This window comes from Phyllobates terribilis, unplaced genomic scaffold (genome assembly GCF_046119375.1).
Source record: "Phyllobates terribilis strain yellow unplaced genomic scaffold, ASM4611937v1 Scaffold_4__5_contigs__length_816908805, whole genome shotgun sequence".
In the NCBI taxonomy this organism is placed as follows: Eukaryota; Metazoa; Chordata; class Amphibia; order Anura; family Dendrobatidae; genus Phyllobates; species Phyllobates terribilis.
In genome coordinates this window covers 210,483,698-210,627,876 of record NW_027362764.1, presented here as the reverse complement: position 1 = coordinate 210,627,876, position 144,179 = coordinate 210,483,698, and the positions used below count along the sequence as shown (strand labels likewise).

At 43.5% G+C, this 144,179-nt stretch overlaps 1 pseudogene; it reads right to left on the bottom strand.

Annotated features, from left to right (window-relative positions):
• Positions 1 to 62,484: 62,484 nt before the first annotated feature.
• On the bottom strand, positions 62,485 to 112,150 carry LOC141264636 (uncharacterized; annotated as a pseudogene).
• Between the last annotated feature and the right edge of the window lie 32,029 nt (positions 112,151 to 144,179).

Genomic DNA, 144,179 nt, shown 5'->3' with positions numbered 1-144,179 from the left:
CAGTCCAGGAATAGAAAGAAGCAGATGTCTCCAATAAGATATATTACAAAGTTGCTTATTTATATGTGCACTATTGAATTTTGAAATAAGAATTAAAACGACGGTTACTCTATAAGTTCAGCATGTCACATGCTATAATAGAAGACAGATAACCATAGTGTGTATTCCCATTTTATAATGTCACCCTACTCTGAACTGAGGTTGTTTTCATGCCATAGGAAAAGTAATTATCTTTATTGATGATTTATATCCCACTGCTTACTGTCCATTTGTCCTTTTCTCGCACCGATAACTTTAATTGTTGTAATTTGACCTATATTACTCTCTGACCTAAAACTGTCTTCAGAAAAGTCTTTACACTCCATAATCCAATTCCCATGTTCTGAGGTAACAAATTAAGATATTGTACAGCACATCAAAGTATGAGCATCTTGGTGAAGGGATTATGCAATAATAAAAGTGCCATTGTTATGTGATGACATTCTAACATTGTCACTTCATAAATACACACATACATATTAATATATACAGTTGTTCTCAAAAGTTTTCATACCCCAACAGAATTTTTCCTTTCTTGGCCTTGTTTCAGAGAATATGAATGCTAACATCCCAGAAACTCACTCAACTTTTATGCACACACACTGAATACAAGCAAACAGGTCACAGGTGAGGATGTTACCTTTAGTAGCCATTCAAACCCATTTGTGTCAAATACTGTGCATATTATCAGGCCAAAATCACTAGGGTATGTGAACTTTTGATCAGGGTCATTTGGATGTTTTTGGTTGTCATTAAGATTTAAAAAGAGAAAACACAGTAGTTTGACAATAAATGGCTTCACCCAACCAATGACCATGAGTGGAGAAAATGTTTTTTTGTTATCATTCATATTCTCTGAAACAAGGTTAAGAAAGGAAAAATTCTGCCGGGGTATGTAAACTTTTGAGCACAACTGTAATATATGTGAATATGTGAGCGGAGCCAGTGAAATTCTGAATTATAGGCTTCAACGCCAAACTTTCCAGTGCTGCATTATATTTTGGACCAAAATGATCTTGGGAACTATTCTTCCTCCATACAGAACATGTGCGCATTGACTTTTAGTGTATCACAAACTTTGATGTTGCCATTATACACAAGGCATATCATCAATAAGATCAAATATGTTATACCATGAATACTATGATAGGCAAGTCAAGCAGACTAAGAGTTTTGATGCTCATACACATTAGATTAATGACAATCTAATGTGCATGAGGGCCTCCCAAATGCCTCCTGATGGCAGAAGTCAGGGGAAATGAGAATTTCAACATGCCCAATCCCTTTTCTCTGCCAAGATCTAAAATGCTGCCAGTAGTGTCTGGCATCGATCATCTCCCTCTCCCAATTATATGGCCAGATTTTAGGCACAAGTAAAGAAATCTGCTTTTAAATAATACTTTATAATATTATACAGCTACAATGTACTTGAAGGAGTAGTCAGAAACTAACATTGATTTAATCCTAAATATCTGTCTATTTAATGTAATACAGTATAATCTAATAAACTTTTATAATATACTTTAATTGAAAATTGCCTACTGTTTCCTCTCTATTCTCTCTGATTTTTTTCTTTTTTTTTTACCAATTTCCTGTTTGATGGCAAATTGTTTGAGAATCCCAGTGCACACTGGGATACTCAAACGAGACGTCATCAGGGGGCAAAGGCTGCAGCCACTACCACGGCCTGTCCCCACCCTTAAATGAAGTGTCATCCGTGACATCCATTTCATGGGTTGGGCTAGTCCCTGCTCAACTGAGCATGTGCCGGTTGTCAATTCTGAAGTATGTTCACTTGGATCTTGGCACTGTGAATATTCTTTTTAATGCTACCTCACCGGTTCTTATTAAAAGTTATGAGCACACTGTCAGTCACCACCCCCAATATTAACTTTTCTTTCGTTGGCGGGGTTGGTCTCTGCTTTTTCTGCTGCCGGGTTATCTCCTTACAATGCTCACTAACAGTGTGCTCTCTTGCCGGCTTGTGACTTCTCATCAGACTCTATAGGTCAGGAAGCAAATAAAGTCCCTGCAGCTCTGCATTAAGTAGCTACACAGGACTCCATATACTGTCAGACAGTCTCCTGCATATTGTTATTTTTTTTGCATAATGCTTAAAGCAGATTTATCAGAAGATTTTACAATACAAACTGTATATCCTTTTAAAAAAAGATATCTTAGACGTGATGAGGCAGGTAGACTTACTTTGAAAATCCATGCCACAATGGCTGTATAATCTTTTTATTAACATGAGTATTTTATGAGTCCTGCTATCAAATGAAAAGAGCTCATGAGTCAATTTATTTAATCTCCACTCACTCTGACAGCGGCAGCTTGTAATGAGCAGTGTGAGATCCAGCGGTAGGTGAGAGGTACACTTAGGAGCTGCCAGGCTCAGTGAACAGAGAATGAGTAAACTTTTTAAAGTATTGTATAGCAGTTTAGCAGATTTTTAAAGTCATGCAAATGAAAAATATTTTTGAAACAAAAATAAATAAATTCACTAAAGTCATTAGAAAGATATAAAAGAGGTTTCTGAATTAAGAAAAATAAGTGTCTGTTTTATTTTTCACTATTAGAGCTTGGCAATTTCACAGCTTGTTTAAAACTAATGATATTGAGAAGTACATAGATACCGATACATCTACCAGCAAGGACATGAATACATCACTACTAGTGTTGAGCGAGCACTAAAATGCTTGGGTGCTCGAAGCTCGCCGTGATACTCGGGTGCTCGACCTGAGCAACGAGCCCAATGTTAGGGTGAAATATGTGAAGGAATTTCTTTTCCAGGATAAAGACTTGTGTATAAGGTAAAATAAATAACCCAAAAACAAAAATACTCCTCCACACCTTGGGCTATGTTCACAAGTAGCATTTTTTATGCGTTTCTGCACTTTTGTATTGCTTTCAACTGTGACAAATGCATTCACCAGGAAATGTCATTTTAACATTTTACAATCCTTATCTGGCCATGTGCTGTGTGACACATGCATACAGTGCTGAAAAGACATGGGGACAGCATGGGGAAGACCCCTGGAAGCATCTCTGACTCCCAGGTCACTGCCTAAAAGTGTGCCCATCAGAAGTGATCCTTGCCGCATCAGAAGATGCAGACTTGCAACTATCCCCGTGCATGTCCTTGTCCCAGGGCAGTGTTCAATTGTACCTCCCCCATTCCTTGCAATGCAAGCGCAAATATGCAGCCAACCACACACCCACCCCCAGGCTGCAATACCATACTGCTAGGTTGCACTTGAAATGGGGCCTTGTAGTTTTGAGGAGGCCGAAGCTGGCCACTACCTCATGGCTGCTTCGGCAGCGAGGTATCCATACTCAGTCCCCAGCCGCCCGGCGGCCGGGTGTCCACGCTCGGTCCCCAGCTGCCAAGGGGCGGCCGGGTGTCCATAAACGGTCCCCAGCCACCCCGATTTCTCCGCGGAACACACTTTTCTTAGACTGGCCTGCTTTAGGGCAGCATTGGACGAGCCCACCAGAGAACCCGACTCCTCCGGTGGGCCCTGGCTTCTCCATCAGGGGAGTTGTTTGTGCCAAGGTGAGGAGCATTGTTACGGGTCCGGGTGGTGGAAACTATGTGCTGAGGTGCAAGGAGGGACCCAGAGGGGTGTGACTAAGTATCCACCCGAACCGACCCTGGTCGTACGGCAGCTAACGACACCGTGACCAGGGAGGATCCGGGCTGAGGGACCAGGTGCTACTTTGGGGATGACCTTGTAAGAGAGCAGGTGGCTCCCACGGGTCAGATGGCTGGGACTGACCGGTATGGTGGATGGACACGGCAAGCAGGCGGAAGTCTCTGGTAGCTGACAGGTGGTCACAGTTCGAAAAAGCAGGGCAAGTAGCAGTCTTTAGGTTTACCAGGAAGGTGGTCACAGCAAGTGACGGCAGGGTCTCCAGGCAGGCTGGCAGGAAACAGGCAGGTGCTCCCAGGTGAGCGGGCAGACAGACGAGGCGGGTAACTGACAGGTATCTGGTGGGCGCTCCCAGGAGAGCGGGCTGACGGACACAGCAGGTAACAGGCAGGTAACTGGTGGACGCTCCCAGGTGAGCAGGCAGACAGACGGGACAGGTAACAGGCAGGTAACTGGTGGACGCTCCCAGGTGAGCGGTCTGACAGACGAGGCAGGTAACAGGCAGGTAACTGGTGGACGCTCCCAGGTGAGCGGTCTGACAGACAGGGCAGGCAGATGTTCCCAGGTGAGCGGACAGATAGCCAAGGCAGGTAACAGTCAGGTAACAGGTGAGCGCTCCAGGTGAGCAGGCTGGCAGGCTCGGCAGGTAACGGACAGATAACAGGCTGGCAGGCAGGACGAGAAGTCAGGCTAGCAGCGGGACCTGAGGGCTGAAGCACAGATCAGACACAGTGCAAACAACTTTGCTGGGGCCCTCCATTTTGGAGGAGGTGCCTTATATATGGGAGGTCCTCCGGCAATTGGCCGGGGACTCCTTAGGATGGCACGCGCGGTCCCTTTAAGAGAGGGGGAGCGCGCGCGCCCTAAGCACACAGCCGGGGAAGGAGCACGTGCCGGAAGCAGTGGGGAGAGAAGCGCTGGAGGACGCCGCGCCAGGAGTGAGGAGGTGAGAGGGACGGCGTCTCTGCCTAGCAAGGGGCAGAGACGCCGATGCTACAGTACCCCCCCCCCTTTAGGCCCCCTCTTTTTTAGGCCAGAAAGAAATTTCTCAAGGAGAAGCGGGGCGTTGATGTTCTCCCTGGGTTCCCAAGTTCTCTCCTCAGGACCAAACCCCTTCCAATCTACCAGAAAAAAGGTCTTTGCTCTTACCCTCTTGGTGGCCAGAATACTCTCTACCTCAAAGACGTCTTCAGTGGAAACCGGAGCAGGGGGAGTACCTGGATTGTTGGAAAAAGAGTTAAAGACAACGGGTTTGAGGAGAGATACGTGGAAGGAGTTGGGAATCCGTAAGGTGGCCGGGAGTTTTAATTTGTAGGCCACTGGATTAATTTGCCTGAGGATTTCGAAAGGGCCGATGAAGCGAGGACCTAACTTGTAGGAGGGTATCTTGAGCCGAACATGTTTGGAGGAGAGCCAAACCTTGTCTCCCGGACGGAATTGAGGCGGATCCAGACGTCTCTTATCAGCAAATCTCTTCATCCGCTCGGAGGACTGAAGAAGTGCGGACCTAGTACTCTCCCAAATGGTAGAAAACTCGCTGACAAGAGACTGCGCGGCAGGGTTGTCCACTGAGGCGGAGACGGGAAACGGAATCCGGGGGTGCTGGCCATAGACAATAAAGAACGGGGACTTGGAAGAGGATTCGCTCTCGTGGTTATTATAAGAGAATTCGGCCCAAGGAAGGAGGTCCACCCAATCAGAATGGTGGGCATTAACAAAGTGCCGGAGATAGCTGGTAAGGATCTGATTGATCCACTCCACTTGACCATTGGACTGAGGGTGGTAAGCGGAGGAGAAATCCAGGGTGACGTCCAGCAGTTTTCATGTGGCTCTCCAGAAGCGTGAGGTGAACTGAACCCCTCGATCCGACACGATGTGGAGGGGTAGGCCATGGAGACGGAAGATATGGCGGATAAAGTCCTTAGCCAGCTCGGGTGCAGACGGGAGACCAGGCAGGGGAATGAAGTGGGCCATTTTAGAAAAGCGGTCTGCGACCACCCAAATGACAGTACAACAGGGAGATCGGTAATGAAGTCCATAGCGATGTGTTGCCACGGGGCAACAGGTATGGGAAGCGGCAGGAGATGACCAGCTGGTAAGTGTCTGGGAACTTTGCTGCGGCCACAAGATGAACAGGCAGAGACGAAGTCTACCACATCCTTACGCAGGGTAGACCACCAGTAATCCCGGGAAATGAGTAGGAAGGTCTTCTTTTGGCCGGCATGGCCAGCTAGTTTAGAAGAATGACCCCAGCGAAGAACCTTCTCACGGTCAGGAGCCGCCACGAACGTATTGCCGGGTGGAAGACGAGTCAAATCCAAGGGGGCCGCATTCATCACCTTGGAGGGGTCAATAATGTGCATAGGCTCCTCCTCTTGGTCGGAGGACAGGAAGGATTGGGACAAGGCATCAGCTTTGACATTCTTGTCCGTCGGGCGGAAATGAAGGATGAAATTGAAGCGGGCAAAAAACAAAGACCACCGGGCCTGACGCGGATTAAGTCTCTGGGCATTTTGGAGATATGCCAGGTTTTTGTGATCCGTGTAGATGATCACCGGGTATAGAGCCCCTTCAAGCAGATAGCGCCACTCCTCCAGCGCCAATTTGACGGCCAGCAGTTCTCGGTCTCCTATGGAGTAATTGTGCTCAGAGGAGGAGAAGATTTTGGAGAAAAAGCCGCAGGTTACCATTCTCCCGGATGAAGACTTTTGGGTGAGCACCGCTCCGGCTCCAGAGGAGGAAGCATCAACCTCCAGGTAGAACTGTTTGTTGCAGTCCGGACAGTGCAGCACAGGGGCAGAGGAGAAGGCTTGCTTCAGTGAAAGGAAGGCCTCCTCAGCTTCGGGTGGCCATACCTTGGGATTTGCTCCCTTACGGGTGAGCGCAGATATGGGAGCAGTCCGAGACGAGAAGTGAGGAATGAAGAGACGATAGTAATTAGCAAAGCCCAGGAATCACTGTATCGCCTTCAAGCCCTCCGGACGGGGCCACTTTAGGACAGCAGAGAGCTTCTCGGGATCCATTCGCAAGCCTGTCTGGGAGATAACATAGCCCAGGAATGGAAGAGAGGTCTGCTCAAAAAGGCACTTCTCGTATTTAGCAAAGAGGTGGTTCTGCCTGAGCCTAAGCAGGACCTGACGAACATCCCTCCGGTGTGTGGGAAGATCCAGAGAGAAGACCAAGATGTCGTCCAGGTATACCACCACGCAGGAGTAAAGAAGGTCACGGAAGATGTCGTTGACCAGTTCTTGGAAGACGGCGGGAGCATTGCAGAGGCCGAAGGGCATCACACGGTACTCATAGTGTCCGTCCCGGGTATTAAATGCCGTTTTCCACTCGTCTCCTTGATGGATACGGACCAGGTTATACGCTCCACGTAGATCCAGCTTGGAAAAGATCCTGGCGCCTTTAAGGCGATCAAGTAACTCAGAGATGAGAGGAAGGGGGTATTTATCTTTAACCGTGATCTGATTGAGTCCTCTATAGTCAATACAGGGGCGTAGCGAGCTATCCTTTTTTTTGACAAAGAAGAATCCAGCTCCAGCCGGGGAAGTAGACTTCCAGATGAATCCCCTGGCCAGATTCTCCTCTATGTACTCAGACATGGACCGGGTTTCAGCCGTAGACAACGGATAAATACGCCCACGGGGTGGAGTGGAGGCAGGTACCAGGTCGATCGGGCAATCATATGGCCTATGAGGTGGCAATGTCTCTGCTTCCTTTTTACCGAAGATGTCAGCATAGGGCCAGTAAGGAGCCAGAAGACCGGGTAAATTAGCTGGGGTAGGTGGAGGACGAACCGGACGAACCGGAACCAGGCAGGTCTTATGGCAGACCGGCCCGTACCGGAGTACTTCACCGGAATGCCAAATCAACACGGGTTCACGTGTCTGGAGCCAAGGAAGACCTAGCAATAGGGAGTGGGAGAGTCCGGGCAACACATGGAAGGAGATTACCTCAGAGTGCAGCATTCCCACCTGCAGGGTTATGGGTTCCGTGACGAGCAGGATGGTCACCGGAACGAGTCTTCCATCCACGGAGGCGACTGACAAAGGTTCAGCCAAAGACTTGGTGGGAATACGGTATTTCTCAACCAGGGACTGGGAGATGAGGTTTCCAGCGGATCCAGAATCCAGGTGGGCGAGTTCAAAGTGACGGTTCTCTCCCCAGGAGATAGATACAGACAAAGTCAGGGTTGGAGAGGACTTACTTTTGTCTAGGGCGACCTCTCCGAGCGGTCCTAGACACTGGAGTTTCCTGGCCTCTCCAGGCAGGAACGGATCAGGTGCTCCTTACTGCCACGATAGAAACAGCTCCCCTCGGCTCGGCGTGACTCTTGGCGAAATTTGACCATCTTGGTCTGGTCGATTTGCATGGGCTCGGGTGAGTGCGCCCGGGGAGTGACAGAAGAGGAGACAGGTCTCTGGAAAGTAGGAGCTAGGCGTGGAAACCTTCTCTCACGGGTGGTCTCTTTGGTGCGTTCTTGAAACCGGATGTCAATCCGGGTAGCCAGCGACACCAGGTCATCCAGGGTGGTAGGAATGTCCCGACCGGTGAGCTCGTCTTTAATCCGACCGGAAAGACCCTCCCAGAAGACGGACACCAGGGCCTCGTTATCCCAGGCAAGCTCAGAAGCGAGGGTGCGGAACCGTATGGCATATTGGCCCACGGTGAGACTCCCTTGGCGGAGACGTAGCAGAGAGGAGGCAGATGAGGTCTTTCGTCCCGGTTCATCGAAGACTCTCCGGAAAGCAGTGAGGAAAGATGACAGATCGGACACCAGGGGGTCCCCTCTCTCCCACAGGGGGTTAAGCCATGCCAGTCCCTCCCCAGTGAGATGGGACATGATGAATGCCACTTTGGCCCGGTCGGAGATAAACTGGTGAGCCAAAAGTTCAAAGTGCAGGGTGCACTGGTTTATGAAGCCCCGAGCTTGAGCGGGGTCGCCTCCGAAACGAGGAGGTGCAGAAAGCTGGGGTCCGGGGCAGGATGCCATGGTATTGGTGGGCAGCGGCGCTGCCGGGATGCGAGTCATGCGACTAGCGGTGGTTGCTGGTGGAGCAGTCAGTGTGTCCAGGCGGGAGTTGACATTCCGCAGGTGGTTCAGGATGGAGTCCTGCTGGGATCTCTGACGGGAGACTTCATGGTATAGGTCAGAGAGCGAGGGAGCTTGGGTGCCACCGGGTTCCATGGCCCGAGCAAACTGTTATGTGTCCGGGTGGTTGAACCTCTGTGCTGAGGTGCAAGGAGGGACCCAGAGGGGCGTGACTAAGTATCCACCCGAACCGACCCTGGTCGTACGGCAGCTAACGACACCGTGACCAGGGAGGATCCGGGCTGAGGGACCAGGTGCTACTCTGGGGACGACCTTGTAAGAGAGCAGGTGGCTCCCATGGGTCAGATGGCTGGGACTGACCGGTATGGTGGATGGACACGGCAAGCAGGCGGAAGTCTCTGGTAGCTGACAGGTGGTCACAGTTCGAGAAAGCAGGGCAAGTAGCAGTCTTTAGGTTTACCAGGAAGGTGGTCACAGCAAGTGACGGCAGGGTCTCCAGGCAGGCTGGCAGGAAACAGGCAGGTGCTCCCAGGTGAGCGGGCAGACAGACGAGGCGGGTAACTGACAGGTAACTGGTGGGCGCTCCCAGGAGAGCGGGCTGACGGACACAGCAGGTAACAGGCAGGTAACTGGTGGACGCTCCCAGGTGAGCAGGCAGACAGACGGGACAGGTAACAGGCAGGTAACTGGTGGACGCTCCCAGGTGAGCGGTCTGACAGACAGGGCAGGCGGATGCTCCCAGGTGAGCGGACAGATAGCCAAGGCAGGTAACAGGCAGGTAACAGGTGAGCGCTCCAGGTGAACAGGCTGGCAGGCTCGGCAGGTAACGGACAGATAACAGGCTGGCAGGCAGGACGAGAAGTCGGGCTAGCAGTGGGACCTGAGGGCTGAAGCACAGATCAGACACAGTGCAAACAACTTTGCTCGGGCATCTCCATTTTGGAGGAGGTGCCTTATATATGGGAGGTCCTCCGGCAATTGGCCGGGGACTGCTTAGGACGGAGCGCGTGGTCCCTTTAAGAGAGGGGGAGCGCGCGCGTGCGCGCCCTAAGCACACAGCCGGTGAAGGAGCGCATGCAGGAAGCAGCGGGGAGAGAAGCGCTGGAGGACGCCGTGCCAGGAGCGGGGAGGTGAGAGGGACGACGTCTCTGCCTAGCAAGGGACAGAGACGCCGATGATACAAGCATGATGATGATAGAAGTTAGCATCTGCTTTGTTTTCTTGGAATGCAAGCATAAGTGTGCAACCTGCCACCCACCCACCCCCAGGCTGCAATACCATACTGCTAGCTTGCTTGCACTTCAAATTGGGCCTTTTAGGCTTGTGGAGGCAGACGCCGGCCACCATGTCATGGCTGCGTCGGCGGCCCTTTTATCCATACTCAGTCCCCAGCCGCCCGGCGGCCGGGTGTCCACGCTCGATCCCCTGCCGCCAGGGGGTGGCCGGGTGTCCACACTCGGTCTCCAGCCGCCCCGCGGCCGGGTGTCCACACTCGGTCCCCAGCCGCCTGGGGGCAGCCGGGTGTCCATAAACGGTCCCCAGCCGCCCCGATTTCTCCGCGGAACATCCCCACACACTTTTCTTAGACTGGCCTGCTTTAGGGCAGCATTGGACGAGCCCACCAGAGAACCTGACTCCTCTGGTGGGCCCTGGCTTCTCCATCAGGGGAGTTGAGAGTGCCAAGGTGAGGAGCATGATGAGGATGATAGAAGTTAGCATCTGCTTTGTTTTCAAGGAATGCAAGCGCATGTATGTAGTAGCGGCTAGGCCTGAGGTGGTCAGCGTTTTGGCGCATATCCTACCTCCTCCGAGGATTGCTGGATGTTTTCCTGCTACTATCCAAGTTCTAACAAAGCTTCAGGTGATAAATGATGGATGAGGTAGTGGCAAAGGAGAAAGAGCAGGAGGAACAGGGACCATTCACATCAATATCAGACCAGTCAACCACATATGTCTTGTAGGATATGTTTCTGTAACAAAAGGAGCGGTTTGGCTACACAGTTATAGGGCATACAGTGAGTGCAATGCCTACCAAAAATTTTGAGGCACTCCAATGCCCCTTGGAAATGACATGGAGGTCAGAGGGCCTTAACTAAACCTTTTTTTCCATTTATAGCAACTGGGTCTCCTGTGCACTGTTGGCCTAAGCAGAGAATGGAAGGCTTTCCAAAAATTATGAGGAACTGCAATGCCCCTTGAAACAGACGTGGATTACAGCGTACTAAAAACCTTCTACCCATTATTGGGGAGTGTGTCTCCCTTAGTTTTTACCTTTGCATTGAAAAGCAAAAGCTGACTAAAATTAGGAGGAAATGCAATGCCCGTTGGAAGAGTCGTGTAGATTAGAGGTAAGGTAATTAAAAACAACATTTCAATGCCCCTTGGAAATGCTGTGGAGTTCAGAGTGGCTTAAGAAGACGCTTTTAATGCCCCTTTGAAGAGACGTGGGGGTCACAGTAGCTTAACAAGACAGATTTAATGCCCATTACAAGAGCCATACAGTATAGCATCTTAAAAACATTATTCCCATTATTGGGGAGTGGGTCTCACATAGTATTTGCTTATGTCTTCCAAGCAAAAGCTTCCAAAAATTAGGACAGAATAACTTGCAATGCCTCTTACAAGAGCCATGCAGTACAGCATATTACAAATAGTGTTGAGCCACCCCCGTAGTGTTCGAGTTCGGTTCGGTTCGTCGAACACCCGTGTGTTCGCCGAACTGTTCGTCGAACTGTTCGTCGAACACCTTCGAACACCGTTAAAACCAATGGCAGGCAAACAAAAACACATAGAAACACATAGAAAACACCTTCAAAGGTGTCCAAAAGCTGACAAACTGCTCAGAAGACATAACTAACACATGGAAAAGTGACAAGTACATATAGTCATGCGAAAATAAAAGAGGTGGAGGAGTAAAAGGAGGGGGAGACACAGATATAGGCATGTCATGCCCTTCTAAAATCCAAAAAGTGAGAAGCCGACACGGCCAGTCCGCTCCTGCCCGTGCCACCTCCGTGTCGCCGGGTTTGTGCCAGAGCCGCGGTGAACCCTGACGGCCAGCCCCCCTCTCCCAATACTGGTGCCTGTCTGCTGGTGGGTCGAGCGAGCCCCCCTGTGGTGGAGGCAGCTCTAAGCTTTTTAATTTAAATTGTCTCTCTAATTTGAATGAATACACTTTAAATCCATTTACAAGGATCTATTGGAGGGCAAGTCTCATGCCAGCAGCCGCGGTAATTCCAGCTCCAGTAGCGTCCACTAAAGCTGCTGCAGTTAAAAAGCTTTTATAAGGATCGAGCTCGGCTGTCCACCGCAAGGCATCCTACTGCCAGTCCCAGCCTCTATGCCTTGGGGTGCCTCCTGATGCTCTTCACTAAGTATCCCATGGTCCCGAAGCATTTCCTTTGAAAAAATTAAGTGTCTAAACTACAGGTGGTGTAGCTTGCTTAACAGCCGGGATAATCCGCTGACTAGCAGACACTGCTACTAGGCACAAAGTATTTCCTGGGCTAGATGCAGTTAAAAATTTGTAATTAGATACTCTCGTTGGATGCTGAGAAAGCATTCCATAGAGTCTCCTGGCACGCCATATATGATTCTCTTAAAGAGCTTGGGGTAGGGGTCTAGGGGACCCTTTTATAGCCAAAATCACGGCCCTGTATCGCAATACGTCACCTAGGCTGAAGATAAATGGAACTGTAGCACCCTGAGGGCTCGGTTGCTACAGACGTATTGCACCTCACCCAGAGGTGTGATATCTCACTCTCAGGTAAGGATGGAGTGTGGATCAGGACCCGACACCTGCATGCATTACACCACATTGCCGTGGGGCAGGGCGACCAATATGCCCCTGAGATGGGCACGACAGTCCCTGTCCCTGGCTGGAGTGGGGGGAGGGAACACTGAGGAAGGGGAACCCTGTAGTGCAGGAGCAGGGAGGAAGCAGTTCCTGGGTGCATTGAGAAGGGAGTATAAAAGGTGGGCACCATCTTAGTTCAGTGCAGAGAAGTCTGAGCAGAAGTGGCAGGGAGCAGGGGCTCTGCATGAGCTCTGCTCCGGAGGCGGGCCTAGTAACAGAGGCCCAGGCCTGCAAGAGGGAGAAGGAAGGAAGAGGAGCGGAGAAGGCTCCAGGAACGAGGAATGAAGGGATCCCAGGGGTGCGGACGGGCGAGTCGCCACCGCACGCCCGAATCCACCTGCGTGGAGGGGTCAGGCCAAAGGGGGAGACCGGTCCCCGAACTAGTGGAGGCAGGAAACGACCCTCAGCTAGAAACCGGAGGCTCTGACATTTTATGTGGCGCAGCCCCTTGCTCCACCCGCTAGGAAGGCACCACATAGGGTCAGGGAAACTGGCGCCAAGTTTACCAAGAGGAGGCCCGAGGCAGCCGGACAGAAGTGTTGGTAAGAAAGGCCAGACAAAGGACACACAAAGGGGGTCCTGTGAAGCGCTCCAAAGTTATCTGGGAGTTGTCTGAGCCCCTCACCTGGTGAGCACAGTACGACGTGGGCAGCCGTTACCTGCAGACGTGGTCTGGATAATAAGAACTGTGAGTAAAGGCCCTGAACTGCATCACTGACTCCGTGTCGTTACTGCTGCTGCCCTGCACCATCACCCCCATCCTCCGCATACACTGCCCTGAGGCTATACTCCTCCCGTGGGGAGTTATGCTACGCTCTGCTGCACCCACAACACCAGCCTTAGCGGTCTGCCCTGTAGCGGCGGTTCACTCTGACCGCAATCCACGGGTGGCGTAGTCGGACATTTAAACATCAAAACCACATAAATAGTTCCGCCACTGGTTTGACCGCCCTGAGCCACGGAACCGGATCGCCGCCACGGAGACTACAACCACCAGCATCCACCAAAAAGGGTCCGGCTCCGGGTGTCCCAAGGCCCAGGGGGTGCGTCAGAACATTTTCATCACCTTTCACAATCACCAATGGGACAAGGCAGGGATGTCCTCTGTCCCCTCTCTTATACATCCTAGTGACGGAGCACCTGCTCTCATCAATTCGCCATAACCCCAATATTAGGTGGATTGAGGTGGGAGGCACCGAGTACAAGTGCTCTCTATTTGCTGATGATGTCCTAGTATATATCACTCAATCACATATATCCATCCCTGCTGTTATGGCTGAAATAGATCACTTTGTTACATGGTAAAATTTTAAAATCAATGCAGCGAAGTCTGAGGCCCTCGATGTCTCCCTCCCTAAATCCATATAGGATTCCATCCAGTCCAACTTTCCCTTTGCCTGGCCCTCACAGGGTATCAAATACTTAGGAATTCCTATTCATAGAGACCTCTCCCATCTATGTTATCTTAATTTTGGGCCCTTTATTGAACAATTCCATACAGACCACGGTTGGCAAGTTAGAACTGTAAGATTCACTACGTGAACCACTGGTGTTTTGTGGAAAAGCACATGTACACCGCGTTCCAAATTATTATGCAAAAAGTGTTTAGGAGTGATAAGGGAAGAATTTGTTTGTTTGTCAGTTAAACTCATTGATGGTGATGTGTGTCAGGGCTCTTTATATCACTGTAAGCAATTGCAGACACCTGTGCTAATTAGTTTGGCAGGTGTGTCCAATGAAAGGCAAGACTACTTAAGAAGGCTCTCTCACATTATTAAGCAGCCTACATTTTCTGCCAAAATGGGAAAGAAAAAGGATGTGTCGGCTGCTGAGAAGCAACAAATTGTGGAGTGTTTAGGTCAAGGCATGACTACAATCAACATTGTGCGATGAAGTGTCTTGGCAATCAAGAAGTATGTAGCTGATTCACAGTACACACGTGTGCGTGCTGATAAGGGCAAATTGAGGACTCTTTCCTACAGGCAATTACGTCAGGTTGAAAGAGCAGCGGCAAAAAAGCCTTGTCATAGCAGCAGACAAGTTTTTGAAGCTGCTTGTGCCTCCAACGTCCCCCGAACAACAAGATGCAGGGTCCTTCAGAGGTTTGCAGCTGTGCATACGCCATCCTGTCGACCTCCTCTATCCACTTCACACAAGCAGAAACGGCTCCAGTGGGCCAAACATTGCATGAAGACTGATTTCAAAACTGTTTTGTTCACGGATGAGTGCCGTGCAGCGCTCGATGGTCCAGATGAATGGAGTGGAGGATGGCTGGTTGATGGACACCCCACGCAAACACGGCTACAGCGCCAACAAGGAGGAGGTGGAGTAATGTTTTGGGCTGGAATCATGGGGAGAGAGATTGTCGGCCCCTTTAGGATCCCTGAAGGCGCTAAAGATGAACTCCATAATGTATGTGGATTTTCTCAAACAGCACTTCCTGCCATGGTTCAAGAAGAAGAACCGTGTATTTCACAGCAAGATCATTTTTCTGCATGATAATGCACCATCTCATGCTGCACATAAAACATCTGCATCTCTGGCTGATATGGGCATAAAAGGGCACAAACTTATGGTGTGACCCCCATGCTCCCCTGACCTCTACCCCATTCAGAACCTTTGGAGCATCATTAAAAGGAGTGTCTATGATGGCGGGAGGCAGTTCACATCTAAGCAACAGCTCTGGGAGGGTATTCTGTCCTCATGCAAAACAATTGAAGCAGAAACCATCCAAAACCTGACAAATTCAATGGACGAGAGAGTTCAGAAGCTCCTTTCGAACAAGGGGTCCTATGTGAAAATGTAACATCACCTAGAATAAAGTTTTGAGTTGAAAACTGTTTGATTTCAGTTTCTAACAACCTGCTAATGCTTATAATTTCAAAAATGACCATTTTTTTGGTCTTTATTAAAATGAAAAGGTTGATCGAAAAGTTTGGGGGATCTAAGAGTGTGGCAACCCAGTAGTCATGATTACTTCGAATTCTGACAATATGAGGGTCATGCTGCAGGTAGTGCAGCAAGAAGGCACTTATGTGTCTTGCGCATCTCGGAGCCCCAAAATTATTTTCCGGGCTAGATGCAGCTAAAAATTATTTTTAATTTTAAATCTGGTGAAGCTTATTATAGATGGCCTAATAGGATCAGTGCTGCACACTGCTACAAAGCCCAAATTATTTTCCAGTCAAGATACAGATAAACATGATTAGTAATTTGAAAGCTTAAAACGGTTGGTAGGGTGATTTTAACCAATCATCAAGCTTTTACTCTCCCCAGGATGACACAGGGGTAGAAAAGTCGTTTCGGATCCATGATTTGTTCATCTTTATGAACGTGAGTCTGTCTACATTATCAGTGGAGAGCCGCGTGCGCTTATCTGTCAGCACACCACCAGCAGCGCTGAACACACGTTCAGACAGAACGCTGGCTGCGGGGCATGACAAGACGTAAGTGGCTAGCTCCGGCCATTTATCCAGATTGGAAGCCCAAAAATAGCAAGGGTCCAGTGACACAGTCGTGGCTTCAATGTTTACTTGGAGATACTCCTGTACCATCGTCTCTAGGCGTTGACTATGTGTCAGACTTCTTGTCTCCTGTGGCCTTGCAAAGGATGGGCTAAAAAAGTGGTGAAATGATGCCGCAAAATTGATGTTACCAGCAGATACTGTGGTTCTGTTACGGTTTGAGTGCTGAACACTTGACGGTCCCACGGTTGGCAAGTTGGAACTGTGAGATTCACTACGTGCACCACTGGTATTTTGTGGAAAAGCACATGTAAGATTCTGCAACAGTCTCTGCTGATACTCCTGCATGCGTGCATCCCTTTCTATGGCAGGAATAATTTCTGCAAATTTACTTTTGTACCGGGGATCTAACAGTGTGGCAACCCAGTAGTCAGGATTATTTCTAATTCTCACAATTCGAGGATCATGTTGCAGGTAGTGCAGCAAGAAGGCACTCATGTGTGTTGCGCATCCAGGAGCACCAAGTCCCTGTTGTGTTGGTGGCGAGGTAACAATCATGCTTCCTTCCTCTGTCCTCTCCCCCCAACCTCGCACAACAGAAATGTGATCAAGGTCTCCCTCATCTGATGAGTCTTCCATCAGTTCGTCCTCCACTTCTTCCTGGGCTCCTGCACCTTCCTCACTAGTTTGGCTGCTACCATGCGCCCTGGTAAAATCATCTCCCCCACCCTCACATGCCTGCCGCCTTGGTGCTGCCGACCGTCTGGACCTTGCAGATGTTAGCCCTTCCGCATACAACTCCTCCTCCTCTACTTCCTCCACCTCCTCTTGTGCCACCACCTGACTCCGAATTCTGTTTAACATGTGCACCAGCATGTAAATCACCGGAATAGTCATGCTGATAATGGCATCGTCAGCACTAAACATCTTCGTCGCCATTTCAAAACTGTGCAGAAGGGTGCATAGGTCCCTGATCTGAGACCACTCCTCCAGCGTGATTTGCCCCACCTCTGAATCTCGTTGGCCCAGGCTATACGTCAGAACGTATTTCACCAGGGCTTGTCGGTGCTGCCACAGTCGCTGCAACATGTGCAGAGTTGAATTCCACCGGGTAGGCACATCGCATTTTAGCCGGTGAAGTGGCAGGCCCAACGACTTCTGTAGAGATGTAAGTCGCTGAGCTGCGGGATGCGAACGGCGGAAGTGAGCACACAGCGACCGTGCCCTCTGCAGAAGGCCATCTAGTCTGGGATAGTGGGCTAAAAATTGCTGGACAACCAGGTTCAACACGTGAGCCATACAAGGCACGTGTGTGACATTGCCCCGGCGAAGGGCCGCACCCAGGTTTGCAGCATTGTCGCACACGGCCTTCCCTGGTTTCAGGTCCAGTGGAGACAACCATTCATGAAATTGGTTCTCCAGAGCTGACCACAACTCCTCAGCTGTGTGACTCACATTTCCCAGACATTTCAATGTAAAAACCGCCTGATGACGTTGAGCCCTACTGCCAGCATAGTAAGGAGGTGTGCAGGATCCCTTCTGCGCAGTTAGAAAGCTTGTGGCATGACCAGACAGGCTTTCGGTGCAGGTGGAAGACCGAGAGGAGGTTGAGGAGGCAGAAGCAGTGGAGGAACTTTGACATAAAGAGGATTGACGCACAACTCGTGGGGACGGCAAGACTTGGACAGCAGCCCCTTGTCCTGCTGTCACCATAGTTACCCAGTGCCCAGTCAGCGACATGTAACGCCCCTGTCCATGCCTACTCGTCCAAGTGTCTGTGGTGAAATGCACCCTGTCACACACAGAGTTTCTCAAAGAAGCGGTGATGTTGTGTGCGACATGCTGGTGGAGCGCAGGCACACCTTTCTTTGAGAAGTAGTGCCGACTGGGCATCTGGTACTGGGGCACTGCGACGGACATAAGGTCTCGAAAATCCTCTGTGTCCACCAGGCGGAAAGGCAGCATTTCTGTAGCCAAGAGCTTGCAGATGGTGAAATTCAACCTCTTAGCTTTCTCATGGCTAGGAGGAAATGGTCTTTTACTTGTCCACATCTGAGGGACCGAGGGCTGGCTATTGTGCTTAGACGGGGTTGATAAGGGTGTCCCCGGCAAACTGCCGGTCTGTGAGGAAGATGCAGGCGGACATGTTAGGTTGCCTTGATCCAAAGGTGGTGCTATCGATGTCGGACAGCGCTCAAGACCAGCTGGTGTTACCACCTCCAAAGAAAATGATGACCTGCCAATCACGCTGGCTGTTGCGGGTAAAGAGGTGGCAGGTCTGCGCCCCAAAACAGGTGTGACTGCTGTCCCCCCAGTCACAGAGGATGAAGAGGCCGCGGATGCACAAGATATGGCAGACGGTGGTTGGCCCGGCCGGCTAGGCCGCATTGTAGCACACTGAGCTTCCCACTGCAACTTATGCTTCATGTCCATGTGCCGGTTCATGCATGAAGTACTCAAACTATGTATTTTTTGGCCTCTACTTAGCTTTTGCTGACAAATGTTACAGATAACACGAGTTGGGTCATCTTTATCGATCTGAAAAAATGCCCAGGCTATGCAAGGCTTAGCACCCATGCGACCTGAAGAGCCACCACGACTTGTGGTGAGAGGCAGAGTTGTGTTTGAGGATGCAGTTGTTGACGTGCTTCCAGTACTACGTCTCTGTCCAGGAAGGCGCAACCTGACCTCGTCGTCACTAGCATCTTCCTCCACCTCCTCTGCTGACCTCATCTCTTGGCTGACTGTGGGTTGACAGTAAGTGGGATCTCCGACCTCATCATCATCACCCTGTGCGTTATCACACCCGTCGTCCTCAGAGCCAACCTGTTCCTGCCCTGACAAAAAACTAAAGTTGTCGCTCCAATCAGGTATTTGAGTCTTATCATCGTCTTCCTCATTGTCTCCACCAACAGGAGTTACAGTTTGGGAATGAGGGTCTACATTATGGTCAGAACCTTCTGCGTCTGGTCCTGGATCCGACTCATAAAGATTCTGGGCATCAGTGCAGATCATTTCCTCGTCTGGATTCACAGAAGCGCTGGAGTCGACCTCTGATTCCCAGGCTATAGTATGAGCTCTGCAGACTCAACCATCTGTTCTACCTCATACTCAGACAGGTAGCTGGAGATTTGGGAGCTGTGAGGAAGCAAGTGCGATTTGGGTGACACCTTTGAGGACTGGAGTATTTGTGATGTTGAAGTTGATGTGGAGGAGAGCCCACTTAAAGGAGCACTTGATATCCGTTGAAGCACCTGCTGTTTTTGTGCCTCATCTGGAATTTGTAGCGATTGGCGTGGCCGTAAGAAAGGGATCTTATCACATTGTCCGCTAAAAGAAGTAGACATTTTAGTTTGGCTGGAAGATGGTCTTTCTTCTGCACCTACCCCACGGACACAACCCTTTTTCCCCTTCCCAACACGCCTATTCCCCTTTCCACCAGCAGCAGGCCTTTTTCCACTCATTTTGGTGGTTAACTAATTCACAACTCTGGAGTTGTTTGCACAAAAAAACAATGGATGGTAACCGAGCAGAGCTGAGTGGCCAAACTGTGGTATTAGGCCAAAACTATTGGTTGGGTTAGATGCAGAAAAAAATTATTTTTAATTTGCAACCTGATGGAGGTCAGTATAGATGGACTAATAGACCAAGTCCCACACACTGCTAGAAGCCCAAATATTTTTTCAGAGCTAGATGCAGAAAAAAATTATTTTTAATTTGCAACCTGATGGAGGTCAGTATAGATGGACTAATAGACCAAGTCCCACACACCGCTAGAAGCCCAAATATTTTTTCAGAGCTAGATGCAGAAAAAAATTATTTTTAATTTGCAACCTGATGGAGGTCAGTATAGATGGACTAATAGACCAAGTCCCACACACTGCTAGAAGCCCAAATATTTTTTCAGAGCTAGATGCAGAAAAAAATTATTTTTAATTTGCAACCTGATGGAGGTCAGTATAGATGGACTAATAGACCAAGTCCCACACACCGCTAGAAGCCCAAATATTTTTTCAGAGCTAGATGCAGAAAAAAATTATATTCAATTTGCAACCTGCTGGAGGTCAGTATAGAAGGACTAATAGAACAAGTCCCACACACTGCTAGAAGCCCAAATATTTTTTCAGAGCTAAATGAAGAAAAAAATTATTTTTAATTTGCAACCTGATGGAGGTCAGTATAGATGGACTAATAGACCAAGTCCCACACACTGCTAGAAGCCCAAATATTTTTTCAGAGCTAGATGCAGAAAAAAATTATATTCAGTTTGCAACCTGATGGAGGTCAGTATAGATGGACTAATAGAATGATGCTATGCCCAAAAGATTTTACTTCACTAGGTGCAGTAAAAAAATTGGTATTCTATACACAGGTGGTATATCTTGCAACACAGATAGGCTACTCCACTGACTAACACACTCTGCAATAGGCCAAAAAGGATTAGCTTTGCTAGATTCAGCCAAATGCTGTGAAAAAAACTTGCACAGCACTGGCACAGACCTGCCTGGCAAAAACTGATAGGAACTGATGTAACCTAGTCCTGAAAAGGACTCCAATTACAATTAGTCTTTACTCCCACAATCTATCTATTTAAGAGCACAGACCTGCTTGATAAAAGTCGTAGGAAATGCTGTAACCTAGTCCTTAAAAGGACTGCAATTACAACTATTCCCTACTCCCAAGCTATCTGTATATTTGTGCGAAAATTGGCTTGAAATTAACAAGGTATAGCGCACACAGCAACAGCGGTGCCGTCTAACACGCAGCTGCAGCAGTGAGAAAATGGTGGCGACGGGGAAAATGGCTTGGTCTTATAGGGCAAGGACATGTGACATACACTGCCAATCACACATGCCCTTGCTTGTGTGAAAAAAAGCACTTCGCTCCGTGTGTGCGCTGCTGATAGGCTGACAGATTGCACCTCCCCACTGCAAATGCGGGAAAGAGAAAAAAAAATGGAGATCTTCATTGTTCCTGCAGAGATCCATCCCCTGCCCCTCCCCCCGCCCCGCTGTACACTCAAACTGCGTATTAACATTAATTTTCATCATTACTGAGAAAAAATCCAGTTATGATTTTGGTGCACGAACAGTTATCGAACATAACCTCGAACAGCCGAATTTTTCTCAAATTGTTCGTGTTCGCCGACCGGCTCGAACACCGCACAAAACAGCTCGAATTTGAGATTGGCGAACAGTTCGAGTAGAACAACGCTCATCTCTAATTACAAACAGAAGTCCCATTATTGGGGAGTGGGTCTCCCATAGTATTTGCTTATGCCTTCCAAGCAAAAGCTTCCAAAAATTAGGACGGAGTAACTTGCAATGCCTCTTACAAGAGCCATGCAGTACAGCATATTACAAACATAAGTCCCATTATTGGGGAGTGGGTCTCCCATAGTATTTCCTTATGCCTTCCAAGCAAAAGCTTCCAAAAACTATTAGGAAATGCAATGCCCGTTCGAAGAGTCGTGGAGGTCCCAGTAGCTTAACAAGACGCTTTTAATGGCCCTCAGAAGAGACGTGGAGGTCAGAGTGGTATAACAAGACGCTTTTAATGCCCCTCAGAAGAGACGTGGAGGTCAGAGTGGTATAACAAGATGCTTTTAATGGCCCTTAGAAGAGACGTGGAGGTCGGAGTGGTATAACAAGACGCTTTTAATGCCACTCAGAAGAGACGTGGAGGTCAGAGTGGTATAACAAGACGCTTTTAATGCCCCTCAGAAGAGACGTGGAGGTCAGAGTGGTATAACAAGACGCTTTTAATGCCCCTCAGAAGAGACGTGGAGGTCAGAGTAGTATAACAAGATGCTTTTAATGCCCCTTGAAAGAATGATGGAGGTCCCAGTAGCTTAACAAGACGCTTTTAATGCCCCTCGGAAAAGTGGTGGAGGTCCCAGTAGCTTAACAAGACGCTTTTAATGCCCCTCAGAAGAGACGTGGAGGTCAGAGTGGTATAACAAGACGCTTTTAATGGCCCTCAGAAGAGACGTGGAGGTCAGAGTGGTATAACAAGACGGTTTTAATGCCCCTCAGATGAGACGTGGAGGTCAGAGTGGTTTAACAAGATGCTTTTAATGCCCCTCAGAAGAGATGTGGAGGTCAGAGTGGTATAATAAGATGGTTTTAATGCCCTTCAGAAGAGACGTGGAGGTCAGAGTGGTATAACAAGACGGTTTTAATGCCCCTCAGAAGAGACGTGGAGGTCAGAGTGGTATAACAAGAATCTTTTAATGTCCCTCAGAAGAGACGTGGAGGTCAGAGTGGTATAACAAGACGCTTTTAATGCCCTTGAAAGAATGATGGAGGTCCCAATAGCTTAACAAGACGCTTTTAATGCTCCTCGGAAAAGTGGTGGACGTCCCAGTAGCTTAACAAGATGCTTTTAATGCCCCTCAGAAGAGACATGGAGGTCACAGTAGCTTAACAAGACGATTTTAATGCCCCTCAGAAGAGACGTGGAGGTCAGAGTGGTATAACAAGATGCTTTTAATGCCCCTTGAAAGAATGATGGAGGTCCCAGTAGCTTAACAAGACGCTTTTAATGCCCCTCGGAAAAGCAGTGGAGGTCCCAGTAGCTTAACAAGTTGCTTTTAATGCCCCTCAGAAGAGACGTGGAGGTCAGAGTGGTATAACAAGATGCTTTTAATGCCCCTCAGAAGAGACGTGGAGGTCAGAGTGGTATAACAAGACAGTTTTAATGCCACTCAGAAGAGACGTGGAGGTCAGAAGGGTATAACAAGACGCTTTTAATGCCCCTCAGAAGAGACGTGGAGGTCAGAGTGGAATAACAAGACGCTTTTAATGCCCCTCAGAAGAGACGTGGAGATCAGAGTGGTATAACAAGACACTTTTAATGCCCCTCAGAAGAGACGTGGAGGTCAGAGTGGTATAACAAGACGCTTTTAATTCCCCTTGGAAGAGCCATACAGTACAGCATCTTAAAAATATTATTCCCATTATTGGGGAGTGGGTCTCCCACAGTCTTTGCTTATGCCTTCCAAGCAAAAGCTGACAAAAAACAGGATGGAGGAACTTTCAATAATGGCAACACGGACCACGGTCACCCTGGTGGTATAGTGGTGGTGGAGGCTGAGGATAAGGAAAAGAGCATAAAACAGCCGAAATGAGAAAGCATATACCCATGTGTGGGTGTGAAGCGGTGCATGTGAATACACCTCCCGAAATAACACAGTGGATTTGACTTTATGTTACTCTGCTGTCATTTGGTTCTGATGAGAAGTCTGGCCCATTCCAGCCCTTGTTCATTTTGATAAGGGTCAGCTTGTCAGCATTGTCAGTTGACAGGCGAATGCGCTTATCAGTTATAATTCCCCCAGCGGCACTAAAAACACGATCCGATAACACGCTAGCGGCAGGGCAGGCCAGGACCTCCAAGGCGTACAGAGCGAGTTCATTCCAAGTGTCCAGCTTGGATATCCAATAATTAAAAGGCACAGAGGAATCACAGAGGACCCTGGTACGGTCGGCAAGGTACTCCCTCACCATCTTTTGAAACTTTCCACTCCTTGTGAGAGCACCCCGCGCCTCAGGGTCTGTCCAAACGGATGGTCTGAGAAAACTGTCCCAGAAAGTTGACAGTGTTCCCCTGCATTTGCTGGATTGGAGTTGCATCTCTCTCGCATGTACGCCTTGGTTGGGCAACAACGAACTGTGACCTCTGCTGCTAGCGTGTTCAGATGGGAATTTTTTTAACAGTTCTGCAGCAAGGGCCTTCTGGTACTGCCCCATTTTTGTAGACCTCTCCACCTCAGGAATAAGACAGTGAAAGTTCTCCTTGTAGCGGGGGTCTACAAGTGTCACCAACCAGTAATGACTGTCACCCAACATTTTGACAACGCGAGGGTCACGGTTAAGGCAGCGTAACATAAAGTCAGCCATGCGTGCCAGACTGGTAACGGTAAATACAAGCAGGTGTAGTGCTATAGAAACTTAAAACTTAACGTTTATTACCATTAAAGAAAATATGTGCAAAATGCAAGGACCTAAAAACACACAGTTTGACTGTCTGTGATATAGAATAGCCAAAAGAACTTCCATATATTGTTGCTTCCAGAGATATAAATATATGTCATATAAGCATATTGTATCTCTAACACAAACCACGGAAAAAATGGCAAATAAGAAATAGTGGAGCCCGCGGTACACTATATCAACTTATTGTACCCCAAAAAAAGAGAACATGAAAACACTCGCCCTGAAATATGGGAACATGAAAACACTCGCCCCACCAGTGGTGACCATTTAACTTTGTTATGTATAGAAATGGAACATCCTCACCAATTTTGATATCTGTTCCTGCTCTCAGACTTCAGAGGGGGCTCCATGTGATGGAGGTGAACCGAAACTCATGAGGTCACCAACCAAATACCGCTCCCCAGATGCCGCTTCCGACGCGTTTCTTAGCCTTAGCTATTCATCAGGGGAAAAAGGAAGAGGACATGCGGTATGCACGCTGCCCAAAATCGCGCAGCTCATTCACCAGACAGCGCTACTTAACGTTCTAATAGATCCTGTTTTAAATCCTAGTCGCGCTCTGTTCATAATTGTGTCACTTCCGGTTCCGGTCACCTGACATCCGGTATGTGGAACGCAGATGCCGGCCGTGACACGCAAGCGTCACTTCCGGTGTGCGCGTCATAGACATGATGAAATCGCACACAACGGAGCGACGGCCAGGGGGCACGCAGGATCGCCAATTGACATCCTACATTGGATGGCACCATAGAAAACTCCCATCCATGAATACCCCAGACCGGGGCAAGTGTCCAGAGCATATAGTAGCCGACACTCATCCAGGCACATACCATATGTACCGCGGTATATATAACCGCGTCCATTCTGCCCCAGTGGTAAAAAGGCTGAAAATACTTCATAGGTCCAGAACCGCACAGTGAAGCTATGGCCCGGCCCCTAGAGCGCACTTGAGACCCAAATAAAAAATATATATGATGAAAAAAATGTAAAGATAAAAATGAAAATATGGATATGTGACAAAAACAAAAATATGAAAGGAAGGGGGGGTATGAAGAGATGCGAGGGAGCATGAAGGGTAAATGGGGAGGGACCGCGCCTCACAAAAATGAAGAGCTAGAGAGATTCATGTGGGGGGCAAAGGGACCTACGAAAGCCCTATTAAGCAGCTAGAGTAATATCCCTACCTAACAGTGGAGGTTGGCACCCTATAAACCTGCGCAAATGGCGCCCCCACTCCTCGACGGCTGTCCCTACACTCCTCTCCCTAATTCACCCTACATTATAGGAATGGCCTGTATAACAGCTGCTCATTAAGGCCATAGGGAGCCACTGTCCGCAGTCTAAAGATCCACTTCGTCTCTCTTTGCAGGATCAGTTTGTCCCAGTCGCCCCCTCTTGGTGGGGCCGTAACTTTGTCAATTCCCATGAAACGTATTATATCCCTACTGTTCGGGTGTATGTTGTTCACATGTTTCGCCAGGGGGGTATCTCTTTTCAGGACAATATCCCTTTGGTGCTCCCCTACTCTTCTTCTCAATTCCCTCTTTGTTTTCCCCACATATTCCATTCCGCAGACACATTTAGCCATATAGATAATTCCTTTGGATCTACAATTAATGAAATGTTTGACAACAAATGTTTTTCCAGTGACATTACTTATGAAGTCTTTCCCTTGCGTGATAACTTTACATGATACGCATCCACTGCATCTAAAACAGCCGATTATGGGACTTTTCAACCTTTTGTTCCCCATATGGCCCATATAGTGACTGTGGACCAATCTGTCCCTAAGGGATCTACCCTTTTTATAGGTAATCATAGGTCTTGAATCAACCACGTCACCAATATCCTCGTCCATTAGTAAAATCGGCCAATGTTTTTGTAGTATCCTACGGACTGTATATGACTGATTGGTGAAAGTAGTGATGAGTCTGCAGAAAGTGTTGTCCTTATCCACATTTGGGGATGGGTGTAACAAGGAGGAGCGGTCCCTAACCAGAGTTCCCCCATAGGCCTCAGCTATCACCTTCTTTGGATAACCCCTCTCATAGAATCTTTGACAAAGATCAGTGGCCTGGGCTCTAAAACTGGCATCGTCCGAGCAGTTCCTCCGGACCCTCATGAATTGCCCCTTCGGTATGCCCCTCTTAAGCAGGACTGGATGGTTGCTTTCCCACCTGAGGAGAGAGTTCGAGGCGGTTGTTTTCCTATATGTACTGGTCTCTATCTCTCCATCCTTCCCTATCCGTATCAAAATGTCCAGGAAGGGCAGCTCGTGGGGGTCAAACTCAAAAGTGAAATGCAGGTTAAGGTCATTATGATTAAGCCTTTCCACGAGGTTTCCAAAAGATGTTTTATCCCCTTTCCACAGAACTAGGACGTCGTCGATATATCGAACCCATAACAAAATATTTTCACCACCTACAATGGGGATGTCTCCAAACACCACGGTTTCCTCCCACCAACCCAGGTACAAATTGGCATACGATGGGGCAACAGGGCTCCCCATCGCAGTACCCCTGAGTTGGTGGAAGTACTTCCCACCGAAGAGGAACACATTTTTTGTCAAGCAAAACTGAAGGGCCTTCATCACAAAGTGATTGTGTCGCTCAAATTGTTTGCCTCTCCCCATAAGGAAAAAGCGTATCGCCTCCAAACCCCTATCATGGGGTATTGAGGAGTATAGTGACTCAACATCGATGCTAGCTAGAGTCACGTCTTTATCAACTGTCATACCTTCTAGTTTGCGAAGCAGGTCATTGGTGTCACCGATAAATGAGTTCAAGCTTAAGACAAAGGGTTTAAGTACCTTATCCAAATATATTCCCAGATTTTGGGTTAGATTGTTTATTCCCGATATTATGGGTCGTCCCTTCAGTGGGTTCAGGCCCTTATGTACCTTTGGAAGACTATAGAAGGTGGACATAACTGGATGGGTTGGACAGATAAAATCTCTCTCCTGTTTATTTAAAGTCCCATCCCTCATAGCCTCATTTGCCAATTCCTCCAATTCTTGAGAGAATCTCCTCGTGGGGTCCGCCTTTAATGTGCTATAACACTCCTTAACATTTAGTATTACACTGCACATCAAATAGTACTTGCTGGTATCCATGATCACCACGTTACCCCCTTTATCTGAAGGTTTTATGGTGATCTGTTCATCATTTTCTAGTGACCTCAATGCCTGCATCTCACAACGAGTGAAATTGTGTCTAAAACGTCTGGAATCATTTTCAAGGTCCCTCAAGTCTTTAGTCACCATGTTCAAGAATACATCAATGGGACTCAAATCACTCTGTGGAGGTGGCATTTTGGTACTCTTCAGTTTCAGATTGGTGAATGGACCATTACCCTCAAGGTTTGGATCAACATCACCGAGGTGAAAAAGGGTTCTAATGTCAGGTAGGAGTTCTTCACGAACCCCCAATTCCGCGCATGCCTGTTTATCAATCTTAATGTAGTGCTTGCGCCACTTCAACTTGCGCACAAACAAATTTACGTCCTTTATAACCTCAAAGGAATTATAATCTGTTGTCGGTACAAAAGTCAGACCCCTATTCAAGACCTCCAGTTCTACAGAAGTGAGGCTCCTCGAAGATAGGTTTATAATTTGGGGATTCATAATATTGGTGTGGGGTTGCTCAGATTGAGGCGATTGCGTAATGGATAGCCCTCCTCTAAAAAATGAGTCCCAGAGGGGGATCTCCTATTACTAATGTTTCTGCCACGACCTCAGGGTCTGTCCAAAGGGATGGTCTGAGAAAACTGTCCCAGAACGTTGACAGTGTTCCCCTGCATTTGCTGGATTGGAGTTGCATCTCTCTCGCATGTACGCCTTGGTTGGGCAACAACGAACTGTGACCTCTGCCGCTAGCGTGTTCAGATGGGAATTTTTTTAACAGTTCTGCAGCAAGGGCCTTCTGGTACTGCCCCATTTTTGTAGACCTCTCCACCTCAGGAATAAGACAGTGAAAGTTCTCCTTGTAGCGGGGGTCTACAAGTGTCACCAACCAGTAATGACTGTCACCCAACATTTTGACAACGCGAGGGTCACGGTTAAGGCAGCGTAACATAAAGTCAGCCATGCGTGCCAGACTGGTAACGGGCAAGATTTCCGTGTCCTCACCAAGATGATGACTGACCATGCTCTCCTCCTCCTCCTCCTCCCCCCCTGTCCTCAGGCCACCCACGCTGAACCAACGGTATGACAGTTGTAGAGGTACTACCATTTACAGCGCATGATACCAGCTCCTGTTCTTCCTCCTCCTCCTCCTCCTCTCCCTCATTGTCCCCCAATGCATGTTGGGATGAGATGAGGCTGGGCTGTGTGTAATCGCCCGCTACGGCTTCTTGATCCATCTCATCATACTCTGGCTGCAATGCCTCTTCTTTAATTCTGTGCAGAGAGAGTTGCAAAAGACAGACAAGTGGGATGCTGACGCTAATGATGGCGTCATCGCCACTCACCATCTTGGTGGCCTCCTCAAAGTTTGTCAGGATGGTACATATGTCAGACATCCAGGTCCACTCCTGAGGTCTTATGTGTGGAGTCTAACCTGAATATCGACGGCCTTGTTGCAGCTGGTACTCCACAACTGCTCTCTTCTGCTCACAAATCCTTAGCAACATGTGGAGGGTAGAGTTCCAACGTGTGGGGACATCACACACCAGTCGGTGTGACGGAGGCCACAAACGCTGCTGCAACACAGCAAGGGCGGCGGAAGCTGTAGCCGACTTGCAAAAATGAGCTGACAGGCAGCGTACTTTCACGAGCAGATCTGGGAACTCGGGGTACGATTTAAGAAACCGCTGAACCATGAGGTTAAGCACATGAGCCAGGCATGGTACGTGTGTGATCTCGCCTCGCCTCAGAGCCGCCACCAGGGTACGGCCATTTTCACACACGACCATGCCTGGATGTAGGTTCAGCGGTCTCAGCCACACATCTGCCTGCTCTTTCACAGCTGTCCACAACTCACAAGCAGTGTGAGGTTTCTCACCTAAGCTTATGAGTTTTAGCACAGCCTGTTGCCGCTTGGCGGAGGCAGTACTGCAGTGCTTCCAGCTTGTAACTGATGTGGTGATATCTGAGATGGAGGCTGAACATGAGGTGTAGAAGGAGGATGATGCGCAGGAGCTGTACACTGTGGGGGCAACTCTGACTGACATAGGGCCCGCAATCCTCGGTGTGGGGAGGATGTGTTCCGTCCCAAGGTCCGACTGGGTCCCGGCTTCCACTATGTTTACCCAGTGTGCCGTCAGGGAGATGTACCATCCCTGGCCACAAGCACTTGTCCACGTGTCTGTTGTCAGGTGGACTCTCCCAGTAACTGCGTTGTTGAGGGCACGGCAGATGTTTTGGGACACGTGCTTGTGTAGTGCGGGGATGGCACACCGGGCAAAATAGTGTTGGCTGGGGACCGAGCACCGAGGGACGGCCACCGCCATAAGGTTGCGGAAGGATTCCATCTCCACCAGCCTAAAAGGCAGCATTTCCAAAGCAAGCAGTCGTGAAATGTGCGAATTTAGGCCTGTGGCCTGTGGGGCGTTAGCTGCGAATTTAAGCTTTCATTCAAAGGTCTGGGATATGGACAATTGAACGCTGCGGTGGGACGTGGACGTGGACATTGATGCTGTTTCTTGAGAAACTGCCATAACAAGTGAAGACTGAGAGGAGGGGGCATCTTTACATGCTGTATGGACAGGGCATTGCCTTGCACACACAACAGGGGGTTCTATTGCACGCACAACAGCAGAAGAAGCAGTGGTGACACCCGTGGACACTGGCCGTGGACCCTGGGGTTCACCCCACAAAGTCGGGTGATTTGCTGCCATGTGCCTGATCATGCTGGTGGTGGTCAGGCTGGTAGTTTTGTCACCCCTGCTGATGCTAGCATGGTAGGTGGTACAAATGGCCTTTTTGGGGTTATCAGCAGTCTTTAAAAAAATTCCATACTCTGGAAGACCTACCGCTTGTACTGGCAACGTCCCTCGTGTTGGTGTTACGGGGAACGGTTGCCCGCCTTCTGTCTGCGGCCACCACACTGCTTCTTCCTGCCTGTTGGGGTACTCTGCCTCCCTCCCCCTGTGTGCTGCTGGCCTCACTCTGCATGTCTTCCTGCCATGTTGGGTCAGCTACTAGATCATCCACCACCTCCTCCTCTTCCACTTGCGCACCACGATCCTCCTCCTCACTTCCTGGCTTTTGTGTCTCGTCATCGTCCACCTCTTGTGACAAATTGCCAGCGTCGACTTCCTGTGGCCGTGGCTGTTCAAATATTTGGGAATCACTACATGGGATCTCCTCTTCCACCACTTCAAGCGGAGCAGGCGAGGGGCACAAATATGGAAATGGACCAGTGAACAGCTCTTCAGAGTGTCCAAGTGTGGGATCAGTTGCTGTCTGACGACATTCGGCATGGTGGGAGGAAGGAGCATCAGGGTGAGGAGGAGTATGCGGTAGAGACACATGGCTGCAAAGAGTAGACCGTGTGGAAGACAGACCGGAGGTGGTGGTGCTCAGGTAAGTGGAAGTATTATCAGCTAACTAATTAATAACCTGTTCACACTGATCAGTTCGCAATACTGGTGTTGTTCTGTGATTCCCTAGTAATTCGGTCAAGAAGTGGGAGCGAGAAGATGTGGCCCCGTCCTCTGCACGCACCATCACCAGAACGTCCACTTCCACGTCCCTTGCCACGCGCCTTGCCCATTGTAAAGGAAGTAAAATAGCTTACAGTCGCACTATCAATGGAAAAATGGTAATAAAATGTAGATTACAACCGTGGAAGAGGAAAGCCACAGTTCTATTTCTCTGGCCTACACCCGACTCTTTTAAACAATCAGAACAATCAGGGAGAAACTATGACTGCTTTTCTTTACGGAAAAAATACCAAAACCTGAATAATAGAGACTTTTTACTGTGGAATGGCAAAACCACAGTTATTGTTTACTGGGGTATACCATAAAATTTTAAATATATATATTTGCGGCTGAACAGTGAGCGACACACTCAAACTGTTTTTTTATAGATACAAAAGGCCCAAAAATGGATACTACAGCGATTTGACCCGTGGAACTGCAAAACCACACTGGGATTTGTCGGACCTACAACAGACTATTTTCAACAGATATATTTTTGTGTCAGAACAGTCAGGAGACACTACTGGTTTTTTTAAAGCCAAAAAATGCGAAAAACAGGATAATAGAGATTTTTTACCATGGAACAGCAAAACCACAGTTATAATTTACTGGTGTATACCAGACTTTTTGAAATATATATATTTACGGCTGAACAGTGAGTGACACACACAAACTGGTTTTTTTACATACAAAAGGCCCAAAACTGGATACTACAGAGATTTGACCCGTGGAAATGCAAAACCACACTTGGATTTGTCGGGCCTACAACAGACTATTTTCAACAGATATATTTGTGTCTGAAAAATCAGGGAGACACTATTATTTTATTTTCTTTACGGCAAAAAATGCCAAAAGCAGGATAATAGAGATTTTTTACCGTGGAACAGCAAAACCACAGTTATAATTTACTGGTGTATACCAGACTTTTCTAAATATATATATTTGCGGCTCAACAATGAGCGACACACTCAAACTGTTTTTTTTTAGATACAAAAGGCCCAAAACTGGATACTACAGCGATTTGACCCGTGGAACTGCAAAACCACACTGGGATTTGTCGGGCCTACATAGTTAGTAAGCCGAATAAAGACTTGCGTCCATCAAGTTCGACCTGTTAGTTCTGTAATTGCTAAAGTTGATCCAGAGGAGGGCAAAAACCCAAATGATTTAGCCAATCTTCACCTGAGGAAAAATTCCCTCCCGACTCTGAAACCAGCAGTCAGAATAAATCCCTGTATCAACCTACTATTTTATTCTATTTTTAAGTATATGCAGAAATCTGCCTGGTATCTAGAAATGCATCCAGTCCCCGCTTGAACTGGTTTAGTGAATCCGACATTACCCTCTCCTCACTCAGTGAATTCCATATTCTCACTGCTCTTACCGTAAAGAACCCCTTCCTATGCTGGTGCTGAAACCTTTTCTCTTCCAGTCTTAGTGAGTGCCCTCTTGTTACCGTAATATCCCTCCTTTTGAACAAATCCCGGGCAAGGTCTCTATACTGTCCCCTAACATATTTGTACACATTTATTATGTCCCCCCTCAACCTTCTCTTTTCCAGGCTGAATAGTCCTAGTTTTGCCAACCTCTCTGGGTATTGCAGTCCCTCCATTCCCCTTATTAATTTTGTTGCCCTCCTTTGTACCTTTTCAAGCTCATTTATATCCTTTCTATATATTGGGGCCCATAACTGAGCACAGTATTCCAAGTGTGGTCTGACCAGTGCTTTGTACAGTGGAAGAACAATGTTCTCATCCTTTGCAGCTATACCTCTTCTGATACATCCCATTACCCTGTTTGCCCTTACAGCAGCGGCCTGACTTTGGGCACTCCAATTTAGTTTGCTATCAATCAAGATGCCCAAGTCCTTCTCCATCTCTGAATTCCCCAATGGTTTCCCATTCAGTGAGTACTGGTGACTTCCATTTTTCCTTCCCATATGTATGACCTTACATTTCTCCTCGTTAAACCTCATTTGCCATTTAATGCTCCACCTACCCAGCTTATCCAAATCCCTCTGTAGGTCTTCACTATCCTCTTTTGTATTAATTGTTTTACATAACTTTGTGTCATCTGCAAATATTGATATTTTACTATTTATCCCGTTGACTATGTCGTTAATAAAGATATTAAATAACATTGGGCCTAGTACAGACCCCTGTGGTACCCCACTAGTGACGCTTACCCAATCTGAGTATATTCCATTTATAACCACCCTCTGCCTTCTATCCTTTAGCCAGTTAGCTACCCACTTGCAGACATTTTCCCCCAGCCCCATCATTCTCATTTTGTATACCAACCTATTATGTGGCACGCTATCGAACGCTTTTGAGAAGTCGAGATACACGACATCCACTGGTTCCCCCTGATCTACTCGAGAGCTAACCTCCTCGTAGAAGTCAATCAGGTTTGTTTGGCAGGAGCGATTCCTCATGAATCCATGTTGGTTCGGGGTTAATAGATTATTAGCATCAAGATGCTCCATGATTGCCTCATTAATAAAGCCTTCAAAAATTTTGCCCACAACGGACGTCAGACTCACCGGCCGATAGTTTCCGGTGTTACTTTTTGCTCCCTTTTTGAATATTGGCACTACATTCGCCTGTCGCCAATCAAGTGGTACAGACCCAGTCTCAACAGAGTCCTTAAATATAAGATATAATGGTCTGTCTATCACATTACTTAGTTCCCTTAGTACCCGTGGGTGTATGCCATCAGGTCCTGGTGATTTGTTTATTTTAATGTTACTGAGGCGTTTCTGTACCCCAGCTTGGGTTAGATTTGTCATACTTAGTGGAGGATTAAGTTTGTCACTTCTCATTTCGCCTGTTAGTTCTTTTTTCTTTGTGAAAGTTGACGAAAAAAATTTATTTAATAGATTAGCTTTATCCTCATCTTTCTCTATGATTTTGCCTTCATCACTTTTTATCGGTCCAATATTATTCGATTTAATCCTTTTACTATTTATATACGTAAAGAACAGTTTGGGATTTGATCTACTTTCCCTAGCAATACGTCTCTCTGTTTCCTCCTTTGCTATTTTTATTTGTTTTTTGCAGGTTCTCGTTTTTTCCTTGTAACACATTAGTGCCTCCTTGCTGTTTTCCTGTTTTAATCTCTTGAATGCCTCTTTTTTGCTATTTAATGCCCCTTTTACGTTCTTATTCAACCATATTGGTTTCCTCTTATTTCGGGCCCTTTTATTCCCATAAGGTATATACCTCTCGCACTGAGTATTCAGAATTCTTCTGAAGGTTTCCCATTTACTATTCGTATTTCCTTGATTAAGAACTTTGTCCCAGTCTATAAGTTGAAGGTTTTCTTTCAGCTGATCAAACTTCGCCCTCCTAAAGTTTAATGTTTTAGTTGTTCCCTTATTGATAACCCTACTGAAGGGCATTTTGAAATTGATAATATTATGATCGCTATTACCTAGGTGCCCCCCTATCTGTACCTCAGTTATTCTATCAGGCCTATTAGTCAATATTAAGTCCAACACTGCCTTCCCTCTCGTTGGTTCCTGCACTAGTTGGGAGAGATAATTATCCTTGATATTTGTCAAGAACCTTTTTCCTTTCTGCGATCTACAGGTTTCTGTTTCCCAGTCAATATCCGGGTAGTTGAAGTCCCCCATTACAATCACCTCATTATGTTTTGCTACTTTGTCTATTTGTCCTAATAGCAGTTTCTCATTCTCCTCTGTTATATTAGGTGGCTTATAGCAGACCCCCAGTAATATTTTATTATTATTTTTTGCCCCCTCTATCTCTACCCACATGGACTTGACCCCCTCTTCTCCCTCTCCTATATCTTCCCTTAGTCTGGGCTTTAGACGTGACCTTACATATAAGCAGACTCCTCCGCCCTTCCCCTGTTTCCGGTCCCTTCTAAATAAACTATAATCTGTTAAATTTACCGCCCAGTCGTAGCTATCGTCTAGCCAAGTCTCTGTTATACCTACGATGTCATACCTCTCCTCCGATATAAGCGCCCGCAGCTCATCCGCCTTATTGGTCAGGCTTCTTGCGTTGGTCAGCATGCAAGATAAAACTTTTGGGTTATTTAGCATCCTATTCTTCTCTAACGATCTAACTGTACTATCCCCACCCCCCTCTCCACCCTCATTATATTCACTTCTCCCCTTCCCCCTTGCTTGCCTCACATCCCACCTATTTCCTTGGTTTCCCCCCCCCCGTCGCTAGTTTAAAAACTCCTCCAACCTATTAGCCATCTTCTTCCCCAGCACCGCTGCACCCTCCCCATTGAGGTGCAGCCCGTCCCTACGGTAGAGCCTGTAGCCGACAGCGAAGTCGGCCCAACAGACTATTTTCAACAGATATATTTTTGTGTCAGAACAGTCAGGAGACACTACTGGTTTTTTTAAAGCCAAAAAATGCGAAAAACAGGATAATAGAGATTTTTACCGTGGAACAGCAAAACCACAGTTATAATTTACTGGTGTATACCAGACTTTTTGAAATATATATATTTGCGGCTGAACAGAGTGACACACTCAAACTGTTTTTTTTTACATACAAAGGGCCCAAAACTGGATACTACAGAGATTTGACCCGTGGAAATGCTAAACCACACTTGGATTTGTCGGGCCTACAACAGACTATTTTCAACAGATATATTTGTGTCTGAAAAATCAGGGAGACACTATTATTATTTTTTTTTACGGCAAAAAATGCCAAAAGCAGGATAATAGAGATTTTTTACCGTAGAACAGCAAAATCACAGTTATAATTTACTGGGGTATACCAGACTTTTTAAAATATATATATTTGTGGCAGAACAGTGAGCGACACACTCAAACTGTTTTTTTTATATACAAATGGCCCAAAAGTGGATAATACAGAGGTTTTCACCATGGAAATGCAAAACCACATTTCTGTTTCTCTGGCCTACACCAGACTATTTTCAACAGATATATTTGTGTCTGAAAAATCAGAGACACACTGGTTTTTTTTTTTTTGGGGGGGGGGGGGGGGGACACCAAAAGGTTAATAAGACGGGTATTTGTACAGTGTGAAGGAGGAAAAAAAAAGGATTTAGATGAAAAAAAAGGATTTTTCCTGGCCCCCCGAGACCTGGAGCTAAGTCCAGAAATTTCAGCAACAGGAGCAGCACACAGGACTGTAATGCAGCGTTTGCTGGTATAACCACTGCATCTCATATACAGCCTGCCTGCCTGCCTGACATCTGGGATAGATATTAGTCCTGAGAAGGACTGTTTGTTTGATCTTGCAGCCTTTAGAAACCCTACACTAACTATTTTGCAGTATAAATCTCTCACTAGATGGGTGTCCAAGATGGCGGCACCCGGTTTTAAATACTCGAGGTGACGCTGTGCGGCCAGCCAATCAATGTAATGCCCACAACCAACATGGCTGCGGCATTACAGTGACTGGCTGGCAATCCCTGCATGTTCATTGGCTCTGTAAAGAGCGCCAAACATGCAGGGCGGAGACCCGAGCTCCCGCCCGAGTAACCCGGAAATGCTCGGTGCTCGCCGAACATTCCGAGTAACATGATGCTCGGGCGAGTACCGAGCAGTGTCCAGCATGCTCGCTCAACACTAATCACTACCCCACTTTCAGATTATAAAGAAGTATAATCATCCAGTTTCTCTCATATTAAAGTTGTGCTTTATAGTCCTCATATTTATTTTGGTAAACATCTTTTAGAGGGATTGTCCAGTTTCTTAAATAAAAAATGAGGCCATCCTGCTTTCAGTTACTTGTCAAAATTGTACATCCATAATTAAGTGTGATATAATACAGTATCCTACTAGAGTTACATCAGTAGGAATAAGAGGATTTTTTAAATGTAATTGCTCTAATACTGTTTTCTTCCTAAAGCGTCCTTCTGGAAAGGCATATGTGGGTCAGACCACATGAAAACTTAGGGTAGGGATAAATGAGCACAGATCTACTATACAATCATTTGAGCAAGAAAGAAAGATGAAGCCAGGTCTAAAAAAATCCTGAAAAATTTGAAGAAACCACTGTTGCTAGACAGTTCTTTGAAGCTGGTCATATGTTTTATGATCCAAAATGGTTGGTCTCCAAAGATATAACTGGCCTTAATGAACATAAAATCAGGTTAAAGGCTCATTCAAACATCCGTGCAAATCTGTCTGTTTTTATTTGTCTGATAGAGCCAATCGTCCACAAAGGTTTCCATCAGGAAAAATATAGGATGAACACCTCAGTGAGTGATTATGTTATGTTCAATACTTGATATATTCTATTGACATTGCCTGTGATCTAATATAAGCATGTGTTAGGAGGGCGGTTGCAGACAACTTTATTATAATGGAACGCAACCGAACCCAGGGTCCGCGATGCAGCCTGGTGGACTGCTGCCGAACACTTTCCGGGTGGAAAGGAAAGCAACCAACTTAAATGATAAACCCTTCCGTGTTACTGCACACTGGAACGGGTATAGCAATACGCACTATCTCCATTAGCAGCACGAGAGATAGGCAGAGAAGAACTATCTGTAGTCCTGTTACAGCACAGGGACTACAATGGCGGCGCTAGGATGCGTGTGTGACTACGCCGACGGGTACACATGCCTCCAGCCGGCGTGCTACCGGATTGCAGGGTATTACTCCACGTAGCTGACAGGCGATAGCCGTGGACAGGGCGTCTGCAGGCTGCTCGGGGTGTTAGGTGACCCCTATGGCAGAGCCAGACTGCAAGACGGAGCTACCTGCCTATTTCCACTACAGCTGCCTATGGAAGCTACGTGGAACACAGTCATCCACACATCAGCATCACTGCTCAATGATCAGAGCGCGCCGCCATGTTTGTGGGCGGGCCTTTTAAAGACTAAGCCCTTCCCACCGAACCGCCATTGGTGACACCACCCGTGGACCAATCAGGCGGTTCCAGGTCACCGGGTCAGGTGGGTGCCAAACCACCAATCACGATCAGCTAGGTCATGGGCATGCTCAGTGAGGCGAATCCTGGACTTAGACTCCAAAAGCCCTGTCTCCCTCCGCAACCTATGCTTAACATTGCTAGGCACAAATGCCCAGGAGACAATCTGTACATCTTGTGGACCAGCTAGGTGTTGGGACTGATGATGATGCTGAGCAGCATCAGCCCCAGCTGGACCAAAATGGGAGACCAAAGAAGGCTCTGGACCCATTTCAAATCCAGCAACAGACTGATGCCTAACAGCATGTTTAGGGGGAAAAAAAAGTGTGCTGAGATTTCCTTGCATTTTCTCTAAGATATGCTAATGTTGATGTGAGAGGATCTCTGGGCAAAGGTTATTCATAACAGCATCCCAATGTGGTGTGTGATTGCCACTTAGGTGAATATTATGGTATCCCCAGGCAGATCTGGCAAGCTCTGAGGTGCACACTGATGGACCCTTCACTCCAGCACCAAGTCCTCGATGAACTCCCAACATAATGAAAAGGGGGGAAACGCATTGGACAGTCTCTGGAGTTACTCCTAAGATAAGTATATGGGCAGTTTCTGGAGTTACTCCTAAGATTAGTACATGCCCTCTATAGTAGGGTTTCTGTTGCCTGAGATAGTCTGTGCATGTTTGTACAATTAATTTGCATGTACAGTACATGCATTGGAATTCTGTTTCATATATACTGCAATGATCTTTAATTATTTATTGTGGACCTAGTAATATTTTGATATTCCCTAATACCCTCTATCTCTTTATTTATCATAAATAAAAGTTTTTTTTCCACATCCCACATTTAATATGGGAGTGGAGCTGTGGTGTCATAGAAAGGCAGGGTAGGATATTTTATCTGCCTTTTTCTGTCCTCCCCTGATTGCCATCTCTCCCAAGCACTGCAGGGCCAGGGTAGGGATTTTTAGGGTGAGTGAACGTTGAGCGGGAGTGCCAATTTACAGTAGGGCTTTGCATCCGTGGTCAGGCAGGGACAGTGTTAAGGCAGAGATTAGGCCCGGACACCCATACTAAATCTGTCTCGACATGTTCATCCCCTTTGTCTGTCCTTTATAGTAAGTGCTCCATTAGTGGTTGACACCACAACTATATCGTTGTTTGATTAAGAGTCATAAAGGGGGAAATAGGGACCAATAGGGTCAGTCATCGCAGAGCGGGGGCACCTCTCTCGATTATCATTAGGGTGTCCACCCCCGCAGCCAGGGAGGAGTAGCTATAGGATCCAAACAGGGACCTAATAGCTTACTTCTTTCCCCTCTTTTGGAATTATATACAATTTATATCTAACTCGTGCATGTCTATATATGTGTTTGTCTATTTTAAAAATATTTTCGATAAAGAGTATTTTTAGGGGTTTTTCACAATTGGTTTAAAATATAGGACCATTGAGCCCAGTAATTACTTGCAGTGGCCATTACTGTAAGCTTCATGTCACCACTGCTGCCTTGCAAACATCAGGAAGCAGCAGAAACCAAGCTGGGGTGGCAAGGGCAGCAGTAGGTAAGTAATGCTTGGTTTGCCAGTTTATGTCTGTAAAGCTCTATAAGATGAAGGGCATTTATAGGCTGCCTGTCCATTTTTTACAAACAGGTAAATTTTGCTTCAGTATAGAAATGTGCAGTATATTATGAAGCAATCAAGCAGCTGAGTGGTCAAATACACAACTATACTCCCATTGTGACCAAACTATAAATATATGATAGTAGGTTGTATGTACCCCAACTCATCCCAAAAAAAACCCAAGCAATAAAAAAACTTACATTAGTTAAAAAATTATAATCCTATGGCTTTTAGAATCCAGCTACACAAAAACATGTGCTTTTTAAAAACTGGAGTTTTCTTGCACAAGTTTTAGTAGCATAGTCAAACATTGAAAAAAATATGGAAAGTAAATATGTAATTTATACCACATAGTGGTATGCTGTAAAAACAATAGGGTAATTACTGGGTTTTTTTCCACCACCTCCAGAAAAATTATACAATATATTTTATTTACCGCAAAATGGTGGCATAAAAAATACATCTGTTATTGCAAAACAAATAGTTTACAACATTGAGAATTAGGTCATATAAGCAAATAACTGAATGTATGCAGCACGGGAATTAATAACATGTATACAGCAGGACTGATATAGATAGCAAGACTAAAATAGACAGCAGGCTCAATATACAGCACATACAGTGCGGGCCAAAAGTATTGGCACCCCTGCAATTCTGTCAGATAATACTCAGTTTCTTACTGAAAATGATTGCAATCACAAATTCTTTGGTATTATTATCTTCATTTAATTTGCTTGCAAGGAAAAAACACAAAAGAGAATGAAGCAAAAATCAAATCATTGATCATTTCACACAAAACTCCAAAAAAGGGCCGGACAAAAGTATTGGCACCCTCAGCCTAATACTTGGTTGCACAACGTTTAGCCAAAATAACTGCGAACAACCGCTTCCGGTAACCATCAATGAGTTTCTTACAATGCTCTGCTGGAATTGTAGACCATTCTTCTTTGGCAAACTGCTCCAGGTCCCTGATATTTGAAGGGTGCCTTCTCCAAACTGCCATTTTGAGATCTCTCCACAGGTGTTCTATAGGATTCAGGTCTGGACTCATTGCTGGCCACCTTAGAAGTCTCCAGTGCTTTCTCTCAAACCATTTTATAGTGCTTTTGGAAGTGTGTTTTGGGTCATTGTCCTGCTGGAAGACCCATGACCTCTGAGGGAGACCCAGCTTTCTCACACTGGGCCCTACATTATGCTGCAAAATTTTTTGGCAGTCTTCAGACTTCATAATGCCATGCACACGGTCAAGCAGTCCAGTGCCAGAGGCAGCAAAGCAACCTCAAAACATCAGGGAACCTCCGCCATGTTTGACTGTAGGGACCGTGTTCTTTTCTTTGAATGCCTCTTTTTTTTCCTGTACACTCTATGTTGATGCTTTTTCCCAAAAAGCTCTACTTTTGTCTCATCTGACCAGAGAACATTCTTCCAAAACGTTTTAGGCTTTCTCAGGTAAGTTTTGGCAAACTCCAGCCTGGCATTTTTATGTCTCGGGGTAAGAAGTGGGGTCTTCCTGGGTATCCTACCATACAGTCCCTTTTCATTCAGATGCCGACAGATAGTACGAGTTGACACTGTTGTACCCTCGGACTGCAGGGCAGCTTGAACTTGTTTGGATGTTAGTCGAGGTTCTTTATCCACCATCCGCACAATCTAGCGTTGAAATCTCTCGTCAATTTTTCTTTTCCGTCCACATCTAGGGAGGTTAGCCACAATGCCATGGGCTTTAAACTTCTTGATGACACTGCGCACGGAAGACACAGGAACATTCAGGTCTTTGGAGATGGACTTGTAGCCTTGAGATTGCTCATGCTTCCTCACAATTTGGTTTCTCAAGTCCTCAGACAGTTCTTTGGTCTTCTTTCTTTTCTCCATGCTCAATGTGGTACACACAAGGACACAGGACAGAGGTTGAGTCAACTTTAATCCATGTTAACTGGCTGCAAGTGTGATTTAGTTATTGCCAACACCTGTTAGGTGCCACAGGTAAGTTACAGGTGCTGTTAATTACACGAATTGGAGAAGCATCACATGATTTTTCAAAGGGTGCCAATACTTTTGTCCACCCCCTTTTTTAGGTTTGGTGTGGAATTATATCCAATTTGGCTTTAGGACAATTCTTTTTGTGTTTTTTTCATTGAAGACAAATTAAATGAAGAGAATAATACCAAAGAATTTGTGATTGCAATCATTTTCAGGATGAAACTGAGTATTATCTGACAGAATTGCAGGGATACCAATACTTTTGGCCACCACTGTACATACAGGCCATATACAGATCACTAGATTCAGTGTATAGTGTGGAGGAACTAATAACATGGGACTAATATAGACAGCAGGACCAATATAGACATCAGGACCAATATATAAAGCAAGACTGATATTGACAGCAGAACCGAAATAGACAGCAAGCTCAATATATATCACTGACATCTGTTCACAGATCTCTAGACTCCGTACACAGTGAGGAGGAACTAACAACTTGCACTTTTGTGGGATTATGAGTTTTTTGCAACCTCCTGAAGGAATTATCATCATAATAAAATGTGGGATATTCTCCTGGCTCCTAGCCAAAGTTCCTCCTGTTTCTAGTCTCATTGTTGAGTCCTCCGAAATAGTAATAGGGAACATGTGTACAAGCAGCGGCCATAAGGGCCTAGGGTACTCGGTAGCTGGGCCAGCAGTCTTCCAGGGAGGTCACGGTGGCAGTGGCCCAGCTCCATGGCCCTGGCCAAGCAGATGAAGGGAGTATTTACAGGGGATTAGTAGTCTTTATGTGACGCCACCTGTGGTGCCTGGTCAGGGATGACCAGTGCTGCTGTGTGGACCCTGGGGGATAGATGGTATAGTAGCTGGGATGAAACACTTCCCACGGTTGAAGCAGGCCCCCAGGGATTGAGAAAGCTTATATGAAGGATGGTGGGGGGGGAAGCAGGGTGCAGAGAGCAGGGCGGCAGCAGTGATGATAGTCGCGGTGGTAGCACAGCTGCTGGGAGGCGCAGAAGAAGAAGACAGACATGAGGAATGCAGTCCGGTTACCTTTACTGCAGAGAAAGCTGTGGAGTCCGGGGCACTGGTCACTAGGTCCAGGAGGGTCCGGTCAGCCTGGAAGCAATCAGAGTCCACCCCGTCAGGTGGGTTTGAAGGCCTGCCTGCTGCGCTTCTCCGTTGCGGGCCCCACTGCCTGTGAGCTATCATGAAGTCCCTTTTCTTCACTCCTGCCCTAAGCTCCGTACTAGCAGGTGGTGCAAACCTATAACGGGTACTGTCGTCTTGGGTGCAGCTCTGGGCTCTAGTTATACCGCTGTGCTGCCGGGCCTCTGCTTGTGGTCAGGAAACTTGCAGTCTCCTGTCCCCCAGATTCGGTTACCGGGAAGTGCAATGCCCGTACAACCCAGGACTCTGGCGTCCTCTGCTCTGCTGCCTGGGGTGAGCTCTTCACTTGCTCTGCTCCCCAGAACTTTCTCCTTTTCCCTGTGCTGCTTTCTCCCCCTCTCCCTTCCCTCTCACACTCACTGACTAACTCCTCCCCCCAGCCGGGAAAAGCAGCTCCCCAAAATAGGGTGTAGAGCTCCCCCTTCAGGTCAGGGATCAGAACTTGTGTGGGCATGTGGGGTTTACCTGACGTGAGGAGCTCCTACTGCTTCCAAGCGTAATATCACCTCCGGTGAAGGAGGCAACACTACTATGGCAACCGGCCCATGGGGTGCCACATTCCCCCCTAGTGAAGACATAAGGGTGCAAGTTAACACTGAACAATTTCTTCCCTTTTGGGAAGTCGCATTTCTTAAATATACATTATTATTAGGGTTGAGCGAGTATGTTCTGTCCGAGTATGCTCGGGCCGAGCTCCGAGTATTTACAGCTGCTCGGTGATAAGGTTAAATCGCTCCCGTGTGCATGATTTGCAACTGTTTGACAGCTTTATTACATGTGAGGAATGTGTAAGAAATAGACATTCCTCACATGTAATAAAGCTGTCAAACAGTCGCAAATCATGCACACGGGAGCGATTTAACCTTATCACCGAGCAGCTGTAAATACTCGGAGCTCGGCCCGAGCATATTCGACGAAAGGGTTAATAGAACATACTCGCTCAACACTAATTATTATCAAAAATGCAAAAAGTACAAAAAAATCTGAAAAATGCAAATTATAAACAATTCAACAAGGTGCCCGTGATAACGCCTATCCGGGGCGTCACCTCACAAGTTTGTAGTGCAGCTCGGTGGAAACCGTCCCAAACCACCTCAAACTTTGTCCCTGGGCGTGGCTGCAGGGCACAAAGACCATGATTTAACCTGGTACTTCGGCCACGCCGACGTTTCTTTTGAGGTCAGGGTTGGATGCGAACCCCCCCCTTTTTTTTTTATTGTCCTGGCCACACCTAATCCTATGGCCCAATTGTCCATTAACAGGTTAGTATGTACACTTATTCAATTTAGCTTAGAAGTTTATACAGTAGTCTCTGTAGGTAGTTTACGCGTATGGATTACTGGGTCTCTCATTACTTAGTCCGGGTGGGCACAAGCTTTTTCAACATTTTAACCTGGTCAAATGTACACTGTGTTCCAAATTATTATGCAAATAATATTTTCTCAGATTTTCCCAAATTACCTATATGAATTGCAGTCATTGTAATTTTCCAGTCAAATAACTATTAGAGTCCAAGTGAAAGGTTTTTGTACAAACTGCCTATGATAACAGTATATTTTTAAAAAAATGAAAAACTCAAACTGCACTCAAAATGCATGTTCCAAATTATTATGCACAGCAGAGTTTTCAACCTTTTCATTTTAATAAAGAACAAAAAAATGGTCATTTTTGAAATTATAAGCATTAGCAGGTTATTACAAACTGAAATCAAACAGTTTTCAACTCAAAACTTTATCCTAGGTGATGATACATTTGCACATAGGACCCCTTGTTCGAAAGGAGCTTCTGAACTCTCTCGTCCATTGAATTTGTCAGGTTTTGGATGGTTTCTGCTTTAATTGTTTTGCATGAGGACAGAATACCCTCCCAGAGCTGTTGCTTAGATGTGAACTGCCTCCCGCCATCATAGGCACTCCTTTTGATGATGCTTCAGAGGTTCTCAATGGGGTTGAGGTCAGGGGAGCATGGGTGCCACACCATAAGTTTGTCCCCTTTTATGCCCATAGCAGCCAGAGATGCAGATGTGTTATGTGCAGCATGAGACGGGGCATTATCATGCATGAAATGATATCGATGTTCCAGATGGATGGAGTGGAGGATGGCTGGTTGATGGACACCCCATGCAAACACGGCTACGGCGCTAACAAGGAGGAGGTGGAGTAATGTTTTGGGCTGGAATCATGGGGAGAGAGATTGTCAGCCCTTTTAGGATCCCTGAAGGGGTAAAGATGAACTCCATAATGTATGTTGAGTTTCTCAAACAGCACTTCCTTCCATGGTTCAAGAAGAAGAACCGTGCATTTCGCAGCAAGATCATTTTCATGCATGATAATGCCCCGTCTCATGCTGCACATAACACATCTGCATCTCTGGCTGCTATGGGCATAAAAGGGGACAAACTTATGGTGTGGCACCCATGCTCCCCTGACCTCAACCCCATTGAGAACCTCTGGAGCATCATCAAAAGGAGTGTCTATGATGGCGGGAGGCAGTTCACATCTAAGCAACAGCTCTGGGAGGGTATTCTGTCCTCATGCAAAACAATTGAAGCAGAAACCATCCAAAACCTGACAAATTCAATGGACGAGAGAGTTCAGAAGCTCCTTTCGAACAAGCGGTCCTATGTGCAAATGTATCATCACCTAGAATAAAGTTTTGAGTTGAAAACTGATTTCAGTTTGTAATAACCTGCTAATGCTTAAAATTTCAAAAATGACCATTTTTTTGTTCTTTATTAAAATGAAAAGGTTGAAAACGCTGCTGTGCATAATAATTTGGAACATGCATTTTGAGTGCAGTTTGAGTTTTTTATTTTTTTAAAAATATACTGTTATCATAGGCAGTTTGTACAAAAACCTTTCAATTGAACTCTAATAGTTATTTGACTGGAAAATTACAATGACTGCAATTCATATAGGTAATTTGGGAAAATCTGAGAAAATATTATTTGCATAATAATTTGGGACACAGTGTACATTAGCTAACTCTTATAATACTCTATAAACCATGCTTGTACCGAACTGGGGTCTGACCTTGTGTACTACGCTGCGATCTACGTGAACTGGTGGTTCTGTTGACCTGTCTTGATCTCAGGTGTCTACTGCAGGAGTGGTAGGTTCACTGTGGACTACACTGCAGTTAGTCTGATGTAGCACAAGTAGGCTTGGTAGTCTTCTATGACCTCTTTGACCTCACCATGGGCACGACAGATTCACCGTTAGCAGGGGGTAGATTCTCCTGATCCGCTGCTGAAAAGGCATTTGTTTCTGGGGCCGACTGGTCTTCACGAGGACCCAAGGTCTCTGTTGTTTCTCGTATAGTCATCGGTGGAAATGTCAAGACTGGTACCACCACTGCCTGGTTTACCTGAGTCCAAGACTGAGGAAATTCTCCTAATATGGTGCGGACCTTCCCTTCAACCTCTTCTATCTGTTGAGGAGAGTCTTGACCTTTTCTTTTTTTTTTTTATTTATATAGCGCCAACAGATTCCACAGCACTTTACAATTCAGACAATTTACAGACATTATCGGCACTGTCCCCATTGGGGCTCACAGTCTACATTCCCTATCAGTATGTCTTTGGAGTGTGGGAGGAAACCGGAGAACCCGGAGGAAACCCACACAAACACAGGGAGAACATACAAACTCCTTGCAGATGTTGTCCTTGGTGGGTTTGAACCCAGGACCCCAGCGCTGCAAAGCTGCAGTGCTAACCACTGAGCCACCGTGCTGACCTCTACCTCTTTCACGCAGTTGATCTGGGCACACCTTCAGGTGGTCTCTAGATACAATCGCAGAAGTTCTCCCTCCATCTTTAGTAATTAGGCAAAATTACTATTGTCAAAGTGAGAGGGCAAGATGGTATACGGCTGAGCCTCCCACTGGTCATCCAGCTTATGAATTCTCCGCTTCCTTTTCAGCACCTGCTCTCCTGGTGACAAGGGAGCGGCAGGGGCTTGCTGATTGTAATCTTTCTCTGGTTTCTGTCTGGCTCGCAATAGACTCTCTTCCACACACTGTTGGACTTTACGGTACTGTAGCTGTCTTTCAGTGTCCCAGTCTATGTCTGTCTGTACTGCTGCTGGTGTTAGGACACCCATGTCCAGGTCGATGGGAAGTTTACCCGGTCTTGCCCACATCAGGTAGGCTGGGGTACAGTTGGTCGAATTCACCGGAATGTGATTGCACAGGTCCACCAAGTCTGGTAACTTCTCGGGCCACCGGTTGCGCTCTTCCAGAGGTACGGTTTTCAACAAGTCAATCACCACCTGGTTCATCTTTTCGCACAGAGCGTTGGTTTGCGGGTGATAAGGTGTTGTCCGAATTTTCTTACAGCCGTATAGGTTGCAGAATTCTTGAAATATCTCCGCTTCAAAAGCTGGGCCTTGGTCTGTTAGGACTTGCTCAGGATTGCCATGAGGTCGACAGAAGTGCTCTTGAAAGGCTTTAGCACCTGTCCTCGCCGTCTGGTCCTTGACTGGTACAACCACTAGGAAACGGGAGTAGTGGTCCACAATCGTTAAGGCGTAGGTGTATCCCGACCAACTCGGAGACAGCTTCACATGGTCCAGGGCCACGATTTCAAGCGGTTGTCTTGATGATGTGTTGTAAGGGGGCTCTCTGGCTACCACGATCTCTTTGTCTTAGATTGCATGGGCCACACTCTCGACACCACCTCTCGATGGACCTTCTCATGCCCATACAGAAGAAACACTCACGGATCAGGACCTCCAACTTCTTCCACCCAAAGTGTCCTGCCTCGCCGTGTGTCACGGGTGTGTTGCCACGAAGATCGTCACGAGTACACAGCCTGACTTCTCGCAGCTGACTTGTTGGTGCTTTGTGTTTCTCGGCAGTGAGGGAGTTAATTCTCTCTCTCTCTCTCTGGGCTAGATGAGGTCCAGCCTCGCCCAGCTGCAATCAATACTTCTGTAGTGAGACTCCTTCTTATACCTGCTGGTCTGTCTGGGAGGTGTCGGTGAAAGCATTTCATTCAGACTGACAGAGCGGATCGTGGTGTTTGGAGTTGCTGAGATAAGTGTACTTGGAAGTGTTTTTTCCCTTTCCTCGCTTTATCATTTATCTCCTTTCCCTTTGGTTTTCCCTCTGTTGTAGTTGAGAAGTTGTTTGTATGCAAGGTGGTTTTGGTTTTTCCCTTGTACTGTCTCGTTCGTCTAAATACTGTGTTTGGGCATATTATTTCTTGTTCCCTTTGGTTGTGATCGGGGTCCTTCTCAGGACTAGATTACTGAGGTGCAGGGATCTTCAGGAGGTAGGGGTTACGCTGGCGGCCTGGACCTCTGTACCTTTAACAGTACCTCCAGGTTGAGGGATTAGTCAGGGCCCCAGCTTAGGGTCAGCTTAGGCCCCCTACCTCCAGTATACAGAGACAGCGTGACATTTTCACCGACCCACTTAGTTTTTCTCCAGCTACTATGGATCCAGTAGCCGGTCTAGCTCGGCAATTGCAGAGTTTGTCCATGGAGCTGGCGGACGTTAGGTCCAAGGTTTGGCATCCTCAGGAGCAAGCCGGACCAGAACCTAAAGTAGCTCTCCCTGATAGGTTCACTGGGGGGCGGGACAAGCTTTTTGTTTTCCGGGAGGCATGTAAATTGTACTTTCGGCTGCGGCCTCGGTCATCGGGGAGTGAAGAACAAAGGGTGGGAATTGTCATCTCGCTCCTACAAGGGGACCCACAATCTTGGGCGTTCTCTCTTCCCCCGGGTTCCCCGGCTCTCCAGACAGTGGATAGGTTTTTCGCTGCCCTGGGACTCGTATATGATGACCCAGATCGGATCTCCCTTGCTGAGTCTAAGTTACGTAGGATCCAGCAGGGAGATCGTCCGGCGGAGGAATTCTGTTCGGAGTTCCGTAGGTGGGCCACGGACACCCAGTGGAATGACCCGGCTCTTAGGAGCCAGTTTTGTCATGGTTTATCCGACAAATTACAGGATGTGTTGGCACAGTATGACTCTCCCGTGTCTCTGGAAGCCGCTATGGCCCTCGCTATTCGCGTGGACAGACGGCTTCGGGAGAGGTGCGGGATAACTCTACCCCCTGTGATGACTCCACCTCCTACAAGGTCCCCTCATATGGTGGTTCCCCTGGTCAGTCCAGAGGAGCCTATGCAATTAGGAGGGACATCATTTCGGGGGAGGGGACCGGTGGTGCGCCATAAGGCAGGAAGGTGTTTCTTCTGCGGGAGAAAGGGACATTTTATTGGGGGGTGTCCATCCCGTCCCTTGCAGAGTGAAGAGTCGTCGGAAAACTGTTGATCCCAGGTTGTGTGGTGGACGGCAATCTGGGAGTAGGTATTTCGTCCCTAGGTTCGTCTCAGTTTCTCGTACCGGCGGAGGTGGTGGTGGGTACGAGAACTGAGAGGATATCTGTTCTTCTGGATAGTGGGGCCGGGGCTAATCTGGTTGATGCTCGGTTTGCCCGGGTTCAAGGTATGCGGTTGAGTGAGTTGGCTAAACCCATCCCCATATTCTCGATCGATGCCAGGCCTCTCGGGCAGGGAAGTTTTTTGCAAGTTGTGCATGACGTAAAACTTCAAGTGGGGGCAATACATAAAGAACTGTTGTCTTGCTACGTGTTGGAGGGTCTTCCCACTCCTATTGTGTTGGGCCTTCCTTGGTTAGCTAAGCATAACCCGGTTATTAATTGGCAAACCAGGGAGATAAGCCAATGGAGTAAATTCTGTAATACAAACTGCATGAACACGGTCATTGGTGCGGTTACTCCTTGGGTCTTACCTCCATTTCTGGCGGACTTTGAGGATGTATTCTCGGAGAAAGGGTGTCAGGAACTACCTCCTCATCGCGTGTATGACTGTTCTGTAAAACTGCTCCCAGAGGCCAAGTTACCTAAAGCTAGGTTGTATAACCTTTCTGGTCCTGAGAGGCAGGCCATGAAGGATTATATCTCAGAAAGTCTGGCTAAGGGGCATATTAGACCTTCATCTTCACCGGTGGCTGCGGGGTTATTCTTTGTTAAGAAGAAAGATGGAGGCCTACGCCCTTGCCTGGATTTCCGTGAACTTAATCGGATTACGGTCCGACATCCGTATCCGCTCCCACTTATTCCCGATCTCTTTAATCAGATCGTGGGCGCCAAATGGTTTTCTAAGTTGGATCTAAGGGGGGCGTACAATCTGATTAGGATGAAGGAGGGGGATGAGTGGAAGACGGCGTTTAACACTCCGGAGGGGCATTATGAGAACCTTGTCATGCCATTCGGTCTGACTAATGCCCCGGCGGTGTTCCAACACTTTGTTAATGACATTTTTCGCCGCTTGGTGGGACAGTTTGTTGTCATATATCTGGATGATATCCTAATTTACTCGCCGGATCTGGTGTCTCATCAGGAGCACGTTAGGCAGGTGTTACAGATCTTGCGGGATAATAAACTGTATGCCAAGTGGGAAAAGTGTGTGTTCGCCGTACAGGAACTCCAGTTTTTAGGCTTCCTGGTTTCAGCGTCCGGTTTTCGTATGGACCCTGGGAAAGTGCGGGCAGTTCTTGAGTGGGATCGGCCAGAGAATCTTAAGGCACTACAACGTTTCCTGGGGTTTGCTAATTATTACCGAAAGTTCATTCGTAATTTCTCGTCCATGGTTAAGCCTCTCACTGACATGACTAAAAAGGGGACGGATTTTTCTAGGTGGTCTGACAAGGCTTGTCAAGCATTCTCCTCTTTGAAAAAATGCTTTGCCTCGGCGCCCATACTCATTCAACCTGATGCGTCTCAGCCATTCATTGTAGAGGTAGACGCTTCCGAGGTAGGGGTGGGAGCAGTATTGTCACAAGGTTCGTCCCCTGGTAAGTGGCATCCGTGCGCCTTTTTCTCTAAAAAATTGTCGTCCGCTGAGAGGAATTACGATGTCGGCAATAGGGAACTCTTGGCCATTAAGTTAGCTTTTGAGGAGTGGCGCCATTTTCTGGAGGGGGCAGTTCATCCGGTCACCGTCATCACCGATCACAAGAACCTGCTATATCTGGAGTCCGCGAAACGTCTGAATCCCAGACAAGCTAGGTGGTCATTGTTTTTTACCAGGTTTAATTTTGTCGTTACATATCGTCCTGGGTCAAAAAATGTAAAGGCGGATGCCTTATCTCGTAGTTTCCCGGGGGCCGGGAATACGGACGACCCGATTCCTATCCTTCAGGAGGGGGTGGTGGTTTCGGCAGTATGCTCTGAGCTGGAGGAGGAGGTATTGGAGGCTCAGGGGGACGCCCCTGTTGGACCTCCAGGGAGATTGTTTGTTCCAGATCAGTTGCGACAAAAGGTGATCGAGGCACACCATAACTCAGTTTTTGCAGGACACCCGGGGAGTAAAGCAACTGTGGATCTCCTCTCGCGTCGGTTTTGGTGGCCTAACTTACATAAGGAGGTGGTAACTTTTGTCGCGTCCTGTGGGGTTTGTGCGCGCTCTAAGACCTCACATACCCGTCCGTCTGGGGCCCTCTTACCTTTGAAGATCCCGGAGCGTCCTTGGACTCATCTGTCTATGGACTTTATTACGGACCTCCCTCCGTCTTCGGGTAAAACGGTCATACTCGTTGTAGTGGACAGGTTCAGCAAGATGGCACATTTTATCGCTCTTCCGGCTCTCCCTAATGCTAAAACTCTTGCGCAGGTGTTCATTGGGGAGATTGTGAGGCTTCACGGGGTACCCTCCGAGGTGGTGTCTGATCGGGGGTCTCAGTTTGTGTCTAAGTTCTGGAAGGCGTTTTGTGCACGGCGGGGGATGCAGTTGTCATTCTCATCGGCTTTTCATCCTCAGACCAATGGTCAGACGGAACGTATGAACCAGAGCTTGGAGACATATCTCCGGTGTTTTGTGTCAGAGAACCAGGAGGACTGGGCTTCTTTCTTACCTCTGGCAGAGTTTGCTCTTAATAATAGGCGGAGCGAGTCCACTGGTAAGTCCCCGTTTTTTGGGGCATATGGTTTTCACCCCCAGTTTTGTACTTTCAGTGGGGGGGGCTCTTCGGGGGTTCCTGAGGAGGAACGATTTTCCTCATCACTCGCTTCAGTATGGAGAGGGGTGCTGAAGAATCTGAATACTATGGGGAACCGATACAAACGTATGGCTGATAGGAGGAGAGTGTCTGGTCCGGACTTAAGTGTGAACGATCGGGTATGGTTGTCTACCAGGAATATAAAACTTAAAGTTCCCTCCTGGAAACTGGGTCCCAGGTTCATCGGGCCATACAGAATCAGTTCTATAATTAATCCGGTGGCATTCCGTCTTGACCTCCCCCCTACGTTTAAAATTCACAACGTGTTTCACAGATCATTGCTTAAGAGGTATGTGGCGCCGGTGGTACCGTCACTTTTACCTCCCCCTCCAGTGGTTGTCAATGGTAACTTGGAGTTCCAGGTATCGAGGGTCATTGATTCACGCTTTAATCGCCGGTCCCTTCAGTACTTGGTTCATTGGAAGGGGTATGGTCCTGAGGAGAGGATGTGGGTTCCTGCGTCGGATATTAACGCAGACCGATTAGTTCGGGCCTTCCACACGACTCACCCGGATAAACCTGGCCCTGAGGGTCCGGAGGCCCCTCGTAGAAGGGGGGGTACTGTCACGGGTGTGTTGCCACGAAGATCGTCACGAGTACACAGCCTGACTTCTCGCAGCTGACTTGTTGGTGCTTTGTGTTTCTCGGCAGTGAGGGAGTTAATTCTCTCTCTCTCTCTGGGCTAGATGAGGTCCAGCCTCGCCCAGCTGCAATCAATACTTCTGTAGTGAGACTCCTTCTTATACCTGCTGGTCTGTCTGGGAGGTGTCGGTGAAAGCATTTCATTCAGACTGACAGAGCGGATCGTGGTGTTTGGAGTTGCTGAGATAAGTGTACTTGGAAGTGTTTTTTCCCTTTCCTCGCTTTATCATTTATCTCCTTTCCCTTTGGTTTTCCCTCTGTTGTAGTTGAGAAGTTGTTTGTATGCAAGGTGGTTTTGGTTTTTCCCTTGTACTGTCTCGTTCGTCTAAATACTGTGTTTGGGCATATTATTTCTTGTTCCCTTTGGTTGTGATCGGGGTCCTTCTCAGGACTAGATTACTGAGGTGCAGGGATCTTCAGGAGGTAGGGGTTACGCTGGCGGCCTGGACCTCTGTACCTTTAACAGTACCTCCAGGTTGAGGGATTAGTCAGGGCCCCAGCTTAGGGTCAGCTTAGGCCCCCTACCTCCAGTATACAGAGACAGCGTGACACCGTGGTAAGCTTCCAGGACCATTGACGCATCCTTCTTTGGAACCATTATCTGCCATACCAGCTTGAGCGTGCGGGAGTTGATGGTTCTTCTGCACAATTTACCTTCATAAAAGAACAACTTGGCTCTCTCCTTCCACAGCTGCAAGGCTTCTGGTGGCGCATCTGGGCCTGGGGACGAATTGGCTTGGCTCAGCAGTTCTTTCACCATGCGGACGGCCGGGTCACTGTCCTGCGCTTCTGCCCATCCATGGTGGGACAATGGGTTGAAAGAGACTTCTTGAACGGCCAACTGCTTGTTTTTCACACAATGGGAGCATTGGGAAGCACCCTGGCGGTGGAAGGCCAGCATCTCAATTTCTTCGAGGTCTTCCAAATCTTCTCCCGAGTATGGTAAGTTTGGCATGCGGGACAAAGCATCAGCATTGGCGTACATGTTTCCCGTCCGATATTTGATCACAAACTCGTAGTTAGAAAGCTGAGCCATCCATCATTGTTCTAGGTCACCAAGCTTCGTAGTCTCCAGGTGCATCAGCAGGTTGTTATCCATGAAGACTGTAAATCTGGAGGAGGCGAGGTAGTGTTTGAACCTCTCAGTCACTGCCCAGACTATGGTCAGGAACTCCAGCTTGAAGGAACTGTAGTTGATGGGGTTCCTTTCGGTAGGGCGAAGCTTTCTACTGGCAAAGGCGATGACCCTCTCTTTGCCTTTCTGCATTTGAGACAACATGGCTCCCAACCCAACGTTGCTGGCATCTGTGTACAGGATAAACGGCTGACCATAGTCGGGGTAAGCCAGGATTTTGTCTCCCGTGAGAGCTAGCTTCAAGCGGTTGAAGGATTCTTCCACCCTGTCGTCCCACTCAATCGGAGGGCTCTTGGTCTTCGTCTTTTTGGAGTGGCCCACCAAGAGGTCCTTAAGGGGAGCAGCAATCTTGGTAAAGCACTTGATGAATCATCTGTAATAGCCAACCAACCCTAGAAATTGTCGTACCTCTCGAATGGTAGTTGGCTTCTGCCAGTCCTTGATGAAGATGACCTTATCCGGGTCTGGTGCCACGCCTTCTGCGCTCACAACATGGCCTAGGTATTGTACCTTGGGTTTCAGGAGATGACATTTGGATAGCTTCACCTTGAGACCAAAGTTGGATAGGGCTTTGAATACCTCGGCCAGGTGTTTAAAATGGTCTTCATAGGTTCTGGAATAGACAATGACATCGTCCAGATATAACAGTACCATTTCGAAGTTCTTATGCCCAAGCCAACACTCCATTAACCTCTGGAACGTTCCAGGGGCTTTGCACAGCCCGAATGGCATACAGTTGAACTCGCATAAGCCCATTGGTGTAGTGAATGCGGTCTTCTCCTTGTCAGCCTCTGCAACGGGAACCTGCCAGTACCCACTGGTGAGATCTAGGGTCAAGAAGCATTTAGCTGATTTCAGGGCAGCTAGCGACTCCTCGATACGCGGCAAGGGATAGGCGTCTTTATGGGTGATGCGATTGATCTGCCTAGAGTCGACGCACATACGCATGGTACCATCCTTCTTTTTGACTAGTACCAAGGGGGTTGCCCAGGGGCTACAACTATCCCTTATTACTCCTGCTGCTTTCATTTCTCACAACATGCTCTTGGCACATTGGTAGTGAGCAGGAGGGACAGAACGGTATCTCTCTTTAATAGGGGGGTGGTCTTCCATAGGGATATGGTGTTGGATACCTTTTACTTGCCCAAAATCCAGGGGGTTCTTACTGAATACCCTTTCGTATTCCTGGACTACCCGGTAGACCCCATCTTTCTGATGTGAAGGGGTGGAATCAGTACCAATGTGCAGTTTCTGACACCAGTCCTCCAACCATCCCGAGGAGCCGTTGTCCTCCGTCGCTTCAGACGGGTCCAAGGGTTCTACTGCCTGGATTGCGTTATTACTAATAGTAAAGAGCTTGGCTACTGTAGCATACTTGGGTAAGTTGGCCTCTTTTTCCCCACAATTTAATACTCATATGGGTACCCTCCCCTTTCTGACATCCACTACCTCTCGGGCTGTCAGGATAGTGGGTCTGCTGTAAGAGTAAATGGGCTCTACCAAGGCCTGGTAGTCTTGGCCTCAGATGCCCATGGCTGCCCTACACCATATCATCATGTCACTCTTCAGGGGTAGCACAATGGGGTACGGGTCACTCACCCTTACCCTGCCAATCTCTCCACCGGACAACTCTACCTGTTGTCTTTTCATGAGAGCTCTAATCTCTTTGTGCAGGACTCGTTGTTGTCCGGAGTTGGCGGTTTCAGTTACCTGCTGTAACAACACAATTATCTCACCAAGACAGTTTTCAATAATGTTTGTACCTAGGGTGATCATGGGATGGCATTCACGTTTATCAATATCCACAATTATCAAACCCTGCGATTCAAGTTCCACTCTCCCCACCTTAAGGGTCACCTCTTTATACCTCACCTGAGGCAAAGGCTGACCGTTACTTGCTACTATAGTCAAGTCATCATCAGGGCGATGGGTAAGGTCAGTGTCAGCCCAATAGCATTTGTTAAGGATATGAGGCATCGTGGTCACTTGGGAACCAGTGTCCAAGAAAGCATTCAATGGAATGCCATCAATCACGACGGGCAGGATCAGCCGTCCCCCTACGTACTTATCCCTCCAGCTGTGTGGACCAGGTTGCTTTACTCCTGGGGGTTGGTCCTCTGCCACCAGGGGTCGTTAGTTTAATGGACACCACCTTGCGATGTGACCCACCATGTTGCAGCGTCGGCAGATGGGCCGCCCGGTCGGGTCGTAGAAGTTGGTGCCTCTTCCTTTGGTGCGGGTGGATGGGATCCTCTTCTGTCGTCGTCACGGCAGGTCATCTGGACTCGAGGCCAGCTGGATCTTCTCTGTAGGGGAAGACACTTGCAGAGACTGCACTGTTTTTGCCAATGCAGCCACACTTCTGGTTAGTTCTTGTACCTGTAGGCGTAAGTCTGCAGAGGGTTCATTACTCAGTGTTAGGGAATCAGCCTCAACAGATTCCTGGGGCAATGACACTGCCTCCTGGTGGTAGAGTATTGCTGGGCATTTAGTGGGCGCGGTATCGCTAGCGGTCATCTCTCGTAGCATACAGAGTGCCCTGTCCTTAAATTGAGCAAATTTCATGTCAGGGTTTTGTAAGGACATTATACGCAATTGGGTCTTATGCATGGTAGACAGCAGTCCTTCTATAAATTGCTCTGTTAATAGCCAGTCCTCCTCCTGAATGCTGTCAGGATTAATCTGCTTAATGGCTCGCAGCGCCTCCTGGAAGTTGAGGGCATAGTCTCTCACACTGTACTGCATCCTTTGTTTGCAGCCAAAGAACCGCATTTTTATTTCTGGCGCGGTATCAAAAGTGTCTTGCAGTTTTGCTAAGATGTGCTTGACTGTCCGTTTATCAGTGTCCGGCCAGGACTTGACTTACCTCTGCACGGCACCAGTTAGCTGACCGATTAGAATGCTGACCTTCAGCCCTTTGGCCAAGGGGTAAACGTCAAACAGGCTACGCAGGCTCTCTTTGAAATTGCTAAGGGTATGCGACTCCCCTGAGTATTGTGGTAACCAGGCCACTTCTGGGATGTATGGCATAGACAGCGGCACAATGGGGGCTGTGGCAGCACCCGCTCTGGGAGCTTCGCCTAAGTTGGGCATCTTTCTCCCCCACTAGTTCACCCTTGCCGGCATAGGACTCACCGCTCCGGATGCTTATGTCGTCGCTCAGCCGGTCACCGAGACTGCTCTGCTGGTCACTGTACAGTCTCACTCTAGCTGCACAGCTTCTCACACTGGTGTTGTATTCACAGGGCTGAAGCAGCTGGGATCGTCGGATGGGTGGATGGATCACAGCACAGGGCTGCAGCAGCTGGATGGATGGGATCACACAGCACAGGGCTGCAATAGCTGGATGGATGGATGGGATCACACAGCACAGGGCTGCAGCAGCTGGATGGATGGGTTCACACAGCACAGGGCTGCAGCAGCTGGATGGATGGGATTGTGTCACTCCAGGCCTGGATGCCACAAATATTAAAGGCTGTGTCTGAGAGCAGGAGGGAGGTTCCCTGGTCAGGGACCATTAGCATGCAGCACCTCCTGTCCCAGGCCAGTAGGGGGAGCAGGCTGCCCCTATAAAAGCTGGAACTGGGGCAGGGTTAGGGAGACCAAAACCCACTTCTGAAGTGTCCAGAAGGGTTCTCAGAGACGAGGGACAGGTCAGCAGCAGCTGAGGAGTCCGTGAGGCAGGGGAGAAGCTGCGAGCCAGGGACAGAGGCGACGAGAGCCGGTCCTGGCTGAGAGAACTACACTACCGGACATTGGGGTCCGAGGCTGTCAGGGTTGCAAGCCCAGCAGCAGAGAACCAACCCGCGAGGGATTTCAGGTCCCTTGGCCTAAGAAGCCTGGAGGCTCCGCCACACAGAGGGACCAGTACAGCAGGAGGAAGCAAAAGGTACCTAAGGCCCGAGTCGCAAGCCATACAGGCGAAGTACACGGCCAGCTCAGGGACGTGGGCTATCACACCACGAAAAGGGGGATAATCAGCAAGGGCAGAGAGAGAACGGTAGGCCTTCACACTTACCCTGACCAGTGGGGCTCGCCCGAGTGCTCTCAGACACCCAGGCCCATTCCTACCCGGTACTCCTGTTGGGTCAGTAGTAATACCTACAATAAAGACCCTGGACTGTTTGAAGCGGATTCTGAACTCTTATTACTGAGGCCTGCACTATCACCCCCAGCATTCACATACGCTGCCCTGAGGCTACACTCTGGGGAGTTATCCTATCCCTGTGCTGCACACCGACATCAGCCTCAGCGGTCTGCCTTGCAGCGGCGGTCATCCCTGACCGCAATCCACGGGTGGCGTAGTCGGACATTCATAACTCTACAAATAGACCGCCACAGCATTTGGTCTGACCACGGCCCATGGGGCGAGTCATGATCACACAGCCCTCTGCAGGGGGAGGCGACAATCTCCCCCCTCAGTCTGATGCAAAGGGGAAGGCTGGCACCTTTCAGCCTGAGTGACAGACAACTCTGGTACAATCTATGCAGGGAGGTGCCTATTTTGGCGCCGTTTCCGAGGCTCCGTCCACGATGGGACACCCCACATATCATTAACTCCGTATGTGCTACAGTAATGGCTGCGGTTTATACAGTTATACACAGTCTTTGTGGCACACAGGACCCGGTTAATGGGGTCCGTAAATCCTGTTTGTTACGCCAGTTGCAGCGGCCGTAAGGGCCTAGGGTACTCGGTAGCCGGGCTGGCAGTCTTCCAGGGAGGTCACGGTGGCAGTGGCCCAGCTCCGTGGCCCTGGCCGAGCAGATGAAGGGAGTATTTACAGGGGATTAGTAGTCTTTATGTGACGCCACCTGTGGTGCCTGGTCAGGGATGACCAGCGCTGCTGTGTGGACCCTGGAGGATAGATGGTATAGTAGCTGGGATGAAACACTTCCCATGGGTGAAGCGAGCCCCCAGGGATTGAGAAAGCTTATATGAAGGATGGCGGCGGGGGAAACAGGGTGCAGAGAGCAGGGTGGCAGCAGTGATGATAGTCGCGGTGGTAGCACAGCTGCTGGGAGGCGCAGAAGAAGAAGACAGACACGAGGAATGCAGTCCGGTTACCTTTACTGCAGAGAAAGCTGTGCAGTCCGGGGCACTGGTCACTAGGTCCAGGAGGGTCCAGTCAGCCTGGAAGCAATTGGAGTCCACCCCGTCAGGTGGGTTTGGAGGCCGGCCTGCTGCGCCTCTCCATTGCGGGCCCCACTGCCTGTGAGCTATCATGCGGTCTCTTTTCTTCACTACTGCCCTAAGCTCCATACTAGCAGGCGGTGCGAACCTATAACGGGTACTGCGTCTTGGGTGCAGCTCCGGTGTGTGGTTTACCTGACGTGGGGAGCTCCTCCTGCTTCCAAGCGTAATATCACCTCCGGTGAAGGAGGCAACACTACTGTGGCAACCGGCCCATGGGGCGCCACATGCACACAGCCAATGTAGCACACTACACAGTCACCATTACAACAGGACTCATGAAGAAGCAGTAGATAACACGTCTAGAGACATGTTAAATCACCTTGTTTTACACTGACGAGCAAAAGGGTAATAAACAATGTTTTAAACGTTTGTCTTTCAGGCTCCATATCTCACCATCCTGAATACATGTTTAAAGATCATTTTTAGTGCTTGTACCTATTAAGGAAAATCTATATATAAGAGGGCTTTGGTTTGATATAGGGTTATTGTATTGATCCCTGACTTTCTTCTTTGTCTCTGTTATAGAATCTATCTAAAAAAATTTGATCTCCATACTGCAGGGTTGTTTCAAATTTTTAAATGTATTCACATAGGGACTGTCTCTTTACTATGTTTCTGGCAATTATCAATCTGGTTTAGAGACTTGACTCTTTTTATGAGTGGCATATTTTTCTTAGTATAATAACATTAAAAGTTATGTTTTAAGATTTTCACATCCCCTGCTGTCTATTTTGCTGCTGAACCTCACAGCGGAGGTCATTCACCTCCAGAGACAGACTGCACAGCCGCTCTGCGAGCTCTGCAACTGAACCCATACGAAGGAGAAAGGAAAAAAAAACACGCCCAAAAAACACACACACAAAAAAGAAACCAAAGTGTCAGTTTTGGGTTTATTTCCCTTTCAAAATGTGCTCGGCCGGCGATAATGTCACGTAAGGTGTGGGAAAGACTTAGTGCAACACAAAGGGAAGAGGGAAAGGGAGCCCAGACTCTAGGGAAAGGGGGGAGTGGAGACCTCCTAGGCTGATCTAATATCACCCTGTCTCCATTAACGTCCCTGTATTGGCTCTTCACCAATCGCCGCACGCGAACCTCGCCCTGTCTTTCCCTGGCGTTGGGCCCTGGCTAGGGAAGGGAGGGGGATGAGCGCTAGTCGATCCCCACTGACCACTAAAGACAACAAGGGGGAATAAACAAGGGAAAATAGCTTAGCTTTTAGTCGACTTCAGAGAGATGAACACCCGTCATCATAGCTCCAGAGAGGATGAAGTAATGCACTTGCTCCGAGCCTTCACAAATGGTAATGTGAGTATCGCCTGCAACTCCCCCCAGCAGACAACAGTTATTTATACACCCAGGCCAGGGTGTTAATTAGCCAGAGGAAGGTAGCTCCTGGGTCCTACAGAGGCAGCCTCTAATAAGGTGTCTGCAATGCCAAACGTAGAGATCTCCTGCAACCAACTGCAGGGCGACTGTCACTTCTGACACACCCGTAACAGCTCGTCTGCATTGTTGGGTCTGGTGTCTCCCATCTTCCTCTTGACAAAACTCCATAGATTTTCTATGGGGTTAAGGTCAGGCGAGTTTGCTGGCCAATCAAGCACAGTGATACTGTTGTTTTTAAACCAGGTATTGGTACTTTTGGCAGTGTGGACAGGTGCCAAGTCCTGCTGGAGAATGAAATTTCCATCTCCAAAAAGCTTGTCGGCAGAGGGAAGCATGAAGTGCTCTAAAATTTCCTGGCAGACGGCTGCTCTGACTTTGGTCTTGATGAAACACAGTGGACCTATACCAGCAGATGACATGGCTCCCCAAACCATCACTGATTGTGGAAACTTCACTCTAGACCTCAAGCAGCTTGGATTGTGTGCCTCTCCACTCTTCCTCCAGACTCTGGGATCTTGATTTCCAAATGAAATGCAAAATTTACTTTCATCTGAAAACAACACCTTGGACCACTGAGCAAAAGTCCAGGTCTTTTTCTCCTTGGGCCAAGTAAGACACTTCTGGTGTTGTCTATTGGTCATGAGTGGCTTTACACAAGGAATGCGACAGTTGTAGCCCAAGTCCTGGATAACGTCTGTGTGTGGTGGCTCTTGAAGCAATGACTCCAGCAGCGGTCCACTCCCTGTGAATCTCCCCCAAATTTTTGAATGGTCTTTTCTTAACAATCCTTTCAAGGCTGCGGTTAACCCAGTTGCTTGTGCACCTTTTCCTACCATACTTTTTACTTACACTCAACTTACCATTAATATGCTTGGATACAGCACTCTGTGAACAGCCAGCTTCTTTAGTAATGACCTTTTGTGGCTTACCCTCCTTGTGGAGTATGTCAATGACTGCCTTCTGGACATCTGTCAAGTCAGCAGTCTTCTCCATGATTGTGGAGCCCACTGAAACAGACTAAGGGACCTTTTTAAACGTATCGCAAGCCTTTGCAGGTGTTTTTTGTTAATTATTCTAATTTACTGAGATAATGACTTTTGTGTTTTCATTGAGTATAAGCCATAATCATCAACATTAACAGAAATAAACACTTGAAATAGATGACTATGTTTGTAATGACTCTATATAATCTATGAGTTTCACTTTTTGAATTGAAGAACTGAAATAAATTAACTTTTTGATGATCTAATTTAGTGCAATTCTTCAATATTGCAATATATAGTGAATTTACTATAAAGACAAGCTACTGGATGGCTTCATAGAACCACAAAGATGGTAGGAACCTTCAGAAGGTTCCTAGCTGCCACGGCAACCACTCTGTATCTTGGGGGAGCAAAGGGTACCCGAATCAGGTGCTAGGGGGATTACGAAGCTTTTATGCCATTGCCAGTGGTTGACAGTAACAATTAAGCAGAAATCAGAGCTAATACAGTGTCTGATGTTACCTACTAAGCATGTACATCAGATACCGGGAAGGGATGAAACCTTGGTGGGGATGCTATATTACTGAGGAGGCTTACCAGCCTTAAGATGTTGATGACCTATCCTTAGGATTAGTTATCAGATTAGCAGGTAGCAGTCATCAGATAAGCAGGTAGCCCAAAAGATCTATTCCTTTGTGTAGTGGTTGTTCTGCAGCTCACCTCCTATTGAAGTGAATGGGACCTGAGCTGAAACACCTGAGAACGGTCACTACTCAGTGTACAAAGTTGTGCTCATGACCTAACATATTTTTACAGTTTTTTAATATTACATTTTATTTTTTAAATCCCATAGAAATGTTTCATTTTGATTTTTTTTGCCTACAATGTCCTGGCATACATCTATATGTACAAACACTAGTCCATATATTAATATGATATCAGAGGAAAATGTGAGGTCAATTGTTAGGTTGGTCCTAACATTTAGAGACATGGTCAGACATCCCTGGAGTCCTTCAAAGGGCCCTGGGATGTCTCTCCATACTAGTTATGGGCCTCAATCAATGAGGCAAGTCTCTTTCAGGTCTTTCTGTAAATTAGTATTGATTCTGGCATTCAAAGGGTTAAACAACTTAGATCAGAGGTAATTCTTTTCTTAAGCGGTAGAGCAGGACTGTGGCTCTGTATTAGAGCCACTCCCTACCTCCTGATTGCATACTTGCAGTGTCCTCGCAATCAACATGAGTATGCTTTTCATGATCCTGCAACTGCCCACCATTGATAATGAGCATATTTGTCATGCACTCAGGAGAGCAAAAAACAGACCCACCCCTGCTTATATCTATACATACAAAGCAACAAGAGACTCTTTAACACTAATGGGCCATCCAAGCCTTAAACATATTATCACTTCGCCATTTATAAAGGCTAAGTAGTAGATTGGTGGAGGTCTGAAAGATAGCCTGTCTAAACAGGGGACCCCCTGTGAATGAGGCTAGGTGCTGTCTGAATGAAGCAGAGGTCGAGACTGCACTCAGCCTCTATTTTAAGTCTCTGGCAGAATGTGCACAGAGGTGGTTTGTGGTTTCACAGTAAGTATGTTGCCATGAGCACATTAGACAAATTATACTAATGGTTCTAGCCAGGTGCATAGTATGAGGGGTGCGGAAAGGGGCCGTTCCCTCAGGTTCTATAGGGCCGCAAAAAAATTGACTCTGCTCTCCTAATGCCATAATGTTCAAAGGACCAGCCCTTAGCCGTAGGCAATCTTCACTGAGCTTCCGGCAAGAGCCACTTCTTCTACCACTGCATAGCTGAAGTGATTTCCCAACTCCCAGTGAGCACGAGAAGCAGAGTAAGGCAGCCCTCTTGCTTCCGGCAGTTCCTAATAAGGGCACAGCACCTCAGTAGTCAAGATGACTTTGTCATAATACTAGGCTCTGCTTCAGCAGCTTTGTCAGCTCCGTCACTGACTATGCATAGTGCAACAGCCAGCTACAAACTCATCTCAGCACTGTGCATAGGCAGTGATTGAGACGACAAAGACTTCACAATTTTTTCCCACAGCTCCTCACCTTTCCTCTTACTAGTAAATTTGTGAGTGGCGAGATAGATAACTGTTAGGAGAGCTGCAGGCTGGGTGACAAAGCCGGAAACGCTGCAGGCCATGGTAGCATGTTTATGCCATGTAGGCTGCTCACAGGAGCATGAACAACATGCAGTCTGTAGTTGTCATGTTCAAAAACAGCTTAGAAGATATTTTGGAGAAATGACTACACCACTGGTTCTACGACCAAATCAATGCAACATCAAACTGTTAGTGAACCTGGAATGAAGACTAGAGTGGTTCAGCCACCGTACATTATGCCAACCACCTACATATTCCCAGGAGTAGGACCAATGTGACATTACCTTATGAAGGCCTCTTCATGCCATTGCCTATTTGCATATTATTAACATGCTAATTGATCCTGTGATTTCCATAATTTCAAGACTTTTCTTTCTTGCTATTGTGATTTTAATGTTGAGAAGTGTATATACATACAGTGTTGCCTGAAAGTTTGTGAATCCTTCAGAATTATCCACATTTTTGCAAAATGTATATACAAATATATACTATATACACACACACTTTCTGTTTATCAAACCTCCGATAAAGTATGTTATTTGGGGGAAACTAAGTTATAGGTTGGTGGCTTCTAAGACCCTGTCATGCCGTCACATTGACAGGCCATGCCAGTAACAGTTGAATTATGGAGTTGATTTTAATACAGCGTGCCTGCCATAAATGTTAGATTCTTCTGAAAAGCAATTTCCTGAATTAAGATAGTGTACAAATCTATGCAGATACTACATGCATATAATGACTTTTTTGCTGACAAGGATGATTATTCAGACTCATTTATATCTTTTCAGGATCGAAACAGGATTTTGTGAAATGGGAAAATTAAAAATCCCATAAATGTTAATTCATTTTCCTGATCTCTGATGAGAATGATATTATCAGAACATTTCTTCCAGGAATATTTCGGGCTGAGCCCAATGAAAATCAGTCACAGATATAAAGCACAGAATTGTCATTGTCTACTTGTCTCACTGCAGAATGTGTGACCAGCCTGAACTATAAAACTATAATTTCCGGATTATTTTTAATATTATTATTAATCATATGTATTTATATAGCACCATCATAATCCACAGCTACATCTAGAGGATAGCTTTATGGACAAAATGATTATATTTATTTTACATCACCGTTATTCCAGGATGCTATGGTTAATAAGGGTCTAAGTACATAACAAAAGACAAAGAACAACAATATCCTGAACCTAATGAATGATAGACTGGTACAGAAGAATAGAGGACCCTGCTCGTCAGAGCTTCCAATGTTCCTTATGTCTCCTTATGTTACTAGTACGGTATGAGAAGGCAGCTAGATGTGTAAAGATAAAGAGCTGAAGTCAATGAAATGAGGGAAAAGCTTCCATTTCCTTGTGTGAATGAGGGGATTCTCCTCAGAGTAGTTCTAAAGTGCATCTATGGTCACAGCCATTCCCCAGGCAGCATCTTCTGACGCCACGCCTTAAGAATCCCATCCCTGGAATGCTCAGCACCACTCCGGGGTTCCAATCACCGTCCGCACAGGGTTCTGGAATAAACCACCATGCACATCATCAACGTAGGAAGAGGCGCCTCTCATGGGATGGATGCACATACCAGAGCATCTTTGGTTCCTCCCATCCAGCCCCCCTGCGATTCTTATAAGATGGCAGCGTCCTCTGTCTTACAAATTCCCCCTCCCACGTGCTGCTGGTGCTCTGTGTGCCTGGGTGTAGCAAGTGCATGGGCAGTAGCATCCTGCCTTGTCCTGACTGATGCTGCATCTTCTGCACAGCTTCTGCCTGAAGATCATGCCAAGCTCTTCTCTGCAGTCACAAGGTGAGCCCACAGCTGGATGCCCGACCTTTTCTCCTCTGCGATGCATCCCCCCTTATTGTTACTTTCTTTGCAGCTGTGAGATGGCAATTATCTCTAGATTAACCTCTGTCATCCAGCAATGCACTTTTCACGTTGCAAAGCAATTCTTTGTTATGTCACATTCTGTTGTTCCCACCCAAATGGATATTTTTAGCCTGGATCTGGATCCCACCTCTAGCTTATTAATTGGCTGCATAATCTTATGCTTCCCGAAAACAAAAGACTTGGGAGGGGGTTTAATGATCAAAGGAAATGTAATGTAGTGACACAGATTTCCATTTTGTCAGATTTGTTTTATTAGCGTCAAACTAAATGAAGATTATTGTTGAAATATTAAACTTCTTCAACTTAATTAGTAAAAATATTGATGTTAATTGAGATTTGGATATTAATCTGTTTTGGCATTGGTTGTATACTGTATGTGAATTTAAAGGGAAGCTTAGTGTATGTTGGTGTGTGTAAGTGTATTTAAAGAGAATTGTGAGATCTTGCCCTGCAGGCGAGGGTCTGGTGAAGGCAGATGAAGTGGCTTGTGCTGGAGCTGTCACGCTCACAGACCATGTTCTTCCTAATGCAGACTAGAGAGATTCTGAAGTGAGTAGTAGATGATCTGGGCGTGCCATAGAAGACATCGAAGAAGACCTACCCGTGTGGTGGCGGCAGCAGCACTGTCTGGACTAAACGTCTGCTGACTGTAAAATGAAGTTAGGTGTAGGCAGGGAGGGTGACTTTCACCTAGCAGTGCTCCGCCACTTAAACCTACATGAGATACATGCTGCCCACATGTCACATTGTATACGGGCCATACAATGCTGGAAGAAGTGCACATAGACCATGGTGACAGTATATATTTATACTGATGCTGTATATGTGCATTCTAGGAACAAATCAGTGGTTTTTAGATATTAACAAATTTTAGCAGAAAAAAAATTGAATCATTAAAAATCACTAAGATAAACTCATTTATCAAGAACATGATGAATCTTCATATAACCGAGGCATAGAAATGTCCATGCTTCATACTGATTATTTAAAACATATGCAAATGTAGCCTTTTACTGTTTGCATATATGTAGACAATTTCTTCATCTAATTTTCTACTAACCTAGTTGGAAAAAATGGATTTAGGGCCCAATTATCACAAGCTAATTTGTGGTTTCAACATGGAACGTAAGAAGATCTAGAACATCAGAAAGATTATTTTATATAGGTTCCTATCATGGATGAAGGAGGAGCAGAAGTAATGATACTGTATAGCGATAAAGCTTATTTAGTGCTGTCATGGTGCTGACGGTTACTTGGTGCAGGTTTATGATAGTGACGGTGGTGTACAGTATAATTGTCAGGAGAATTTTCCAGAGTGACACCCCCTCGTGTCCATAGCAATGACTATGTGCAGGGTGTCATACAGAACATTCCAGAATATACACATGAATATACAGGGTAAACAGTCGACGTGTCATATATACTAGTGTGGAAAGATAACATGAGAAATTGGATTGACTTATTTAGGTTTCTCGCCAGTTTATAGCAGGAAGCTAAAGGTTTGTCTGTTGCATAAAATGCCCCTAGATTTTCATGATGGAGATAATAAACCTAGATTTTCGTGATGGAGATTTAACAAATGTTGTTACATTTCAGTAAAAATCCTACGTGACCTTCAAAGTGATTGGAAAGTCTAAGAGCATGAAAAAGGCGTAGACACTTAGCTCTTGAGAGTCCAATATGGCTGCCATAGTGGTGTATAGATATGGTGGTCTAAGATGGCTGCATGACTTTGCAACTTGGATAACTTGGATAACAGGGAAACCGAATATCATTTCCAACATAAAAATGAATTATTTATCGAATTATGTTTGATTCACAGTTTGTAAATGTTGAGAATTACTTCTATCCAGTTTATCATTGTATCTAATTTCTACATAGGGTATACTGAGCCACTCCCTAGTGCTACATGCTTCAAGAAATCAAACCGCCTGCCTTTGGATATAGTGAATTTTATTTGATCTCAGAACAAGAAATAAGATGTTTATATTCTTTTTCTTTCTTCTCCTTTATGACGTTTCAGTTTAACCCAGCAGCACTTTCGATACCTAATGATTATCTGTTATAAAAAAGGCTGCCACTTACAGACTTACATGTAGAAGACTCAAAAATAGATAGATTTTAGGGCTCTTTATTCTTTTGTAATCTTTCTTCATGTTTTTATTTGCTTACAAATTTGATATTAATGTAGAGATTGAGGTAGATATGTCGTTTGCGTCATTTGACAGAACCGCCTGTGCACACAACTCCATGAATGTGTTCGTATTGATCCTGCAGCAACTGAAGATATGTGACCGAGGATTTAACTATGGCCACTTCAGTCTTTGCTCATTTTGTTCTTCTTGTTTGCAGTGCTAACCATGCACTGTATTCTGGGCGTGAACCATCGCAAGGCACAAATAAGAGCATTACGCTTAAAAATGTCTATTCCAGCCTTGCAAGATCATCTGGAAAAAAGGATGGGCAAACACTTGTATATAACTATAACTATATATACAGTAACTATATCTAACTATATATATATACAAATATATATATATATATGTATACACACACTATATATATATATATACTATATTTGTATATATAATATACACACGCATATATATATACATATATATGTATGCATGCTTACGCCCCCTCCCAAAAAAACTTACAATTAGTAACAGCTAAGATACATCTATCTAATCTATCTCGTATCTATCTTATAGCTATTTATTTTATCGCTATCTATCTTATAGCTATCTATCTATTATATATCTTTCTATCTATCTGTCTGTCTGTCTTCCTATCCATTCAGCGTAGAGCATCATACACCTCTGTGTCCTCCTGTCATAAAGGAGGTGCAAGTCCAGGAGCCATTGAATTCTATAATAGCTGTGGATTTATGATCTCGCATTGCAGTTATGAGTAGTTTGACATATATACGTGATTATATACTGTGTTTTTATTGAAGTGGATACAGTATTTCCACCAGGCAGATTTGTAATTCAGAGATCTACTTTTCAATGTTACTAATTCTCAGATGTATTTTGTATTCTGATATTTATTATTATTTAGATTGATGGTTTTAGTGGTGATACGGAATAAACGTACATTCTTCCATTTGACGTTAGTATTGAGCCTCACCTGTCTGTGTGGCAGACACGTAATGAGCAATGCAGTGCAGGGCTGGAAAATAAATGCAAGATGTTACAAACGACAGGTATCTCTATTTGACCATGAGAAACGGAGTTATAGAAACGGTCCATAACCCACGAACCTTGTGATTAATCTCAAGATATTTGGCTACAGTATTATTACTATATACAGTGTGTTGCTTTGCTAGATTTTCATTTTAAGCCTTTCTTAGGAAGTAAAAATAGATGTTTCAAGATTTCTCGAAGGAATTTAGTGAATCCCAGTTAATGGTCAATCAGTTTTGTATTAGGTGATTTTAATGATCTGAAGATAATAATGGAAAAAAAAGTAAAAAAAAAAAAGTAATATCCTTGAAGGCTTGGGCCTTATTAGATCTAAGGGTTTCGAGCTTCAAGGAAGCTTAATGCAACAGGTCAAGCTGTAATCCGAAGAGTCAGGATAGTGGCACCTTCATACAAAATATGATTGAAAAGCTCATACTTGGCATGTGTAAGTACAGAATTTGTATCATATTTTGAACATAGAAAAATATCTATTCATTGCTTTAGTAAGTATGAGGGCCAAAGCAAAATTCCACCCTATCCATTACTGTATACGAAATGTGGCTTGAATAGTTAAATCAATGATAGACATATAGCAAGGAGAAATGCCTGAGATCTATAAGGACCAAGGACTTTCTTGATCTCGTTTAGTGTGAAAAATTGATTTGTACGGTGTTTGTTTAAGTCTTAAGATCATATTTCTAGTAGTTAAATAGTGTTCTCCTTGGTGGTGCATGTGTTATTTTATGTATTCGCTTTTTCTTTAAATTTCATTCATGTTTTTTCTCCAAAGAAAAAAAAAAGAAGTTATTAATTAAAAAATGTTACGATCTATTATAATTGTCTAATTCTCACAAAATAAAACTTATATGTATGTAGACTTTTCAGTTCGGGCTACAAGAAATCTGAATTTGGCTTTCAGCAGTGAAATGCAGAGGTAGTTGCAGAAATATTGATGTATTTGAAGGTGATAAATTGACCTAGTAATGATCTTTTTATGTAAAACAATTTATACAAGTTCAGCTTCCAACAGGTACCTCTTCCTCAATATATGATACAAAAAATATACATCTAAATGTAATTATTGGGCTGTTAACGGATGATTCTTGCCGGATAAGGAGTTTTCCTCCTTTTTCCTTTAGCACAGTGAAAATACATGCAGCATCTAGGGTGGGGCTCATTGCAGTATTCAACTGTGTGTTGTGCTGGCAGAAAATAGTGAAACGGAGTAAATCTGTATAACTATTGCCATCTAATCTTTATAGGCTCATCCTGTAACAATTCCTATTACATAATGTTAATCTTAAAAAATAAATATACAATATATTATCTTAAGTCCTCTTGTTTCTAGAAAGTGAAACAACAAGTGGCTGTCACAATATTTGATACTGACTGCATTAGAAAAGATAAATCTGGGTTTAATATAACAAATGGGGACATTTTAGGTACGAATTCTTGACAGCAATTTTACGATATGCGTTTCCATATTTTTTTAAGGTGTATATAAACCCACAGATATCAGGTTGCTTAGTTACTTATTACACCAGAATAATACTGCTGTTCTTTTACAAGATAACATTTTCAAGAGCATAATTGTTAAAATAAGATATGTCTCTTTTTGCTTCTTTTATTAATTATCGGATTATCGGATCTTTTTAGCAGTTTTGTCTCAGAATTGTCGTACGAGTTTGTTAATGTTTTTTGAAATCTTATTTGAATTTTTTCAGTGTTCCTTTAGAACAATATTTCTTAGTATTTGTTTTCTTTTTTATTCTTACTACAAATGTAGAATAATTTTGAAAAGCATTAAAACATTATTCTCTTTTAAATGAACCTTTTTTTTTATTCTGAGAAGTTTTAAATGTCTAGTTAACTAAAATGTAAAAAATAAGTGTCGTTTTAACACATGAAATCTAGTTTATTTTTTACAAAGGTTTCCAAAAAAACACTTGAATTTACACTGTTAAATTATCTTTAAGACATAAAAATATGTTTAAATATTACAAATACATCACAGCCCATCAGGCAAATGAAAAATCAGTTGTAGGAGTTGATGTAGTTATAGACATACAATATCTATGCAAACAATATCAATTTGAAGTAATATGTGAATAAAAAGATAATATAAACGTTTCTGCTAACTGCTCAAAATTTGCAAACATCACATTTAGAGATCCACATAATGGTCAAATATTAAATACTTAGTAAATCCCCCGTATGTTTGTGAGATCGTTTTTGGTTCATAGTTAGAAAAAGTTGTAAAATTCCAAAATCTTGGACCATTTTTTTAAACTTTTAAAAGTGGTATAAAAATGTCGCTATTTATTACTCCGTTTAGAATTCTTGTTAGTCGTAAAAACTGTTAAATGACAAAAATAAAAAACTTTCAATACCAGTAAATATTTGGTTATATAATATGTAACTTTATTCCCTAGAGTCTCATAGTGTTTCATTCATTCCAGTTGTAAAAAAATGAAAAAAAAACAGACATGAATTACTAATAAAGGGCATTAGATCTAAAAAAAAAAAAGAACAGGGGAAAAAAAATGTTAACAGATTTAAAAAAAAATTACATTTAAAATAGTAATGGCAGTGATCATTTCTTATTAGTTTTTATTTTTCTCATCCGTTAAAAAAATAGTTAAAAATTCAGCATCATATTCCCTGCAATTACTGATGCGTAGCATATATTAATGTAAAATTTCAGTGATGTCAAAATGCTTGATAGGGTGTGGCCTGCCGAACAGAAACTAGGAATGGGAGAAAAGCAGGTCTTTGTTCACGCTCTATAATACAGGTAAATCTAGAGATATTTATATTATTTGCTCTTACAGTTTATGTCTTTCACTTTTATAAGCACTTTTATGATATATATATATACATATATATATTAACCATTGCTGGTTATTGCCTTTACATAACCAGTCATAGCTCATTTTTTTGGCTGACACATGTTCTGCAGAATTTAACATTAAAATAGATGATATATTCTTTATTTCTTCATGTTATTAGGGCTAAGATTTCTATTTAGTATCATATATGTCATGATAATATATTCATATAGTTCCAGAAATATTTCTGAAAATCCGCAGATGCTTATAAAAGGCAAATCAGTGATATTAAAATAGCTCAGGCTTTCATACCAATATTACAGGAAGAGTGGATACTGAAATATACCATAGTGGACAGTGATGTATCGTGCTGTATGACATTTGCGTACCTAGTTGTCATTGTGACATACAGGATCATTACATTGCAGTCCTAGTATACAGTTGGTGATCCTCTCCTATAGAGCGTTGCCTGTGCTGGCAGACACTGTGCTTGCTCCTGCAGACAGTAAGCCAGGCAGATGCATATGCTTTCAATTGCTCCCCTGCTATGCAGGTTCCCTTATAATATCAGAGCGAAGCCTGAAACTAGTACCAGATCAGGCATCTCTAGTGCCCGTGTCACGAGGCTTAGCAGAAGGGTCTGTACACCTTACAAGAATGACAGCCAGGCACACACACACTGCAAGTTATTCTTGCTAGTCTTTCTTTCTCCATGACAAAAAAAACCCCTTTCAGCTCTGTTACCTCCTGGAGAGAACTAATTTTCCAGTAGTCAAGCTCAATCTGGATAAATAATTAGACAGAAAGAGGGACAAAGATGGTTATGTCAGCTATGCTTCTAATTTATTATCATCAAAGCTTTCTACTCGGGAGGATAGAACGGCATAGATGGTCGTACAGCGAGCAGTGCTGTGTGTATGCAGTCCTGCAGAAGAGGCCTACTTGCATGCATCGCAGTGACGTACAAAGAAGACCCATTCATCCCCAGGGTGCTTTAGGCTGAAAGGGTTAATTCTACAAGATCTTTAGACAAAAAAAAAAGAAAAATGGAAGCATTCATTATTAAACAGAAGTGCTGGTTGTTAATGGGATATGTGCCTACTGTTCACATTCTCATGATACTGTATATAACAAAAAAATTAATATTTTCCAAACGGAATAGTAATAATGAAAATAGTCATATTAACTGTGCAACACTATACAATAAAAAAGGCAAATAAGACCAAATCATTGAGCAATGACATTATTACTAAATATGCTTTATTAATAATAATAATGCGTAGATATAAGCAGAATATCGAAGTCCGCACATTCCTATATATAATGCATTTATACATGAAAGTGTTTCACCTAAATTTAAAGGCAATGTAAAGGTTAACATTGCTTTCAGACAGCATGCTTGGCAATCTGTGACAGTCTAATAATGCATTCGTCCCCAGAGACTCTCCCTGGTGTCTCTCGTGAGAATGTATGGTCATCATACACCTTACAGAATATGCAAACGCTTACAACCCCTACACAGTGACACATGACAGCAGACATCGCCTTGTAATTAGTAATCATACATGTGGAATAATGAGCCCATTTGCAGCACAAGGCATGCCTACTATACATGGTGGAGACAAGGGCCAGGCTGCTGGTGCATACATTAGTCTTTGTGCATGTGTAATGGCAGGCGAACAAACATATGAAAGAAAACAAAGCAATGGGGGGAAAAAAAAATTACCACACAATGGCTGATGCCTGAAATCCCTAATCAAGCCTAGCTCGGTGTTGTTCCAGTAGGCAGTCATGCAAGAGTTAATGCAAAGATGCAGTTCATCTCCTTCCCAGCAGTACCTGCACAACACCCACATAGGGATCAGATAAAAATAGGTCAGCATCTCAAATGGTGGGTCTTCAAACACATGGTGCTCAACTGCTCTATACCTACCAAGTCTGAACACCCCCCCTTGGGAATTCCTGAATTTAACCAAAATGAAATAAAAAAGGGTGGGTGGGAAGGACAGAAAGCATCCTTAGGAAACCTCAGCGACATTCTTTATTTCCAGTCTTCCTCCTCGAGGTGAACTGCAGTCAGTATCTCAGCAGATGGGGAATCAGCCGTGTGCGCGAGTCAGAACAAATTGCTGCACAGATTCTCCATTCTAGCAGTCTATCTCGCCTTTTTCCTTGATTTCCCAGACGGAGAATCAGCGTTTTAACTTCTTATCAGCCTCTTGCATGCTGCTATGTGTATCACACCATCCTCGCATTGCTGCATCTTTAAATAAAGAGTCTGCTTCCTCCACCCCACCCTTATAGGATCTTGCCTTGTACAATATCCTATATGTGCTGTGGCAGCTATAACAACACGGAGTCTTTGTCTGCCTTGCTGCTTTAATGCAGATGTTTACTGCCTTGCATTGATTTCTTATTGGCTGGCAAATCTATACAGCAAAGGGGAAGCAGTGTCTTATTGCAGATCACAAGACATCCAAATATAAATATATTTTTATCTTGCTCCATATTCAATAAAGGAGAGGAGGAAAAAGGGTCAATTTTGATGTAATGGAGCCATTAACATGTATTAATAATGCAGACAGGGTAAGTAGCTGGTACCAGTTCTTCTCCCACAGGGAAAAGAGGGAGGAGGTTTGAACGCAAAACAGATGTGCACTAAATCATGCTTGAACCGATGGATGACACTGGCCATGGGAGGTGTCCCAGTGACTCTTCAGTTTATTTTATGCAGCAAACTGGTATTGGTACTGTAAGATACCCAGTATGGCGGTAGCCAGCCATAATGCAGAGGAGAAGGCAGCAGTGATGAGGCCTGCCATAACTGAACTGAACTAGTCAATCTAGTGAAGTAGATTCCTCAGGACTGAAAAGGTTAAGAATTATCTCGCCTGCTTTCCATCGGTGAGCTATAGGAAGGCGGTGATGCTTTCACAGTTAGTTACCAAGTGCTCTGCATAGGGTGGATACGTCGTTGATGCATTTGCTTATTTTAGCGTTTATCTCAGGAAAGGTAAGGATTTGTGTTCCATTTCTAATATCGATCAATGGGATCTTGAACGTTTCATGCTTTTTCTCACCGTGTTACATTTAGAATAGTTTTACGCATTTATACTTATTTTGGTATATTTTCCAAGCATGATGTGTGAACCGATGAGCTTACAATCACACATTTATAGTGGTTTCCCTAGATTAGATTGAAAATATTTTAACAAATAGGAAATACTATTGTCTATTATTTTACATTTATTGCCCTGCTTCATAACCTTTTCCATTCGTGGTAGAACTTGATGAACGTATCTTTTTTTTTTTAACCATACGAATTATATAACTATGTATAGCACTTCATGTATTATGTTCGTCAAAAGTGCGGATTCTTCATAAAAGTAGGAATTTCATTTTTTATTCTGATTCTTACTGTAAGATTTGAAATATTATACTCATCTGGGTGTTTTTCGTGCCATATTATTAAATACAGCTAGAAATAGATGGAAACCTCTTTGATGCTGAACAGTTTTGGAAACCAGAGCAAGCGACTTAGTGCCACTGTATTATAAAGGTTAGCTTCGGGAATACAAATATTACTTGAGTGACCTGTAAAATTGAAAGGAATTAACCATGTGATCAGCATGCACATCAGCCATCCGTTAACACACTGGACTGTTGAAGCTTACTTTTATTGACTGTAATTTTCTCCACTGCTTCAATTTCATACACTCGACAGGTTGAGAATTGCTGGACAAATGTGTGAATTTCCATCTAGGACAAGTTAAGTTTAAGATTTCTGAGCTCTACATAGTCCAAAAAGATATGGCTCATCCTTTTGTGTTTGTCATCTAATGAAACTATTGATTTATTTATCCATGTTTGCAATTTCCTTTTCACGTTTCGGTGTTGTATTAGATTGAGAAATAACATCTTACAGGCATGTAGGAGTCTAGAATATAGTCTGAAAAAAATGGTAGCTTGTATCAATCTACCATCATAGGACTTTCTAAACGCAACATATAGACAATAAGACTACAATAAAATGAGCCTAAGGCTTCACACCATACTTATGTGTAAGATTGGCAAATTCTGATTGCTGAGTATGTGGTAAAGCAAACCAATATAAATTTACAGCATTGATGAAAAAGATGTTATCGAGGTGTTGATTCAACATGCCTGCAAAAATCATATAAAAAGAGGAGTTTACCAATGAAAAACATTTATCATGTTTGAAGGATAGGTAATAAATGTATGAGTGCCTGATGACCCCACAGCTGGAGTCCCACCTATCACGAGAATGGGCATGCCAAATCTGAAGGTGCATGAATACAGCGTGCATGGTCATGCAGGTACACTAGCACTCTATTCAACTGTATGGGAATGACGGTGTCTCAGTGCCCTTTAACAATTGATCAATAAAGTCTCCAATACTTATGCATTTTAACCTATCCTATGGTAGCCTTAAAGGGGTTAATCGCCCTTCTTTTTATTTTAAAAAGGGCCCACATACTGAATTACCAAAATAGCCACATACTTTCTTACCAAAACCCAACCACTTTTTCATGCCACTTCTAGGTTACCCTGCCGGTCTCTTCTCTTCCTTTAAGGAGGGAATCTGCATGTGACCTCTTCAGTGAATGAGTGACCAAAGTCCCATGACTGTGGTTACTGATTGGCTGCAGCAGTCAAATGCCGACTCAACTCTGCTGGAAGATAAAAAGAAGAGAGTGGCAGTAATACCAAACGTTCGTTGGGGGACTGGTAGTTGAGTATATGGTTATTCTTATTTTTAGAGCACATTTTAAAATAAAAAAGGAGGGACAATTCCTTTAGTAATACTGTAGGATATTTAGGACAATTGTCAATAAAAATAAGGAGGTAAGAAGATCCAGATCCAGCTGGGACCGCCTGTCACCTCGATCTTCTTACCTCAACCATGCTCTGTTGGAGCTCTCCATGGAGGATTATCCCACAGCAACCAGGTTGGGTGCACCCACTTGTTTTTCGTACAAGGCGTACATGGAGTTGTGCCCTACCTGAACAACCTCAGCAAGGGAGCGGCTTTTTCTTTAATTATCATAGTAATACTTATTTAGTATGGTCAGAAAAGGGCTACTCTCTCTATTTTCCTAAAGGGAAAATTCATGTAGTATACTAAAAATAAGGAATTAGTTCAGACTCATCGAAAAACATTACAATTATTTTGACTTACGGTGCATTTTCTTGACCATTATAAAGTTCTGAATACTTACAGTATACAGTATGTGATGGCGCCACTACACTTATTACCATAGTTGGCAGGAAAGTACAGCTAGTCAACGAAGCAGTTTTTGAAACTACAGCAAAATATATTTCACATTCCCCTATTTGGTTAAAGAACTCATTTTAAGGCTTGGCATTGGACTTTTGATGAAAGAAGTGTGGAGAGGGGAGGAATAGTAAATCAAACATTTATCACATGTCTACAAGTGAATTCCATATAATAGATTGATGACACCCAATCTCCTGGGCCATGTGGTCTCTTGAATGGGGAATCCCTATCCCGTCCCCTCTGTTTTAGTCAGCATTATACATTTCTAATGTGCATGGTATTGCCAAAAGATTGTACTGAATTGTAGTACTGTTCACACTGGTATGATCAGATGAAGGGACTAGCCAAGTCCGGAAAGATGTAAATTATTAGAAGAATTATAGTTTTTACTTAAAGATGTTTTCCACTTTTAGAAAAGTGGACCCCAAAAGATTCCTATATTGTAAAATACCAATGCCAGATAGTACACTGCCACTGCCTCCTTCCATATGTTTTGTCTGCAGCAGTGACATCACATCAACAGTTCATATCACCAATCCAATCACTGAGCGCAGTGGCTTTTGCCATCTACATCAGCAGTACCACTGAGTTCAGTGATTGGCTGCAGTGGTGATGTGAGCTGTTGACATGACAGCACAGCTGCAGCCAAAATATACAGACTGAAACAGTGGTAGTGTATACTTTTGCTTTGTTATTTTACATTACAGGAATCATCGAGGGTCCAGTTTGCTAAAATTGGAAAACCCATAAGTAGTTGTCTTTCTTCAGTAAACTCTACTTACACATGATCAAGTTAACTGTAAGAAGACACATGGTTATTATCATTATATATTTTGTTACCAAGTAAAAGTTGTAATATTTCTAGGTTCAATAATATGTAAAGTAATCTTAACGATGTAGGAAAAAACCTGTCTGACTATTATCCTTTCATCTCAGTATAACATCTGGTGACCGTCCATACACTTAATTGTGTATTCTCATGTTATTAAATTGCTTAAGTTAGTCAATATGAAAATAAGCAAGCTTGCAATTGACTTGCTTTCTCTAACTGCTGTCATTCTTCTGCTGTAAAGAAAATTGTAGTCCGGGCAGATCACAATATGCTAATCTTGACCTAAATAGAGGCGCTGGAAACATGTTGTGGAATATACAAATCTTTCTTTCACCAATATTGCATTGTACAAAGAGATGATGAAAAAAAGTATGCTTTACTACAAGCAATTACACTGAGTAGCGCTTTTCAACCTTGGCACGGGGTATTTGTCAGGCTAAAAAGAGAAAATCTCCAAACAATACATGCTACAATCCTCTTTCCTTAAAATTTGATGGGGTAAAAGGAACAACATAAAAATAATAAACTAAATCATTTAGCTTTAAAAATATAAATAGATAGACAAAGCACATGTTTGTACCTAGATGCCAAGCTGACCCATGCTATGAATACCTTCCAGCTGCTCAATTGTAATAGGCGGGAGATGGTCTAGTAATAGTCATGTGTAAAACATCAGTATCGACTACTATGGACAGACACTCGTATCACAACTTCTCCTAGGTACTAATGCCGCCAGACGTCGAACATCGATAACTTGATAACACGGGTGCCCTATGGTGAGAACACATGTCATGTGCATTGCTTAAAAGAATAATACAATTTTATATAATAATAATAATAATAATAATAAAATCCGGTCCTTCGGATTGGTTACTCTATTATTTACATTTATTATAGCAATAATATAACAGTTCTATCAGTGAAAAGGCTCTCTATATAAAAATACAGAAGGATTCCAGTCTATTGAGTAACTTGTATCTATTCACAGCATTACAAATAATGCCCTCCAATGTAGTTAGAGTTCAAAGTGAGCATCACTATGTGCCTTAAGTCAATTGTTTTCGAATTAGTACATGAAGCGCTGCCCCTTTTTTGCTTTGTTTTTTAGCAAATTCTCCTGTTGTGAGAGTTTTTATCTCACATAGTATTCAGCTTGTTTCCAAGGAGATTGATGACCAGAGCCTTGCAGAATATGCGCAGTAGTTACATTCCAGGCTGAGGAATTAACTCCTGACATTCCATTTAGTTCTCTCCAGTCCAATTATTTATATATAGCAATTAGCTGCTCACCTTCCTGCCACTTGCTCTCAGATCATGACCAAGCTGCTCTTATCAGTCTTGCATAATCACAATCCCCAGGCCTCCACCTATTCCAGATCAGTTCTCCTAACTACTGCTCTCACTTTCCTGAGCCCTGTGCTTGTTCAAAGGCCCTGTTATCTCTATATGTAAATATAGTGTACACTTCAGAACAGACAGACTGTTAATGTTTCACAACAGCAGGAGAAACAACTGACCAGAATTGTCAATCAAGGAAGAAAGCCCGCCCCTTCCGCAACCATAACGTGAGGAAACTGCACAGCTGTGCTGCTCAAAATACAATTTAAGAATAACCCTTAAGATTCCATTCTGTAAAATATTAGTTTAGCCACAGCTAAAGAAGATTTATTTCAAGGGTTATATATCTATGTGTATGTGAATTAAAAAAAATTTTTTTTTAACTATTCTTCAATACTAATCATTTTTAGTCTTCAGAACCAATTTTATTGTAGTGGTCTGTTTTTATAAAAATCATTTGGTATTATACTAATATATTTTTGGGTTCCTTAGAAAAAAAAAAGAGTATGACATCATTCTATGGAGGCAGTACCAAGCAATATAACACTATGGTATTCACTCTGTCACTGCATAATTATTGTCAGTGTAGGAATTCTTTTACTGAGCAGCTACTAACTGAAAAGAAGAAAAGATATATATTTCATCTGCAGTTGTTCTATTTTCACACTGCTTTTCCCCATACATTTGCCATTTGTACTGGGAAAGATCCAGGCATATAGTCGAAAATACCTACAGGCTACTATCATACTGACGAATGATAAAAGAGTGTTCTTTTGGCCTTTGATGAACAGTTTATGTAATGGATAAGTGCAGCATACTCTACTACTATATTCAAAGTCATGCAATAAAACTATTTATTCTGCGACACATACTCCAGTGTAAAAATGTATTGTGAAAAAAACTTAATACAAAGTTAAAAGTTGCAAATGAAAAAAAAAATTCAACGCACATAGAAACATTTTGTATCACTAAGAGTTTTAAATATATACTGTAGACTCTTGCTTACAGTCTAATAAATACTTACAGAAGTAAATTAATACTTGTAATAATTTGGTAAAATTAAGTTAGTAAATCCTTTTCACATATCAAGTGACTAATAACTGACATATTCCTGAAAAATAAATTTAAAAAAATATAAAATAGGTAAAACAGTAGTGCTCTGACTTCTTTCAAATCTTGTCTCATACTTTCCTTTCAGTATCTGCTAGATATGTAAAAAAAATAGGGCAGATGGAATAGAAGGATATTAATTATGCATAAATTCAGATGAGGTCACCGTTCCATTATTAAATTTGCAGACCATATACAGTACATGTTTATAAAGCCATACAATTGTCAATTAAAAAGATTATCTGATGCAGCATGCCATTGTCAGAAATATTTATTCTGCTGCAGTAACGTTGATTTCTTATTGCCATACAATGATAATTCTATGCTTTCTAGAAAAAGCAAGTTTTATGCAAAATAGAATGAGATTTCTGGTCTATTGTAACGTATAATGAACTTGTATGTGAGCCTTGTGACTATCACCATGTTAAGGTGATGTGTTTAGAAAAAGATTGAAGGTAAAATTCTGGTTAAAAAATGAATAGTGAATGGGTATTACCATGGACATTAAGGTAATCTGCCCTTTTTTAGTAGTTGGCATAACAATATGGTTGTTTCTGAAAATCTGAAAATTACCATAGGTTTTTAGTCCTTACTGCCTTTGTCGAACAATTTTGACTGGTAATTTTCAATATGAATCAGTATGACAGAATAGAATTGATTATTCTTTATGATTGGAAGCATCTTATATAGTTTTTTATTTAATGGTATAAAAATATTTTTAGAGTTTTGGTTTTATTGCATGATTGCTCAGATATTGTATATCTACAAGATTTAATGATGGTAAGATAAAGTAATGTAGTGTGGCTGTATCTCTCATGGAAAAACATGAAATCATTCCCACCAAACACCAACTAATCCTATATTTTGACTGAGTTTTCCTATGTTCTCCCTTTCACTTAGACCTTAGAAGAATAAGGATGTACTTACTCTAGCCGATTATCAAGAATGAGTGTTGCTAGGAGCCCTCATCATTTCCCGATAATTGTCCAGTGTAAACAGGCTGACAATCATCATACAAACGAGAAAAACACTCATTTATTGGGGTGGACTGATTTCTAAGCTTGCTTAAAAATGATTTTTTTTTTTCGGCTGCACTTCATGCTACGTAAAAATGTGACGTCAAGAACAATGATGGTCCATGCACACAGAATGATCTATTACCAATAGTTCTGTGCACATTTTAAGTGTGGTCAGCCTGGCTAATCAGGGTAGTAAAAAGCCTGCTTGTCGATCGATCATTGTTAAAATGTCGCCATTGTCTAGTGTAAACCTACACTAATTAATTTTCTGGCTCTTAAAGTGAAATCACTTCCCACAGGTATAAGTCTGACTAACAACTTGACCGCTGATGCTTGGATTATTCAGTACATAGGAAAGTGTGGCTTGATTATATCTAACAGATTATATATATTATGATGATTCTAAGGCATTGATAATGGTGGGTTCAGCCAACATTCCAACATATATGGGGCTTCCCGACTTTTCCCAGGAAAGATGATGTCATGTCCATTTGTTGTCAGCGAGATAAGCCACTGTCAAAAATGTCTGGCTGTGATTCTTTCATTGAGAACACAGGAAAACTCGGCAGTGTGAGTGCTCCTGTGTATGGGAGAGTCGGGGTAGATAGCTACTGGCCAAACAATCTGCCAAACCACCATTCAGCCAACAGCCATCTAGAGAGTATGGGAGGCTTTAATTGTGAGCAGGATGGTGGAGAGCCACAGATGCAACACTAAGGACAGGGAATAGCACAGGCGAGGTGGCAGCCTAGGTCTCACTCTATGCAACAGCAGCACGCATGTCAGAAGCAGTGTGCAAACTCCAACCTATTGTACGAGAAGGGGCAGAGCTTATTGTTTTGGAACAAGCTAACACACTTTAATATCTATAAAACCTGTGTATAAAAAATCTATGCGTAGAGCTTTGAAATTGAAATACTCTTCAATTATACCCTTCAAGACTTTTCTGATTGACTAGTTGGTCTGGTAACATTCACGTCAATCGCATTGCCTTCAAGAAGTATTGCTGCATGCAGCTAGCTTCTCCTCCACAGCATGACTTGTTTCTTTGCCTGACTTTTAATATGGCCAATTATTCAAGACACACATAAACTGATCTGTGACATAACTGTTAAAGATAAGGGAGAGGAACATCTTATCGTTCTTACCTGATAGTGGAAAGTAGTGGAAAGTATGAGCATGTGATTACAATTTTATAAAAATGTTTGTTTTAATATTATAGTATAAGATTTCAGATTAGTTTTTAGATCTAGTGAATAAAGCACTGATATGATTCTTATGTGTCTCGTTAATCTTTATGGTTACAGAACAAGTTTGACTTGAATGATACTGTATATTTCATTGATACAAGATAATTATCAATTTTACTTACATTTAATATTAGGAAGTGATAGTGAGTAATACAATAATTTAAAAATGTTAATTCCTTTTATTTTCAAACTATTTTATAATTAAATATTTTACAACATGCTACAGTTTGTTTCCCATGCTAATGGCTGCAAAACATGAAAATAAAAAGGTATACGTCCAATAAATGCCTTGACTGATGCAGTAATTCATCCATCAATCATAGGGTTTCATGGTAAAAAAAAAGTGTAAATATTCTTTTTTATATACAGTATTTTTTAACTAAAGGGCAGTGATATATGCCATCTGCCCACCATAGGCTTCCAGGTTAAAAAAAATTATATGTTTAGGGTATATTGTTTACTGGATGGTGCAAAATTGTATTGAATTGGTATCATGACAAAATGGAGAACTTAAGTCCATTGAAGAACAGATAAAGTTGGACACATTAGCATAATGACGAGCACATTTTCTATATACTAGACCAACATCCATGGTCATTGGTAGCGACTATGGGTAGTGCATGCAAGATATCATAATTCAGATATAAAACAGCAAAAAAGCGCCATCTAAAGAGAGGACAGGTCCTGAAGAAAAGGAGAACAAATGCAACAAAACCTTAATGTCTAACTAGTTATAATTAAACACAATTTGCAACTATAGAAATCTAAGACAAGAAATGTAGAATTTTAGAGCTATGGATGAATTGTTTAACACTTTTTTTAGATGGGTCAAATGAAATGTTATCCTGAGGTCAGAAAAGATTGGGTACCAGAAAGCCCAGTAATAGAAGAAATTTAATATGTGTTATTTGTAATGATCATGCTTTATGAACAAATATTTTAAATTTGAATTCTAATTATTCTCCCATTCTCAATTCAAACCTAATATTGTTCAACACCACTGTGAAGAATATTGGAGATATAATTCCATGTCAATCATTGTATCCTATTTTACAGAGGATTGTAAAGCCTCTTCAGTGTGAAGTTGTAACATGACCCTGAGCAGCTGCAGGAGGGGGGGGTCAAGAGACTGTTAGTGACAAATATCACACCCCGAGCCAGCACAACACAGAATAAAGGACCTATTGCCATATGGTTTTCCTTTAGTTAGAAATATAGGAATTCCATATCATATCAAGTTATGGAAATACTATACGTCCTAGACATATCTCGAATAGATTTGTGAAATTCCAAGAACATGGGGAATGTCCACCTGGGTCTCGACCAAGTCTAGCACATAGAGATAGGGAGATACATGGCATAGCCATTCAGAAACCCCCAGGGCCACTGTGTTTAGTCTTCACGCATAGCAGGGGTCCGGCTGGATCCAATGACACCAGAACCGGCTCCCTAGGACAGTCCATTCAGGAGTTATGACCTATCTTAGTTTCTGGAGTTTCTAGCTGCTAGAAGCTGGGGGTGGAGATTTGGGTCCAGCCCAAGGGGCAGAATGGGGTGACTCAAAGGGTTAAAAAGCTCCTGCAGCTCTTGGCCTATTGCTTTTTCTCTGGGAAGTCGCGACGACACATCGTGTGCGAGAAGTCACCTAACAGAGGGAACCACAAGCCTCCATGTGGCAGCCCTCCTATGCAAACCAGGCCTTTCATCTGACTAGTAACTGACTCTTAATATCTGCATACTTTTGTACCACTACTATTATGTTTGCATATCTGGCCATTATGTATGTATAACCCTTATGTATATAGTGTATTTTCTAGTATGCGCTTAAGGCGATTAAACATAGAAATTAACCTTGGGCTGCTCTTTTATCTCAATCCACGAATCCACACATCCTTTGTTTGTTTCAACTCATATGCTACCGGGGTTGGTTTCTGACCTGATATAATACCCGTTACGGACCGGGGCATATGTCTTTCTTCTTGTCACTCTTCCATAAAGACCAGATTTGTGGAGTATGCAACTACTGGTTGTCCTGTGGACAGATTCTTCCACCTGAGCTGTGGATCTCTGCGGCTCCTACAGAGTGACCATGAGCCTCTTGGCTGATTTTCTATTTAGTGCTCTCCTTGCTTGGTATTTCAGTTTAGGTGGACGGCCATGTCTTGGTAGATTTGGAGTAGTACTATACTGCTTACTTTTTTGGATGAGTGATTGAGCAGTGCTGCTTAAGCTGTTCAGAGCTTTGGTTTTTTTTAACCTAACCCTGATTTACTCTTCTTCACAACTTTATCTCTGGCCTATCTGGTGTTTTCCATGGTTTTCATTGTGGTTTTTAATCCCGAATGTTCTCAGAGAAGCCTCTGAGGCCTTCACAGAACAGCTGTAGTTATACTGAGAATAAATGACACATAGGTGGACTCAATTTACTAAGTATGTGACTTCTGGAGGTAATAGGTCGTGCAGAATGTTATTTAAGGTATCAGACTATGGGGGACTGAATACAAATGCATGTTACAGTTTTCAGGTTTATATATATATATATATATATATATTTTTTTTTTTATTTTTTTTTTAAATAATTAGAAAACCATGTATCATTTCATTTTCATGTCACAAATACTTGCGACTTTGTGTTGTTATACATAAAATCCAAATAAAATACATTTAATTTTGTGGGTGTAACATGAAAAAATGTGGAAAAGTTCATGGGATATGAATACTTTTTCAAGGCACTATATGTTCAGATAAATATTTTTGGGCATTGAAAAAAAGCTAAACCACAAGTTAACGACTACCAACATGAAAGAGCTTAGAGCTTACATCATAAAAATGATAGTGAGTAGAGACATACCTAAACTATGAATACCGCCAAGAGAACAAAATGGTTGCATATGATCTCTTAAAGAGAATATCCTGGACTTGAAAAAAAAAGGCATGTAGTTGCTAACAGAGGCAACTACCTGTTTGTTGTATACGGCGGGGTTATTCACCGCTCCCACCAGAGATTGAACTACTCCCTGTCAACAGAGTGGCAGTTTCTCTTCCTGTTGACAGGGCAGCACTACTGGTGTCATGCTGATTGACAGCCTACATACCCCTAAGCTTTTATCACCATCTTCAGCTTTTATCAGCGCCGCTCCGGTGGTCTTCTGCAGGTTGTGACCAGCCAGATTGCTCCAGTGTTTGCTGGAGTGATCCAAAAGTCATAACTTAATGTAGTTCTATGATAGACAGAACAAGGTTCTCAAAAACTTACATTGAGAGCTTGTGAGCATTACCTCTACCTTCCAGACAGTCAGGAGTTGCGGTCACAAGATGTCGGCACCGGACCAGAGCAGCGTGGGCAAGATCTGAAGAATGGATGAAAAATTACTTATCTTCTCATTCAATTTCTGAAACAAAAAGGCCCCATCCTCTATATGCTCTACAATTTATTACAGGGGCAATAACATGCAAACATATTTATGTCATCCATCCTCCTGGCTTATGTACAACCATACAGGGATGAGGAGCATCACCGATCCTCCTCCTCTTTCTGCCAGAATGTCCCGCATTGGCACACTTTTGCTCTCTATATGAAAGCAAATGTGCAGCTCTCACTGCAGTTTACTGTAGCTTGGACTAATATACTTGCATGTAAGAGCATAGACATTTGGATTATCAAGTTTCTTTTTCTTTACATGTATGTTCTTGTTTAATTAGTAACTACACTTTAAATAATGAGCTGTTGCATGTGTACATGAGCAATAAGACTTTCTTTGGTATATGACTACATGTTCACAAGATTTCCCTTCTAAAGGCTCTGTCTCTAAATTTGCAATTGACACTGAGCTGGTGGAAGGAGACTAGCTACTATAATTTCTCCCATATACAATATAGTAGAAATGGATAGATCCCTGCTCTTCATTCTTTTGTTAGTACACAGACAGAGGCATAACAACATGGAGGAAATTATACAGGAGGTCTGAGAAGTGTAAGTGTGAACCCAGCTAAGGAGATAAGGTGAAAGACTTGTTAGAAAGATCAGCATAACCTGTCACTGTTTGTTTTATCACTCTGCTCTTCACTACTTTTCACCCATCCCTTCTCCATAGAGTGTAATACCTGAAAAATTACTGTGCTGGCAGTCCTTCTTGACTTGAGCAACACAAAGTTGAGTTTTTTTTTTTTTTTTTTTTTTACAGATGGCATGTTGAGTTCAGGAGGTGGGGGAGAAATTGATCATTAGGGGAGAAAGAAGATGTATGGAACAAACTATATTACAAAATGTGTTATATTTGGTTGTGCTGTTAATTTATGTAAAGTTTGATATAAGTACCATTCCCATTTAACCACATAATGGAAGAAACCCGTCTATACAATTATGTTCCTTTTGGTAAAGTGGAAGGCCTTAAAGATGCTAAGGATCTAAGGATGTTAGAAGGCTTTGTTTTATACTAGCAGAATCTTGGTGAAGCAGTGTGATGTTACATTTTAGGCATAGGGCATAGATTATATCTATTTCGAGTGCAATCTCATAATTTTCTACCTGTAAATCATCAATTTGCAGTGTAATACAGTAGCATTGTTTACCTGCTCTTTTAGTAAAATAACAATTCATACAGTGTTTTTTCCTTTGGATATATGCATTGTAACTAATTTCAAGTTATTTAAGCGGAACCTAATAGCTGATTCATGCTGCCAGAACCATGGTCAGCATCAATCAGGGACCACCTTCGTTTTTCAGTCATGTACAGTACAGACCAAAGTTTGGACACACCTTCTCATTTAAAGATTTTTCTGTATTTTCATGACTATGAAAATTGTACATTCACACTAAAGGCATCAAAACTATGAATTAACACATGTCGAATTATATACTTAACAAAAAAGTGTGAAACAATTGAAAATATGTCTTATATTCTAGGTTCTTCAAAGTAGCCACCTTTTGCTTTGATGACTGCTTTGCACACTCTTGGCATTCTCTTGATGAGCTTCAAGAGGTAGTCATCGGAAATGGTCTTCCAACAATCTTGAAGGAGTTCCTAGAGATGCTTAGCACTTGTTGACCCTTTTGCCTTCACTCTGCGGTCCAGCTCACCCCAAACCATCTCGATTGGGTTCAGGTCTGGTGACTGTGGAGGCCAGGTCATCTGGCGTAGCACCCCATCACTCTCCTTCTTGGTCAAATAGTCCTTACACAGCCTGGAGGTGTGTTTGGGGTCATTGTCCTGTTGAAAAATAAATGATGGTCCAACTAAACGCAAACCGGATGGAATAGCATGCCGCTGCAAGATGCTGTGGTAGCTATGCTGGTTCAGTATGCCTTCAGTTTTGAATAAATCCCCAGCAGTGTCACCAGCAAAGCTCCCCCACACCATCACATCTCCTCCTCCATGCTTCATAGTGGGAACCAGGCATGTAGAGTCCATCCGTTCACCTTTTCTGCATTGCACAAACACATGGTGGTTGGAACCAAAGATCTCAAATTTGGAGTCATCAGACCAAAGCACAGATTTCCACTGGTCTAATGTCCATTCCTTGTGTTCTTTAGCCCAAACAAGTCTCTCCTGCTTGTTGCCTGTCCTTAGCAGTGGTTTCCTAGCAGCTATTTTACCATGAAGGCCTGCTGCACAAAGTCTCCTCTTAACAGTTGTTGAAGAGATGTGTCTGCTGATAGAACTCTGTGTGGCATTGACCTGGTCTCTAATCTGAGCTGCTGTTAACCTGCGATTTCTGAGGCTGGTGACTCGGATAAACTTATCCTCAGAAGCAGAGGTGACTCTTGGTCTTCCTTTCTTGGAGCGGTTCTCATGTGAGCCAGTTTCTTTGTAGCGCTTGATGGTTTTTGCAACGGCACTTGGGGACACTTTCAAAGTTTGCCCAATTTTTCGGACTGACTGACCTTCATTTCTTAAAGTAATGATGGCCACTCATTTTTCTTTACTTAGCTGCTTTTTTCTTGCCATACTACAAATTCTAACAGTCTATTCAGTAGGACTATCAGCTGTGTATCCACCTGAATTCTGCACAACACAACTGATGGTCCCAACCCCATTTATAAGGCAAGAAATCCCACTTATTAAACCTGACAGGGCACACCTGAGAAGTGAAAACCATTTCCGGTGACTACCTCTTGAAGCTCATCAAGAGAATGCCAAGAGTGTGCAAAGCAGTCATCAAAGCAAAAGGTGGCTACTTTGAAGAACCTAGAATATACGACATATTTTCAGTTGTTTCACACTTTTTTGTTAAGTATATAATTCCACATGTGTTAATTCATAGTTTTGATGCCTTCAGTGTGAATGTACAATTTTCATAGTCATGAAAATACGGAAAAATCTTTAAATGAGAAGGTGTGTCCAAACTTTTGGTCTGTACTGTACGTATATATATATATATACCGCATATTCCGGCGTATAAGACGACTTTTGAAGACTGAAAAATCTTCTGTCTAGACTGGGGTCGTCTTATACGCCGGTAATGCTTTTGAACTTTCAGAAATTGACATGCGGGGATACTCTGGGGGTGTTAATAAGCTGCCGTGGCCGTATCCCTGCCATGTCGGAGTTAATATAAGGTGGAGGGAGTTAAAATACAGCGGCGGTAGGTCCAGACAGTCAGCGCTTCTGTGCTGAAACTGACACATCGCTGCGTATTCCCAGCTCCGGACACAGCGCAGGGCTTCTGTGCCGACAGCTTTCACTTGTCACAGAAGCGCTGCGCTGTGTCCGGAGCAGGGAAGTTCGCATCGCTTCTGTGACAATATATGAAAAGCCGGCAATTCAGCAGCGGCATAAGCCGGCACCCGACAATTTAGAATAGAAAGAATAGAGCATCACACATAGATTAGATAGATAGAAACATGTCAGTCCCATATATATGAAGTACAGTGACAGTATTGCTTACTGTACTTGTCATTTAGTGTAAAGGATTTATTAAAACAAATAATAGTGTTTTCATGCACCGTCTCTTTAAAAAAGCCGTCCGGCATTTCAGCATCTGTACCCGACAATTTATAACAGACAGAATAGAGCTTCACACATAGATTAGATAGATAGAAACATGTCAGTCACATATATATGAAGTACAGTGACAGTGCTGGTTACTGTACTTGTCATCTAGTGTTATTTAAAAAAAAATTGGCGTGGGGTTCCCCTTAATTTTAGTCTCTAGCGGAGGTTAAGCAGACAGCTGGGGCAGATGTTTGAAGCCTGGGAAGGGGGTAATACCCACGGAGCTTCCCAGGCTACTAATATCAGCCCCCAGCTGAATACATAGCCTTTACTAGCTATTAAAATGGGGGACCCCCCAAAAAAAATGACGTGGGGTCCCCCCTAATTTAATAGCTAGCAAAGGCTAGGCAGACAGCTGGGGGCTGATATTAATAGCCCAGGAAGGGAGCCATGAATATTGGCCCCCTCCCAGGCTAGAAACACCAGCCGTCAGCCGCCCCAGAAATGGCGCATCCATAGGATGCGCCAATTCTGGCACTTAGCCTCGCTCTTCCACGCTGCCCTGGTGCGGTGGCAGGGGGTAATAGGGTTGGGGTTGATGTCAGCTTATAATGCCAGCTGACATCAAGCCCAGGTTAGTAATGGAGAGGCGTCTATAAGACACCCCCATTACTAACCCCATAGTCAAAGTTACAAAAAAACACAAACACCCAGAATAAAGTCCTTTAATTGAAATAAACACACAATTCTTTATTGTTCTAAATTAAACCATACTTATCATCACGCCCATTCCAGCTGAAGCCAACGATCTCCTGCAATAAAAGTAAAATAATAAAGCAACCTCATCCTTACCTTTCCATGGTTCCCAGGACAGCTTCAGCTCTGCTACATCGAGATGACAGGCTGGACCGCAGCAGAACGCTGCCATCCAGCCTGTCATCCCGCAGACACTGAGAAGCGCAGGCATGCTTGCGCTCCTCAGTGTCTCGCTGTGACGGCATCCAGATGAGCCGACAATGAACTCAGCTCACCTCCTGGACGTCCGTCACTGACAGCGTGGGAAACTTCTACTGCGCATGCGGGGAGCAGGAGAATTTTCCCACGCTGTCAGTGACGTGCATGAGGTGAGCCGAGTTCATTGGACATGATCTCGGCTCATCTGGATGCCGTCACAGTCAGACACTGAGGAGCACAAGCATGCCTGCGCTTCTCAGTGTCTGCCGCATGGCAAGCTGAACTGCAGCGTTCTGCTGCGGTGCAGCCTGTCATGTGAATGTAGCAGAGCTGGACCGGTCCTGGGAACCATGGAGAGGTAAGGATGAGGTTGCTTTATTATTTTACTTTTATTGCAGGAGATCGTTGGCTTCAGCTGGAATGGGCGTGATGGTAAGTATGGTTTAATTTAGAACAATAAAGGATTGTGTCTTTATTTCAATTAAAGGACTTTATTCTGGGTGTTTGTGTTTTTTTTAATTACTTTACTAGAAATTCATGGCGGTCATGTCTAATATTGGTGTGACCCCATGAATTTCGGGCTTAGGGCCAGCTGATAATGCCAAGCTGGCCTTAACCCCTTTATTACCCAGTGAGCCACCGCACCAGGGCCCTGGATGAGTTGGGTACAGCGCCAGAAGATGGTGCTTCTATGAACGCGCCATTTTCCGGGGTGGCTGCGGACTGCAATTTGCAGCGGGGGGGGGCCCAGAAAGCTTGGGCCTCCCTGCGCTGCAGATTCCAGCCCCCAGCTGCCTAGTTGTACCTGGCTGGACACAAAAATAGGGCGAAGCCCCACGTCTTTTTTTTTTTAATTATTTCATGAAATAATTTTTAAAAAAAGGGCTTCCCTATATTGTTGTGTCCGGCCAGGTACAAATAGGCAGCTGGTGGTTGGGGGCAGCCCGTTCCTGCCTGCTGTACCTGGCTGGACACAAAAATATGGCGAAGCCCACGTCAACATTTTTGGGAAAAATTAATTACAAAATTAATAATAATTTAGGGACTGCATCTTTATTAACCCCTCAATTGTCATTTAGTGTTAAAATAAAGGATTTTTTAAAAAGAAAATTGGCGTGGGATCCACCATCATTATAGTCTCTAGCGGAGGTTAAGCAGACGGCTGGGGCAGATGTTTGAAGCCTGGGAAGGGGGTAATACCCACGGAGCTTCCCAGGCTACTAATATCAGCCCCCAGCTGAACACCTAGCCTTTACTAGCTATTAGAATGGGGGACCCCCCCAAAAAATGACGTGGGGTCCCCCCTATTTTAATATGTTTATGAGTGACAGTTTTCCTGCTATATACCTGCATGTCATAAGAATTTAAATTAAAAAAGGACCATGTTAAATTCAAATCTGTTTTTTTTTATTTTTACCGGTGTTTGGTATGCGTTGGAAAAGGGGTAGTCTTATACGGTGAATATATCCTAAACTCTATATTTTAACAGGAAAGTAGGGGGGTCGTCTTATACACCAGGTCGTCTTATACGCCGGAATATACGGTATATATATATATATATATATATATATATATATAATACAGTTGTGAATAATATGCAGTGATGGAGGGCACCTGATTATAATTTAGATCGGTTACAACAAAGGGGCTATTTTTCATGATCTCAGTCCAATCATCTCTTATAGTCTGATCTGTATTTGTATTATTACCTTTACGGTAACTTTAGTTTTAACCCTTTACTGAGACTTTACATGTTTCACTTATCTTGATGCAAATATGCTTTACATGACAATATATACAGATTTGCTTTGGCATTTTTTCTTTACTTGTGTATCTTATTAGCAAGTCCTTCACAGAGCTTTGAGTGTCAAGGTATTTTTGACACCCTTCTTTTTTGTTTTCAGATTTCCATATCAAAGGTGATGAAGGTCCTAATAGAGCCAATAAGCAAATCCACCATAATTGCTTTGATTTGGGTATTAGCTCACAGCAGCACTTCAGCAGCATTGATTGTGACAGCAGACGTGACATTTCTGAATACAGATTACCTCTATTTTTAGACAGCATGCTGATATTTGCTTATTCTGTGTACCCGGGGAGGCAGCACTGGAAGATTGGCATGGGCCTGACAGATTAAAGCTTCAATATATTTTATTGCAGTAAAAACATTTGTACTCCTTTGTTTTACAATGTAGGAATACAAAAAAATAACTTTTTATGTTGCATACATTATTATAAGTGTCTGTCTACTGCTTGATAAATAAATAAATTAATAAATTAATTCAGTTTACTGAACATTAAACTGCCCATATAAATGTAAGACAGGTAACTAGATGGATAGCACGATGGTTCAGTGGTTAGCACTGTTACTTTGCAGCTCTGGGGTCCTGGGTTCAAATCCCACCAAAGACAACATCTGCAAGGAGTTTGTATCTTTTTATGGGTTTCCTCCGTGTACTCCAAAGACATACTGATAGGGAATTTAGATTGTGAGCCCCAATGGGGACAATGATGATTAGGTCTGTAAAGCGCCGTGGACTATGATGCCACTATATAAGTATGTCAAATAAATAAATGGATACAAAAACAGTTACATTGATACCCAACCCAATAAATAAAGGCCATAGGAGGTGAACCCATAAAATGCATGTCAGAAGTGGCAACCATGAAAATTTTCCTAGCACATGCTTCAAAAACTTGGGGAAAAAAATGATGGTGAAGTTGTGTTAGAAATGTTATCAGTGGTTTGCAGCAACTTACCCCAATTTACTGCTGACATGTAGCCCCACCATTATTGCTATTTTTCAATCAAGATAATTTCCCTAAATTCCTAATTTGGCCAGATTCTGAAGAAAATGTTTGCCACACCATCCATAGAGTAGACTCCTACTCCAAATCTCACCTACAAAACACTTATCTTGGCCAAGAGTTCTTAATTGTCTTGACTACTCATGTACCAGGCTGTTTGAGCAAGATGAAATAATTTTTCATTCTCACTGTAAAAATGACAGTACAAGCTACTGGAAACCTCTTACTAGGCTCTATATAACCCAAGTGTTGCAGGAAGCCATGGCTTAGAAACAATGTGATAGCATCAAAACAGCCATAAGCGAAGTAAAAACTACTCTTAAAGAGGAGCAGTCACCAGGTCAAAAGTGGCCAGTTTTTGCTCTTGTTCTATTCCTACTGCTCCCTTGAGTATGCTTTTTTAAATCTGCCCCAAAGTTTCGGGATTTTTTGTGATCTTTACTAAGGGGGCGTGGCTCACAGAGAAATTCTGCAGCATAGTCTAAAGATACGCCCCCAGGGAATCCTATAAGCCACCCCCCTTAAAGACCATAATAATAAGCACTGGATATAAAGGCCCATATCTATGGAAGCATATAAACAGCATAACCAGAGGAGGAGCAGAAATAAATGAAGATAAAAAAACTGGCCACTTTTGACCTGGAGATAGGTCCTCTCTAATCATGATTTTTAGCCAAAATAAAAAAAATGATCACTATAGAATTGTCTTCTGACCAAGTGATCTTTTTGTCAATATGATTAATCAATAATGATGTAATAGTTTGTCATTTATTTCTGAGAATATAATGAAATGGTGATAACCAATATGACTGCATTTCCTGTTATATTTTTTTCAAAAATGTTCACTGCAAAAAAACCTAAAAAAATTAAATTTCTATAAAAAGAATCAAACTTTAGCAACTAATCTTAAATTATTACCTGTTAGTAGCATTCACTTGTCATTGGAAACTTAAAGGGAACCTGTCATCACGTTTTTACATATGTGCCGGTCTTGAGAAATCTAGAATAGAAACGATAAACAAATTAGGCTGTAAATACACTGGGGGCTAATCAATGCGTTTTTACTACTTCTTTCTAGAGGATACACCCTAGTGCACTTCTGGTCTAATTTGCATATTACTTTTTTTTCTAGACTTCTCACAAATTGCACATTGGATTTCTGAAAAAAAAAATACTTATACAGTTATACCACTGACTCCATATGTAAAACCATGCTGACAAGTTCCCCTTTAATGCACCAATATGTTCTCCAGCCTTTGCTATTCCTGAGGTGTAACTCCTGGACAGTAGAGGCTGTGGATACCTTTAGATGCAATACAGTTGTTGATTTCAGTGATTGTTCCTGTCCTGTGCCAAAGACATGGAGTACACTAGGTTCACTGAAAAGCATCACAGCCCTTGGTATCAGTTTAAAAACCATATCAGTAGTACTTGTCATAGAGAATTAGACATTGAGGCAGCACATGATTATTGTCACTTTATATTATCTTCAGGAATGAATAACTGGTACAGAATTAGTAGCAATGTTTAGCATAATAATTCACAACGCATCAATAGTACATTGCAATATTGCGAGCGTCAATCACAAACTCATGTATCAGGGTTTTCTCTAATATCAAGGTTGTTCAACGCTACCCATGTCGCTTGTCTCAAAGTACCTTCTTCTAGAATCTTACCTGTCACGTATGAATTACATAAACTTCAAAGACCTCTGACGATCCTTCCTCTTCCATTGGCTTATGTTGCATTTTTTCGGGCCGTATTCTTTTTTAGCATCTGAAATTCTATAGTAGATCCACGTTACCAAGGTCAGCTTGGCTGTTCGCCTACACAAATGTGAATATACACAGTTCTGTCACCAAACAAAGCACATAAATCAGTGTCAAAAGTAATTAAGCTTGGATGAAATTGGTCAATTGCACCATTAGTGGTTCATAAATGAATCAATTATATAGTAAATGTTTGGCACTGTGCATTAGAAGCTCAGTGTATGCATATTAAATGATAATGATGACTTCATTAAATGAATCATTGCTTGAATTTTGTTGCCATTCATTTTTGGGATATTTTATGATCGGTTTTTAAGAAGTACATTATGGCAAGTATATAAAATTCGCTCATTTGTTTGTCAAGGGAACCAACTTTCTGATGTGATACCGGATTTTAGCATTTTGGAATATAACATTTTGGTCTGGTTGAACTGAAATGTCGCATTAATTATGTAAGTCGTAAAGGTGCTTGGGAGCTCCTGTCTCGACTTTGTGAATATTGTACATGTGAAGTTGGATGTGCAGTTTCCATTTACAGTCCCATGTACACAGATAAACACACACAAACCAAACTCCCTCCCAATGTAATTTGTCCGCAAGTCAGAGATCTGAGGACAGCGAGAAGAATCTTGTCTTTTGCCGGCTGTTCCGCCTACTTGTTCAAATTTGAATATAAGATTGTGCACTGAATTGAATGTAATGTATTGGATGTTTGACTATTTATTTTATAAGCAATTATTTGCAAAAAAAAGAAACATTATTTAATGAATATTTTTTTCTTTAACAGTTATAACTTTGACAATCCATGAAAACAGAACATCTCTGAAATTTATGGAACCTTAAAAGGTATGTACACTTATGATAAAGTTTCTTATGTCAACTTTATGGAGCGCCTGCTTCATCCACAAAGTATACATTATTTGATATAAATAAAAAGTTAGAAGAAGCACTTAAAGTTCATAAAATTGTTCACACTTTATATTTATATATCTTTAATACATTCTTTGTTTAATCTTTTTTTTAGCATACTAAAAAAAATACTGTACTAAAAATTTCTAATATGCTTAAAGGGGTTGTCCAGTCTTAAACTATAAGTCTGCAGTCACTATGTGGCTGCAGACATGTGAATCCTCACATCGTGTGCACTGAGTGCTGTGAGGATTCTCCGGTGTCAGCGCCGAGAACGGTGGGCATGTGACCACAAGTATGTGATATGTATACTCCCGGCCACATGCCGACTAGACTGTTTCTCGCATCGCTCAATACAATTGCATTGAGTGAGGCCACACCCACCTAGTCGGACTGTGGCTGGGAGTATATATCGTATACTTGTGGTCATATGAGCACCGTTCCTGGCACCAGCACCAGAGGATTCACAAGTCTGCAGTCACATAGAGTGACTGAAGACTTATAGTTTAAAAACAGACAACCCTTTAATATCACAGAGCTCCTTCTAGAAAAAAAAAATCACATGATACATATAAAAACATGTTGCAGTAGAACAGGGAAACATGAAATTATTCTAGATCATTAAAATAAGTATGAAAAGAATAATAATTTCTAATCATTTTGTTTAATTTGTAAATAAATATCAGTTTCTGTAGAGTTATACTGTGCAGACATTGGGCAGACATAATAAAATATTTTCAACAGAGTCTGAAAATGTCATAATTTCATATGAATCTCATGCAGTAAAACCATCTAAGGAAGAAGTATAACTATGGTCCATAACAACTTGATTGATCTCAAGAGATATGAATAAGGATCAATAAATCAAAACCCAGTATTTGGTAGAACAAAGGTATCTGGGTACTATCAAGCACTATGCCCCCTCAACGTTTACCATATATATTTTGATTAAGAGTTTAAAAAGTAGCCATAAAGTCTACCTCCACCACTATCACCTTCAGGAGCAAATATGCCCTCAACATCAAGTATGCCATCTCCTTTTCCTACTCTCTTAGGCCACGTGCACACTTTGAGAATTTGGTGAGTTTTTCATCATCATATTTTTAAGCCAAAACCAGGAGTGGGTGATAAATACAGAAGTGGTGATGTGTTTCTATTATACTTTTCCTCTGACTGTTCCACTCTTGATTTCGACTTACAAATATTGAGGTAAAAATAATAATTGCAGATGGGCTTCTTGCATTTCTGGTCTCCATAAGGGTGCCTAAGTATGCTATCTTGATAAATACAACATCCTTTTAATTAGGACTGTGATATTCAGAGCTCCCTATATGAATTTTATGGCCAGATTATTGCCTAAATCGTTTGCATTGGGCAAAATTTTGGACTAGGTATGACCATCTCCAGATACACCATCTAGTTTCATTCTTGTTGAATGACAACCATATCAGCGGATTTCACAACAGAAAGTTGCATACACTATATCTCTTAAACCTAATGAGGACAGTGACAGAAAAAAATCTGTGGAAATTCCGGTATAATCTTTTTAGAACATTTTACAATTCAATGTTAAAATGCTGTGACTCCAGGTAGAGAATCATAAAATACTCATCTAAAGTATTAGGAGGGAAAACTTTCCAAAAATCATAGTTTTTCTCTGTCAACTTTGTAACTTAAAAATGAAACTTTGCAATTGATAACTTTTCCATGTAGTTCTATGAACTATAATCTTATTGTACCGTAGCTTACAAAGTATAACACAAGCTCCCACATGTTCCCATTATATGGCTTAGTTGCACAAATGGATCATACCCGCTATCTACTCCTATGTCGCTTTGTATATCTTGTTCTCTTCTATAGTTTCAAATATTCTAATATCCATGGTAACAAAGCAGAACAATGCACTCATTTTCACCTTGTAAAATAGTGTTTTGACTGCACTCTTTTTTTTCCCCCCATATAAATCGTTTCAGATTTTCTAAAGGGGCATATAATTAATAGGTACTAATACATATTATGTCAGTGGTTTTCAATGCACAGCGCAAGATGTACTGTACTCAGGCTTTTTCTTCTATCCATCTACTAAACAGTGCCATTTAAGTTGTTCGACGTTTTAACATATATAATAGCAGAATGTCAGCACAAACTAAACACCCTTACAGTGAAAACAATGGGATTTTTTTCTCAAAGCAATTGTTGAATGACTTTTTTAAGCTAAGCCATGACTAGTCTTGTGCATTATTATCAAATCAGCTACCACTGGTCCGTAATAATGCTTGAAGAGGCGATGCTAGTTAAATACCGAGAACGTATTTGGTCCAGCACTCATAAGAAATTCATAAAATAAAAAAAAATATTTGAAAACGTTTCAAAACCATTGGTGCAAATTCAAAATATGTAAGCAAAAAACATATTTTTTTTACATGAGTGTTACAGGTTTCGACTACTAAACTCACGGGTTCTTACTCATAACTGACTGTTCAGACAAAGAGCTTACAGTTAAAATGACACTCTGTCTATGTATGTAAGGAAATATATAGTCTCCCGTAGAACTGTTTATAAGGGAAATTTGATGTACGTATGTATGTATAAAATTGCCAATGAAACAAAACATCCAACACTAGTAGCATTTTATCCTCTAGTATGATTGGAGACCATGATTTATCCTATTCATAGAGTAGTTAAGTATACTAAATGCAAGATATGAATGGAATCTTGCAGTAAATTATGTTATCATAAAATTAGGATGATAGTATTGGCATCAAAGGTGTTGGTACATATATATTAAATTAGTTTTTAAATGTAGTCTTCCTGAAACATGTACTGTATGTCTAATTTCATGATCCATAATGCCTCCCTATTTAGGACAAGGCATCGCCAATCCCTTCCCCTAACTGGCCCGATCACCTTTTCCACATCTGTAGCCCTAAAATACCTTGTGTCACCCTGATGGACATTAGTGAAGTGTTTAATGCTCATGACAATTTTCTGGATGAGACATTGAAAAAATCCCTCAAATGGTCATTTATGCAATGGCATAATAGAATACAAAATACTAGTTAAATACAGAATGCTAGATTTGTTGTTATTCATGTGAACATCCAGCCACGTTCTCAGCACTTTAGTACTAGTTCAGATAAACTCTAAATGGTAGCTCAATCCTGGCGTTAAAATTATATTAATGTTTACAGAATTGTTAAAAAGTTAATGAAAATATGCATATTTTATGTGAAATAATTAAAGGCAAACACAGAAGAGTCCCATAGAAAACATTTAAATGGGGTCCTAGTACCAGTTCATACCACATAACCATCACTCACTAATTTATCATTGAGGAGCAAATTTCAACAAAAAACACCACAACACAGGCACAATGAAATATACCATTAACATGGGTAAAACAACTGTGTAGCTTTGTAAATGTGACTTCACTTTACTCTTACCGGCCTCCAAGATCAATACCACTTATTCCAATGGTTCTGGTGGAATCCCCACCCAAACTCCAAAGGAAAGACAAAGGTTGAACTTGAGATATTTCTCCTCCTGCAACACCCTATAAAATCAACTATATATGCCTTTCTTATTCACTTTAGTTAATGCAGTTTGTCTGTCACCATTTGTGTCCATCGTAGTCTTGATTCTTGACCTGTTTCATGCAGGAGGTTTAAAGCAAAAAGTAAAATCCAAACTCTAGTGAGAATCTAGCTGTATTACCAAGTAAATGTTTGTAATTGAAGGAAATAAGGTCTTATTTCGCATATGAATCAGTAACTTATGAGTTGTTAAAGGGGTTTTTCCACAAACAAAGTATATTTTCTTAAATAGATCTTCAAATAAAAATGAGTTCCACAACTGTGTTAAAACAATGTTCCTGTGCTGACATAATCTTATAAATGCAATTTACTCTATAATGTCTGTGGAAAAAACATGGTTTGAACATATCACAGCTCCTGGGAAAGGAGAGGACGCAATAGAGAGTATAAAGACATGACAGCAGGGGATCGTAGCTGATTCTTTCAATGAGGTAAAGCTTTTGCTGCTTGATTATAAATGTTTTACTTCACAGAAAGCAGTATCTGCGATCCCGTGCTGTCCTGTCTGTATACTCTCTTTTGCATCCTCCCCTGCCCAGGAGCTGTGATCCCATACTGTCCTGTGTGTATACTCTCTTTTGCATCTTCCCCTGCCCTGGAACTGCGATCCCATGCTGTCCTGTCTGTATACTCTCTTTTGCTTTCTCCCCTGCTCATGAGCTGTGGTATAATCAGACCATGTTCCTGTACGGTCAGACACAGCCATTACACAGGGAATATTTATAAGATTATCTCAGCACAGGAACATTTCTTTTAACACATCCAATTGTGGAACTTATTTTATTGCAAGATCTGTTGATTAAAATATACTTTGTGGAGAAAACACCTTTAAGCACAATAAAATGTCTAGAAAGTGCCTTTGGATGTATGTTATATGACAATGATGAATTCATTAGCCACAGTTGATGTTCAACTAAGATTTGGCAACTTACTTCATAATCAAAATCAAAACACTTTAATACTGTGATAGTGGGTATTAAAAAATAAAAAAAGTGACTTGTCCCATGTAAAGAGGAATATTTTTCCATACCATTGTCTTTCTCACCACTTGGGGTTTCCATGACAACTCCTAGGCCTCTTCCTTCCTGCCTGTAACATGTATTAGAGAGCACACCAAGCAGATGAAGATAAATGAGGCTTACATCCCTTAACAGAAGCATACCCACCACCAACTACATATAGTAATTAACATAAATTACTGACTCTTAGTCTGCAGGGAAGTTAATTAATGGCTCCCATAATCTGCATTTACTGTGTTGTAGCGCTTGCCTGTGTCATGATAATGATAAAGGTTTAGCCGTCTTCTGTAAGGAACTTGACAGGTTTTCTGAGAAAATTATTTGCCTTTACCATAGTTTGTTTTTGTAATGCCATTGTCTTCCTGTCTGAGAAGCCTGAAAGACAACTGATGCTGAATTATACCGTGTTCTTAGAATTACACAATTCATTACCTTTAAATTCCATTGCAAGATATTTTGTTCAATGTAAGTTTTGAGTATTATATAGTTAAAGGGGTTGTCCACTACTCAAACAACCCATTCTCATTTACCATATCTCCCACGTAAAATAATAACACCTTTGGTGCTGGTGCCATTTTAGCGACGTCAGGTCTCCCCGGGCTCATGTGAGGTTGTTATATCACGTGAGCCCTGCAATCAATCACCGACCACTAATGGGCCTCTTCACTCTCACATCCCTTGGACTAAACTGGAGAAAGTGACATCCCAGCAGCAGTTCTCACTTCTTCCAGATCTCAGTTTCATTGGAAGGGAGAGTGAAGCTGCCACTGATTGACTGCAGGGCTCAGGTGACATGACAACGTCTCAGTAGACCCTCCACCGACTTCACTGGAATGGCACCGGAGGAGAAATATGGTAATTGAGAAGGGGCTGTCTGAGTAGTGGACAATTCCTTTAAAACCCCTTAAGGACCATGGGTTTTTCCGTTTCAGTTTTTTGCGCCCCTTCATCCCAGAGGCTTTATTTTTCCATCAATATGGACATGTGAGGATTGTTTTTTTGCGGGACAAGCTGTACTTTTGAATGACACCATTGCTTTTACCATATCTTGTACTGGAAAAAGGAAAAAAATTCCAATTGCGGTGAAATTGAAAAAAAGTGCAATTCCACAATTGTTTTTTTTTTACCATGTTCACTAAATGCTTTAACTGACCTGATTATGAGTTTGTAGACACCAAACATGTATAGGTTCTTTTTTATTTAAGTGGTGAAAAAAAATCCAAAGCTTGTAAAAAAAAAAAAAAGTCGCCATTTTCCAAGACCCATAGCGTCTCTATTTTTCGTGATCTGGGGCCGGGTGAAGGCTTTTTTTTTGTGCGCCGAGCTGACATTTTTATTGATGCCATTTTGGGGTAGCTGCGATGTTTTAATCATCTGTTATTGGATTTTATTGCAATGTTGCGGCGACCAAAAAAACTTAATTATAGCATTTTGATTTTTTTTTCCTCATTACGTCATTTACCGATCGGATTAATTATTTTTATATATTGATAAATCAGGCGATTCTGAACACAGCGATACCAAATATGTGTATTTTTAATTTTTTTAATTGTTTTATTTTGAATGGGGCAAAAGGGGGGTGATTTGAAGTTTTATATTTTTTTATGCAAATTGCCTCTTCAGAGAAAAAGAGGACTTACTCTATAGCGCCACCTATTGGAAGTAGCAATCCTACAAGTCACAATCAACCCTTTAACGAGTCGTGCAATATGACTTAGAATAAAAGCCAAATCAGAATCTCAATTTGCAGATACAGTGTTTTGGGCTGTTGGCCCTCGTCAGTGCAAAGTATGAGAACTGATTTGGCTAGGTGAGAGGCTCTGGACTGAGGTCTAAGGGGTAGCGTTTCTCATTATGGAGAGTGACACACCAGCTCTAGCACATCAAGGTAAGGAGGCTTATTCGTCATGCAATGCTCCTCTGGGAAATTTAATATGCAAATTGCCTCTTCAGAGAAAAAGAGGACTTGTACTCTATAGCGCCACCTATTGGAAGTAGCAATCCTACTAGTCACAATCAACCCTTTAACGAGTCGTGCAATATGACTTAGGATAAAAGCCAAATCAGAATCTCAATTTACAGATACGGTGTTTCGGGCTGTTGGCCCTCGTCAGTGCAAAGTATGAGAACTGATTTGGCTAGGTGAGAGGCTCTGGACTGAGGTCTTAGGGGTAGGGTAGTGTTTCTCCTTATGGAGAGTGACACACCAGCTCTGGTACGTCAAGGTATATTTTTTTAAAAACTTTTTTTTTTACTTTTTACTTTGTTCAATAGTCTCCATAGGAGACTACAAGCTGCAATCATCTGATCGCTTATGTTACACATAGCAGGGCTTCAGCCTTGCTATGTGTAACAAAAGTGCTCATCTGCTATGAGCGCCGACCACCGGGCGGCGTGTAATGACCGGAACGCCGGTCGAATGTGTATGAGGGATACGGTGCTGCTATGAATGACTCCGACCTCGTATAGTGGCAAATAACTTTCTTTATACTGGTCACACAAATGACAGGGTTAAACGATTCTACAAAATATGGGCCACAACAGCCACTAACACAAAATACAAGTTATGCAGCCCGAGAGAGCCCAAGTGCCAATCTCGCGGGAATGAGCCAAACTACCCCTGGGCTATGCCGCTCCCACCCTTATTCAGTACAGGGCCTACCCAGGATGTTACCGCGGATGTGGCACGTGGTCCTCCCAGGAATATAACCTTACACCCCCTCCCACACTAATACAATGGGATCTGGGTACCCTTGTTTTCCCCTTAGAGAACACTCATATTTAGATTTAGCCAACGCGTTACCCATACAGTGTACAGTTTCTCTTCTTACAAGAGCAAAGAGAAATCTCTCAGACTTAATACATATACGAACAGTTAACAAACTAAACCTTTTATTAGACCCTGATCTCTGGCCACAGGGTTTGATCAGCTTCTCCTTCTCACCAAGCTCTTCAGCACATCCAGGTGTAAGCAGGAATTAGAATCAATCTCAGTCTCAAAGTGTAGTTCACAACAGGGCTCCTTTGTAGTATCCACGTACATAGAGTCTTAGTATACCAGTTCCTTCACAATCTCTGGATCAAGCCTGATCAGTCCATCAGCAGTGATATACACCAGGCAGTTCTCAGCACTACTGGAATCACTAACTAGCTTTCCCTAACTGACTACACAGTTGGTGACCGGTTACATATCTCAGTTACTCATAAGGCACAGCTTCTTCTTGGACACACCGTCTGTCTGCAGTCTGTACAAGTTCCCAAACGTCCTTTTGGCATCAGACAGATCTCGTCTCCTTGGAGGACTTCCTGGTTCTGTGTTTCCCGGGCTTTTTTACAGATCCCCGGGCTTTTTCTTTACTTGTTTCTTGCTGACCCCTAATGGCCGGACTAAGTCATTGCAGGAGAAATTTATACTGTCAGTAATGTGAACTCATTACTAAAAAGACATGTCAACATGTTATAGGCGCTCATAGCAGTTCGGCAATAGCAACTACAGGGGTCTCCTGCAGACCCCAGGTTGTCATGCCAACCCATCCTCGACCCACGGTCATGTGACACGGGCGCCGATGGGCGGAGCCAAGACACACATCTGTTTGCGCAAGTTAAATGCCACTGTCAGAGATTGACAGCGGCATTTAACTGGTTGACATCCATGGGTGGATCACGATTCCACCCTTGGCTGTTAGTGGCACATGACAGCTGATCAAATCAGCTGTCATGTCCCTGGAAAGTTGCGGGCTCAGTGCCAGAGCCCGCACCAAACAGGGGAACACAACCAATGACGGGTAATACACGTCACTGAATGTTAAGGTGTTAAGCCAATCTACATGAAATCTCACAACCTCTGTATACTGTATCTTAAGCTACAGATTATTTTAGGTGTGCTGTTGTTCCAAGAAAGTCTCCCTATTGTAGCGTGATTCAGCATGAAGATATACTTAATACATATGTAATATATAAAATAAATAGTAAAATAAATAGTAATACCACTTTTATTTCAAACATATAGCCCATGCAGGAGTCTGGTATAGTCTGCTAATTAATTTTAAATGAAAGGCTAAAGTTATACTTCCCTTGTGAGATTGTCTTCTGTGCTTGTGCCCTACTGAAAACAATTCCTATTCCACTGCTATTTCAGCCCAGTCTTTAGCATAGAAACTCATTGCAACCAATATTCTTCTTCAAAGGGATTATACAAAGTTTGGAATTAATCCCTTGTTCAAGGGAAAGGGGATAACTTCCTGATCACTGGGGATCCAACACAAATCCCAAGAACAAGGCTCTGAAGAGCCCTGTCTAATTGGAGCAGAGGTGAAGCATGTACACCTTTTCTCCATTCATTCTCAACTGGACCTCTGGAAATAGCTGAGAACTGTTCTAAGCTTGTCTACAGCACTCCCCTTAAGAATGACTGTAGTGGGCAGAATGGTGGCTCGGTGGTTAGCATTGTTGTTTTCTTACTCTTGGGTCCTTGGTTCTGATCCCACCAAGGACAACAGGAGTTTGTATGTTCTCCCTGTGTTTGCATAGGTTTCCTCTGGGTATTCCTATCACTCCAAAGACATAGAAAGCCCTGTGGTGCTATATAAGAAAGTGAAATAAATAGTGGAGATGAGCATACTCGATCTCTGCTCTATTCAGATGAGGCTCTTGTAAGAGCTGCACTAAATTTGGATCGCTGAAGCGGTCTTCATCAGAAACGCAGTGGCACTGAAGCCGGCTGTGGCTTGGAATCAACAATGTGCTCCAGCAATCTCGGCCAGCTTCAGTGCCACTGATGCTGCAAAGGCAAAGCTGCCTTTTATAACAGCATTGGGAGTGTAAACTGTCAAGCAGGAGGGCTGATATCTCTTTCCCCTACATCGCACTCAGGAAGTCGGCTGGCTGTGAAGAAGTGCGCTCCTAAAATAAGAAGATGAAATAAAACCTTTAGAGTGAACCTGACAGCTGATTCATGCTGCACAAACCAAGAGCAGCATGAATCAGAGACCCACTGAGCTATTGCAGCTGTGTATGTTTTACTCTGAAACGCTGACGCAATTCAGCAAAAAAAAACCTACTTAGAAAAGCTGACAAAGGACCATGCTTCTAGGATGACTATTCCAAGAGATCAGTTGCGGGTAGCTTCTACCTTCACTCTCCCTCTCTATATACATATAGGAAACAAAAGAACACACAAACAGCTCAAGTTGGGCGCTTCTTGTAAAAGAGTGGAGCCAGGATAAAAGGAGGCATTAATTTAACACCTAAACTTACACATGACAGAACCATCACTCACACAAGGCACGAAGCACCACATACTCACGTCAGACTGCAACTTCCACAACCGGACAGACATCATAAACAGCACTAGAGGCCATGCAAAACAGTATGGAACAAGAAAAAAAAACTGCGATTGAAAAAAGTATACAGTATATATAAAAAGGTTATACATCTTCTCTGTGTAGTGTGACAACTACAAAAAAAACAACTGAATATGCCATGTGATGAAAAAAAAATCATGTAACACAAACTGTTATGAATTGTAAACCAGTTAATTAAATAATTACAGTGGTTTTCCAGGAATATAAAAACAAACTTTGGCCACAGAGTTAGCTGAAACACTTTTTTTAAACCCAGAAAGGTGCCCCACTACATTCACACCGTGCAAGCCGAAGCTCTCTTTTGAATCCCGCAAAGCTTTCCCTCTGTATTCCCACAGTGCAGCCCCAAACCCAAACTGCGATTCCTCTTTATTCTTACAGTGCATTCTGATGCTATTCTTTTGTATTCACACAGTGCAGCCCGAAGCTTTACCTCTATACTCACACAGTGCAACCTGAAGCTTTTCCTCTATATTCACACGGTGCAGCCTGAAGCTTTTCCTCTGTATTCACATGGTGCAGCCTGAAGCTTTTCCTCTGTATTCACACGGTGCAGCCTGAAGCTTTTCCTCTGTATTCACATGGTGCAGCCTGAAGCTTTTCCTCTGTATTCACACGGTGCAGCCTGAAGCTTTACCTCTATACTCACACAGTGCAACCTGAAGCTTTTCCTCTGTATTCACACGGTGCAGCCCGAAGCTTTACCTCTATACTCACACAGTGCAACCTGAAGCTTTTCCTCTGTATTCACACGGTGCAGCCTGAAGCTTTTCCTTTATATTCACACGGTGCAGCTTGAAGCTTTTCCTCTGTAGTCACACAGTGCAACCTGAAGCTTTTCCTCTGTAGTCACACAGTGCAACCTGAAGCTTTTCCTCTATATTCACACGGTGCAGCCTGAAGCTTTTCCTCTATATTCACACGGTGCAGCTTGAAGCTTTTCCTCTGTAGTCACACAGTGCAACCTGAAGCTTTTCCTCTGTAGTCACACAGTGCAACCTGAAGCTTTTCCTCTGTATTCACATGGTGCAGCCCGAAGCTTTTCCTCTATATTCACACAGCACAGCCTGAAGCTTTTCCTCTGTAGTCACACAGTGCAACCTGAAGCTTTTCCTCTGTATTCACATGGTGCAGCCCGAAGCTTTTCCTCTATATTCACACAGCGCAGCCTGAAGCTTTTTCTCCGTATTCACACGATGCAGCCTGAAGCTTTTCCTCTATATTCACACGATGCAGCCTGAAGCTTTTCCTCTATATTCACACAGTGCAGCCTGAAGCTTTTCCTCTGTATTCACACAGTGCAGCCCGAAGCTTTTCCTCTATATTCACATGGTGCAGCCTGAAGCTTTTCCTCTATATTCACACAGTGCAGCCCGAAGCTTTACCTCTATACTCACACAGTGCAGCATGAAGCTTTTCCTCTATATTCACACGGTGCAGCTTGAAGCTTTTCCTCTGTAGTCACACAGTGCAACCTGAAGCTTTTCCTCTATATTCACACAGTGCAACCTGAAGCTTTTCCTCTGTATTCACACGGTGCAGCCTGAAGCTTTTCCTCTATATTCACACGGTGCAGCCTGAAGCTTTTCCTCTATATTCACACAGTGCAACCTGAAGCTTTTCCTCTGTATTCACACGGTGCAGCCTGAAGCTTTTCCTCTCTATTCACACGGTGCAACCTGAAGCTTTTCCTCTGTATTCACACGGTGCAACCTGAAGCTTTTCCTCTGTATTCACACGGTGCAGCCTGAAGCTTTTCCTCTGTATTCACACGGTGCAGCCTGAAGCTTTTCCTCTGTATTCACACGGTGCAGCCTGAAGCTTTTCCTCTATATTCAAACGGTGCAGCTTGAAGCTTTTCCTCTGTAGTCACACAGTGCAACCTGAAGCTTTTCCTCTATATTCACACAGTGCAACCTGAAGCTTTTCCTCTGTATTCACACGGTGCAGCCTGAAGCTTTTCCTCTATATTCACATGGTGCAGCTTGAAGCTTTTCCTCTGTAGTCACACAGCGCAGCCTGAAGCTTTTCCTCTGTATTCACACAGTGCAGCCCGAAGCTTTTCCTCTGTATTCACACGGTGCAGCCTGAAGCTTTTCCTCTATATTCACATGGTGCAGCCTGAAGCTTTTCCTCTATATTCACACGGTGCAGCTTGAAGCTTTTCCTCTGTAGTCACACAGTGCAGCCTGAAGCTTTTCCTCTGTATTCACACGGTGCAGCCTAAAGCTTTTCCTCTTTATTCACACGGTGCAGCCTGAAGCTTTTCCTCTCTATTCACATGGTGCAGCCTGAAGCTTTTCCTCTATATTCACACGGTGCAGCTTGAAGCTTTTCCTCTGTAGTCACACAGTGCAGCCTGAAGCTTTTCCTCTATATTCACACGGTGCAACCTGAAGCTTTTCCATCTCTATTCACACAGTGCAACCTGAAGCTTTTCCTCTGTATTCACACGGTGCAGCCTGAAGCTTTTCCTCTATATTCACATGGTGCAGCCTGAAGCTTTTCCTCTATATTCACACGGTGCAGCCTGAAGCTTTTCCTCTATATTCACACAGTGCAACCTGAAGCTTTTCCTCTGTATTCACACGGTGCAGCCTGAAGCTTTTCCTCTCTATTCACCCGGTGCAACCTGAAGCTTTTCCTCTGTATTCACACGGTGCAGCCTGAAGCTTTTCCTCTGTATTCACACGGTGCAGCCTGAAGCTTTTCCTCTATATTCACACGGTGCAGCTTGAAGCTTTTCCTCTGTAGTCACACAGTGCAACCTGAAGCTTTTCCTCTATATTCACACAGTGCAACCTGAAGCTTTTCCTCTGTATTCACACGGTGCAGCCTGAAGCTTTTCCTCTATATTCACACGGTGCAGCTTGAAGCTTTTCCTCTGTAGTCACACAGCGCAGCCTGAAGCTTTTCCTCTGTATTCACACAGTGCAGCCCGAAGCTTTTCCTCTGTATTCACATGGTGCAGCCTGAAGCTTTTCCTCTATATTCACACGGTGCAGCTTGAAGCTTTTCCTCTGTAGTCACACAGTGCAACCTGAAGCTTTTCCTCTGTATTCACACGGTGCAGCCTGAAGCTTTTCCTCTATATTCACACGGTGCAGCTTGAAGCTTTTCCTCTGTAGTCACACAGTGCAGCCTGAAGCTTTTCCTCTGTATTCACACGGTGCAGCCTGAGGCTTTTCCTCTATATTCACACAGTGCAGCCTGAAGCTTTTCCTCTATATTCACACAGTGCAGCCTGAAGCTTTTCCTCTGTATTCACACAGTGCAGCCTGAAGCTTTTCCTCTATATTCACACGGTGCAGCTTCAAGCTTTTCCTCTGTATTCACACGGTGCAGCCTGAAGCTTTTCCTCTATATTCACACAGTGCAGCCTGAAGCTTTTCCTCTGTATTCACACAGTGCAGCCTGAAGCTTTTCCTCTATATTCACATGGTGCAGCTTCAAGCTTTTCCTCTGTATTCACACGGTGCAGCCTGAAGCTTTTCCTCTATATTCACACAGTGCAGCCTGAAGCTTTTCCTCTGTATTCACACAGTGCAGCCTGAAGCTTTTCCTCTATATTCACATGGTGCAGCTTCAAGCTTTTCCTCTGTATTCACACGGTGCAGCCTGAAGCTTTTCCTCTGTATTCACACGGTGCAGCCTGAAGCTTTTCCTCTATATTCACACGGTGCAGCTTGAAGCTTTTCCTCTATATTCACACAGTGCAACCTGAAGCTTTTCCTCTGTATTCACACAGTGCAGCCTGAAGCTTTTCCTCTGTATTCACACGGTGCAGCCTGAAGCTTTTCCTCTATATTCACACGGTGCAGCCTGAAGCTTTTCCTCTATATTCACACGGTGCAGCCTGAAGCTTTTCCTCTATATTCACACGGTGCAGCCTGAAGCTTTTCCTCTATATTCACACGATGCAGCCTGAAGCTTTTCCTCTATATTCACATGGTGCAGCCTGAAGCTTTTCCTCTGTATTCACACAGTGCAGCCTGAAGCTTTTCCTCTGTATTCACACGGTGCAGCCTGAAGCTTTTCCTCTATATTCACACAGTGCAGCCTGAAGCTTTTCCTCTATATTCACACAGTGCAGCCTGAAGCTTTTCCTCTATATTCACACAGTGCAGCCTGAAGCTTTTCCTCTATATTCACACGGTGCAGCCTGAAGCTTTTTCTCTGTATTCACACAGTGCAGCCTGAAGCTTTTCCTCTGTATTCACATGGTGCAGCCTGAAGCTTTTCCTCTATATTCACACAGTGCAGCCTGAAGCTTTTCCTCTGTATTCACACAGTGCAGCCTGAAGCTTTTCCTCTATATTCACATGGTGCAGCCTGAAGCTTTTCCTCTATATTCACACAGTGCAGCCTGAAACTCTTTCTCTGTATTCACACAGTGCAGCCTGAAGCTTTGAATTAGTAATGAAAATTAGTAGAAACAAGAATATGAAACATTACCCAAACCAAACAATTTAATTACTGCTTTCTTTTTATAGACTTGCTTTGAAAAAATAAAAGTTGGAATTTGATGAGTTACTATGAGCCATACAGTTCAGATTGAATATTTAGCATGTAACAAGAGCAGCGGTAAGATAGCTGCACACATCGCCAGTGTGTGCACGCTGCACATTCCCAGTCTTCTGACAGTGTGCACGCTGCACATTCCCAGTCTTCTGACACACAGTAGTATTTCAAAGCTCAGAAGCAGGAAGTCTCACACAGCTGTCAGAGAAATGAGACAGCAGAGAGCCTGACTTTAGATGACTTTGTTCTCCATTCCAGAAAGTTTTTTTCATTTTGAAGAAGTTTATAGGAAATGATAGGTCTTCTTTAAAGGAACCTGTTACTTTCACGCATGGGTTCTGGTTGCTAAAAATCCTCATGGGATTCATTTATACATAATCACTATTTTGTGTAATACTACTATAAAGTGATTGTCATCCCTGACCCTTTTTATTATTATGATTTTACAGAATATACAGTATGTCTTCTGTTCTTTTTTACCTGTAGAAAAAAATCTATTTATTACACACTTACTACGGATCTTTATTCCACATTTGATTGTAATTCGCTTTACAAAAAGAATCTGCTATAAATAAGTAGAAATCCAATTTATTGTACCTGGAGTATACAGACAATGTAAAATTTCACTGAATAACGCCAACTCGAATTGTATGCACAAATCAGTCAGTGTGTTTAGATAGGATAGATGCATTTGTGGCATTCTTAGCAGACCTCTAATTGCTTAATACAGTTCCAATTTGATGTGTTTTATGCAAATGTGGTAAATCCTATCACAGCAAATGTCATTGTGTGTAAAAATAAATTGGCTGGCAGTTTGCGTTCAGAGGCTGAACGCAGATTGTACGTCTTTGCAGATTATAATTTGTGATAGGTTGTCATCTTTCTACACTGTTCTACATATATTAATAAACATGTTTTATGTTAATTGTCTTGAAAAATTGGCTTGTTGAAGAGCAACCTTCTTTGAGTAGAACCATAGTCTATTGCAGTGTTATCAGGCAAAGATCACTGATTTTATAGCAGAAATCTTGTTGCCCATGTGTTGTACCGTACTGAAACAATATCACAGCATCAGGACACACACACAGGATGTCAAGCTGTTGGTGAGGATAGTGCAGTGATCTGATTGTAGGAGGCCCATAGCTGATCATTTTTGGGCCTTGTCCATATTTCCCGCAACAATTTCCTGAAGCTTTATTTAGACACAGGGGATCTCACAGAGAAAAGACAGAAAGATTGCATATAATTATGCTCAACCCAATCAATGCCTACAAAATGCACGGCTTTATTTCCTCTTCCAATTACACTGTTCTGGGTAGTATTTTACTGCAGAATAAAATGAAGCAGCATCATAACAACCTAAGACCATCACTTTCTACTATGTTTGAAAACATCCACAGATTGATGCAACAACTGTTACCTATTTTAGTGACTTATTTAAAAAAATATACAGTACAGACCAAAAGTTTGGATACACCTTCTCATTTACAGACTTTTCTGTATTTTCATGACTATGAAAATTGTACATACACAATGAAGGCATCAAAACTATGAATTAACACATGTGGAATTATATACTTAACAAAAAAGTGTGAAACATCTGAAAATATGTCTTATATTCTAGGTTCTTCAAAGCAGCCACCTTTTGCTTTGATGACTGCTTTGCACACTCTTGGCATTCTCTTGATGAGCTTCAAGAGGTAGTCACCGGAAATGGTCTTCCAACAATCTTGAAGGAGTTCCGAGAGATGCTTAGCACTTGTTGGCCCTTTTGCCTTCACTCTGCGGTTCAGCTCACCCCAAACCATCTCGATTGGGTTCAGGTCTGGTGACTGTGGAGGCCAGATCATCTGGCGTAGCACCCCACCACTCTCCTTCTTGGTCAAAAAGCCCTTACACAGCCTGGAAGTGTGTTTGGGGTTATTGTCCTGTTGAAAAATAAATGATGGTCCAACTAAACGCAAACCGGATGGAATTGCATGTCGCAAGATGCTGTGGTAGCCATGCTGGTTCAGTATGCCTTCTATTTTGAATAAATTCCCAACAGTGTCACCAGCAAAGCACCCCCACACCATTACACCTCCTCCTCCATGCTTCACGGTGGGAACCAGGCATGTAGAGTCCATCCATTCACTTTTTCTGCGTTGCACAAAAACACGGTAGTTGGAACCTAAGATCTCAAATTTGGACTCATCAGACCAAAGCACAGATTTCCACTAGTCTAATGTCCATTCCTTGTGTTCTTTAGCCCAAACAAGTCTCTTCTGCTTGTTGCCTGTCCTTAGCAGTGGTTTCCTAGCAGCTATTTTACCATGAAGGCCTGCTGCACAAAGTCTCCTCTTAACAGTTGTTGTAGAGATGTGTCTGCTGCTAGAACTCTGTGTAGCATTGACCTGGTCTCTAATCTGAGCTGCTGTTAACCTGCGATTTCTGAGGCTGGTGACTCGGATAAACTTATCCTCAGAAGCAGAGGTGACTCTTGGTCTTCCTTTCCTGGGGCGGTCCTCATGTGAGCCAGTTTCTTTTGTAGCGCTTGATGGTTTTTGCAACTGCACTTGGGGACACATTCAAAGTTTGCCCAATTTTTCGGACTGACTGACCTTCATTTCTTAAAGTAATGATGGCCACTCGTTTTTCTTTACTTAGCTGCTTTTTTCTTGCCATAATACAAATTCTAACAGTCTATTCAGTAGGACTATCAGCTGTGTATCCACCAGACTTCTGCACAACACAACTGATGGTCCCAACCCCATTTATAAGGCAAGAAATCCCACTTATTAAACCTGACAGGGCACACCTGTGAAGTGAAAACCATTTCCGGTCACTACCTCTTGAAGCTCATTAAGAGAATGCCAAGAGTGTGCAAAGCAGTCATCAAAGCAAAAGGTGGCTACTTTGAAGAACCTAGAATATAAGACATATTTTCAGTTGTTTCACACTTTTTAAGTATATAATTCCACATGTGTTAATTCATAGTTTTGATGCCTTCAGTGTGAATGTACTATTTTCATAGTCATGAAAATACAGAAAAATCTTTAAATGAGAAGGTTTGTCCAAACTTTTGGTCTGTACTGTATATAAATGTAAAATGTGTAAATCAAAACACAAAGGACCCTTGCCACCAAGATATTAACCACATAGTCCCTTAGAATAAGATCAATCAAGAATGCTACTTTTTAAGTATTAAAAAAAATTAAAAAAACATAAAGAATGGTAGTACTTCAAAATAAGAGAAGTATAGTATCTTAATCACCCATTCTTGCAATGTTATCAAGCCGACTAGAGTTTTAATCTAGTCAACTAAATTAAAGTGTAGTTGAAACGTCATGTCAATGGGTGAATAAAATAATAGACTTCCATGTTGGAGTGCTGCTATTCTTGATTTTTTTGATGTTTATTGAAAATATTTCCTCTTGATAGATGTCCTTAGTGTTACAAACTTTTACAAAACATAATCATGTACTTGTTTTCATGCATAATGAGCAGTAGTTTTCCATAGTTGTATTTTTTTTTTAATTTTGGAATTATTTTTGGAATTGCACGGGCATTTGATACATAATTACCTAATGGATTAATCAAGATCTATGGGCCCGATTCATCAAGACTGATGTTGTTCACGCAGGTCTTGATGATGTGACGTGCTGGAGTCAAATGATCCTGGTTCATGAATAGGTCGGTACGCCAGAAAATTCACTCCAGTCAGGTATTGAATTTTGTCGGAGCTGGGAGAAACTCCAAAAGTCGCAAAATTTAGGCACTATTCCGAGTTGCACCTAAATTTTGCGTCTTTTAAAAGCTTTTATGGCAGAATTCTGGTGTGAAAGCTTTTCTGATTCTAGCCCTATATGTTTAGAAAGTAAGGTTTTAAATTTGATTGAAAAACTGCCTCAAAGCTCACAGCCAGAAAGTTGTGGCAAATGGCTGCTACTCTGTATGGACTTCCATTTTAAATGGCTTACCCCAAAGTTCAGTGCTGGGTGTGGTATTATTCAGCTTATCTATTAATGATATTGAAGAAGGGATTAATAGAGTTGTATATATTTTGGCAGATAGCACCAAGCTATGTGATATATCACAGTCTATGGAAGATCGTCATAATTTGAAAACTGACTTGGACAAACCAAGTGTTTAGGCAGCCACATGGCAAATGAGATTCAATGTCGATAAATATAAAGTTAAGCAACTGGGCACTAATAATATGTGGGCACCATATGTTCTATAGGGAGTAAAACTAGGAGAGTCCCTTGAAGAGAAGGATCTAGGTGTACTTGTAGATCACAGACTATATAATAGCATGCAGTGTCAGTCAGGTGTTTCTAAGGCCAGCAGGATATTGTTGTGTATTAAAAAAGTCATGAACTCGCGGGACAGGGACTACCATTTTACAAAGCATTATCATGGCCTCATGCAGCTCAATTCTGGGAACCAGGTCATTGAAAGAATGCCCTGGAGTTAGCCATAAAACTGATAAAAGCATGGAGCATCTTAGTTATAAGGTTATAAGGATAGATTAAAAGAATTATATTTATTTAAAGCACCACTCCAGTGGGTTTTTTTATTCTGCACTGCAGTGGTGCTATTAATGTAAGTTCCCTGCACTTACCAGCCACCATCTTCATCTTTTATCAGCACTGCTCCAGTTGGTCTCCAGCAGTTTGTGACCTGACGGATTGAAGGTAACTGGATACTGAGGGCCCCGTCACACTAAGCGATGCAGCAGCGATCCCGACAACGATACGACCTGTCAGGGATCGTTGCTGCATCGCTAATACATCGCTGGTGAGCTGTCAAACAGGCAGGCTCACCAGCGATCAGGGGAGCAGCGATATCGTGGAAAGAATCGTTCCACGATGTCCTGCTCCCGTTACCAGCCTGCTGCAAGCAGGAGCAGGCTGGTAACTATGGTAAACATCGGGTTACTAAGTGCGCGTGTGCCCCTAGTAACCCGCTGTTTACCATGGATACCACTCTGCTACGGTGCGCGGGAGCCTCCGTGCACCGTAGCAGAGTGGTATCCATGGTAAACAGCGGGTTACTAAGTGCGCGCGTGCCCCTAGTAACCCGATGTTTACCATAGTTACCAGCCAGATCGTTGGTCCCGCTGGTCACACACAGCGATGTGTGCTGGCCAGCGGGAGGCCAACGACCAAAAAATGGTCCAGGACACTTTGCAACGATCAGCGACCTCACAGCAGGGGCCTGATCGTTGCAAAGTGTCACACACAGCGACATCGCTGGTGAGGTCGCTGGTGAGTCACCAAAACCGTGACTCAGCAGCGATATCGCTAGCGATATCGCTATGTGAGACGGGGGCTTAAGTCACAGTAAACAATGTTTGTCTTTGTTTCACTCTCACCCCCTTAATCCTTCACTTTTTACAACCACCCCTAATCCCTATACCTAGTAATGAACTCTTCATCTCTCCCTCCATTCTCTCCACCCATCTCACCTCCTCCTCAGAGCTATTCCTCATCATACAATCCTTTGTCTACAAACACACCCGAATAGAGCACCCGAATAGACCAGTGAGCGACCCCTCTCTTTTTTTTCTACAAACACAGACAGACACCTCATGCCCTCTCCTGGCTCTCACCTACTAACACTTTCTCTGCTCCTCCTCACTGCTGGTGACATCTCTCCAAATCCTGGCCCTCCTCACCACATCCCTACAATTACTTCCAGCTCATACCAACGATCTATGCCAAACTCTCGTAACCCTTCTAACTTTATACCCATCCGCCCAGCCCCCGCTCCCCCAGTGCCACTAACAGGAGCACTATGGAATGCTCGCTCCATCTGCAACAAAGGTTCCTATATTCACGATCTTTTCATCACTAACAATCTTTCCTTCCTCGGCATCACTGAAACCTGGCTCAACCCCTCTGACATGGTCTCTGCTGCACTTTTATACAGTGGATTCCACCTTTCCCAAACCCCCCGCCCCACCGGCAAGTATGGTGGAGGAATAGGTTTCCTCCTATTAGATAACTGCTCCTTCACCCATATCCCACTGCCGCCCCCCATTACTCTCCCCTCTTTTGAAGTGCACTGCGTGTGCATTTACTCCCCCTCCAACTTCCAACTGGCTGTCATTTACCGCCCCCCAGGATCAACCACCACCTTCTTTGACCACTTCACCACTGGGCTACTTCATTTCCTCTCCGTTGACATCCCCACTATCCTCATGGGTGACTTCAACATCCCTATTGACACTTCCCTCCCAGCTGTCTCTAAGCTTCTATCCCTCACTTCCTACTTCGGCCTTACTCAGTGGTCTTCCGCAGCCACCCACAAAGACGGCCACACACTGGACCTCATCTTCACCCGCCTCTGTTCCCTATCTAACCTCTCTAATCCACCTCTCCCTCTCTCTGACCACAACCTACTTACATTCTCTACCTTCTCCTCTCCAGGGCAACAATCCCCACTCCACAAACTTGCATACCCTTGCAGAAATCTTAAACACCTTGACCTACACTCATTCTCTGAATCCCTCCTCCCTCTTACAGACATTAGGTCCTTACATGATGCAGATGTTGCTGCCACTTTATACAACACCACAACAGCTGCAGCTCTCAATTCGGTCACCCCCCTCACACATACGAAAGCTCGCACAATCAACAGACAACCCTGGCACACCAGCCTAACTAAAGAACTGCGACGGCCTCTTGGGTTGCTGAGCGTAGATGGAAAAGGTCCCACTCCAATGAGCACTTCATTGTATTCAAACAGTCCCTCACTACCTTCAAGTCCACACTCACTACGGCAAAACAAACATACTTCGCATCTCTCATATCCTCCTTGTCTCACAACCCCAAACAACTATTCAACACCTTCAATTCTCTCCTCCGTCCCCCAGTGCCTCCTCCCTCTCCTCTCATTTCAGCCAAAGACTTTGCCTCATTCTTCAAGCAGAAGATTGATACCATCAGACAAAGCTTTTGCCTAAAGTCCCCACAGCCCCTTCCCACACCTACTCAACCCTCCTCTAAAACCACCTTCTCCACCATTACAGAAGATCAACTTTCCTCTTTACTCTCTAAATCACACTTCACCACCTGTGAACTTGACCCAATCCCGTCCCACCTCATCCCAAACCTTACCACTATCTTCATCCCAACCCTAGCCCACCTCTTCAACTTGTCATTAACAACTGGCATCTTCCCCTCGTGCTTCAAACATGCCTCGATCACACCCATCCTCAAAAAGCCCTCCCTTGACCCATCCTCTCTGACTAGCTATTGCCCCATATCACTTCTCCCCTATGCCTCAAAACTACTGGAACAACACATCCACTCTGAACTGTCCTCCCACCTCTCCTTCTGCTCCCTCTTCGACCCCCTACAATCTGGTTTCCGACTGCACCATTCTACTGAAACTGCACTGACTAAAGTCACCAACGACCTACTAACTGCCAAATCCAAGCGACACTACTCTGTCCTCCTCCTCCTAGACCTGTCATCTGCCTTCGACACAGTGGACCATTCCCTCTTACTACAAACTCTCTCATCTCTCTGCATCACAGACTTGGCCCTATCCTGGATCTCCTCATACCTAACAGACAGGACATTCAGTGTTTACCACTCACACACCACCTCCTCATCTCGCCCTGACGCGCCCCTGGGCCTGTGTCGCGCTGCGTTGCGCACGCGGGAGCTTACCCGGAGCCGGATCTGTTGAGGGTTGTAGTCTCGTGGCGGTGACCCGGTCCGTGCCCAGGGAGTCAAACTGAGCGGCGATGTATCAGCGGTAGATGTTGGACGACTACGCCACCCGTTGAGTACAGCTAAGGAGCTGCTGCTGCAGGGCAGACCGCTGAGGCCGGTGGTAGGATTGTGCAGCGTGATAGTATAACCCCCAACGGGAGGGGTATGGCCTCAGGGCAGCCGACGTGGATGATGGGGGTAGCAGGAACCACTCGGAGACGGTACGGTGTAGTTCAGGGTCTTTACTGGTGACAAAGATAGACCCTCCCGGAGTACTGGCTAGCGATTGGGGCCTGGTCAGTCCTTGAGCAGATGGGATCTCCCCTGGCCAGGCGGAGTTGTAGGCCTCCCAAACTAACTGTACTCTTCTGGCTACCTTGCTAGAGGCGGGTATAAGTAGCCCACGTCCCTCAGTGTACCGTGTGGTGCTCACCCGTATGGCCGGTGACTCGGGGCCGTCGGGTTTCTTGGCCAGAGGACCTGGAATCCCCTGCCTGACGGATTCTGCTGCTGGGTAGGAGTTAGTCCCCACAGCCTCGGACTCCGGGTCCAGTAAGAAATCTTCTCAGTCAGGGCGAGCTCTGCAGCTGCCAGCCCCTGACTCCTTGTAACACTGCTCCCACAGAGCTCCTGATGTTCTGTTCCTATATTTGCTTCTTTTCTCTGTCTCTACTTCTTCTCTACTCACTAACCCTGCCTCAGCCCTAGGTTTATATAGGGGAAGTTCTTCCCCTCCCAGGACTGGGCAGGAGGTGTGGCATGCATAGGATCCCTGACCAAGAGACCTCCCACCTGCTCTCAGACGTAATATCTCTATCACTGTGGCAACCAGACCCCTGGGGTGTCACAGCCCCCTATCTGTCGGTGTCCCCCAAGGTTCCGTTCTAGGACCCCTACTCTTCTCCATCTACACCTTAGGCCTGGGACAGCTCATAGAGTCTCATGGCTTTAATTATCACCTCTATGCTAATGACACAAAGATCTACCTCTCTGGACCTGATATGTGGTCTCTACTAACCAAAATCCCACAATGTCTGTCCGCTATTTCATCCTTCTTCTCTGCTAGATTTCTAAAACTTAACATGGATAAAACTGAATTCATCATCTTTCCGCCATCCCATTCAACCCCCCCAACTGACCTATCTATCAACGTCAATGGCTGCCCACTCTCCTCAGTCCCTCAAGCTCGCTGCCTTGGGGTATCCCTGGACTCTGAACTCTCCTTCAAACACATATCCAAGCCCTTTCCACTTCCTGACGACTCCAACTCAAAAATATCTGCTGGATCCGCACGTTCCTCAACCATGAATCTGCAAAAACACTAATGCACGCCCTCATCATCTCCCACCTTGACTACTGCAATTTTCTTGCTGTAAGCTCTGGACAATTCAGAGTCGTGTGCTAGTCAAACATTTGTAAATCAAAAGTAAATATTAACCCCTACCCACTGCCATTATCCCATGCACCCCTCTGCGCCAACGTCAGAGATTGTTAGGATGCAGTCAGACTGCCCTATTACTCGCGTAAAAATCGCATCGGACACCACTGAGCACACCGAGCACTTGCACTTCTCACAAGTTCACTTCTAGTTTCCCTCTCTCACCTGTCCCACATTCCTACAGGCCCTGCCCACAATTATCCCACCCTTTTCTGACTTACCTGGGTTTTTCACATAATGGATGGATTCGATCGAATGGCACAGGACACCGGTAAATCTGGGAGTGGGGGGCTGTGCGCTAGGGGGCTATGCTGCCGCTGAGGAGCCACAGTCAGCTGCTGTCTAAGCATGTAGTCAGACTGCTGTATTACTCACACGAGGATCACATGGCAATCCTTGGACATTGGCTTTCCTGACCTGAGCATTACAGCTGCATAAAAATACATGCTGTCACGTTCAGGTCAAAAGAGAAGACGGCCAGTCCGAGAATTGCAATGCGATGCGATCCTAGGGCGATTTATATGGCAGTCTGACTGCACCCTAACTATCACTGATGTTGGTGCAGTGGGGTGGGCGGGATTATGGGCGTGGGTAGGGAGGAATATTTACTGCTGATTTATATACGCTTGACTAGCCAGCGCATTACTTTGAATTGTCAAGAGCTTACAGCAAGAAAACGGGCAAAGTATAGCAATCAACATTACATATTCTGAAAGGGCTGAGCAAACCATATTTCAGGATACTATTAATATGTGATGAAAAAAATCACCGGACAGATTCCCTTTAATAAGACACGTCTAAGGCTGGGGCATGATTAATTTCTACAAGTAGATAAATGGCCCATACAAAAAGTATAGTCAAAAGCTGTTTCATGTAAAAAAAAACTCAAAAGACAAAGGGGCACTCTCTCCATTCGGAGGAAAAATGGTTCAATTTCCAGAAGAGAAAAGGCTTTACCATGAAAACTATTAATCTGTGGAACAGCCAACTTCAGGAGCCAGTCATAGCAGGGACTGTCAATGGTTATAAAAAAAAGGCTTAAATGCTTTTTTCTTGAAGAAATTAACATAAATATTTATGTAAATGTATGAAATTCTTGTTCTGAATATTGATTCAGATGATTGACTTTCAGGTTTAGAAGGAAAAATGTGCTGATTTATGGCAGATTGCTTCATACATTATGATTGTACCTATACCCTTTCCTATTTTCACCTCCCAACCCTTGGTTCAACTAGTGGACATGTATCTTTTTTTAATCGTACTATATAACTATGTAACCTTTTTTGAGAGCATATGACTTTCTGAACTCTTTTTATTCCATTGTAGTCTAAGTTTGTACTGCATGAAATAAACATAATATTAATTAGTAGTGGAGGTTTATTTTATTTCTCATAATTTGCTATTTGTGTTTTGGAAAAAAGTGGGTGGGATTATTTGAACTTTTATATTTTGGGGCATTTTTTTCTTTCAGAAATATTCTTGTCCAAGGCTTGTATCCGATATTGCAGCCTTGCATCGTTACATTTAATGGGACCAAGTTGCATTATGAGATGCAACCCATGAATATACATAGACGTGAACAGCTCATAGACATATAGGTATGAATTTAATCCATGAGAAACATGTGTGAGAAAAACTGACATCTGAGTGAGCCCTAGAAAGAACTGATCTTAAAGGAAACCCGTCACCATGAAAATGAAGTCAAATCTGCAGGCACCAATTTGAGTACATTGACACATAGAATTTTGAGAAAAGATTCAGTATAACCTGTATTCTAATTATTTGTACCTCTTCTCTTTCTAGGACTTTTGGTCCAGCGGGCGGTCCTATCAGTGATTGACAGTTATATCTGTATGCACACTTAAAGAAAACTGTCAGTCACTGATAGGGCCACCCACTGGACCAAAAGGCCCAGAAAGAATTACATTATGCTACTGTGTTAGGCAGAAAAATCAATGTAAATACTTTCATGCCCAAAAAAACTAAAGTCTTCTAGCCGTGATACCTTTATTGGCAAACCAGAAAAATATTTGCAAGCTTTCAGACCACAGAGGCTCCTTCATCATGTAGGTTTACAAATGAATTACTGAGTTTAAAGCACAAAATTTAAGAGATGTTACATGAGCACATTAATTTATGGAAAAGATGGGGTGGTGCTTCCTAAAGATAAGCCAAGGTAATTTATTTGTGAACCTGCCTGATGAAGGAGCCTATGTGCTTTAAAAGCATGAAATATAATTTTTCTGGTTAGCAAATAAAGGTATCACTCCAAGAATACTTTTGACTTTTTGTGGCATAAAAATATGTACAAAGTTAAAAAAAAAAGAGATCTTGTAAGGCTGTGTGCCCACGATGCATTTTTTTAAATTTTTCCGCAGCGGCAGTTCCGCTGCAGAAACGCTTAAAAAACGCTTGGTAGAAGGTCTGCAATGTTCCCCAATGATAATCCGCATGAACTGTGCACATGCTGCGGAAATTTCCACTGCGGATTATCATTGCGGAAAAATACGCAGCACTACCAATTATTTTGCAGAAGGGCTGCGTTTTTGCCACCATTGACTTGCATTGGAACGCATGGAATCTGCATCACTGCACCTGTACATGTGGAATCCAAACGTTTCAATGTGCGGATGGTACCCGGGTCTGGAGGACAGGAGACTCTCCTCTGGACCCGGGTACCATAGTACCTGTAAAAAAAAGATTAAAATAAAAAATAAACATTATACTTACCTTCTGATGGCCCCCGGTGTCTTTGTCTTGGCTTGCCGGCAGATTGCGGTGGACTCAAGGACCTGCCATGACGTCATTTAGTCATGTGACGGGTCACGTGACCGCTGACGTCGGCAGGTCCTTTAGTGTACCGTGAGCTGCCGACAAGCCGAGACGCATCGGATAAAGACACCGGGGGCCATCAGAAGGTAAGTATAATATTTTTTATTTTTTACCATTCTCTCGGGTCACACTATATAAATCCATGCCGTTTGCATGGATTTATATAGTGTGACCAAGTTGTCAAGCACTTTCCAAGTGATGCTAAAATCGCTCGGAAAGCGCTTGACAACCCGCATGCGGAAATGCATGTGAAAAACGCTTCACTTCCGCTTGTCCCTGGCAGGAAAAACGCATGTACAATCCACATGTACAATCCGCATGTACAATCCGCATGTACAATCCGCATGCGTTTTTTCTGCCAGGGAGATGCAGAAACGCTCAAGAAAAAATCCGAAGCATTTCCACATGGTGGGCACATAGCCTAAAAAAAGAAAAAAAATCATAATGGAACTGTATAAAAACTGTGAACACAGCCTTGTGTAATTGTCTGTGCAGGACGAGCTGTCGGTTAGAGCTCTGTTTTAGAGCTAGGGATAGCATCACATCCAAGATTTTTCAGTTTATGACCATATTAAGCCTAAGTCACCGAATTTAGGAGTGAAGGGCACTGGTGCATATTACTGCTCACAGAAATATATAGCAGACTTGTCTATATTCTTCAGATTGTTTTTCACTAATTTTCGTTGATAACATACCTGGGCTGAGCATTGTCTTCCCTATTAATCAGTGACAAGTCTGCTTATAAAATGTCATGAGGAATGCTGGAGGATCGGCACAATCCCCAGAATATCATATCTTTTCTCATCTGGAAATTCCCATGCTTTCCTAATTGTACCTAGAAGCTGTATTTTCCTGCCACTTAGGGGAACTGCCTGTATTCATCGGTGACAAAGAGAATTGATTTATTTTTTCTTTATTATTCATTCTACTTTATATATTTCATCACTTTGTCTCCTGCTTTCAGGAGTGATAGGTGATGCCTTTCCTTTTTCTCATTAAAGCTAATCACTTCTTATTATAAATTGCCACGTATACTGCAATGCTACTCCAATTTTGTCAGCAAAAGGTAAAGATTTCACAAAAGAAAGTTTCCTCCTACATATCATAGTCAGAAGAAACACGGTAAGTGAGGTATCTTTATGATAATCTTTCAAACATTTTACTGCGCTTAGGTCTATTGATTCACAACTTACCATGGACCTGACAATACGGCTAGATGTTGCTGGACTACAATTCAAACACTGCATGGCTTGAGGCACAATTACATTTTTCCAGGAGATGTAACAATTCAAAAATATTGGAGGGATTTACAATTTCCAGTACTCCAGTTTTTTGGTATGGCAAATCACAATTTTTTTGTCAGGTAACATTTTGGCAAAATTTTGTGATTTGTTTCAATTTTGTTTCCGGCCTTTCCAGTTTCCTAAAAAGTTGCTGACGTTCACATATATTAGAATATACAATAGATGCAGGATTATGCTATAGAGGGAGTACTGTGCTGAGCAGACAGCAGATGGCTTTGTGTTAAATTGTAAAAGGTCTCCTATCCACCACAATGTTAAAGATAACAACACATGGACTGCATACAGATGACAATGTGTACTACCAGTGATTTTTGACTTGCATGTAAAGTTTGATCCATGACTCAGATCAAAAATGGACATGTATCCATTTTTTTTTTTTGCTGACCATTCGCTCAGCAAAAAAGCACGGAGATGTGAACAGCCACATAGACTATAACACTCTAGTGAAAAACAGACTTCTGCATATAACATATAGCCATGCGCCTCTTAATAAATATGCCTGTTTGTTCAAGACAGGTTTATGAAACAACATTCTAGATAAATTCTCCTGCATTATATGTATATGGAGTTAACATGGTTTTCCGTGATTTTAATATTAATGAGCTATCCTTATGATAGGCAATATACTGTATATTTGAATTTTGGGGGGTTTGACTCATGGCACCTCCACTGATCAGCTGTTTGTGGGCTCGTGGAATTTTCCGTGAGCCAAGTGGTGACTTAATTCCACTGCCCCTTACATTCAACAGACAATACATTTGGCAACTGTGCTGGGTTTTTCTGTTTTGTCTATTTTGTCCCATAATAGCTAGAGCCTCGAAGAACACATTATCAGTTTTAGTTATCTATTTATCTGGATTTATGCACATGTATTCGGATCATAAAGATTTAAATAAGTAGTCCCGCTAACATTTTTATTGTTTAAATGTGTGTGAATGTGCATGTAATTTAGTGTGAACTCAGTGACATCACCGCAAAGAGACCTGCTGGCTCATTCTACACTCTGTGCGTGATTCGGAAGTTGCCATTACAATGAAAGACTATGGAGTCTTGTTCTAACTCTCCATAGGCTTTTATTGTAAAAGTTACTTCCGGGTCACACAGAGGAGTCTGCAAAGAGCTGATGTGATTCAGAAGAGCAGGAGACCGGAGTTGGACACCTGGTGAAAGCAGAGGTAGATGAGTAAACTAATACACTCACACTACATTACATCCACATACACACACATTTAAACAATAAAAATATTAATGAGAGTGCTTCTTTAACAAAAAGAAAAATTACTGACTTTTACAGTATTACAAAATTGTCATTGATCATTATTAGCTATTCTCACATTGGGACCATACTTCACAATCACCATAATAATGTTAAAATATAATTTAACATTGACTTACTCTAGTTACTTTGGTATATCTCAGGCTTTTTTCTATGTTTGTGAAATATATTGTATATGCATAAAAATAGGTTAAATCCACCTTAGGCTCATATCCAGTAATATAGAACATTGGTCTTTTTGCAAAGGTACAGCTGCCAATGTCATTTTTCCCCCTTAAAAAGCCAGCATAGGATGGCTGGTTATGAGAAGCAGTGTCTGCCAGACAACCGCTTTTACCATATAGATGTAATAGAATAGTCTCAAATACTAGCTGGTGCAGAGATGGTGGAAACACCAACTTTCTAGGGTTCCCAGCCTGCCCCGACTATGCATAAGAGAAATAGCCTACTGATTTAAATATTGGGTGCATTGGGTCCCTGCTGCAGGAAACCATGATCAGCCCAGCTTCTAAGGATGTGTGAGATACATAGAGATTGTCCAATCTGGTATGTGTCATTCATGCTATAATTTCTTAAGCCATTTTAACATTCTGTTTCTGCATTTCCTTCCATGTGCATACAATTTTCAGGAATTTTGCCCCTGACTTTCAACAATTTAATTAGCAGCACTTAAAAATAACCACAAAATGTCAAGTGTTTTTTGAAAACTTTTATATAATTTTCCTCTTAGAATTGCAGTTACATGTTTAGAAATAATTATAACAGCTTAATTACAACATAAAGAGCAAGTATTTGGCATTAATATTTATTAAAGGCTGCACATTACTGAGCCAGATAATCCACAGGGAATAACTGCTGAGCTTCTACATTACGTCTAAATGCCGTCCATCACGCTGTTTTTTTACCTTTCTAAATCAGGTTCATAGCAGGAAGCACAGCTCTGTCTAAACAGCCAGGCAGTACCTGACGGAGACACTGACTTGTATATAAATGTATTGTCATTATAATGATCCCATTTATAGCACTAATAAATTAGACAGTGCTGTAAAGGGCCAGTAAAACCATTGCAATGTAAACATCTTTAGCATTTTTTGACTGGCAACATGTGTGAATTAACAGATTGAGATAGAATATGGATTTGCCAGGGAAGATTATGGCACTGTACGATTCATGCAGCATATTTTAGCACTGTTAATTATAACTTTGATCTTTACATTTAGCTATGTTTTTCTGGAAAAACAAGAACATTATTACCATTTCTCAACACACTTCAAGACTTACTTGCCAACTTTTCAAACTGGTAGTCCAGGAGAATCCTGAGCTCAGAACGCCACTTTTTGAGGTCATATTTCTTGTACACCGTGTTCCATACTCATATGAAACCACAATTGGAGACCAAACTATCAGGTGTAGAGTACCTTCAGAAAATGTGTCCTCCTAGGAGTTTCCTCACCATTTAGGCCCCATAAATTTTAGGGTGTGCTCTGAGATTTGCCACCTCCTCCCAGAGTCTGCTCTTTCATCCTAGATGTTTTGGGAAAGTTGACAGAGGTTGTCTGTTTATAAAACCCACTTTAATATGCCCTTCTAGGGAATTCTGTTCAGACTTTCCTTGACCTGTTGTGCATTAATAGAAAACCCACTGATTTGACTTGATTTTAAATTTTCCCTGAGATGGTGCTGTGAGGAAATTGAGAATGTACTTCCAAGTTTCTTCACATAGTTTCAGATAACCAATGGGAGTCATAGCAGGAGGACACTTTATGATCAACCTATTGGAAAGGATTTCTTCTAAGAAGTCGGACTGTCCAAAGTGGAGAGCCCTTTTAAGCACACAGTAGTGTGCATTCTCAATAATTATTACTTATGTTCCAAATTCTATTATTGACTAGAATCTATAATGTGGCATATGTGTTACAAATCATGGTTCTGTGCTCCCACCTGAGAATGGAGCAGGTCTGGTGCTACGCTATTGCAGTCGCAAGCGCCGCCATTGTCCTGACCCCGGAGGCGGAATTACTATGCGTGTAGGGAAACTATCCCAATCTTATGGAGCGTCGCATTCTGGTGTTGTGGGATGTGTGAGGACGTGGGATGCCGTGTCTCTCACTGACTCTCACTGATTTCTCTGCCCTCGGAAGATGGGACGCTGTCTTTCCCGGTTGCCAGGCAACACAGTATGCTGTTTTGTCTGGTTCTAAGCAATGGTGGGATTTTGTCCAGTCTGCTGTTGAAGCTTGCAGGGAGTGGCTGTCTGGGGATGATTGGGAGGTAATCAACACCTGATCATTACAACCCCTGGCAAAAATTATGGAATCACCGGGCTCGGAGGATGTTCATTCAGTTGTTTAATGTTGTTGAAAAAAAGCAGATCACAGACATGGCACAAAACTAAAGTCATTTAAAATGGCAACTTTAGGGCTTTAAGAAACACTAAAAGAAATCAAGATAAAAAATGTGGTACTCAGTAAGGGTAATTTTTTTCAGACCAAGCAGAGGGAAAAAATTATGGAATCACTCAATTCTGAGGAAAAAATTATGGAATCATGAAAAACAAACACACAAAAGAACACTCCAATACATCACTAGTATTTTGTTGCACCACCTCTGGCTTTAATAACAGCTTGCAGTCTCTGAGGCATGGACTTAATGAGTGACAAACAGTACTCTTCATCAATCTGGCTCCATCAATCTGTGATCAGACAGCCAAAATTATGATTCAGAAACTTCTGATTCAATGGTAGTTTTATAAGTGTAACCTCAAACTCTCTAGCCCGAATGCAAAATCTGCAGCCTGGTCACTCACTTACCATGTGCTATACTGAACCTTATGCAGCATGACGGATGTTTGGCCTCTTCAGACACCAGACTCCTACATCTGCAGTCCTTATAGTTTGATCCCTGTGATATGTATTTTAACCCTTTCACCACCCAGCCTGTTTTCAAATTCCTGACCAGGCCAATATTTTAAATTCTGAACAGTGTCACTTTATGAGGTAATAACTCTGGAACGCTTAAACAAATCCCAGTGATTCTGAGATAGTTTTTTCATGACGTTATAATTCATGTTAGTGGTACATTTTGGTCAATATAATTTGCGTTTATTTATGAAAATATCGATAATTTGACAAAAAAAAAAAATCTAATTTTGCAGTTTTCAAGATTTCAATTTTTATGCCCATAAACCAGATAGTTATACCACACAAAATAGTTAATAAATAACATTTACCACATGTCTACTTCACATCAGCATCATTTTTGAAACATATTTTTTTTTGTTAAGTTAAAAGCATTAAAAGTTAATCAGCAATTTCTCATTTTTCCAACAAAATTGACAAAACCAATTTTCTTAGTGACCACATCCCATTTGAAGTGACTTTGAGGGGTCTATGTGACAGAAAAACTCCAAAATGACACCATTTTAAAAGTAAAAATGGCACTAAAATTTGTCACACAATTTCTGGTGAACGTGTAAATACCCCATATGTGGCCGTACAGTACTGCTTTGCTATATAGCGACACTCGGAAGCGAAAGCGCTATTTGACTCTTGGAGAACAAATTTTCGTAGAATAGTTTGCAGACACCATATACAGAGCCCCTAAGTGCCAGAAGAGCAGAATCCTACCCCTCAAGTGACCCCATTTTGGAAATTACAACCCTCTAGGAATTTATCTATACTTAAATTAAGCGGGCTCTCATTGCTACAGAAATACCAAATGTGAATACTAACTGTGGTTTAGGCACACTATGGGGCTTAGAAGGTAGAGGGGCATTAGGATTTGGGAGTACATAATTCGCTGGATTTCTTTTGAGGGTCGAGGAGCCATGTTGCTTTTCCAGAGCCTTTGTATTATCAGTAACATTGAAGCCCCCTATGTTTCCATTGATAGATGACGGACCTGCTTGGGGACTTGCTTTTTTTGTGGATTGAGTTTTTGGATCACATTTACGCTGTGCTCTATGCTGAGCACTTACATCGGGGTTTCCATCTAAATCTCTGAATGACGTGATGCAGATGAAACCATAATGGAGCAGCAGTTACTCTGGACTCCATCTGGCCTCTGTTCAGCGGTGTCCTTCTTTTCAGACATACACAAAGCTGAGGTTGACCGTGCTTTTCTTCATGCCTAAAAAGACGGACACCACCATATCATACGTCAGACGGCATCCACAGTGTCTCCATCTGCCTCGTTATAGGGAATCTTCCGCCGGAGTTTCCATCTGAATCATGTATTTCAGAGAATTACACGGAAACCCCGGTATAAGCGCTCAGCGTAGAGCGCAGGATAAATGAGAGCAGAGCCTTACTGCAATCTTTGGGAGGCAGAATGAAGAAATCAATAGTTGATCAAGAATTAGTTTTTTTTTATTTTTTATGCCGTTCCTCGTGTGGTATAAGTGATTCAACGACTTTATTCTTCGGGTTGGTGCAAATACAGCGATACCAGATTTAAATCATTTTTTATGTTTGGCTGATATCACACACCAAAAAGCCCTTTTTTTTACAAAAAAGAAAAGTTTTTCCATTACCATTTTTTGAGAGTTATAACTTTTCTATATTACAGCCGAAAAAGTCATGTGAGGGCTTGTTTTTTCGGGGGAGTTGACGTCTTTATTGGTACCATTTTCAGGCACATAACATTTTTTTTGATCGCTTTCCCATTTTGGGAGGCAGAATGAACAAAAACCAACAATTCAGTAATTGTTTGTTTGTTTTTTTTCATGCCATTCTCCGTGTGGCAAAAGTGAAGAAACAACTTTATTCTTCGGGGCAGTATGATTACAGTGATACGACATTTCTATAATTTTTGTATGTTGTGGCGCTTTTGCACAATAAAAACTATTTTGTAGAAAAAATAACTGTTTTTGCATTGCTTTATTCTGAGAGCTATAACTTTATTTCTCAGCTGACAGAGCTGTATGGTGGCTTGTTTTTTGCAGAACAAGACAACGTTTTCAGTGATACCGTTTTTATTTATATTCGATTTCTTGATTGTGTTTTATTCCACTTTTATTCGTTGGTATGACGAAAAGGCATCGTTTTTTGCGTAGTTTTTTTTTTTCTTGGTGTTAACTGAATGGGTTAACCAGTATGAGAGTTTTATAGTTCAGGTCGTTCCGGATGCGGCGATACCAAATATGTTTACTTTTTTGTTTATTTTTGTTTTTACAGAAATATCTGTATTTTTTTTTTTCATTTCTTTTGTTAGTCATTTTGTTATTTTTTTTAATTGTTTTTACAATTTTTTTTTACTTTTTTTTACTTTTTTATTTAGTCCCTCTATGGGACTTTAACTTTTATTACTTTGATAGCTGGTATAATGCATTGCATTGAGGCATGGTCTAACCGCTCCTGTGTACGCATGATCGCCATGACGTAAGTCTATGTCATAGGTCGCGAACCCCTATCCGACCATGACATAAACTTACGTCAAAGGCCATGAAGGGGTTAAAGAAACACTCCCTTCAAAGTTTTCATCTTTTTAAAATATTACAGTCATTATATTATATGGCAATTGCTCATTTTGCCATTCTACCCAGTTCATTTATTTATATATTTATTTATTTTATTCAATTATATAGCGCTATTAATTCCACAGCGCTTTACAGACATTATGGGCACTGTCCCCATTGGGGCTCAAAATCTAGACTCCCTATCAGTATGTCTTTGGAATGTGGGAGGAAACCAGAGAACCCGGAGGAAACCCACGCAAACATGGGGAGAACATAATTCTCTTTTAAATTAGGTATATGACACCACATGATTATAAACTGACTAGCCTAATCCTTCTAAGTTCAATGTAGAAACAGGAAGTATCTTTTGCCTGCCTGAGTCATCACTAGCACTACAATTCTACATCACTGCAAAGTTCTTGGCAGGGGGAGGAGCGGAGCAGCTGGGTCAGGAGTAGAAGGGAAAGTGCAGCTAGGCTCCCAGGTACTTTGCTTTGAGGTAGAATTATAGTTCTAATGATTACTCATGCAGACTAGCTGAATCCTTCTAATCTCTATGTAGAAACAGAATGTCTCTTTTCCCTGCATGAGGAGTCATCATTAGAACTACAATTCTGCATCACTGCAAAGTCCTTGCATGGGGGAGAAGCGGAGCAGCAGGGTTAGGAGTTGAAGGGGAGGTGGAGCTGGACTGCCAGGGACTTTGCAGTGAGTAAAATTGTAGTTCTAATGATGACTCATGCAGGAAAAAAATAGACTTCCTGTTTTTACATAGAGCTTAGAAGAATTTAGCTACTCAGTTTTTAATCGCGTAATATCATAGACCTAATGGAAAAGAGAAGAATTAACTGACTAGAAAGGCAAAATCAGTATTTGTAAGTACACAGTGCTATATAATATGATGATTGCAATATATTAAGAGGACAAAACCTTTGATGACAGTGCTTCTTTAATGAAAAGGGAAATATTGTTATGATCTGCAACATAAACTAAGGAAAGATAGGGGAAAGCTGTCCCTACAGTAAGACAAAGCTGAATCCCTACGATGTAGCGGGCTGCCTGTTCCTTGTGAACAGACCCGCCTTAGTCCTCGGCTAGTCTGAACGAAGACCTATAGAATTAAGGGAGGGGTCCCTAAATGAACTAAGGACTGGGACAAAAATGGGACACCTCCTAAACAGAAGTTGTTGCAGAGCACAAAAGACAAACTGACAAAAAGTACTAGAGGTCCCAGAGGACCAAGCGAACTAGACAGAGATAGGCACCGAAGCACCTGGCTAGAGAGACAGTCAAACAACACTGAAGTCCAGCAAGGCCAGAAGGGGGGAGCTGGAATATATAGGCAGATGGTCACGTGACCGCAAAACACAAGATAGAAAAAACTAACAGGAGGGATCTAACAGTACCCCCTCTTTTATGAGGATCCTCCCGATCCTCCAGGCCCAGGCCTATCCGGAAACCGCCTGTGGAAAGCTTTAACAAGCTTAGGAGCAGAGACATCATCTGTCCTTACCCAGGAGTTGTCATAGGGACCGAAACCCTTCCCGGAGACAAAATACTGTCTTCTGGACTAATCTCCCTCTATGCCATCTAGAATTCAAGATATGCGAAATTTCATATTCGCTGTCTTCCACCACAGGAGGAACTGTGACAGTGGCGTCCCTATTAGATACGTCAGCCTTTTTCAACAAGGAAACATGAAACGCAGGATTAATCTTCCAGGAAGTAGGGACATCCACCCTAACAGCAGACGGGTTAACAACCTGAAGCACTTTAAATGGACCCACAAACTTAGGACCCAGTTTTTTTAGAGGGAATCCTCAACCGCAGGTTCTTCGAGGACAACCAAACCATGTCACCCACAGTAAACAAAACCTCTTTACGTTTCCTGTCAAAATACTTCTTGGACTTTTTGTTAGCCTCTTGAAGGTTACAACGTACATTAGTCCAAACTCTCTCCAAATCACCGGAAAAATTCTCCTCTTCCGGCACCGCCGTCCCCAATTTGGAAAACGAACCAAAAGATGGATGTCTCCCAGTACAACAAAAAAAAGGAGAACACCCAGCAGAGGAGGATGTATGATTGTTAAGAGCAAATTCTACGAGAGGCAGAAACTCCGACCACATCTCTTGATTGTCCGCCACAAAACAACGCAAAAACTGTTCAACATCCTGGTTCTTTCTTTCAGTCTGTCCATTAGACTCAGGATGATAACCAGACAAAAATGACAAATGGACTCCCAACCTGTCACAAAAAGCACGCCAAAAGCGAGCCACAAACTGAGGTTCTCTATCAGAAACAATATCCGTGGGAACGCCATGGAGCTTGACAATCTCCTTAACAAACGCCTTAGCGAGTGTCTTGGCGCAGGGCAACTTAATGAATGGAACCAAATGACACATCTTACTAAAACGGTCCACGACCACCCAGATGACAGTAAAACCCTCGGACACAGGAAGATCAGTAATAAAATCCATAGTGAGATGCGTCCAAATCACACTAGGAACCTCCAGAGGGCAAAGCAACCCCACAGTAGGAGTATGTGAAGCCTTTGACCTAGCGCACACAGTACACTGACGCACCCACTTGATGACTTCCTTCTGCCATCCAGGCCACCAAAAACTGCAACTGATCAGTCTCTTAGTCTCCGAAATTCTTGGATGACCTGCCAACAGAGACTCATGACACTCCACAAACAAATCTCTCCTAAAAGCTCTAGGCACAACAACCTCCCATGGGGAGTGTTAGATGGAGCATCATCTTGAGCTTTCAGAATCCCATTCTCCAAAACGGAGTCCAAAGCCGCCACCACAACTCCTTTCTGTAAAATGCTCTCCTCCTCCTCGGCACCGACCGTAGGAGAAAAGCTGCGAGATAAAGCATCGGCTTTAACATTCTTAGTACCAGGGATATAGCTAACAGAAAAATGAAACCGAGAAAAAAAAAGTGCCCACCTAGCTTGACGGGCATTCAAGCGCTTGGCAGCATCCAGATAGATCAAATTCTTATGATCTGTGAAAACCTGAATAGGAAATCTAGCGCCTTCCAAAAAATGACGCCAATGTTCAAACGCGAGTTTAATAGCCAGCAACTCCCGATTTCCAACATCATAATTCAGTTCGGTTTCCGAAATTTTTTTCGAAAAGAAGGCACAAGGATGTACTCCACCCTTGTTCTCCTGAGACAAAACTGCTCCGACCCCCACCGATGAAGCATCGACCTCGACCAAAAAAGGCTTGGTCTCATCAGGCTGCATAAAGATAGGGGCTGAACTGAACCTCTCTTTGAGATACTCAAATGCTTAGAGGTTTAACAATTACAGAAAAATTCTTAATGAATTTCCTGTAATAATTGGCAAAACCCCAAAATCTCTGTATAAACTTCAAACCAATAGGCCTAGGCCATTCCTGCACAGCCTGAACCTTCACAGGGTCCATCTCAAAGCCCTCGCTGGAGACAATGTAGCCCAAAAAACTAATTTTCTGCACAGCGAACTCACATTTCTCCAGCTTAGCAAAGAGTGAATTATCACTCAATAACTGCAAAACTTCACGTACACTCTGCCAATGGGACTCCAGATCTGGTGAATAAATCAAAATGTCATCCAAATACACAACCACATTCTTACCAATGAGAGGTCTCAGGATGTCATTAATAAGGTTCTGAAAAAATGCAGGTGCATTGGTAAGACCAAAAGGCATCACCAGATTCTCAAAATGACCTACCAGAGTGTTAAAAGCAGTTTTCCATTCATCACCCTCCTTCACACGTAACAAATTGTATGCCCCCGGAGATCAATTTTGGAGAACCACTTGGCCCCCACTAACTGGTTAAACAAGTCAGGAATTAACGGTAATGGGTAGGAATTGCGTACGGTAATCTTATTAATTTCACGAAAATCCAGACATGGACGTAAACCGCCGTCCTTTTTTTTAACAAAGAAGAATCCAACTGCCACAGGCGACTTAGAAGGTCTAATGTGACCAGCAGCCAGGCTAGTCTCTATGTACTCCTCCAAGGCCTTTCTTTCAGCGATAGTCAGATTAAACAAGTGACTTTTGGGAAGAGTAGCTCCAGGAACAAACTCAATGGCGCAATCATAATCCCTATGAGGAGGTAAAACTTGCGACTCATCCTCTGAAAAAACCCTCCAAAAATCTTGAATAGGTACAGGTAATTCCCCTTTTTCTACAGCCACAATGCGACCATTACAACATTTATCATAGCACTTGGGACTCCAAGACTTAATCACATTAGTAGACCAGTCCAATAAAGGATTGTGCAGTTTTAACCAAGGCAATCCTAGAACAACTGGAGAGGGCAAATTATCCAAAACAACCAAGTCCAAAATTTCTTGGTGAACTCCATTGATAGTGAGGGAAAATGCAGCAGTCTTGTGAGTAATACATTTCAAAGGAGTGTTATCAGTTGCAACCACAGAAATAGGTGATGACAAAGGTTTGGATTTCAATTTAAGGTTTTCCAAAAACCCTTTACCAATCACATTAAGTGTTGAATCACAATCCACAAATACCTGAAATTCAATCTAATCTCCCTGCAGAGTAGTACTCCCAGAAAGAAATACTCCTGCAGAGTGTAAACAAGCTATACGGGCGTAACTGACCTTTTTTTTTTCTTTACTTAAACGACGCTCACAATACTTAATCAAATGATCAACCTTACCACAATAAAGACATAAACCCTCGGCGAATCTCCGGTCTCTTTCCTGAGAGCGGAGTGACATTGCCCCCACCTCCATTGGCTCTCTGCTGTCAGGGAACTAGGACCTGACGTTACAGAAGTTTTTACATCATTCTCCCTGGACCTCAGCCTCCTGTCCACGCGAACAGCTAACTGCATAGCTTCCTGCAGAGTCTCAGGTGCAGGGAATGCAATTAGCAAATCCTTAACCCTTTCACTCAGACCAGCAAGAAATAAACATCTCAGCGCAGAATCATTCCATTTAACTTCTGAGGCCCATCTCCCGAAGTGTGTGCAATACTTTTCAACATCATCAGACCCCTGATTCAAGCGTCTAAGTTCTGATTCAGCAGATGAGATTCGATCAGGATCGTCATATAATAGCCCCATAGCAGAAAAAAATTCTTCAACAGAACTTAAACTAGGATCATTAGGCTGGAGAGAAAAGGCCCAACCCTGCGGTTCTTTGCGCAAAAGTGACATAATAAAACCAATGTGCTGTGATTCATTCCCAGAGGATCTTGGTCTCAAACGGAAATATAACAAACAAGCATTTTTAAAGGAAAAAAAATCTTGCTGTTTACCATAAAAAACATCAGGCAGTCCTACCTTGGGTTCGACAAAATGTGCTCCAGGACAGCTACTCACGTGTTGCTGAAGCTGGGCCGCCTCGAGAGACAATCCCTGCAGGCGTTGAGCCAACTCCTGGACGGAAACCATACTGATCCCCGAATTTCTTTCCTTTTAGTTTTTTTTTTGGGCTGGACTTACTGTTATTATCTGCAACATAAACTAAGGAAAGATAGGGGAAAGCTGTCCCTACAGTAAGACTAAGCATCCCTACGATGTAGCGGGCTGCCTGTTCCTTGTGAACAGACCCGCCTTAGTCCTTGGCTAGTCTGAACGAAGACCTATAGAATTAAGGGAGGGGTCCCTAAATAAACTAAGGACTGGGACAAAAATGGGACACCTCCTAAACAGAGAAGTTGTTGCAGAGCACAAAAGACAAACTGATAAAAAGTACTAGAGGTCCCAGAGGACCAAGCGAACTAGACAGAGATAGGCACCGAAGCACCTGGCTAGAGAGACAGTCAAACAACACTGAAGTCCAGCACAGCCCAAAGGTTCTAACAAATATTGTATTATAAATATTATCATTATTAGCAGCAGTGTTAATCATCATAATAAAACTGTCTCATTTCTGAATCATATATTTATACATTCTTTTTTGTTTTGCATTCTGTGAAACTCTGTTTAGAAGAAGATTTTATTTTAAGGTATAATGTTCCATGCATTGATATCCCGTGATCCCAGAGCATTACCTGTGAGCCCACATCTAGAATATGGGATGCAGTTTTGGGCTTTATACTTTAAAAAGTATATTCAATAGTTAGACTCAGTTAAAAGGCGGGCAACTAGATTATCATATGGAATGGAAGGGCTCTCATATGATGAGTTAGAGAAGTTGGGCGTGTTTAGCTTAGAAACAAGATGCCTTAGAGGAGATCTCATTTTTATGTATAAATACGTATGTGGTCAATACAAAGGACTGGTACATGACTTATTCCTTCCAAAGACCATACTAAGGACCAAGGTGCACTCATTATGGGTGGAAGAAAGGCGATTCCGGCATCTAAACAGGAAAGGGTTATTTACAGTCAGAGCAGTCAGACTGTGGAATGCCGACCACAGGAGGTAGTAATCACAGACACTATAATAGCATAAAAAGGAGCTAGATGGTTTTCTCACTATAAATGGCATTTTGGGTTACAAATAATCTAGTGATAATGTATAACTGGTGGAGAAAGGTTGAACGTGATGAATGGATGACTTTTTTCAAGATGTATAACTATGTAACTATGATAAAGTGTATTGGAATTGATGCTATATATTATAAATTGTGGAAGAAGTCTACATTTAATGGACTAAAGGCCTTCATACACATTTGGCTAAATTTGTCAGAGCTCAACAACATCTGCAAGATCAATCAACCATCTAATATGAGGGTCTCCAACTCTCACCTGACAAGTGATACTAGGGAGAGAAGGATCCAGCTGCTGGAATTTTCAACAGCCAATCCTTTTGTGGAAAACGGCCTCTGCCAGAGGAGTCTGGAAGAGGACAGAAGAGAACACAGAAGCGTCCAGCCAAGATGAGCATTTCCATGTATAGGGGAGTCGGCCAACAGCTATTTATTGTGTATGGTGGCCTTTACTCTTTGTTAGAGAGACATCCCATTAATGCACCATGCTATTCTCCCATTATCACATCTGTTTATGTAGCCTCTGCCCTTTATGTATCAAGAAATGAATATAATAAAGTTTTCCTTCCCCCACATCGCTCTTCATGGCTGATGGCATTTCAAAATAAATGTGTTCTGTAGAAATTCAAGGCCATTATGAAAGTGTTTCTTAGGGAATACATAAAAATACCGCTCTAATATTAGATGTGCCCTAATTTCCTAATATGACCTATCTGAGAACACAGTGCCAGAATACTGATCATAAGTAGAAGTAAAATGTATAAAAAAAATGGACATATTAATAAATACTCTGAAATAGACAGATGGATACACACACAAGACCCCCACCACTCAATTGCAGTCCTGTCTTAGCCTGCAAAATATGTTATCAAAGGGCTTGTTAGAGACATGAGGCATCTCCACTGATGTGTTAAAAGGGTGGTCCAGTACCTCTAAAGTTCTTCATAAATATTTGTCTTTAAACCCTAACGGCTTTTGTAATTAGCTTTATTATAAAATTCCCTACCATTCTCCCGACCCTTCTTATCCCTATATATGCTGTTTTTCTTTACTTCCTGTAACGTTTTGTTTGAGGGAAGTCGGAAATGAGACGCCAGAAGAGCATGGCCCTGCAGTCACTTCTCTGCAACTTTTATCATACCTCCTGAAACAAGACATCATCAGGAGGCAACACTATCATCACTTACCACAGCTTCTATCCCCACTATCCGCTGATGATGTCCTGTTTCAGCGGGGATGATCGAGTTGTGAATGCATCTTCTGTCCCCGCCAACACAGTCCCTGCTATAGACACCACTGCCTCTTTACCTAAAACGAATTGTCATCAGGTGGCGGTGATAGAAGCAGGGTGAGTGACACGAGTGTGTCCTTTGATGATGATTAGTTTCAGGGCAGTGATAGAAGCTGTGGAGCAGCTCTGATATCACTCACAATGCTTTTACCCCCACGCCATGATGAGTGGTGTCAGAAGCAGGGACTGTGGCGATGTTCACAGAAGTGTGGCGGCACCCACTGAAGATATCAATGACGGAGACAGAAGCTGCGGTCACTTCTCCATCATCCCCTTATAACACGACATCATCAGGGACGCTGATTACAGAGACTGTGGTAAGTGCCCACAGCGCCACCCCTTGATGATGTCCTGTTTCCAGGGGGAGAGAAGAGTTGGTAAAAGCTGAAAGTAAGTGACTGTAGGGCCATACTCTTTTGACGTCCCATTTGGATTTCCCTCAAATGAAACATCACAGGAACTAATAAAAAAAAGCAAATATTAGGAATAGCAGGATGGGGAAAATGATAGGGAATTTTATAATAAAGCAAATTACAAAAGTGGTTAGGGGTTAAAGATAGATATTTATAAAGGGCATTATAGGTATCGGACAACCCCTTTAAACAATAAATTATTAAATTGTAGGGTTTTCAGATTGAATATAAAGGTTTCAAAGATGGGCAAGAGAGTCTGATCAGTTCTGGCAGCAAGTTCTAGAATAAGGGAGATGCACTGGAGGTTTCTCAGAGTCAGGAGCAGAAAGGAGGAGACGAGGTGTATTGAGGACCGGAGGTTAGGAGAGGGCATGTAGCAGATTGGGATATGTATGGATAGGACAGCTTATGGGCAGCTTTATAAATCATTGTTAGCATTATAACACTCTATTATTGCTTGTACTGCTTTGCTGTAGTCTGAGAATATCTTCTAACAGCAAACCAGATCAAATTTCTACTTTTCCATCTCTGTATAAAGAAAAGAGCTGGAAATATTGGATTAATTTCATGTTATATTGTTCAGCGGTAACAGTCACTGCCTGTACCTTTTAAGTGACTTGTTTGTCCCTGGGCAGTCATTGATTGTGATTTTCTCATTTTCTCCAGTACAGGAAGCTCTGTCCAGAGTTCTGCGAGATGCAGGAAATGAATGCATAAGCAATGAGATGGCTTGACGTACGCTTGTCCTGATGACACCGCAGACAGGAGACAGAGAGCTTCAGTTGGGAATTACAAGCAATGGCGGGTGATTCATGACCATAAAACTAAAGGTTGGTAGTGTCTTATGAATGCGTTTTATAACAGTTTTATTTGAAGCTAAAATATTCACTCTTATGCATGCAAGAAACAATATATATATATATATATATATATATATATATATATATATATATATATAAAATATATACATTTCCTATCAATCACAACACTGCAGTAATTTCTACTGCAATTTATAAGACAGGAAATTGCACAAACATAACTTCATTGCTCCCAATAGAGAGATTAGGAGAGCACATTGGCCTGAGTCAGAATTGTGACTTAGTCCTAGGTTATCAACTGGTCTAATACAAAAAATTCTGGTTCCAGTGTGTGTAACCGCTATGAAGGCATAGAATTGACTTTGTACCTTAATAGATGACAGGCCAAACTTCCCAGTTAAAGGAACAGCATGAGTGAGGTTTAGGAAATCAGATGTAGGTAATATATAGTAGAATGCAGAGCATTTAAAGGGAATCTGTCAACCCCTGGGAGGTATCAGACCACTATTATGGGAATACAGGTTATAGAAAAGTAAATCTATACATATCTATATGGCCCATGGTAGAGGTCTGATTGCAGAGAAAAGTAGTTTTATCTATTTGGTTTACAACAGGATTGGTGTCTGGGGGACGCCAAGCAATGCCTGCCTATCTGATTATTATTCCCCTAAATCACCGCCTATCAGCCTAGTTACCATTTTCCCTCCCTCCCCTGCTCGTCACAGGGCGCTGTGATGTGCGCTTTCCTTCCTCACCTCCCGGCACATGCGCAAAGCGTGGCTCTAATAGACCGCGCTTTGTTTCCTCCCTGCCAGGTTTGTATGAGCACAAACTCAATTGAGCCCCAATCCAGATATATGTGGCCTGGAAATCCAGGTAAATATGGCCCCCAAAACAGGTATATATGGCCCCCAATGCAGGTATACGTGGCTCCCAATCCAGGTATACATGGCTCCTCATCTCGGATACATGCCTCCCCCATCCAGGTATACATGGCACCTCATCCTCATCCTACTATACATGGCCACCTCATCACCATCCTGGTATACATGGCCTCCATCCCATCCCCATCCTGGTATACATGGCACCCCATCCCCATCCTGGTATACATGGCCTCAATCACATCACCATCCTGATATGCATGGCCCCCTCATCCCCATCCTGGTATGCATGGCCCCCTCATCCCCATCTTGGCATACATGACACCCCCATTCCCATCCTGGCATGCCTGGCCCCCTCATCCCCATCCTGGTACACATGCCCCCTCATCCCCATCCTGGTATGCATTCCCCCGTCATCCACATCTTGGTATGCATGGCCCCCTCATCCCCATCCTGGTATGCATGCCCCCCTCGATCACATCTTGGTATGCATGGCCCCCTCATCCCCATCCTGGTATGCATTGCCCACTTATCCCCATCCTGGTATGCATGGCCCCCTCATCCCCATCCTGGTATGCATGGTCTCCTCCTCCCCATCCTGGTATACATGGCATCCCTCATCCCCATCCTGGTATACATGGCCTCCATCCCATCCCCATCCTGGTATGCATGTCTCCCTCATCCCCATCTTGGTATGCATGACCCCCTCATCCCCATCCTGGTAAGCATGGCCCCCTCATCCCCATCCTGATATATATGGCACCCCTCATTTCCATCCTGGTATACATGGCCTCCATCCCATACCCATCCTGGTATGCATGGCCCCCTCATCCCCATCCTGGTATGCATGACCCCCTCATCCCCATCCTGGTATGCATGCCCCCATCCTGGTTTGCATGGCCCCCTCATCCCCATCCTGGTATGCATGTCTCCCTCATCCCCATCCAGGTATACATGGCACCCCATCCCCATCCTAGTATACATGGCCTCCATCCCATCCCCATCCTGGTATGCATGGCCCCCTCATCCCTATCCTGATATGCATGCCCCCCCTCCTGGTATGCATGGCTCCCTCATCTCCATCCTGGTAAGCATGACCCCCTCATCCCCATCCTGGTAAGCATGCCCCCCTCATCCAGATCCTGATATACATGGCACCCCTCATTTCCATCCTGGTATACATGGCCTCCATCCCATCCCCATCCTGGTATGCATGGCCCCCTCATCCCCATCCTGGTATGCATGACCCCCTCATCCCCATCCTGGTATGCATGACCCCATCCTGGTTTGCATGGCCCCCTCATCCACATCCTGGTATGCATGTCTCCCTCATCCCCATCCAGGTATACATGGCATCCCATCCCCATCCTAGTATACATGGCCTCCATCCCATCCCCATCCTAGCATGCATGGCCCCCTCATCCCCATCTTGGTATGCATGGCCCCCTCATCCCCATCCTGATATGCATGCCCCCCCATCCTGGTATGCATGGCCCCCTCATCCCCATCCTGGTAAGCATGGCCCCCTCATCCCCATCCTGGTATACATGGCACCCCTCATCTCCATCCTGGTATGCATGCCCTCCATCCCATATTCATCCTGGTATGCATGGCCTCCATGTTCTCAGTGTAAAAAGCAGTGCATGACATCACTGCCATGCGCTCCCACATGCCGAGATCAGCTGCCAGAATATTCACTGCTCCCCATGCCCCTGGGTGTGGGGAGCAGTGAATATTCATTCTCTTTAATAGCTGGCACAGTGTTAGCAGCTGCTGTCAGCTTCCTGCAGCGGCTGGGCTATCAAGTGTGCCCGCTGTTAAAGAAAATGAATATTCATTGCACTCCACACCCATGGAGTGGAGAGCAGTGAATATTCATTCTCTTTAACAGCAGGCGCAATGTTAGCTGTAGCAGCGGCTACTGTTATGATCTGCAACAAGTACTAAGGAAAGATAGGGGAAAGCTGTCCCTACAGTAAGACTAAGCTGAATCCCTACGATGTAGCAGGCTGACTATTCCTAGCGAACAGACTCGCCTTAGTCCTCGGCTAGTCTGAACGAAGACCTATAGCATAAGGGGAGGGGTCCCTAAAAGAACTAAGGACTGGGACAAAAATGGGACACCTCCTAAACAGAGAAGTTGTTGCAGAACACAAAAAGACAAACTGACAAAAAGGTACTAGAGGTCCCCGAAGGACCAAGCGAACTGACAGAGAAAGGTACCGAAGCACCTGGCTAGAGAAACAGTCAAACACTGAAGTCCAGCACAGCCAAAAGGGCGGAGCTGGAATATAAAGGCAGCTGGTCACGTGACCGCAAAACACAAGATGGAAAAAACAAACAGGAGGGTTCTAACAGCTACTGCCTCTATGTCACGGGTGTGTCAGAGGTGACAGACAGTCGTCGTGCAGTGGTTTGCAGGAGATCTCCACGTTTGGCAATGCAGACAGCTGCCTAGATAGGAGGCTGTGTTTAGGACCCAGCGACTACCTCCCTTTAGTCTGGGTGTATATATACCTGGTGTGTCTAGGTGGGCATCGCCGGTTATACTTATTTCTACTTGGAACTTGGCTGGAGCAGCACCACATCCTCTCTGGAGTCTTGAGGCCATGTGCACTGTTGGAGTTCTTCTAAAGCTAAGCTGTTTTTCCCCTGTGTTGTCTTCACTTTTTGTCTTTGGAGTGCCAGCGGAGGTTGACTAGTGCTCATCTCCTTCCACCCCCAGTTGTAGCCTTTCGCCAGGGATAGTAGGGTGAGGCAAGTGATCTGCGACAGCTGCGGAGGCTGTATAGGGACGGTAGGGGAAGACAGGTTGACGCTAGTCCAGTTTAGGAGGTCACCACTTCCCCTTTCCCTAGTGTCTGGGCTCCCTTTACCTTCCCCCCCTGTGTTGCACTCACACCTGGCATGATTCTCTGTGTTGCACTCACATCTGGCGTGACATTCTGTGACCCGCTCCTCTGCCGCTGCCGTTCCCCCTTCTCACCCACAGCCACAACCATACGGTACATCCAGACTATAAGATGCACCCCCAACTTTCCTCCAAAATTTTGGATGGAAAAAAGTGCATCTTATAGTCAAAAAAATATGGCAGTTATCATACAAAAGATACTTGAAGCAAGAATCCTGTCTTAAACAGTCTCCCCCGAATATGCCTGCTTATCTAACCCACAAATGTTGATAACACAAGTCCTGTATAAATTTAAGGTCGCAATGTTTTTTTACATAATCAAATGGGCCAAGTCGTTCACAAGTCTGGCCAGTAAAATACAACTCACTATTGTCCAAATATCCATGGTTATTTTTCTAAAAAAAAACTGTCTTCATGAATCATAGAAGTGTTCTCACATCTTTCCCTGTCCTTGGAGTGTGGCATTGTAGGCTTAACTTAAGTTCTTTTACTGGAATCTCACCTACTGGAAACTTCTTAGCCCTGTGTAATTTGACTTTTAAGCTACCCATAATATTTATCTGTAATATGGAGTTTCCACCCATCCCATAATCTAGACCGGAACCATATGGCTGCTGGTGAGGTATCCTCTGTCGTAATGGGCAGAATTAAAAGTCTCTTTGTGGAAACAGGTGTAGTTGAAAGCCTCATGTGAGGCTAGGGGCACTGCGTGGTATGGCATAATATTACAGGATATTGGGCTATGCGTGCATATCCAGCAGTTCTTAAAAATGTTTATAGAGTCCATATTTCACAGCAAGACTAACAGATGCTTTATTAGTTTGTTGTCCCAATCCTCATTTAGCACTTCATTAGGAGTATAGACAAGGGATGCAATCGCCATCAGCATTGTCCAAAGGGCAGACTCATCTTCTGTGCTGCTGCCTGGGTTCAGGACCTTTTTGCAGTGGCCGGCGTGTATCCAAGAGTCTTTTTCTTGGAGCTTGAAAAATTCAAACACTGGCAACGTTTTGATAAGAATGGTCTTATAGGGCAACGTATTACCCGTCTCGGACCACCAGAAAACATTGAAGCGTTTTGCAACACAAAAGGTTTCAAACTGCTGGTTTTTGTTCAGAGGTTCCTGGGAAGATCCTTACAGTCAGGTCACAGAGAGGTCCAGTTAACCCTCCCGGGTGTTTCAGAAAGATACATTATTGTGAAAAAACCCTCTTTAGTTTGTTTTTTTTCAAGTTTAGCAGATATTACTCCCAATAATCCTCTGCAAAGCCCTCATCTGTATTAGCTTCTTCTTCTAAAGGTAATACACTATATGGACATACAATGGGGCCCTTGAATCCTCCTTTTGCTATATGATCTAGCAGTCCTCTGGATGGAAAGTCAGTCCCATATGAAGATTTAGACTTCTGTATACTTTTCCCTGGATAAATCTCAGTTCAGGGGGTCAGTATTTCAGGTGATGCAAACAGTACCTTATACATTTTACCCTTCTCGACTTTAAGTACAAGAGACCCTTTACACAATCTGCATGAAAGTATTCTATCCATCAACAATCACCACACTCAAAGGTTATTTTTCTTTCTGTAGCTTCCAAAGCTACTCTTATTAGCTTGTTTCTAAAGAGAACAAATATGTTTTCTGTCTTACCTTGGTTCTGATGAAACCGCCCTCTCAGTTCTAGAACCTGAATCCCTCCCAACATCCAGAGAGGCTAGTCTCTTTTTACAGCAATTCAGCTGAAGGTCTTAGAATAAGTAGCTTTTGGCCACCCCATGCATGGTGTCAGCTTTGACCCTGAAGGGTGGGAGAGATGTTGGGTTTCCGGTTTGAAGGACCAAGCTGTTAGAAAAATTTATCTTCTGAAGCACGGTGTCATCTGGAACAAGGTAGTTTTTTTTATTCTT